The sequence below is a fragment of the Pogona vitticeps genome, chromosome 3 (genome assembly GCF_051106095.1).
Source record: "Pogona vitticeps strain Pit_001003342236 chromosome 3, PviZW2.1, whole genome shotgun sequence".
NCBI classification, from domain to species: domain Eukaryota; kingdom Metazoa; phylum Chordata; class Lepidosauria; order Squamata; family Agamidae; genus Pogona; species Pogona vitticeps.
In genome coordinates, this window is record NC_135785.1 from 83,896,318 (window position 1) to 84,040,496 (window position 144,179).

A 144,179-nucleotide genomic window follows, 5' to 3' on the forward strand; every position below is an offset into this window, starting at 1 on the left:
TCGCCTTCTAGGTGGTGGTGTTACAATTCCCATCATGCCTGCTCATAAAGCCGCGGTGACTGGGGCTTCGCGGGGGGGGGGGGGTCCGAACACCTGGAGGGCCAGAACTTCTCCACCCCGATGTAATGGTTGGCTTTCCATTTGCAAAGTCAACATGCCTCTGTGTAGCTTTGGTTCCTTAAAAGTCGAACGGGCGAGTCCAAAGCCTGTGAGGAAGCACGCAGAGGGGTTTTATGGGACCCCCAGAAGTGTAGGTGGCGCTCAGGAATACAACACTGCTTCAGTCTTTGGTGTGTCCGATTAAAATGATGTAAGACCTAGTGATGTGGAAGACATGAAAAGTTACTGCCACACAGACCATTTGTTGCTCTTGGAAGTACAGTTCTGAAGTGAGTTGTTTGGTAAGATGGGAAAAAAAAAACAACTTTTCAGAATGTTTCAACAGCTAGAGTTCGTTTTGTCTTGGTTTTGGTAACTCTTTTTCCAAAGGTATAGTTAGGCAGCAAGTGTGCTTGGAGGGTTTTAACTAGCTCTCTACACCACTACTCAAATTTTAAAAACAGACAAATCTGAAAGAGAAGTTCACAAAGATAAAGATTTCAGCAAGATTTCTTCAGGACGTTTTAAAAAAATCATTATACTGATTTCAAGATTTTTAAAGAGGTTTTAAACAAGGCTTGTTTGTTTATTATGTTTCTATACCACCCCATAGTTAAAAGGAACTCTCGGTATGGTGTACAAACACCCAGAATATCACATTACAGCCACCACCAACAAAGGAGCGGCTAAACAATGAATAATCAATGGACAAATAAAATGATAATAAAATAGTAGCATACTATTTCCTGCTGAATAACAACAATTACATTAATATATATATTGGAACCTTGCAGTTGTGGCCAGGTATATATTGAGTCCACAAAATGCAGCATCCACACCAGAATCAAAGAACATGAAAGATACTGCAGACTAAAACAACCAGAAAAATCGGCAGTAGCTGAACATGCTCTGAAACAAGCTGGACATGAAATCCTATTTCAAAACACAGAAATACTGGACAACACGAGCAATCATTATGTTAGACTACACAGGGAAACCATTGAAATCCACAAACACCAGCAGAGCATCAACAAAAAAGAAGAAAGTCTAAAACTCAATAAATCCTGGCTCCCAGCACTGAAAAACACAGCCTGCAAAAGGTCAACGACCTCTACCCAGGCACAAGGAACCGCAATCAATGCACACAAAAGACTAGATAACAACACCCATCAACTGTAGTGACAGGCCATCTCCCCTCTTTATCACAACAATACACCCATAACAAAAAACACCCTGATCTCCATAATCACACGATCTCCTGAAAAGGACATAAAGCTGATCCCACAGCTACAAATACTTAACTATCTCACACACTACACCAGAATATAGACAGAGTTCTAACTTCTGTCCTCTGAAGATGCTGGCCACAGAGACTGGAGAAACATTAGGAAGAAAAACCTTAGGAACATGGCCAAACAGTCTGAAAAACCTACAACAACCACCGGATCCTGGCCATGAAAGCCTTTGAGAATGCTATTGGAAATGCTCACAGGTTTTTCAGATGTAAGATCATCAAAGGCTGCCATAAAGATTTCGGTTTTTGGCATCTTTCTAAAAGTAAAAAGGGGCTTGGCAAACTGCCAACAGTAACTTGTTCCAAAATTAAAGAGGCAGAGAATCTATTCTCTGATTTCTTACAGAGAAACGTTTTGAGATACTCCTAGCTGGACATTTTCCATTAGCCTTCAATCACACTGTGGCAGAAATCCTGCACAGAAGAAATGCTGATTTATGCAAAAGAACATAAACTTATTTATGAAAAGAATTAGTGATGTTTCTCAGTTGGGCCACAAAGATTTAGGCGAACCCTTTCTGGATTGGGCTCCCACGCACATCGGTTCCAGCCTTACATTGGTCCACCCAGTTTTGGTTTATGTAGATTTCAGTTTGTATCACAATTTTGTTAGTTTTTAAGATGCTACAGCATTCCTAAGGCTCTTCCAGGTGGAACATTGCTATCCTTTTAAGTTCCATATCATGCACTGATCATAACAACTTCTCCTGATATGCGGACATCATTTCCCTTCTCTTGCTTTAAACAAGATGAGAGGATTCCTGGAACTTTCCCTCCCCCCTCAAACCTTAGTTTGTTGATTTCGGGAGGTACTTAGTTCTGTGTCACTTCATAGCCTTGACACTGATGCATCAGCCAACAGATGTGTTCCCACCCCATCCCGTCTTCCCACTCTGCACATACCTCAGTTGCAAGAAGAGCTTGGTTTATCCCTTTCTCACTTCATTACAGAGGAAAATAAGGGGGTGAAAAGGCGAACTCCCACTTCTGTGGTAACATTGATGATAACAGCTTTTTCTTGTTGGAAAAGGAGGGATCAGCGCTACCAGGCTAGTCTGAACTGGATGTCTTCCTATCCAGTCTTCTTGAGGTTAAATACTAGCACCTTCTCAGTGGATATGGAGCCGTATTATACTGCTGCTGCTGTGGTGAGGGCATGAGTCCTGCTAAATCCAAGCATCTTTTGGCACCTTTCAAGAGAAAAGGAACTGGAGAAAGTCAGCAGACATACTGTGTCTGGCAGACCCCTTGACTGGTTTTTCTGCAGCAGATTAACATGGCTGCCCCGTGTGGTTTATGCAGAGTTTAGAAAAAACATTTTGGACAATCAGCTTCCTGTACTGTATCTCTCCCACCCTCCAACATGGAAACTGTAATCCAAAAAGATGTCCCACCATTTTCTGACCAGCATAGATTCAGAGGACTAGTAAAATTTGGTATAAATCTACAACTGTAAAGAATATGTATGCAATCATCAGAACTTATTCATAAAACAAAGTGAGGTTGTTTCCCTGCTGGATCTTGAAATAGTGGCTGTGCCTTTCACCAAACAGCCCATGGTGATTTCATGCCATCCGTATTTTATACATTTTTGCTGTCTGATCCCAAAGACATCATGGTGCCATTTCATCACATTTCTCCTACAGAAGACAACAGGACTAGCCTTTGAGCCTTACTTCGCCGCTGGCAGCAGGACAAACTACTGAGGCGGTCATCTCACTGTGCCTAATGGTAGAGCCGGCCCTGTGCCATACTTAGCTGGGAGATGAAGCAATTTTGTACTCAGATACAAAGTGGGTTTCCTGATGACACTTTGATGCAAGCTTTACAGGAATCAGTTGATCAACATCTGGCACCACGACAGCATTGCACTCCAGTCTCTCATCTCCTGACACTCGCCAGATGCCAAGTAAAACAGGGTCTGTCTCAGCATTTCATGATTGGGACTGTCCTGTGGTGCCTACTGGGACGATTTACAAGGCTACACCTTTCTTCTGGTGCTGCTGACCCTAGCTTAAAGACATTGTGCTAATCATTGGGCCATGTAGTCTGTCAATATCTTGATCTGTGCAGTGGGGGGCGGAGGGGGGGGGAAGGAACAGCATCTCTTGTAAGCTCTGAGTTGCTGTAGCACATGTGAAAACAACATCAAGCGAAAAAAGCTGAATCCAGATGGTGACTTTGCCCTTGGGAAGAGCAGACAACTTGTTTCCCTAGAACATGTTCTTGATAATGATTGAGAGTGATTTTTAGTACAGAAAACTTTCTCCTCCCCAAACTCAAAAACACCACACAAGCTACTGTGTCCTTTGTCAGCACAACACAGGTCGTTATCACGATGAATAAGATAATGAGATAATTAGGACTACTTAGCCATAAAACCTACTTTCAGTAACATCCTAATTAAAGAAAAAAGTAATAATAAGTGCTTTGTTTAAGAATATGAACAGAATCTTTCATTAACTGACATGAATCCACTCCTTACAATAACATGAGGATTTTCTTTCCGAGTCCAAATGAAGTTCCATTCAAGTGGCTCCTTGGCCATTGCGAAAAATAAACAAATTATTGAAAAAGAGGACACTGATGTTTTTTTTAAAAAATGTGTACCTTAATAGACGTTTTTAGGTGCACAGTGAGAAGAGAGTGGCCAGGTGATCTGAGTGCCTCACTGGTCTTCTGTCTAGGTGATGAATGAGAATGCGCCAACCTGCTGTGCTGTCTATTTTTTTTAAAAAACAACAACTGTCCTTTCAAGAGGAATCAAAATCAGGTCACAGTGACTTCAGTCATTTTACATGAGTGTAGTTTTTTAAAAGGGTGCATTGATGCTGTTTTAAAACTGCACCAGGGCTCCTGTCATAGCCAACCAGCGCTGGGAGGTTTCCCAGCTACTGACAGTGCCTGGTCAAGGCTTGACATATGGCATAAATGGAGCTCCCCTTCGGGAAAGAACAGTGTTACAGCTTGGCCAGTGCCAGGGAGGTTTCCTCCCCATCTCAGCAACGGCTGGCTAGCAAATGTTGTTTCTGCTGAGGGGGCAGCTCCTTTTTCCCTATACAGTATAGGAAACGGGCAAGGCTGCTCTGGCCCTCAGTGCTGTCTCTAATGGCGGGAAGCTTCCCAACACTGGCCAGCCTGTGGGCCAGCGACTGCCCCGTGTCCTGCTTTAATGCAAGGATTTGCATTGAAGCAGAACGTGTGGAACAAGCATTTTCACTCCAGTTTTCAGATACCCAGCAGTTTAAACAAACAAGTTGCAGGTTATCTGAAATGTGTCGCTCCTGCCTGAGAAGGAGCGGTTTGGGATGACTAGGAAAAAAGACTAGAGCATGAATACTAGGTATGGCCTGGCTTTAGTTCAAAATATTCTGAAAGTATTTCTTAGGGGCATTTTCTAAAAACAAACTACACATGTATTCCTGTTAGTGAAATAATATACGCAAACTGCTTTAGGAACTCAAATAGTGCTACATAAATGCTTACCTGTTTATATATTATTATAAGAACTGCTGGATAGCTCAGCGATTTAGGTATCTGGCTGTAGAATGAGGTACCTCCATGACAGGGGCCGGACTTGATGATCCATAGGGTCCCTTCCAGCTCTGCAGCTATGAGAGTATTTTACCACTACAACAAAATGCGATCTGAAACAAAAGGTTGAGGAACTGATGGTTCCTGTTGAAAGCCTCCAACCAATCACCTCCCCCTTTTCCAGAACACACCTTTTCATCCCTTCATTCCTTTCTCTGCTACCTTACCCAATAAATACTTGTGCTCTGGAGCCATGGAGCATATTAAGACCTCACTGGATGGTTCTGGGTCCCACCTGGTCGTGATTTCTCCCCCAGAGCTCTGTGTGTGTGTTTTTTTCTGTGTGTACACACACACACACACACACACACACACACACACACACACACACACACACACACACACACACACACACACACACACACACACACACACACACACACACACACACACACACACACACACACACACACACACACACACACACACACACACACGTCCTGGCATTTCTGTAAAGCAAGGAGTTTAACCAAGGCTGTTGATAGCAACCTTCTTATTTTAGGAGATAAGGATCGTTACTTAAAGGATTGCTACTATGTGGAATTATCATCATCACTATCAGCTTGTATTTTTGTGCTCTTTCCTTTTCCAAGCTACATTGTCCCTAACTCTTTTTATATAACAATACTGTATGCTCTGAGGCTTAACAGGAGATAAATAGTTCTGGGCCAATTTTTTAATTTCAAGGTAGCTGAGCAGCCAGTTTTTCATTCTAATCCTGTATTAGTCACATAAATGGTATTGTGAAATTTGCCAGTCATACAATTAAGTATTAATTGTTTCTCAGATATTACACATTTTAAAACCAGATGCGGAAAATAGTGAAGACAGAACTCATCATGATTTCCTTGGGGACGATAGAGATTAGTAACAACAACCACGGGGAAATAACTTGCTCTGTTTTTCATCATATGCTTAAGTTCTGGATGCTGAAGAAAGACTGGTTTGGTCCTTTTATGCCATCAGTCATGAATGAGGAATGAGGATTTTTTTTCCAACAAGCTGCTGCTCAAGAGAATCCAAAACTATATTTCCATTTGCAGCTTGGCTTACTTTCTGCTTCGTGGACTTGTCCTGTCTACTTCTCTGAATCCCTTCTAACTTTCCTTCTTGGTTGCTTCCTCAGGTAACCTTATAGTAGGCAGCAGATTTTGTACACCATTATTAGTGGTAGAGTTTGTCCTATGAGAGGAGAGGATGAGCTGAAGGAATAAAATTCTAGCCCAGTGCTTGGATTAAGGCAAGTGTGGAAAGTTCCTCCAGGATGGCAGATGTGAGTGTATGTTCTATATGGGGATGATCCTTTACCAGATTTGGGTATACTGTACAATATATAATCAGAAGCACTGGGACACAGAACTTTGTGACAGAAATGGACAAAGCCTTTTGTTTTTCGGCCAGCTTCTATTTGCATAAGCACTCTTGTTTTTAAGTTACAGATTCCTTACTTTTCCTTCAAAAAGGGAAGGAACCGATTCTAAGTACTTGTTCCTTGTTTGTGTTTAATTTTAATTCTGCTTTAAGTTTCTAGAGGGAAATATTCTGTGGCTTGTAAAGCTTCACGGAGTCTAGAAATGGCTTCCCTCCATTTATATTAGGGCTATTTGAGTCTAGAGGGAGAAGTTGTAATTTCAAATCCTCGTTCTTCATCAGGGCATGGGAAGCAGGCATTTTAAGGATCCAGGCCAGCAGGAAGTGAAATCTTCTGAAGGTATAGATACCTATGGGCCTATACAAAAAGTTGCTGAATTTCTCTGGACTTGTTAGTGGGAAGAAAGATGGGCCTTTGTTGTGGATAAAGTTGAGCAGGCAATATACCATCTGCTTCTCCCACACTGCTAATAATTGAGGATTCCTGTTTCCCTACCTGAAAAAATGAACCTTAATCGGTGCTTCATATCCTTCTACCCAACTCATGAAGGCTTTCATTTGTTTACTTTAATGATCATGACTCACTAAAGTTATTAAAAATCCAATATAAGATTAAACATGTTGTAGACCTAGCAGGACGGAGTACGTGTGTCACAGTACTTGTCTTTTTTTTTTCCTTGTTGGAGCTAAGGTTGTGGTAGGTCACCCACAAATGGATATTCACAGTCTGTGAGGTCAATGGTTTAAGCTGAAGTCTTTAGCGCAGCTGTTGTATTGTCTGATCTGGGATAGAAGCAGCAATTCAAGATGAGGTGGCAGCAGTGGGAGGAAGCCAGCAATCAGGATTGAAGGGTCAATCCTGAAACTAAAAGACAAATCAAAATTGTACATATCTACATTGCAGAGCTGTAGCGCTTCAGTATCACTCTAACTCCAGCCTCTGGAACCATGTGATTCGAAGTTTGTTGAGTTATTTAAGACTCCTTGCTAGAAAGTTTTTGTGCTGTAGTTCAGGAGAGTGAGTTCAAGCTCTCTGAAAGAGAATTCTAAATAAATATGGTCAGGATTCTGAGAATTGTAGTCTGAAAAGGTAACTTCCCCAAATGCTTTATGGGACATATATTGGAAATGCCAAGAAGCACAGCAGAAATTTTAGTAGCATCATCTTCTAGAAGTTCCTTCAGGCGGAAGCAGAACCAACAAAATATTATGCTTCCAGTTTCCAGTCCAAGTGGTACTGTGATCAATGACACTGAACCCACTGAGAGATAAAAAAAATTGTTAACAGGGTGGAACCCTCCCTGCCTGAATTTCTTCTCAGGTCATCTTGTCAGGGAGGAAGCAAGCCAATTTCTGTGCCAAAATGATGCTTTGAATCTGATTGAAATGAGTCTAGATAATTGCCCTTTTCTAACAAGTAAAAGGTTAGTCGTCTCAAGATTTGTGTGAAGCTAGCATTTTTCATTTTTTTTCCTGGCTCCAATCTATTTTGCATGCTGGGATCAAATGGCTCTTTTTATTTAAGAGGCATGCTATGCCTTTGGCTTAAAATATGATTTTGCCATTCCCGTGATAGGCCTATTCTGCTCTGCTTTGTAGAAAAGCTTACAAAAATTACTTGCATGTTATGATAGTGATACTGTACATATCTTCCAGGAGCTAAACTAAGCAAAGTTTGCTGTCTGGGTAACCCCTTCTCAAATACAAATTCCTAACAAATGCAGTGACCTGTGAGATAAATTGGGTTTTGTTTTTTTTACGTGAACACATGCCCATTCATCTATATGGAACTTTGATGGATGATACCCAAATTACTGTGGTGAATAACTTTTATATTAAAAATTATGTACAGCATATAATATACATTGTGATGAATAGAAATTTGGAGGGAAACCATAACCAAATAAATAATAAATGGAATAAGTTGGCAAGAAATAGTTAATCATGTAGATGCATGTCCTACAGTGCTGGCTCTAACATTAGGTAGAGGCAGGCAGTCGTATCAGGCAGCAGATGCTATAGGGCATGGACTGGAAGGAAGATGTGAAGAGGACAGAGTTGCATACATTGTGTGGCCTGCTCTGCAGACCTGAATTTAGCCTGGCACTCACTAGTGGAAGATGTTGCTCCATCTGCTGCCCATCTAGCATGTAAACCCTGGTACTGTCTTACTTCAGGAGCCTTATGGTGCATGGGTTGAACTGCTCTAATGTGGTGTATGGGTTGAACTGCTGTAATGCAGCCAAACTCTGCTCATGAGCTGGGGTTCAATCCCAGGTAGCCAGCTCAAGGTTCACTTATAGCCTTGCATCCTTCTGAGGTCAGTAAAATGAGTACCCAACTTGCTGGGGGTGGGTAATTAACTTATACACTGCCCAGAGAGTGCTTTAGGCACTGTGGGGCAGTATACAAGTGGCACCCATTTTTTATTTTTATTTGTTTGCTGTTACCTCTCACTCCAGCTAGTGAAATGTATTTGGCCACTCCTTTTCTAGGCAAACATTGATGGATAAAATAGTATAATCTAGATTTTCTGACCATGAGTCAGTGTAGGCACTACTCTAGAACCTTATTAGCAAGTATAAAACTGTACAGGAGATAACAGATCAGATAAGAAATAAACAAAGGAAGTCCCAGAAATTGGATATGAACTGAGCATCGCTATCAATGATAAATATTTTAGAAGGCCGTGGAGTCAGAGCACATGTGGAATGAGCAGCCATTAATGTTTTTTTGGCCACACCTGGGAGATGTTTATGTGAAGAGGATAAAGTGGTGAATTGCTTCATCCACCCCCCTTTTCTTCTTTCTCTGTAATAGGTGTACACAGATAGATTGAGTGGCAGCACAGATGGGCACAGATACACAGGCATATCACATTATAACAGAGATAATATACAACAACATAGACTAGCACCCTCTGGCTAATGAGAGACCAGGAGCTGTCTGGGGACTTTAGGAGCTCTAGATAGCAAAATTAACTTTCAAAAGTCTGAGATAAATGAATAGATACACACATTCATACAATATATTACAGTCCCCACCCCCCATTTGTTTCTGAGATCTGTCCACTTGCCGAAAGCAAAAGAGATCTATTTCCAAACTAAGAAAAATATTTCAATTTCGCATTGCTATGTGCCAAGTCAGACTTTGTTTATATGAGTAAAATCTTTATTTCCCATTTATTTATCAGGATGCTCACATTTATTTTGACAGTAGTGGAAAAATGAGTTTTATCACCGCCTTCTTCTACGGCAGAGTGACATGGATTTATTTCTGCAAAAGACAACAGCTGAAACAGCTCTGCTTCAAGTCAAACAACATTTTGCCTCTGATAAACAGTACATGTTGGGAATCAATAGCAAGCTGAAATATGACACAGCATCAGAATGTATTTAAGCCTTGCATTAAAAAAATGCCAAATGTTTAGATAATCTATCTCCCACTCACAGCAGAGGCTCACAAGATATTCCTGTTTTGAACACATTACTGCTCAGAATGACAAGAATTTACATCACTTTAAAAGGAACCGTACAAACAGAGTTGTTTATTGCCATCAAAAAAACAAAACAAAAAAAAACCCTAAACCCAAAACAAAAAACCAGCAACCATAATGAGAAAAAGGACAAACTGAATAATAAATGAGAAAGGGACCCTACAAAAATTTTAGATTTGTAACTGATAAGACAAAACATTGGGTACATGAATGCATTATATTACAACATTTAAAAAAAATCAATAGGGTAGAAAAACGATGGGCAACTTGTCCTTTGTTGGTAACTAGGAAACAGATGTAATTGAACAGAAAATGCTATCTGCCAGAACAATGTTTTACAAAGCCTTTCACCTTCAGGGAATACTTCCTACACTGATCCGTCCACCAAGTGAATTAATTGTACTGTGTAGCTTTACATACAGCCTCTAAATTTCTTTGTGCCCCCTCTTTCTTTGAGTATCAAAGAAATCCTAGGCTATAAATACCTGCCTGAAAAGGTCTCTTGGGGAACTTTGTATAATTATACAAAGAAATCACTTCAGTTGCAACTGTGGATCTGTGTGAAGCCTCAAAATTCAAGATCCAACAGGTCATATTGTTATGGTTTGAAATTGGGTATTAAATTGTGTATTAAACTATATAAAGAGGTGTATGGAAAAAGCAATCCTGAAAATGAAAAGAGAGTTAAAAGTGTGGCTTGGAAATAGGCTATTATTTACTATAAGCCATTCAAATCAGTTGGCTTGTTCTCAAGCTGAACAAAAGTCACTCACATTTGGACAGCTGACCAATGTGTTGGTTACAACTTAGAGGTGACATGTTTTGATCTAATAATTTGCTCTCTTTGTAGTTGGAATGCTTTTACATTATAGTAAGTGGGTATCCTAAGAATTTAGGGTTTTAAATCTTTAATGCTGTGGTCCCCAATAACTCTAAGCCTTGCAAAAAAGGGTAAAAAATGTTAGTAGAATGGCAGCAAGCCAGATGTTAAGTTACAAACCTGCTCAAACAATTGGGATTTCTATTTTTAAAATGCCCTGGACTTCTAAGCTCCTGAATTTTCAAGCTTTGCAGATAAGAGTGCTTTATCTGATAAAAGGGATGATATAGGTATAAATAATTGCCAGAAAAAGATAGTCATGGCAAGGAATAAAGGAGTCAGGAGAATGCCACTAAAAGGGAGAAAAAAAAACTGCTGGAGGGAAGGTGGAATGATTTTTGGTATGCTGATATGATTTCATAATTGCTTATGCTCTAATATAGTTTTTTATTTATACATGTTTGTTAACATATTTTTCATAGAAGTGACTTGAGAGTTAAACCTTTGCATCTTTGCAAATATGTCTTTGCAATACTTTTATTCTTAAGTATTCTGTAACACCTTAAAGCTGCAATTTTATTATTCCATTTTAGCACATTATTTTTGGTAGAGTATTTTAGGTTTAATTAGAATAGCTACTGATATTTGTATTTAGCCCATTATGTTTTCATATTCTTATATACTATATTAGATTTTGGATACTTTTTTTAGTATTCATACAGCCATTTAGTTTTTTGGTTTTTTTTATTTTTAGGATTCATACAGCCATATACACACTTATATCTGCTTGCATGTACCTGTTCAATAAAAGTAAGGGGGGGGAAGAGAGAGACTTTTTTGCATGGGGCAAATACATTTATTCAGAAGAAAGGAGAATCGTAGTATATGGTGCTGAATATTCTTCTGGGTCACACAGGATTTACCCCTTCTTGAAATACATGCCAGCTCTGACAGGCTTCTGATTTTCCTCTGGAGGTCTATAAAGTTCTGTAGGACTCTTAGAGGTAGTTCAGGCATTGTACTTATCTAACCTGACAATATGCCAAGGAAATGAGTATGTCTTCCTCTGCTTGCCTTTCTGTCTACATCTGAACCACGGTATATTGCTGTTTATTTCTCAAGTGCACAAACACTATTTACGTGAAATATTGTCCTGACGCTTGGATCCCTCTAGCTGTCCTTCCTGAATTTCAGTGAAGAATAAGCTCACTTCTCTTTGGCGTCTACACATACCAGGGAAAGATGGACGACTGTTCATTCAGGTACACTTCTCTACTGTTGCAGAACTGCTTATTGACAAACCTTAGGAAAATTAAAGATGTTAGAACACTATTTACTAGAGTACAGTAATGGAAACAGCATTGCTTCAGGTGTAAATGAAGTTGCCCAAATCACAGTCCACACTGTAAGAGTTACTCAAAGCATTCCTGCATTCTCTTTTCTAATTTCAGAGAGGGCGGGAGAGAGGGAGGGAGTTGTAACTTCTTTCTTGAGGGACTTTCTCGAGATGTTCTTGTGCTTCTCAGGGTGTGGCTGAATTCACAGAATTATCCTGCCCCAAGAAAATGGGATAGGAAAAACAGAGATTAAGAGAAAGATGGGGGAACACAGGAGGGATTACAGTAAATTGGTGAGACTGATTGATTGAGAATCAAGGGTCAAAGTACTGTAGTTGGTACACATCACATCTATTTAGAGCAGTGGTGTCGAACTGTGGCCCTCCAGATGTTCTTGGACTTCAACTCCCAGAAATCCTGGCCAGCAGAGGTGGTGGTGAAGGCTTCTGGGAGTTGAAGTCCAAGAACATCTGGAGGGCCACAGTTCGACACCACTGATTTAGAGGAAGTGCTTCCACCAGTGGTAAAAATGTTTATTACAGCCTGTGGTTTCCTTCACCTCTATACTGTACCTTGTATTCCAGCAATGTTTTGTAATTGATCTGGAAAGTAAACACAGGCATAATATACAAATCTGATTACTGAAGCAAGAATTTCTGGGGAAATTGTATTGTAGAAAAGAAGTTTATCATGGAAAATACACATTTCTCTTCATTTCATGTTTGGCACGGAGGGAGAGAGACTTTAGGAAAGCAAAAGACACCTATTTATGGAAGACAAAAAATTCTTTGTCTAATGCATCCATTGTGGTATTTTTAGTGCCTGACCATTTTATTGTGACAAGTTAAATGCGTTTACTGTTTAATTTGTGTTTAAACTGTCTTCAAGCTATAATCCCATGTGCACTAATCTCAAAGCAAGCCCCATTAAACAGAATGGTTGGGCTTTGACCTCACTTAACCAGAATTCTGTTCACAAGATTCTTCTGCTAACAAATGGTGTCTGTATGTCTCTCTCTCTCTCTGTGTCTCTCTGTGTGTCTCTGTGTGTGACCTCTGGCTATTCTCGCTTCTTCTCCTGAACATATTCTGTGGGAGCTGTGGAGCTGTCTGGAACAGCAGGGATAGGTTCTAGAGCAGTAGTTCCTAATCTTAGATCCCCAGACTAGTTCTTGGACTACAACTCAGAGAAATCCTGCTCAGCACTGCTAGTGGTTAATGTTTCTGGGAGTTTTAATCGAAGAACATTTGGGGACCCAAGGTTGGGAACCACTGCCATAAAGGAAGCAGGGGCTAGCCAAAAATGTCTCCATCTTTCTAGCACAGTAATCTTCTGCTTAGTCACATCTAATCCTTGTGCAGTCTGAAAACGTTCATCTGGAGAACCCTAGTAGTTAGTAGTAGTAGTTCAGTCGTTTAGTCATGTCCGACTCTTCGTGACCCCATGGACCAGAGCACGCCAGGCCCTCCTATCTTCCACCGCCTCCCGGAGTTGTGTCAAATTCATGTTGGTTGCTTCGATGACACTGTCCAACCATCTCATCCTCGGTCGTTCCCTTCTCCTCTTGCCTTCACACTTTCCCAACATCAAAGTCTTTTCCAAGGAGTCTTCTCTTCTCATGAGATGGCCAAAGTACTGGAGCCTCTGCTTCAGGATCTGTCCTTCCAATGAGCACTCGGGGTTGATTTCCTTTAGAATTGATAGGTTTGTTCTCTTTGCAGTCCAGGGAACTCTCAAGAGTCTCCTCCAGCACCACAATTCACAAAAACCACCCTAGTAGTTAAGATCACATAAATAATTCTCAGTGGGGTTTGTTTGCAAGTAATAATTTAGTGTCTTCCATTGTACATTTTCTGTTAAAGACCAAGGCAGGCATCTGTGCTTATTCTTTGGGACGTCGTTCTTCTGAAACTATCCCATCAGAAAAATGTTAAGAAAGAGATAGATTTGGATGTTCAAAACTGAGTGAGTAGTTGGAGAAGTTTCTATTTTGGACCACAGCTCCGACAGTCTTTTAAGAGAGCATGGCCACTGACTGTACTCACTAGGCGATTTTTAGAGTTCAGAATAAGAGGAGACACCAGTCATTTAAGCTTTTGAATTCTACACCATTTTGAATGGCTATACTGGATATTATTCTTGTTGCCTTATTCAGAAGTGTCTTTATGATGCTGGAAAAAAAAGAGACTTGACTCCATGGCTTTCCCCCAAACTTTTAATTCTAATCTGTGTGTAGTGATTACAGCAGGCAGAGCTTGAATTGATACTGAAGAGAACTGGAGATGGCAACACACTGTCCCTTGGGAGATCTCTTGGCAGAAAAAGAGAGAGAGAGCAGCTTTCTGGAAAACCTGGGCAGTTTTCCATACTCTTAAGAGTCTTCTGCTCCCTCCTCCAGTTTGGTAAAGTGCAGCTGAATTTCTGCCCTGGGAGCCAGAAGAATCATTTTGTAAACTCACTGGAACATTAATAAATTATTTTGCCTCAAAAGCTTTGTGAAACTTAAGGTCTGCCATGGCTTGATAATATTTCTCGAGGCCAGGCTGGGCTTGGGACTTAGCTGTGGCTTGGAAAGGGCATTTTCACTTTCCTGAGGATTCAAGATCGTGCTGTGAAACAAAATGCAACAGGAGGGAAAAGAGTAAAAATCCATGGAGCCCACTGTTAATGCCATATAATTTGGTTTGATGACTCTTGTTAGGGTGTGATAACAAGGGAAAACGGATTGAATTTGGGACCACTTTTGAAGCAGTCTGATGTAGTCTATTTCCCAGCAATCACACAATGTATGGAGAATTGCCTCCAACCCACAATAGATTTGTGTCCAAGTTGGACTTTTATTTTGGTCCAGCTCTAAGTTTACACTCCTTTTGGGCTGGCGTGATTCCCAAGAGACAGGAGGGTCTTTTTTTAAAAAAAAGGAGATTGCTCCCTACAAAGCAACCCTTTCCACTGTGACTGGGCATGCAGCGTTCCCTCTGATCACACTCTAAGACTGCTTCCCAAAGAAAGAGTTAAGAGAGGTAACCTTACAGCAGTGACGGACATTTGGCGGTTGCAGAGGAAGAAACTTTAATGGGTGCTTGCTCTACTTCCTTTATGGATGTGTTTTGAAATGTTTTTCAATTCAGTTGTATTTTAAGCTGATCCTGACAAAATTGCTTTTTGGATCACACAACACCCAGAGATTACCCAAGACACCAATGGCTGTTCTAAGCTGAGGGATTTTGACCCTTGTGGTCCAAAAAGTAATTTTTTTTCCAGATGCGGGTTTTTATATTATAATTGTTTGAATTATTTTCAGATTGTTGCTTTACCTGTACCCCTTTTGCTTTTTGGTAAATCTTTCTGCATCTCAGTTTTTTTTGGGGGGGGGAAAGGTGCAATATAAATCAAATCAAATAAAAAAAGCCTGCATAGAACTTTTCTGTCTAATTTGAAAAGGACTCTGAGAGGGGTCAGTTCGTCACCAGCGGGTTTTCACCTTTCCATCAGCCTTTTGTGTGGACAGAGCAGAGCTTAGAAATGTTACCTTTTGGCCGGCTGTGACTTCCTGAAGCCTGGCCAGCATTAGCAGAGAAAGAGAGACAGAAGAGAAAGGAGGAATTTGAAAGAAGGTGGCAGAAAGAGGGAGAAAGTACAAGCCCCGTGGCGCAGTGGTTAAACTGCACTGCTGCAGTCAAGCCTCTGCTCATAAACTTAGTTCGATCCCAAAGGGTTCAGGTAGCTGGCTCAAGGTTGACTCCGCCTTCTATTCTCCCAAGGTTGGTAAAATGAAAACTCAGCTCACTGGGAGGGACAGTATTATTTGCATAACTATTTTGTAAACCAGCCTGAGAGTGCTCTAGCACTGTGGGGTGAAACAACAAAGAGAGAGGGAGAGAAAAAAAAGTTTTGCACTGGGCCGACCTGTGGCAGGATCTGGCCCTTAACCGCTTAGCCCCCAAGTGCATGCATCCATTCACCCCCTTTTTATTTTTTTGTTTTTGTTTTTCTGCAGAGGGTAGTGGTATTGAAGCAGAGGCTAGGTAGCCATCTGTCTGGAATGCCACAGTCACATCCTGCACTGAGCTAGGGTTGGGAGAGATGATCTCCAAGCTTCCTTCTAACTCTGCAGTTCTATGTTTTGGCACCTCTGGTCTGTGTCCGTGATGGGTTATCAACATTTTCTTAACTAGGAATGTCCGTTACTGATGTGTCTGGGCAATGCTGAAAGCTAGTTTGCATTTTGATATGAGGCAAAGAATGATGCAGCTTAAAATCTGCCACCGTTTTGAGTTTTGGGTCTGGCTGTGCACTCACTTGCAACCCACTTGCTTAACCTGTTCTTTTTCAAATTAACAGAGAAGTCTGCCCCCCCCCCCAAGGAAACTGGGCACGTTTCAGGAGGCCAGATTTATTATTAGGCATAATGAGGCAAATGATAAATAGGCAGCAAACTGTGAGCTATTTACTTTGTTATCTTTCTTTTTCTTTGTTTTTAATGCCAGGGATAAAGGGCTTGTGAGATATTCTGCCTCATATGCCAAAATAGTTTGGCTGGCTTCAGATTTCCTGTTTCCCTGAAAATAAGACAGGGTCTTATACTTAATTTTTGCTTCTTAAATGTATTAGGGCTTGTTTTCAGGAGATGTTTTCTTTTTTTTTTTTTTTCATGTACAACAATCTACGTTTATTTAAATACAGTCCTGTCGTCTTCTTCTGGTTGCTGCACAACGGTGGAGGGCGGGGTTTCACTTAACTGGGACTTATTTGGGGGGTAGGATTTATATTACAAGCATCATGAAAAACCATACTAGCGCTTATTTTCAGATTAGGTCTTACTTTGGGGGAAACAGGGTACTACATAGCTTGACTTAGGTGAGTTGGCCCCATTTGCTACTTCGCCTCAGGAAACAAAACGGTGGTCTTCGCCTGCTGCTGGAAAACACAATTGTTAACATACAGAAGACTGGGAGCATAATATCCTAATGTGTGACTGTGAATACTGCTTGTTGTTTGAGTAGAGTCCAAATGTTTGAAGGGCTGGAGGGCTCCAAGGATGCATATCAAAACATGTCAAATATGGTCCTCAAGAGACACAAGGAAACTTTCTGAGTTAAAAGAAAATGTCCATGTATGTGTTTTTTAAAATAGTGTGTGGAGGCTATGTTCCCCAGGGGTACTGAGATCTGCAAAAAAAGCCCAAGGGCTATATATAGGCCATATTTTTAATTTTGGGTCTTGGCTTGGCTAGTTTGTACAGTGGGGTCTTGACTTAAGAACGGCTTGAGTTAAGAACATTTTTACTTAAGAACCGCTCTCATAGGAAAATATTGACTTGACTTAAGTACTTAGATTTGAGTTAAGAACTGAAAAAAAACCACGTGGGAGGCAAGGAAAGTGCAAAATTTGAACTTTCAGTTAACTGTTGGCCAGTGAAAAGGGTGCCTGTCTGCTTCCTCACTCCTCCAAGCGTTTAGAGAGTGGATTGGGAGACAGTCTTCAGACTGCCTGGTACTGTCCTGCCTGGACTGTATTTTCCCTGCCTTCCCTGAACCTTTCTTGACCTAAGAAAAAAAGAAACAAAATATCCCCCTCTAGTGGTCGAAGGTGGAATAGCAGCTTCCCATTAGTTTCTATGGACGGAAAAGAGCAGATACGGATCAAATGGTTTTCAATGCATTCCTATGGGAAATGCAGATTTGACTTGAGAACATTTTGACTTGAGAACCGCCTTCCAATATCAAGTCAAGACCCCACTGTACTTTATTTAGATTTTCATTGCTTGCTTGCTTGCTTGCTTGCTTGCTTGCTTGCTTGCTTGCTTGCTTGCTTGCTTGCTTGATTGATTTATTTACTTACTTACTTACTTACTTACTTACTTACTTACTTACTTACTTACTTACTTACTTACTTACTTACTTACTTACTTACTTACTTACTTAATGTCCCTTTAATAGAACATTACTCTGGGCAATTTACAAATTAAAACTCAGACTCTTACACAACTCCACATGACACATGTAACACAAACATGTTTTCTTCACTGTCCACATCCAGACATAGTACTTGTGAAGCAGTATGGATTATCTCTGTTTAATCATTTATGCTGTAAAGGAAATAATAGTGAAAATCATTGACACACTTGGCATTTTTACCTTAATAATGCAATATCTGAAAAATAGTTAAGGTCCTTCTATAACTCTGTTCAATCATTAATCCAAACAGAGACTGTAGCTAACACCCAGTGGGTCAATGATTGTCACTATTATTTCCTACAAGCTATACAGTAATGTTGGAATATGGGTCAGTGAAAATATTTGTTTAGGTGAAGTGAAAATAGAAAAGAAAGAAATTGAAAGAAAAAACTTTTTTTTAAAAAAAAAAACCCTCTCTTTAGGAGGATCCATGCAAATTTTTTTAAATAAATCATTTATTTGACAGTAGATCAAATCCATTAGTTGGTGTTGTGTTAATAATATTATCAGTGTTCCTCTCAGCTTATCTTCATTCCAAACCACTATAACTCACAAATGCATACATTAAAAGAAAGCTCAACCTTTATGGAATGGTAGGACATTCAGTGCTCAAGGATGTTTTCTCGTTCCATGTGCTTTATTAGTGTGCCCTTCATCCTGCTACCTGCCAGAAGGTCTGTTTGTCTCACTCACATGTAGGTCATATTTTTTTTCTAGGTGTACAGCTGCAAAGCTAAGCATATGAGAAACAGGTCATACTGAAATCAACAAATGTTGAAGTGCTGGCAGCAGTGGCGACTCAGGCTTTCCCACTAAAGTACCAGAGGCAGGAAGGGACAAACCATAGCTGGTCCCCATCTTTACAGCTGTCCCCATCCACCCATCTATCACTTCCTCATTTACCACACGTCTTTGCCTTTGTTGCAGCTTCTCTGCCTTGTACAGAAGTGACAGCTGTGTCTTAACAGCTCTCCATAAAACACCCCCTGACTGCTCTGGGCAACAGCCACTTTTTCATACTAATGTCCAGGTGATTGGGCAGCATGGGCAAGGAAGAGCAATTAAGCTGAACAAATAAGCAGGAGGTAGAAAATGGTGGGTAAAAAACTCAGAAACAGGGTGCGGGCACAGGTAAGCAAGGAAGCTGAGGCAATAGCAGCCAAGGTTTGTTGCTACTTGGTGGTAGAAATGGTGCAATGTGCCACTTTGGCTTCTTGCTGCCTGAGGTTGCCACCATGACCACCTTAGCCATATCTCCTAAGGAGCATCCAAAGATGCAGGAATCTTCAACAGATCATCACAGGGGATCACAGCCAAGGTATCGAGTGTCTCGAATTTGGCGACAGTAGAAATACGCAGAGTTATTGAAGACACTTACAAGTTCTTCTTTGTTGCAAGACGGTTGTATTTACAAGTATTTACAGATATTAACAGGCAGGCATCTCAACAGCATGGCAGGAACTCTTTATACAATCGGACATAATGTATGGCAGCAAGTGGTAGAGGAGGAAGAGAAAGACACAAAGACACAGTCCACTTATATACATGTACATGCCATTTTTAGTCCAATCAGAAGACAGATGACTTCATCCTTTGCACCTGGTCTTCTTCTGGTTTCAAGACATTGCATCATCTCCAGAGTGATTCAGCATTCTCACATCTGTGCACAATGGCAGCTCGTTAATGAAACACTTACACATGTTCAGGCCTATAAAATTTCTATATTCTGACATCGAGGACTCAGATGTAGATCTAGTGTGCTGTTGGATTGTGAAGCTTGCCCAAGGCTAAACAGGTGGCACACCATTTAACCCAAAGACAAAAATGTTTTACACTTGTAGCCATATTAATCTGTGCACGCATTTCAACAAGAAACAGAAAACTAAACAAAAGGGGGGAAAAAAACAAAGAAAAAAGGCATTTTAAAATCTATGTTTTAATGTAAGCTTTCATGGAACATTATTCACTTCTTCAAACAAATGAGTTAGAATACAGAGACTACATAGTAAAACATTCATGCAAGGCTCTAAGAGATTGTGGTGTTTGGTTCCATTTCACACCTAGTAATAATTTACAGAGCCCTGTTTCATATTCAGTTCTCTTGAAGTCTCATTCTGTAAACAGCAACATGAATGCAGGAAACAACAGAGAAACATCATGCAGTGATGTAGAGAATGGAAGACTTTACCTTTGGGCCTTGTTCTGAAAAGATGGATTTGGTAGTTGTGAAGGAAAATAACAAGAAGAAAAATTGGCATTAGAGAAATCATCCCAGTCAGATGCTAGCTGGATCAATTTACAGTATATGAAGTGTCAGAAATGATGCACAAATACATGGTTCTATGCAAATTACCAATGTAGTGTAAAGCTCCTGAGGCTGTGAAATCCCACATCTCATTCCCATAGAGGAGTATGTCATCATCATTATGATAGCAAATATATATGTTTTCACTTTAGTGTCTTCTGTGAAACTATGTGGGAGGCACATTTGGCTCTTCATAATATACTTCTAGCTCTTCATCATTTTGCGGATTTCCTTCGCTCTCTCACAAACTCATGCGGGCACAGATCCTTAAAAATGCCAAGTCTAATTTTCCAAAATATAATGCTTACATTCAATGCAGCTTCCGTGTTCTAAATGGGAGATATCCAGTTGACAACAGATAGAACATTACATTTTTAGAGCATTTGTGGGTCAGTCTGGAAGCTCCTTTGCTTTTCTTGTACATATGAGATGTTGCTATAAGACAGTGGTAAGCTGACTAAGTGAAGCAGTATAACACCAACCCTAACATAAGGCGACTTCATACAGTAGTAGACAATCGGTATGTGTTTGTGTGTGCAAAAGTTTGTGAGGGGTACAAATTCATTATTCCTGACCCATATTTTAAAGGACGGAGCAGTTCTAACCTCTGGCTTCTTTGTAAATGTAAATGAGGTGGCAACAGAATGCTCATATTTTAAGTTATGTACAGTGCTAGTGTTTTTATTGGGGGAAATGGCTTACAGATTCACTGCAAGTGTCACCTTGAAAATTTAGTTGTAGAGTACAGTACTGCAAATATTTTAATAAAGACATGACTTGCCTACATAAAGAAAACAGTCTAAGTAAAATAACTGATTTCTGAAGCATAAGCGGTGTTAGCTGTAATCCAAGTCCTCATTCTCTTCCCCTGTCAGTTCAGATGTTTGAGTTTGAACTGTCACTCCAGAAGACAATCAGTACAGTTTCATACCTGGTATTTACCATGACTTGAAATGCAAATGTGAATGCAAGGTTGCTTCTCTTCTACTGGTAGTTCAGCACTACTGACGATCATATCTTCACTGGGCAGCAGAAGGCACAAAAGTAGGTCTCAAAGTGGGAATAAGATGCTATCTCACTTCTTTTCAATCATACTCAAAACAATTCCACTTTTCATTGGATGTCATTGAGGCTGGCCTAATTTACAATGAAGCCATTTGACTCCTATTTCTCCCTTCTCAAATAAAATGGTCCCATTTTCTTTTCTATTCTGCTCATAACCGGAAGGAGAAGCTTCTCTTCTGAAAATGCTCTGCCCATTCAGCAAGAGATCTTTTATTTATAGCCTCATCATTTCTCTGCTGGCTCCTGTTCTTTATGGTCTTCAATTACCAGTCTTCTGACCTTCTTCTTCTTCATTTCCAGCTCTCTGCCACCATACAGTAGGCTGCCCTACCAATAAGGCAGAATAAGATGATCTCCTCAGGCAGCTGGGAAGTGGCAGAGAGCTAGAGACAAAGAAGCATTGTTACTGTTCTTTTCTGGACATTCTTCCCATATCCCTCTGTTTGAAGTCAGAGTTGTGTGTGTCACACAAGCTGTCCATGCCCTGCCCTGTCCTGCTCCCTGCATTAATCTCTTACCCCAGGTCGGCAGAGAAGACTGACCCATCAACAGTGCTAGAGCAAGATACAGCCACAAATGTAGCAAGCATGAACACTGTAAAATGAACAAGGGACATGCCTGGCCATTGCCACGACAGAGCAATGTCTTGGTCTGGTGTATCACATAGATCTGTTGGTGTTTGGAATGACAGGTGGGTCAATCCTGCCTGACCTTAGAACACTGCAGCAGTAGCACTACCACCAGTTTCTTGTTGGTGTTTTGTTTTGTTTAAAATGCACACAACCCAACAGAAGTGGATTAAAGCTCAGTTACATCAGATGCAAAGGAAGGCAAAGGGACTTTGTTCTTTAAATAGTCGTATAGCAGAAGTGATTTCAGGAAGTTCACTTTCTAACAAACTGTATATAGTCTTCTATATGATGAATTTTAAATCTACAGGAACTCTTCTCTCTGCTCATCCTGATACCTGACTGGCTGTGCTATGAATGAGTTTGTTTTCTGTTGCTCCAGAGGGAAAGTTACAAATGAATGGACTTGAAGGAGATTTTAACCAAACATTAAGAAGATATTCCTGGTGGTACGAGCTGTTAGCCAACAAACTTCTCATGGATTCTCCTTCCTTGGAGGTTTTTAAACAGAGGTTGGATAGGCATCTGCCAGGGGTGCTTTAGTTGTGGGTTTCTTGCACCGACAGTGGTTTGGACTTGATGGACCTTGGGGTCAATTCCCGCTCTACATTTCTACAGTCAGAATGCTACTGCTATGCAGATAAGGCTTGCATAACCTGCCTCACTTAATTGAGGCTAACTGATGAGGTGTGGGGCATGTCTTGGTTCTGGGCCTGGCCATTTATTTATTTTTATTTTTTATTTGATTTATATCCCGCCCATCTGGTCTGGTCGACCACTCTGGGCAATGTGCCTGTTTGCACAACCAACATGTACCCTGGCACCTCACCAATTAGCCACAATTAGCCGCAGCAAGTTATGTGAATCTCATACAAACTCCAATAGGATTCTGGCATATAAATTAACCTAATCAGAAGCGGAGCAAGGTAGATATATCACATCAAATCTCTCTCTCAAATACTTTCTTACCTTTCTCAGACAGCCAGTGACCACACACACTTGTCAGTCACAGCTCCTATAATTCTAACACCTGCAAGAACGCTCCCAGGATAAGACTTAGGACAGCTGTCCACAGGTCCAGTCACTAAAACTATCAACAAGTCTTCCACATGCAGCAGAGCTAACTTACCACATTTTGAAGCAAGACACGTCTGAATAGAATCTCTGTCCATAAAGCAATGAAGCCCAGAATCTAGAATGACTGAAAAGCAGCACTTGAATACTTCCATGACTTCACCTGCCAAATTATATTGCTTGTCACAGAGATGGAAAAGACACAAGACCCTGGCAGATAAATATAACTTGCAGCCCTTATTGTTGACGCAGACATACCAATTGTTGGGAATTCAGACCTGCGTTTCTTTAAGCCTACTTTCAAAAGCTGGGTGGGGTAGCTCAGTGGTCCCCAACCTTGGGCCTCCAGATGTTCTTGGACTACAACTCCCAGCAGCCTTCACCCCCACTTTTGCTGGCCAGGATTTCTGGGAGTTGAAGTCCAAGAACATCTGGAGGCCCAAGGTTGGGGGCCACTGGGGTAGCTGACTTTGGTACAGATCCTTGGCTTTGATCAGCTGCATGACAGTAACTACAGCTTTTTGTTGACAGGAAGATTTTCATTGTCGAGACAGGCACACCCTTTAATTTTACTGAACTATTAAAACTGTTGAAGGCATAGAAGTTCTGGTGGTGATGGTGGTGGGCAGATAGGAACGGGTTTCTGGTGATTGTCATGTACGTGTACATGTACATGCACATTACATGAAATCTTATCACTCTCAATTAAAATCTAATATTGAAAAACTCAGGTCTATGCTTTTCACCCAAGAAGTAGAGAAGCTGCAAGTAGCAGGAGGTGGGGGCATCTTGTGTTGTCCAGTGAGAGTCCAAAATATTTAAGCTATAAAAACATTGTTTAAACTTCAAGCATAAAGTTGCTGCCAGGAACAGTCTATTAAGAAAACGTTCCAGAACTGACTGGAGGACTCGCCCATCAAACTCTGAAAATCAGCTTGTCCAGTGAGGTACAAATTCATGCATGCTAAACATGTAGGTATAGCACTAAATGAGACATGTAGAGGTATACTATATGGTGGGTATTGTTTTGCCTGAAGTACAACAGCAATTGACAACAAATAATGACAGAACTAGTGCAAAACAACAGCTCATCCTTTAAATGACCACCAGCCTTTAAGGATACCACTGAAATCTAGACGTAGCTTCTACAGCAACAAGAGTTCAACTAGAGGAAGTCAGACTACGTCTGTGGAGAGCTAGACTACCCTTAGTGAAATAGATGGAACCAACTGAGAAAAGCAAGCAGTGCAACATCATTATGCCCTGCAATGTGCATGGAATAATGAGTTGTTATTTAACATATTTCCTTTAATATATAAGTGATCATGGTCATATATTGTATTGTATATGTGTTCTTAATTAAGGTTTATGATTTTTTAAAAAGATCTTTCAGTGAACATTGCTACAATCCTGTACACTGCAACACTCTGACACTAATAAATAAACCAATACATTGATTTAAATGATTCTATTTATTACTATTCTTTTTAGAGATTTGTTGCCTGCCTTAAAAACTTTTTTAGTAGATGGGCAGAATTAGACATGCAAATAAATAAAACGATTTGATCTGTAGAATTCATTTGCTGAGCACTGGATGGCACACGAGGAAGGCTGAGCATGTGAACAAAAGACATACATATCTCAATTCCTAAAGTGTTCATTTCTGAACACACTACATCAAATTGGTGGATGGAATGTCAGTCATTTAAGAAATGGAGATTGGCAGAAAACAGCAATGTCTTGAAACCACTACTGATGAAGGTTAAAGAACAAATTGCAAAGCAAAACTACTGTTGAACATTAAGGAGAGAAAAATAGGAACTACAGAAGAAGGAGGTGATATTAATTCTGAAAATGCAGAAAATTGAAATTAACTTGTACTTCAATCCAAAGGAAGACTACAAGCAAGAAATCAGAAGAAAAGTGAGAACTGGAAGCACAGCCATGAAGGAACTAGCAAAGATATTTAACAGTAAAGAGGGATCACTGGAGACGGAGGTCAAGATCATGCAAACTATGGCATTTCCAATTACTATATATGGATGTGAAAGCTGATATGGAAAAAAAAATCAATTCACTTGAAATGTGATGTTGGAGGAGAGCTTTAAGGATAGAAAAACAAGTAAGTGGGTGTTGGACCAAATCAAGCCCAAATTCTTTCTAGAAGCTAGAATGAGTAAATTGAGAGGCTGACTACATGAGATGTTTAGCCCACGATTTGGCATGCCTGCAGGGACAGGGTGATGCACTCTTAAAGACAACCAGGCAATGTCTTTGATAGAGTGCACAAGCCAACTCCCAGAGTGTTTCTATTCACACCTTTCTGGCCCCTGTCAAGGGGCTTCTACTTTTCTGGTGTGCACAGGATCATTCTGGTTTGGATCGGTTCCAGCGCATGTGACTGCTGCAACTGGTCCAAAGCAAGCTGTCTTCTTTCAATTTGCCAATATGGTGAAGTGGCTTAATAAGTGAGCCACTTCAGGATGTTGTCAAATTAATCACTTCCCCTTCTTGGCAGAGAGCAGGGGAAGTTAAAAAAAAACCACCACTTCGTATGTCGACTATTGCTTGTGTGCTATATCAATTATATAAAAAAATTAAAAGTATTTTTCTGCCCCACCTTAATGAGCTGGTGAGAAACCACCTGCAGCTGAATCTATAGTGGTGACTTTGGCTGTAGGCAGTTTCTGAAGTGGCCCTCTGAGAAGGGGAAAAAAGATTTATAATTTTTTAAATGAAAGATGCAGTGCATCAGAGATAATCTATATACAGTTTTTTTAAAAATCCCACTTCTCCTGCCTTTGACAGAGCAGGGGAGGTGATTAATTTGACAATATCCTAAAATGGCTCACTTATAAGACCACGTCAACATACTGTACTGGGCAGGAGCTGTTTCGATGTATACAGTCTGGCGTAGAAGCTCTCTCCCTGCTTCTTGTGTCACCTTATCCTGAGATAGCCCTACTGGGCACTGGATGAGGGCCCAGGGCTCACTGAAGAAACGCTAGGAAAAGTAGAAGCCAGGAGGAGAAGAGGAAGACCAAAGATGTGACGGAGCAGTGGTTCTTAACCTTGGGTTACTCAGGTGTTTTTGGATTGCAACTCCCTGAAACCTTCACCACCAGCTGTGCTGGCTGGGGTTTCTGGGAGTTGCAGTTCAAAAACACCGGAGTAACCCAAGGCTAAGAACCACTGTGATGGGGAACTCACTAAAGCAGTGGTCCTCAGCGTTGGGCCTCCAGATGTTGTTGAACTACAACTCCCAGAAGCCTTCGCCACCACCTCTGCCGGCTAGGATTTCTGGGAGTTGAAGTCCAAGAACATCTGGAGGCCCAAGGTCGGCGACCACTGCACTAAAGGGACCCAGGGACTTCAGTTTGCAAGACCTGGGCAGGGCTGTTAACGGTCCCTCCGTCATTCGTGGAGTCCGCATAATCGCGAAGCGATCTGACGGCGCGGAACAACGCCAAGCAGATTTGGGAAACGAAAGCTCAGCCCCCCCCCCCCCTGTTTCCACGGTCCCTCCTTCATCGGCTGGCTCCGTCCGTCGGGGAAGAGGTGCGCCTGCCCGTCCCCCGGGTGTGCAACGGGGGGGGGACGGGGACGGGATCCCGGCGGGCGTCTAGGGCGCCTCGCGCAGCAAGGAGGAGACGCGCCTCGCCCGACTCTCTCGGAGGCGACTTGCCATTGGCGCCGCGAAGCCGAGCGCAGGAGCCCAGCCCGAGGGAGGGGAAGGGGGTCCCCGGCTTGGGCCGGGCCGGGCCAACCACTCGGGGGCAGCCGGGCGCATGGGCTGAGCCGTCGCCGGCGAGCCGCCTCTCCCTGCCCCCCCCCCCCCCGTGGAGGCGGACCTCTTCCTTCGCCGAGCGCAACCCGCGCTCCGCTCACACGGCCGCCCTTCGCCGCCCGAGGAAGCCAGGCGGACTATGCGAGAATCCTCGGTCCCGTCGAAGCGGCGGGATCAGCCCGGGGATCGCGGGCTGGGGGCGGCTCGGGAAGGAGAGTTGGCGCTTTGCTCGACCCGGAGGAGCCCGTGGACGCCGGAGCGCTGGGAACCACCGCTGCCGCCGCCGCCACTGGCGCGGCGTGGAGAGGCGGGCATGCGGGGGGCTGGCGGCTGGCGGCCTGGGCAACCTTCCTCCAGATGGTCCTCGACTTCCACGGCACCGGCGGCTGCCCCCTCCTCCTCCTCGCCAGCAGCCCGCTGCGCGCCGCCTTCGCGCCCGAGGACCCGCGCTCGCTGGGCGGCAGTGGCGGCGGCGGCGGCGGCGGCGGCGGCGGGACGATGATTTCTGGCTCTCTGAACCTGCCCCGCTTTGGGATAGGCGGGAAGCTCTGGCAAGGGGTCACCGTCGTCAGTCCCGGCGGTGGGGACGGCGGTGGTGGGGACGGCGGCGGCGCCGGGGGAGACGGAGGCGGGAGCGGCGGGAGCGGCAGTCCGAGCCCGCTGGTGGGCGACGCCGGCAACGACACGCAGTGCGGGGAGCAGATCCTGAGCTACGGCAACGTGGAGAAAGTGGTGATCGGGGCCATCCTGTCGCTCATCACCCTGCTGACCATCGCCGGCAACTGCCTGGTGGTGATCTCCGTCTGCTTCGTCAAGAAGCTCAGGCAGCCCTCCAACTATCTCATCGTCTCGCTGGCCTTGGCCGACCTGTCGGTGGCCGTGGCCGTCATGCCCTTTGTCAGCGTGACGGACCTCATCGGCGGCGAGTGGATCTTCGGCGGCGTCTTCTGCAATGTCTTCATCGCCATGGACGTGATGTGCTGCACCGCCTCCATCATGACCCTCTGCGTGATCAGCATCGACAGGTAAAGAGAAAGGCGGGCGGGCGAGAAGGGACCGCCAGAAAGCTGGAGGATGCTTCCCGTCTAGGTTAACCCGGGGGGAGAGAGAGGGTGCCTTCGCACATGTGGCACCGCGCGGGGTTTACAGTGCGCAAAGCACATCAGGGCAGCCGTTTTTCATCCGGCCGCGCCGCTCCACGGGGCACCCCACTTTTTCGAGGAGCCCGCTCAGGACGGGGTGGTGGTGGTGGGAGCTGCTTCCATAATTCAATTCTGAGAGGGGGCCTTTTTCCACTTTTTTTTTCTTTTTGAAAGAAAAGTTAGGTCGGGAGAGGTTGAGATGAAACTCCTGTCTCCTGAGAATATGGGTTAAAGTTAAGAAAAATTTAAGGTGTGCCTTTCCTGAGCGCAGTATTTCCACAGAGGGGATCATATTAGTACAGTACACTATTAGCCAATGGCAGGAAAAGCAGAGATTCTGGTAAGCACCTTAATGAGTCATACAGTACATTTATTTGGCGTACTGTATACTTCTATAGGCAGCAGCTCATTTCCCTTGCTCTTGAAGAGACGGGCAGCACCACCCAGATGCTTAGGCCAAATTTTAGTTTTGAACAAGTTTTGAGAAAAATAATTCTCCTGCTTCATCACAGGCACTTGTGGCATTCTTTTAGTTAGTTTGGTTTAAAGACAGACTTTAAAAATACCCAAGTTCTTGTCCATGTACTGCACAGTACTTCATGGCAGTGGAGTGATGATTCCGATCTGTCTTAGCTGCCACAAGTTTATTTGAGACCAGTCAGTGCACAAGCACATTCTTTTAGTAAGTTGTGACCGAATTCTGCTTTTAAAATGTTTTAAAGTGAGTTACTGATCTCAACATATTTAACATAATTTTTTAAAAATATTTATCTTTATGTGGAGAAGTGATTCCAAGATTTACAAGGGAGAAATAGAAGAGGAAGCCACTGTCTTGGTTTCATTAATCTGTATTACAAAGATAAATGCCTGTGGATTTGGACAAGACTCTAAAGGCAAGTAAGATACATGCATTAATCCATAAGGCATTTATCTCCTTCTTAAAACCAGAAAGCATTATATTTTGGCATCCCTGATTAGTAGCTTCTAGATTCCTGAAATCACGTCTCTCTCCCTCCCCCACCCCCCGCCTCCATTCCTCTTGCAAATTTTACATATTGGTTACATTTATTTCTTCCCTCTTCCTTTTTCTGTCTGTACTGAGCTGTGTGAACTAATTAAGATATTAATGCATTGAGTTTAGAAGTTTAGAAGCTAGGGTGAGAGGAATGTGTGTGTGTGTGTGTGTGTGTGTGTGTGTGTGTGTGTGTGTGTGTGTGTGTGTGTGTGTGTGTGTGTGTGTGTACACTTATTGTTTTTCCAAAGTTCGAGGAGAGTTACGAGGTGTAAAATGTGGCAGTTTAGAAGTAGGTTTTGCATCTGTTCCAGCAGGGGTCTCTTCTGCTTTGTTGGCTTTTTCTTTTTGCAAGAGAAATAAGAATAGACACTGTATGAAAAGTGCCGAGCGGGGGAGGATGGATGATGGGATGAAATGGAAAACGGAGGAGGGCATTGCTGACGTATGGACTAATTAATGCATGCATCTTACTTGCATAAAGCTTTGTCAGGTAAACAGGATCTATGTATAACAACATGCTAAGTGAGGTATTTCTCCCAGTGTGGGTGCCGCAGCTAACCCAATTCTGAGCAGAAGGAAGAACCACCACCAGGGTTCAGCATACATAAATATAGATAGAATATGTTATTTATGTCATTATACTTTTATCCCTCCCGACTAGTGGCAAGGCCACTATTCTGGGTGGCGTACACATAACATAATGTGAACATACAGACACACCAATAATAAAAATGAGCATAAGACAATGTACATAATCTCTAAAAATTAAGATCAGTACTATAGAACAACTCTATGGAAAAAAATTAAATACAGAATATAGGTGGCAGACAACAGTAATGACCAGATAGGCAGGGTATTAAATAAATAAATAAATAAGTTCATAGACATAAGGAAAAAAGAACTGAATAATTATTTCTCTTTTACGCAAAAGCAAAAGGAAGATATAACTCTTGGCAACCAGATAGCTGCTCCCAGTAATAAGTGAAGAGACCAAAATTTATTTTAGGAGTAAAGACATGTGTAGCTCTGCAAATGTTAGCTGTGCTGGGTTTTTTTTTTGATAAGACATGTGATCCCCAATCCTGATTTAAATCCTTAAATATCTTTCACACCCACACTTGATGCAATATCGGCACTAATGTTGCATGAAGAGAAGAAGAAGAAGAATATTGTGCAACTGTTGTGCTAAATACTAGACTACAGTGGTCTGTTTTTACCATTTGCCATCACTCAGTTACAACTGCTTGATAGAATGGCTCAGAACATTGTAAAAATTTGTTTGCTTCTATTCTCACACAAATATTGGGTCTGTTCCCTGTTTTGGATATAATGCAGAGCAGACAAAGGATATCTTCCCTGTTATCTCTGAACTGCTGTCAGGAGTGTGCTCCCCTCAACCAGCAGGGTTTTGCAATTGGAGGGAGGCACGCAGGTGTTTGAGAAAGCGCTGATATTTCCAGTCAGTGATCAGAGATAATAGCAGGACTCCTCTGTGTGTCCTTTGCCTTCCCGATTGGGAGGGTGAAAGATGCAGGCGAATCTTCTCACAACAGGGATGTGTCTGTAGGGGATGGGGTCAGGCTGGGATCAGTCTTATGGAGAACCACTCTGTGGGCCAGATTAGGCATCAGGACCGGATGGAGTAAGGCTTGGCCTTCTTCTACTCATGCACATCTAGGCAGGTGATGGGGGTGGGGTGGGGTTCCAGGCAAAAATCCTATAGAGGGCGCACAGCTCTCTTGTTGACCTTTTAGTTTAACATATTCCTGAGTCATATCGAATGAGATGTAAGGAAAAATGAGTACAATTTTATTGTTAAAAAATGGAATTTACACAACGTTACTGGGCTTGGGATGTTTGGTGTGTCAATAGTGTCTCTAAGAAAGTATTCTAATTGAGTAGAAAGAAGTGAATGCAGCAGCCAGAGGTGGCACTGAAGACCAAAGTACTTGCTAGCAGTGCAGTTATATTTGTATTTGTGTAAGCAAAATTTCTTCAGTAAAAGAGGACAGCATTTTTTTAAAAAAATAATTGATAGTGTTTGGTTTATTCTTAGCACCTCTGCTTGAGAGATCATGCTCTTCTTCATTATTGAGCGGAATTTAGTGGGTCTCAAGAAGCCCCAGAACCAGTCCTGGGACACAAACTGCAAAGCACGTTCAGTGTGATTCCCAAATACAGAACAGAATGAAAATCCAAGCAGAACAGAACCTAAAGAATTTCACAAAGAATTTCAGGCGGAACAGACAAATTCCAGACAGTATCTCACATAACCATTCTCCAGAAAATTAAAACAAATGAGGAGATTGACCAAGCAGAACTTCAAGAGGCAGGCAGGAATGAAGAGTAAAACAAATGGAGGTTAGATTAGAAGTTTAAATGAAAAGCTTCCCACAGGAGTAACCCTTAGGATTTGCTGCAGCAGAGCCAGGAAAAGTTATGCTTTTGGATTACAGTTTTCAGAATCCCTAGTGAGCTGCAGAGTTGGAACTGTAGTCTGAAAAATAACCTTCTTCAAGTTGTTCTATGTAGTGTAGTCAGAGTAACCAACCAGGTTTTCAGCTGGCTGTCAACTAAAGGGAAGGACTGAGGGAATATAACAAATAATCTAGGCCAGGGAATTAAATTTACATCTCCTCTCCAGACGTCCTGCCAGTTCTTCCATAATGGCTCTCCTCCTCCCAAATCCTGCTTCCCTGTGCCACCTCCTTTGAACCTGATGTGTGCCTATGAGTGAAGAAACAAGGGACAAATCTTATGAACTCAAGTAACGTCCTTGTTTTCTTAATATTCTGCTGTGAAGAGCCTCTAAATACGCTTTCCTGTTGCTGTAGCATCCTGTGCAATTTGTAAGCCACAAATTAGCCACTTCTGTTCCAGCCTAGGAAGGTCAGGTGTTCTTCCCACACTGGATTTTTTCCTTTTCATTGCTCAATTTCAAGGCAAGTCTGCAGCTGCTTTGCTTTTTCTGTGCTGCAAAGCCAGAACATGTTTGTAGTAATGAGACTAGTCTCCTGTTTTAAAAATGAAGCATTTTGCTGAAAGTCAAACTGCCCCCGTTCTGAAATTTATTGCACAATAAAAAAATAAGATGCTTGTCCTATACAGAAAGCATAAATCGAACATTGCAGCTGTTACCTGTGGGCAGAGCTTGCCTTGTCACTATTAGTTCACCTGCCCTTCCTTGTGGCTTCAAAGTGACAGGTGTGTACTCAAGCCAGCCTGAGGGCCAGACTCCACAAATGTAGACGTGACTTACTAAGCGGCAGTTCTTTCTTTCTTTTTATTCATGCTGGAGTAGAGGGACAGGATAAGAAATGGCAGGAGAGGGTCTTGCTTTATCTAAACAGAGAGCCTGTGAAGAGTGAATGTGGCCTGTTGAACACTCTTCTTGCTACAGAAGAAGAAGACTTGTAGTCTTCTTGCTACAGCACTCAGAATCCCACAGCCAGTGTGGCCGGAAGATACTTGGTAATAGTATCTAAAGTGATGGAGAGATAGGGGAAAAGGAGCAACGTGGCACTTCCTCCTCTTCTCTCAATAAAGGTAATCAATCCTGGCAAGTGTGTGCAGTTTGAACCCCAAGTTAGTCCTGATCCCAGACTGGAATAGGTCTATATCAATAGATTTCAGCCAGTGGTATCTGCATCATTGGTGGGATGCAGAAGTAGCCTCGGTGAAACACAGGGTTTCCGCTGCTGTCAGGAAGGATTTACAATCCCTTAATCACCGTGTCTTCTTCCAGATGGAACTTGTCGCTCACTTTTCGGTTCCATTTCAAGTTGAGAACAATCTGATCCAGTATAACTAGGTGAATATTCTGTTTCACTAAAAGATGGATACTGAGTCTGTGGACCCAGGCAGCTTGCATCACACATTTTGTCTGTGACTTGATTGAGAAGCAAGACATGTTTGCAAAATAGAAACAAACTAAGCAGTACTTTCAGACTTACAACACCTTCTAGAACTGATTCCAAAGAAAGATGTTCTTGTCATTATAGGGAACTCAAAAAGGAAGTCAAGAGATAAAAGGAGCAACATATAAGTTTGGCTTTGGAGTTCAAAACAAAGCAGGGCAAAGGCTAATAGAGTTTTGTCAAGAGAACAAGCTGTCATCACAAACACACTTTTCCAACAACACAAGAGGCAACTCTACACATGGATATCACCAGATAAGCAATACCGAAATCAGATTATGTTCTCTGCAGCCAAAGATGGAGAGGCTCTATACAGTCAGCAAAAACAAGACCTGGAGCCGATTGTGGCTCTGATCATCAGCTTCTTATAGCAAAATTCAAGCTTAAACTGAAGAAAGTAGGAAAAACCACTAGGTTAGCAAGGTATAATCTAAACAAAATGCAAGGGAGATAGCGAAAGTTACAGAAAATTGAATGCAGACTTCCAAAGAATAGCAAGGAGAGACAAGAAAGCCTTCTTAAATGAACAGTGCAAAGAAATAGAGGAAAATAATAGAAAGGGAAAAACCAGATATCTGTTCAAGAAAATTGGAGATATTAAAGGAACCTTTTGTGCAAAGATGGACATGCTAAAGGTGAAAAATGGTAGGGACCTCACAGAGGCAGAAGACATCAAGAAGAGGTGGCAAGAATACACAGAATAATTATACCAGAAAGATCTGGACGTCCTGGACAACCCAGATAGTGTGGTTGCTGACCTTGAGCCAGACATCCTGGAAAGTGAAGACAAGTGGGCCTTAGAAAGCATGGCTAACAACAAGGGCAGTAGAGGTGATGGCATTCCAGTGGAACTACTTAAAATCTTAAAAGATGATGCTGTTAAGATTCTACACTCAATATGCCAGCAACACTGGAAAATTCAGCAGTGGCCGGAGGATTGGAAAAGATCAGTCTACATCCCAATGCCAAAGAAGGGCAGTGCCAAAGAACACTCCAACTACCGTACAATTGCACTCATTTCACATGCTAGCAAGGTTATGCTCAAAATCCTACAAGGCAGGCTTTAGTGGTATGTGGCCTGAGAAATCCCAGAAGTACAAGCTGGATTTTGAAGGGCAGAGGAACTAGAGACCAAACTGCAAAATATGCTGGATTATGGAGAAAGCCGGAGAGTTCCAGAAAAACATCTACTTCTGCTTCATGGACTACGCAAAAGCCTTTGACTGTGTGGACCACAGGAAACTATGGCAAGTTCTTAAAAAAATGGGAGTGCCTGATCACCTTATCTATCTCCTGAGAAATCTATATGTGGGATAGGAAGCAACAGTTAGAACTGGATATGGAACAACTGATTGGTTAAAAATTGGGAAAGGAGTACGAGAAGGCTGTATATTGTTTCCCTGCTTATTTAACTTATATGCAGAATATACCCTGCGAAAGGCTGGACTGGATGAATCCCAAACCAGAATTAAGATTGCCGGCAGAAATATCAACAACCTCAGATATTTTATTTATTTATTTATTTATTAAATTTATACCTTGCCTGTCTAGACTGAAGTCTACTCTGGGCAGTTAACAATGAAAAATAGAATAAAAACAATATAATAAAATAAGAGGAAAGCGATGACAGATATGCAGATGATACCACTCTGATGGCAGAAAATGAGGAGAAATTGAAGGATGAGGGTGAAAGAGGAAAGTGCAAAAAATGGTCTGAAGCTCAACATCAAAAAAAAAGTAAGATCATGGCCACTGATCCCATCAACCCCTGGCAAATAGAAGGGTAAAATATGGAGGCAGTGACAGATTTTACTTTCTTGGGCTCCATGATCACTGCAGATGGTGACAGCAGCCACAAAATTAAAAGACGCCTGCTTCTGGGGAGGAAAGCGATGAGAAATCTAGACAGCATCTTAAAAAGCAGAGACATCACCTTGCCGACAAAGGTCCACATAGTCAAAGCTATGTTTTTCTGGTAGCAATGTATGGAAGTGAGAGCTGGACCATAAAGAAGGCTAACTGCCAAATTACAGTGGACTTTGACTTACGAAGGTTCCTACTTATGGAAATTTCGAGGTACGAAAAGCTCTGGCCGCAAAATTTTAGTTCGACTTGCGGCCGGAGCTTCATCTTGCGGTGGGGGAAAGGTTGGAAATCCAAAGTAGCTCCCGCTGCCCTCTTGTCTCCTGTCCCCAGTGCCCTCTGCCTCCTGTGGACAGAAGGTAGCGGGCAGTGGGTGCAGCTTTGGAAGCCTGGGATTTTCTTTTTCTTTGACTGGAACCGATTAAATGGTTTTCAATGCATTCCTATGGGAAATAGACCCTCGACCTACGGAATTTTCAACCTGCGGCCACAGTTCCAATACAGATTAATTCCGTAAGTCGAGGGTCCACTGTATTGATGCTTTTGAATTGTGGTGCTGGAGGAGACTCTTGAGAGTCTCCCTGGACTGCAAAGAGAACAAACCTATCCATTTTGAAGGAAATCAACCCTGAGTGCTCACTGGAAGGACAAATCCTTCATCACTAAAACAGTATTTAAAAGCTAAAATGGTAAATATATAAATATTTTTAAAAGAATTAATTTAAAGTACTATATTAAAATTGTGACTAAGATCAATATTAAAACACGTTTAAAACAACAAAGCACAACAGTCCATTTAAAACCCCTCTCAGACCACCAGTAATTAAGGAAAAGCCTGCCTGAAAAGAAATATCTTTTCCTGCCTGCAGAAGGATAACAAAGATGGCCCCAACCTAGTTTCCCGGGGGAGGGAGTTCCAAAGTTTGAGAGCAGTGACAGAGAAGGCCCTATCCTGTGTCTCCACCAAGCACACCAGTGAATAATTTATAAAAGTTCTTATCCTATATTTAGGTCATCTGAGATGATTAATTGCAGTACAACAGTCTAGACAATTAATGATAAACACAGATATATATGGTGTGGAAGTTTATCCGTTGAAAGTTTTAGCACTGGAGCATTTCTGCTCCAGGAATAGAACAACATAATAGGATCCTGAACCCCACAGGAAGAAACTAACACTGCAATTCCAACTTCAGCAGGAGCATTATGCTTGTAATTGTAAAAGTCTTACATAGGTCAGGATCAGGTTATTTGGAGGATCGTACTCTCTCTTACGAGCTTGATTGGGTTTTAAATTTCCCAGGAATGGTCCTCTCTCTCTCTCTCTCTCATGACGACTAACAGAGGGAGATTTGGTGTGATCTTAAGAAACGATCTTGGTGGCCGCTCCATCAGGTGTATCAAGTCTAGCTCCATCTTTGTTGTCATTTGACTGGCAGGCAATTTTTTTATTTTATTTTATTTTATTTATTTATTGAGCTTATATCCCATCCATTTAGACATAGTCTATGCTGGGCGGCTCACAAAACACAGAATAAAAACAATTGATATGAAATAGCAATTTCCAATATTTACACAAACAGAATAGATAAAGATGGAGAGAGAGAGAGAGAGAGAGAGAGAGAGAGTTAAGTAGTGCCTGGAGGGAAGGCCTGTTTATATAACGAGGTCTTGATCGGTTTTTTGAAAATGCCCAGCGAGGGGGCCAGATGAATCTTGAGGGGGGGGGTGTTCCAGAGACTGGGAGCCACCGCCGAGAAGGCCCGGTGTCTTGTTTTTTCTTTCCGGACCTCCCTCGGTGTTAGGCTCCTCAGTTGCCCCTCCTGACTAGATCGGGTGATGCGAGTAGATCTAGGTGGGAGGAGGCGTTTCGCCAGGTATTGAGGTCCTAAACTGTTTATTTAGGGCCTTGTATGTGATCATTAGAACTTTGAAATCAACGCGGAATCGAATGGGCAGCCAATGCAATGTGGCCAGAGTGGGAATAATATGCTGATGTTTCCTCACCCCACTAAGAAGTCTGGCTGCTGCATTCTGCACCATTTGTAGTTTCTGCATTAGTTTCAAAGGTAGCCCCACGTAGAGCACATTTCAGTGGTCTAATCTCGATATTACGAGCGCATGGACCAAGGTGGTGAGCGCACCAACGTCAAGAAAGGGACTTTTTAAAATATTAGAAATGCCTTTGGCCCTTAAACTGGTTTGTTTATCCAATTTGATTGTAACTGGTGGGTTCAGTTTATTTCTGGTTCATACATATTTCATTTGTTTCACTTGATGTGTTTTTAATGGATGTGGTTGCATTTTAATTGTGCTCCATTTTATCTGCATCTTGTTATTGTCAGGCTACTTGGTGCTCCTTTGTTACCAGAAATGTAAGGCAATAAATAAAAATAATGTAGTGGTGATGTCCTCTTGTGCTAATGATCTGTGGAGAGCTGGAGGACTTTCTGGGTCACTTGATCCCCTTCCTGGCTATGCTATTAGTGTCTTGTGTTATGGGCAAGCATGGGAACTTGTGGATTTCTGCTCCAAAGTACCTGGTTTCCCATGACTTCCCTTGCATGGTCTGACTTCACATTGAGAGGTCTAACCATCCACTACATCAAGGTTGATGACCCTAGGAAACTCCAGATGTTGGCTTGTAGTTTCCATCAGCTCCAGTCATCCTGGTTGGAGCTCTTGCTTGTGCAAACAGTAATTCACCAACAGGGCTGTAGGTTCCACAGGCTGTGTGGTATATTGGACCCTCATGTTTCTCTCTTTCCCTGGATACTCAAGTTAAGAGAAACGATGCTAAAACTCAAAAGTCATTGATGTTGTGACTGGCGGTGAAAGAGCAGCAAGGGGAAGGGGCTGCTTAATCCTCTCCCTCTCAACCGTGTTGTCTGCTCTACATTGCGGCACTTTCCACCTGATTGGAAAGCAACTGAGGTTGTGCAGTTTAATCAGACGGGGCTTGAGTAGTTTCTCTTCCTTTTGCACTCCCAACAGTATCCTCAGGAGCTGCTCTTCAGTTAAGAAAGACGGCTTGAAGAGTGAGTCACTCAAACATGTGCACCCTGTTGTTTTGAGTACCATTACCTTAGCAAATGACAAATGTTGATGGGAAAGATTTGTTTGAGATAGAGTGGCTTGATTTTGTACTTTGACTACTTTTGTCTAAAAAAGCAATAATAAAGTGTGATGGTGTCCCTGAGGAGTGGATTGTTTAGAATGAGTAAATACCAAGATATGCTGTGTGGGATGAAATCCTTAGCAATGCAGTAAATTTCTGTCCTACCTGGAAATGAGTAACTGTCTCATTTGATTTTCTCAACTTCTAGTTTTCCCTTCTGTGTTGCAGAAGTAGATACTGAAACAAAAGAGGTTTTTTTCTTATGCATTTGCAAGGTGCTGAAAATATTCCTCTTCCCCCTTTGGATTAACACTCTGTTTTGCAATTATAAATGTGAGCTAATTTTAAACTTAGTTCATTAAAAGCACAATCCTGGGGAAAGGCTGCTGAAAAAGAAAATGAAGCCTGGGAAAAGCAGCATGGGTGTTTGATGGATAGAAAATGACTGGTGGGCTTTGGGGTTGATTCTTCCATTTGGACAGAACTTGCATGTTCCCCTTCCCTGCCTAGAGCTCTGGAGGGACAATGAGCTGCTGGAGATAGTTGATACACGTACAGCCATTGCTTTGCAGAATCCTCTTTTATTCCTCCTCCCCTGCCAAGAGAGCCACAAAGTTGCTGCAGAAGACTTTGCAGACATAAACAACTTATTGTGTGATGGAGAAAAGAGATGGCAAGAAAAGGAGAGAGAGAGAGAGAGAGAGAGAGAGAGAGAGTGGTGTGTGTGTATCTGTAGCATCCTGAATGTGGATATTGGTGCTAAATCAGCGTACTGGTGAGTATTTCGGATGGTTTAGAAAGGCCTTTAAGGCCTCAGAGATTTGTACGATTGTCTATTCAGGCAGCTTTAGAGACCAGTTGACACATTTATTCCAGAGGTTATTGCAAGCAATCTCCAGAAAGTTTAAACAGAGGAAGCTGTGTGTCTTGAAATCTCCTGGTTGGCTAGATGGGATTAGGGTGGACAACTGAAGATGCCAAGAACCTTCAGTGACTGGAATATTTAGTCATTTCCCCCTCTCTGTCCCTCTGAAATAGGGCAGTCTTATAATTAAGTCCAGTTGCCATGACTCAGCTTCCAGACAATTACTCAGTAGTGATTTTTTTAAAAAACTGATCAAAATTATGAAATTAATATACATTCGATGAAACTTACACTTCAGGTTGGAGCCTAAATGCTAAAGCCTTACAGACTGATCATTTGAATTAAGTTGATGGGTTTAGAATATTAAACTTCACTTCCCTAATTCTTGATTGCATTTCATATCTCCGTGAGATAGAAGACCAGGCTGTGGAGCCAGGGCCCAGGGGTTCAATTCCCCTCTGTGCCTTGCAGGAGAAGAGCCTGTCTTTGTGGCCCTGGGTAAGCTACACATTCCCACAGCACCCCAGGAAGTCAAGGGAGTGGTAAACCATTGATTGATTGATTGATTGATTGATTGATTGATTGATTCATTCATTCATTCATTCATTCATTCATTCATTCATTCATTCATTTATGCCACCCACACTACCCAAAGGTCTCTGGGTGGCTTACAACAATTAAAATACAGTAAAAAAAAGATAAAACAATGAAAATACAATTAAAATATATACTCTAAAAATTGCCATCAGGACCCACAGTTGATATTATTTCAATTAAAGGCCTTCTGGAACAGGAAGGTTTTGACCTGGCGCCGAAATGTCATCAGCGTCGGCACCAGACGAATCTCACTCAGGATGGCGTTCCATAGTCTGGGGGCAGCTGCCGAAAAGGCCCTTTGTCTACAAGCCATCCCTCTTATCTCCTTGAGAGACGGCTCTTTCAAAAGGGCCCCCTGGCTAGATCTTAACTGCCGGGTAGGTGTGACAAACCCAGACCTACTGGGATATGCCACAGTTTCACTAAGCTGCCACCAACCATTCCCTATACGAAGTCACACAGACCAGGGATGGATTTTTAACAAATAAAAGAACAAGGTTTATTAAATAACACACAGGGAAAAATAAAAGGATCAAGTGGATAAGATACAGTAACGTGGCTTAGTCTCAATCATACATACACACAGTTTGGTTCACACAGAACACTTAACTTGAAGCACAGACCCTGAACCTATCAGTTCTGGCTAAACATACAGACACCTGAACCTATCAGGTTGGTACTGACTGACACACAGTAGTACCCTGTCTGACACACAGACTCCCACTCAAGCTTCTTCTCTCAGCTCTTCTCCAGCTTCTTCCTTTCTTCTCCACACAGGATCCCCATATATATACAGTACAGCCCCTCCTCCTGATGTCCCGCCTTCCACTCCCCATAGGATGGAACTTTCCCTCCAAACCCATGACAGACAGGTAACATCAGTGCTGTATGTAACACCTCCCCTCTTTATAAGTTGTTTTGTAGGGGGAAAGCTAAGGTGCTTTTCACCAAAAAACAACCTGGATAAAACACACAACAACAGTTATACATACAATATCATACTTACTTATACTTACATTCTAAGTTAACCATATCAATTAGGCATTTAAACATTTACCATATACATTACATCAAGTTACCTTTATTCATACAAACCAAGTTCAAAAAAACCAGGTACATTTAACCTTTTGTCACCAAAATATATACATAGTCCATGTTTCTTTCGCCGTCTTCATTCTTCAGGTCTTCTTGACAAGGCGTCAGCAACACAGTTCACTGACCCTCTGACCACCTTCACTTCAAAGTCATAGTCTTGTAGGTTTAAAGCCCACCTCATAAGTTTGCTATTGTGGGTTTTCATTGTCTTTAGCCATTGCAGTGGTGAATGGTCAGTGCACAGAATAAAATGTCTTCCCCAGATGTAAGGCTTGGCCTTCTGGATCGCGTAGACTATTGCCAGACACTCCTTCTCCACGGTTGCCAAATGTCTCTCACCTTTCTGGAGTTTCCTACTCAGGTAGGACACTGGATGCTGGTCACCATTCTCATCCTCCTGGCAAAGAACTGCTCCTACCCCGCTGTTAGACGCATCGGTGTAGATGATGAACTCCCGGTCGAAGTCTGGAGCACGCAGGACTGGATAGTTGATGAGCGCCTGCTTCAACCTCTGGAATGCCTCCTCACAGTCGCTGGTCCACGGGATGCGGTCATCAGCCTTCTTCCTCGTCAGATCGGTCAGCGGAGCCGCAATCTCGCTAAACCTCGGGATGAACTTTCTGTAGTAGCCCACCAACCCAAGAAATGATTTGACTTTTTTCTTGGTGTTGGGTCTGGGCCAATCACGAACAGCTTCTAATTTGGCCTCTAGGGGTTTTATCACTCCTCCCCCTACCATGTGACCCAAGTATTTTATTTCTGGGCTACCCAGCTGCAGTTTGTTCTCTTTGCAGAGCCTAGGCCAAAGCACTTCCTCCCCTGGATTAAAGCGCCTCTCCCTGCCTTCCTGGTCATCCCAAGCTTTCTTTCTGACCTTTTGAGCTTGCAGGGTCTCTGCTGCTAGCTCTAGGTTTCTCTTTAGGTCATTCATCAAGGTGTCTATGTATGTCACAACGTCTTGTGGGTCATCCTGGGTGATCTGCTCCCAATTTTGTTTGATCAAATCAAGGGGCCCTTTCACCCTTCTCCCAAATAAAAGTTCAAACGGACTGAACCCGGTACTGGCTTGTGGCACTGATCGATAAGCAAACAAAAGGGATTGCAGCTTCTGGTCCCAATTGTTTGGATTCTCTGCCAAGTAAGCCCTAATCATGCGCATTAGAGTCCCATTGAACTTCTCAGTTAACCCATTACTTTCAGGGTGATAGGCAGTGGTTTCCTTGTGCTTAATTCCACAGATTTGCCATAAGCGTTTCATGAGCTTCGATGTGAACGATGCGCCCAAATCTGTGATTATTTCTGAGGCAAATCCCATCCTGGACATATACCCCACCAAGGCATCTGCCACTGTGTTAGTTTCAATGTTAGTCAAGGGAATGGCTTCAGGGTACCTCGTGGCATGGTCCACAATGGTGAGAATGAACCTGTTCCCCCTCTTTGTGGCCTTGGGCAAAGGTCCCACAATATCCACCCCTATGCATTTGAACGGAGTGTCAATCACAGGCAAAGGGCACAACTTTGCTTTGGTCCTGTCGCGGCTATTCCCCTGCCTTTGACACACATCACATTGTTTACAGAATTCTTTGATCTGCTTCCCTATGTCAGGCCAGTAAAAATTCTGTGTGATTCTCTGCTGTGTTTTGTTCACCCCTAAGTGCGCAGCAAACATGTCAGAGTGCCCCCTTTGTAAGATCATGGGGCGATACTTTTCAGGTACCACCAGCTGACTTCTGATCCCATCTCCCCCTTTTGAGATATTCCTCAGGGTCTCTCTATACAAAATCCCCTTTTTCTCTAGAAATCTCACTGGGGTTTCAGGTGCTAGCTGGGCGTCAGTCACCTGTTCAAAACACTTTTGGAGAGTGGCGTCTGCCTTTTGCTCTTGTCCAAATCTGCTGTCTGTGGTTAAGGTTTCCACCACAGCTTCTGAACTCCCCTCTGCTTCCGTCTCTGGCTCATCATTACCCCCCTGAACTGTCCCCGCGGTGGCTTGTGAACGTGTAATCACTAGCACCCGTTTCACATGTTCAGCCAGGTCATTTCCCACGAGCACGGCTGCTGGCAGAGTCGATGAAATTGCTAGCCGCCAAACTCCCCTCCAGCCTTGAAAGTTCACAGGTACCTCCGCTACTGGCAGTGAGATCACCTGCCCCTCAATCCCTGCCACCTTCATGCTCTCATTTGGGATTACATACTCCCTAGGAATAATATCTGGATGGCACAGGGTCACCTGGGAACAAGTGTCCCGCAGCCCCCGATACTGATGGTCAAGTATTCCTATGTCCACCCCTGCTGTTTCAAACAACTGAGAATCTGTTCTCACCAGTAGGCAGCGCCTGACCTCCACAAGAGGACCATTTTCCTCAGCCTGATCAGCAGATGTAGCTGTTCCAGATTGAGTAGCCATGGCAACAGGCTCCCTCAGTGACAATGAGCCTTGCTCTTTCTGGACACAGAACACAGCTTTTGGCTTGGTTCCACTCGAATCCTGAGGCACAATTCCTTTTAGCTGCTTTAATTTCTCACACTCTGAGATTAGATGGCCCTTTCCCTGACAGAAATAACATTTTCTGCTATATTTTGAGTCTTTCTCATCTTGTTTTGGTTTTCCCTCCAAAATCTGAGGTCTTGGTTTCATGTCTGAGGGCTTCCCTTCACCATGGGCCCCTCCCCCTTGCTGGCTTTTCCCTGGTCCCTGAGAGTACTTGCTGTAGGTTTCTTTGGGTTTATCTACAGATTTCCACTCAGCACCTAAGGGTTTTCTTATTTGATAAATAAAATCTGCGATCTCGGCTGCTTCTGCCACAGATTTCGGTTTCCTTTCCCTCACCTGGAATTTCAGTTCCCCATGCAGGACTGAATAGAACTGTTCCAGCGCTATCAAGTCTTTGAGCTGCTGAAAGGTCTCTGTCCCCTCCTGAGATAGCCATTTTTCTAGCAGCCTCACCAATTGGGCCCCCACTTGGGTAAAAGTCTGCTCTGGTTTCTTGGTGATTGACCTGAATCTTTGCCTCAGCTGTTCCGCATTTATCCCATGTCTTGCAAACACCAGTTTTTTAAACTCTGCAAAATCTTTCATCAGTTCCTGTGGCATCTCTGAATAAACTTCAGCAAGGCTGCCACTGATTAAAGATCGCATGATGGTCATCTTCTCAGTTTCCCTCACTGAGAAGTCCACAAACGCTCTTTCCACTAGGGAAAAGAACACCTCAGGACAATCTCCCTTGTGGTACACAGGGAATTTCTTCAGGTCAGCTTTAGACAATTGGCCTCCCTCAGAATCCCTATTGTTATTATTGTTCTGATTCATCAGTTCCAGTTTTCTTAATTCAAACGCCATTCTTTCTTTTTCCAGAGCAATTTTCTCTCTCTCCCTCTCCATTTCCATTCTCTGTCTCTCTAATCTTTCTTCCTTTTCCATTCTCTCTCTCTCTACTTCAAATTGCCGTTGTTTCTCTCTTTCCCTTTCCTCCATTTCCCTCACCCTCAGTTCATGCTGTTGGGCTAGGAGTATTTTTCTGAGTTCTGGGTTTTGTTCTCCCGTGCTGTCACCCTGCACTGAGCCAAATTCATCCTCAGAACCTTGGTCTACCTGGGGGTCTTTCACTTCACCCATTTCTGCCATTTGGCTTCGAGTCAAGGGCATAATCCCCCCCCCCAGAACAGGCTGCTTTAAAAAGTCAAGCCTCAAAATAAAACGACCACTTTTTTTTTCTTTTGCCTCAGAACCAGCTTTCTCTATAGATTGCTGCTGTCCTTCAGCACTAACTTGCAACAGTTGCGAGCTAGAGTCTACCCCCCTCTGCTAGGCCTCTCAGCAGGCAGGCTAGATCACTGCTACTACACAGTTTTGCCTCAGCTTTTTTCCCGCCAAAACAGGCTGCCTCAGAGCTCCCTAATCTAGTCCCCAATCTGAGGTTACACGTTCTTCTACTAGCGCACCTCCCCGTGAGGTACACCTAGAAGATTACCTACGTGCTCTCAGATTGTCCCTGACTAGACCCCCCTTGCTCTGGGCACACTTGCCAAGGCTTTGCTGTACCACTGGACAACTGGACCAGTCGTATCCCACACGCTGGACACCAATCAATGTGACAAACCCAGACCTACTGGGATATGCCACAGTTTCACTAAGCTGCCACCAACCATTCCCTATACGAAGTCACACAGACCAGGGATGGATTTTTAACAAATAAAAGAACAAGGTTTATTAAATAACACACAGGGAAAAATAAAAGGATCAAGTGGATAAGATACAGTAACGTGGCTTAGTCTCAATCATACATACACACAGTTTGGTTCACACAGAACACTTAACTTGAAGCACAGACCCTGAACCTATCAGTTCTGGCTAAACATACAGACACCTGAACCTATCAGGTTGGTACTGACTGACACACAGTAGTACCCTGTCTGACACACAGACTCCCACTCAAGCTTCTTCTCTCAGCTCTTCTCCAGCTTCTTCCTTTCTTCTCCACACAGGATCCCCATATATATACAGTACAGCCCCTCCTCCTGATGTCCCGCCTTCCACTCCCCATAGGATGGAACTTTCCCTCCAAACACATGACAGACAGGTAACATCAGTGCTGTATGTAACAGTAGGTTCATATGGAAGGAGGCGGTCCTTCAGGTATCCAGGGCCTAAGCCGTTTAGTACTTTATACGTCAGAACAAGCACTTTGAATTGGGCCTGGTAGCCAATGTAATTTGAACAGAATTGGCCTGATGTGTCCCCTAGTAAAGTACTGAGTGCTTTATACTAGAAAAGCCTAAGAAGGATCACTGTGAGTTGGAATCAACTTGCCAGCACTCAGTTATATTAGCAGTTTAGCTTTAAATGGCTAATATGGCTGGTGCATCATTTGTGCATTGAGGATTACCGCAGAGCAGAGCACAATCCTCAGAGTACTATTCTGGGCACATGCTTATGTGCACAGACTGTGTGATAGGTGAACAGCTGGGATCAGAAGTCTTTGCATGCATCTGTGGGAGCTACAAGGGATTGGGGGACTGTTCGTTCTTTTGAGAGGCACCCTGTATAATTAGTCCCCTGATCCCTTGCAACTCCCCTACAGTTTAGCTACTCCCATCCATTTCCTCTGCCCTTCACAGAAACAAAATGGCTGATGGAGCCTTTATTCTCTCCCTATGTGTAATTGGAAATTCTTGAGAAAACTTTGATTTGCTTTTATTAGCTAAAGCCCTCAGAATTTTGGCTGGGAGATTTCCTAGTGAATTCTGAATGTTGGAAGTTCCAAGAAATAATGGTAGTCCTGCTCCTTGTTCCTCATAATGACCCGAAGTGTGGCTAACATAACACTTTTATATGCTTGCCAAGTGTGGGGAAGGGAATGGGTCTTATGGCAGCCATGGTCAACCTCCAGAGGCTGGACTTTGGAGGGCCACATCTGTTCTTGTGCTCTCATCCTCCCCCTATTTTCTTACAAACAGGGCACTTAAATTGAAATACCCCCCTTTTTCACTCTCTAGTGACTATCACCTATATACGCGCGTGTGTGTGTGTGTAAAACTTCATTGTTGTTGTCGTTTAGTCGTGTCCGACTCTTCGTGGCCCCATGGACCAGAGCACGCCAGGCCCTCCTGTCTTCCACTGCCTCCCGGAGTTTGGTTAAATTCATGTTGGTTGCGTCGATGACACTGTCCAACCATCTCATCCTCGGTTGCCCCCTTCTCCTCTTGCCTTCACTTTTTCCCAACATTAGGGTCTTTTCCAAGGATTCTTCTCATGAGAGGCCAAAGTATTGGAGCCTCAGCTTCAGGATCTGTCCTTCCAGTGAGCACTCAGGGTTGATTTCCTTCAGAATGGATAGGTTTGTTCTCCTTGCAGTCCAGTGTAAAACTTAGAGAATATGAATGATTAGTTGTGGGATAGTGGGTCTGTATATGAGCACTGAGGGAGCACCTGTGACCCAAGATCTTGTCTTAGGCAAATGCTGTACTACTGAATTTGCAGAATGTAATCCTTATTTTCAAAAGAATACGATCTGTCATGTGTTACAATATAAGGGTCGGTGTTTACTAAGAAGAATAGAGTGGCTCAGAATGTATTTGCATAATAGGTATTTATTGAGGAAGAGCTTCAGTGCATAGCCCGTAAAAGACTTCTGAAAGGGAGAATGAGGAAATGAAAGAAAAGATGGTAGTCTAATGTGTCCATATATTTTATTAAAGCAATGATAGGTAATTTGGCTGTCTTGCCAGAGGCTTGAAAGGCATGGATCAATTGTAAGACAGCCGACAATTTGTCTTTTCCACCCCCAGGGTCCAATTTTCACAATATAGTTCCCTAGGTATAACCACTGCTGGCTACTCAGATCAGCATGTGAGCACTTAGCTGCTTATTTTACCATTCAGATAAATGCAGGATTCTGTATTAGAATTCTACTCCCTGGAGTGGATGAAATTCTGGAATGAAGTCCATACTTTGCATATAGCAGCACCATTCTGTGGTTATGGGGTGAATTAGGTGGTAAAAATCAACTTTGATTTTTTTCTGTTTGAATCAGATTTTACATTTCCACTGATTTATTTTTATTGTTCTTGTCAAAATTCTTTATGTTCTTAAAACATTCCCTGGGGGATGGCAGTTTTAATTTACAGTGTGTTATAGTTCAAAGATCTAATCATGGAATCGCAATTCTAAATTTTAATTCGTGAAACGGGCTGAAATCCAATAGTAAGTTGCAATCAGAGTAGGCCCAATTAATCAGTGGGGATTTGATGAGTGAACACTTATGTAAGTTCCAGTGATTTAGAGGGCCTCCTCTAGCTGCAACTTATGGCTGGATTTCAGCCTATGTATTCATAAATTCAGTTTTCAAAAGTTTTGTAAATAAGGTCCATCAGTTTTTCAATTGGTAGCATAATTGTGTGCATTTCCATCGGCTTTTCCATAGATTACCCTTTCTGCTGCCTCTCCTCCCCATATTAAGTCTGTGTGATACCATTAGAACATTTTATGTTCCCAGGTCTTTTGTCTCCAGAGATATGTAATTGTTAACTGTAATATATGGGGATGAAAAATGAAAGATCTGAATAGTTCACATTTCTCTGACTGAAGGTGTTCATGAAACTTTTCCCGACATGATAAAATAATGGAGATTATTGGAAATCCTGTGAAAAACCCCAGAACTGTGTTCAGTATTTTCACTTAGTGATGGTGGTACCTTTAGATTGGCAATTCTAGTTATTGTCCTTCTGCAACTTTGTGTAGACAAAGTTTATTTATCTCTCTGAGAGTGCACACTTTTATACACAGGAAGTGTCAATGAATAGCTGACTATTGTATTAAGATTATCACTAGCAAGAGTTCATCTTTTGAGCAAGGAAAGGAAGCACATAATTAAATTGACTCTCCCCAAGTAGTAATTTAAATCAATTTGTATACTACAGCGGTACCTCGATTTACAACAATAATCTGTTCCAGAAGATGGGTGTAACTCAAAATGGTCAAAAGTTGAAGCACCATTTCCCATAGGAATGCATTGGAACACGATTCCAGCATAAAAAAATACCAAAAAACAAACAAACCCACAGATGAAAAACAAATTTAAAAAAAACACCCCCACATACAGCCCATGCTTGACACTGAAGACCTGACCGGCCTTCTGAGGGACTTTCCGAATATACAGCTAGGAGTAGGTCTGTTACCAGAACCGAGTCTGAGCAGTTTGAAGGGGAGGGAGTTAGATCCTCTAGAATGGACGGTAGTCGTTTTCCCTCGCAATCAGAGTGGGGGACGGAGGGTGATCCGTCCCAGTCCCTCTTTTCTCCAGCAACCACCAGAGGGGACTGGGCTCATCACCCATGCTGTGGGACGGTTTGTGCCGTGAGGAGCACCCCCTTGAGACCTATGACGGACAGGGAGCGCTTTGGTCCGGCCCCTCTATAAGGAGTGATTGGAAGACCCCTGATGTTAGAGTTAAGACTTGCAAAGTTTTGCCAGAAATAAGTTTATTGGATCCTTTTGATACTGTTGAATTGAACTGTTCAAAACATAAAGAAGCTTGTGTTAAAATTTCTGAACCGCCTCTGCTCCTTCTTCCCGCCCATGCTCAAGGCGTACCTCCAGCTGAAGATGAACCTGTTCACATCCACCTTTTTTCCCTGCCTCTTTTCTGCTTGCAACTTGAAGCTCCAGCCGCAAGTTGAAGCAAAATTATGCGGCCGGAGCTGGTTGCAGCTTGAAATGGTTGTATGTCGGGACAGTCGTAAGTCTGTATTAGAACTGAGCAAAGTACCTCCTTCCACTTTGGTTCAGGGCCTGATTTGTCAATTTGATTCAGTCTTAATTTGGTTTGGTCTTGATTCAGCCCAGCTTGAACCCAAATCTCAATCATAATTTAAAAATCCAAATGTTTGGGTCATGGTTGCAGACTCCTGTTGCACCCACTCTACCATGCTACCCCTGTGTTTCCTGAACTTTTGTGAGGCCCAGGTAGACTAACTGTGGTACTGACTACAGAACTCACCTGAAAACCGAACTTCCAGCACATCTGTCTAAAGAGGACTTGACTGTGCCCTCCAAGGAGCCCCCAAATCCATAAAGCTGTTCATTTCCCAAGCACACCAGCCCTCCAGAGCAGCACTGCCACCTCACACATTTAACACCTCAGCATGCTTAGTAGGTAGTCAGGAGGTCCTCAAGTCAATAACCAGGCCTTGTGGAGATTATTTATAGTTATTAAAACAAAGCAAAAGGACAAAACAAAAAACAAAAAAATTGTTCAAAATACCAGAAAACGAAAAAAGCAGTTTGAGACAACTTTGGGGTGGATGTGGGGTCGGGGAGGAGAGAGACCACAACAAGAAAATGACAATGGTAACTTCTCTAATTATTCTGGTATAGAATAGTGTCTGGTTTTGGAGTGTACACAAAGTACATCTCAAAGTACCAACAAGACAGAATAGTAGCTGAGCATAGTGTCCTTGCATGTAGTAAGCTAAGTCAACAAATATATCTGATAAGTCCCTCAACATACTGTACATGAAAAGTCCCAATTCCCGAGCCTTCCATGCTGACACAGATTGAAAGCACAATCTAATCTTACTCAGGGAAAGAAAAAAATCTAGGTCGAAAATGAGGGGCGGGCTGTAGGAACACTGAGACCAGTGTACAGAATTGTGCAAATAAACAACATAAAAAAGAGTAAGGAGGGTTCAAACCAGATTGGGAATGGATTAGAAAAAGAAGCTTGAATGATGGTTACCAGTAGGATGAAGGAAGCCTAAATGCCACACTGTCACTAGAAGCCCTCTGACAAACATTTCTGCTGCTAGAAGGGAACGCACAGAAGAGCACTTGAGAGAGAAGACAACAGATAATATTTTTTCCCTCAGCCTTTCCCAAGCACAATAATGGGAAATGTGATGAGATTCATGGAAGCTTAGAGTTCTCAGTGAGCAAAGTCCAGTTTCCCTGTTCTCCTTTCCTTGCTTTGGCTTTTTTTCCTAATATGCAGCATTTTGGAGACACATTGTCTGACTTTCTTCGACTGCAGTTGATGTCTAAATCGCTGAATTGGTTTGCATTACTTTGGACCAGATCTCAATGAGAGTTTAAATCAGCCGAGTTTGATTTGGTACTCAGCCAAATCAACTACATTTTCCTTAATGCGAAATCTTCATTCAAATGAGGACAGGGAATGTTTGCCACATAGTGTTTTGTTTAAGTGTATCAAGGGTCATTGTTTAAGAAAAAGAGAGAAACAGTCTATCCATATGAAATGAATAGCATTTATTCTGTCAAGATATATACCCTGTTTGTCCGAAAATAAGACAGGGTCTTATATTAATTTTTGTTCCAAAAAACACAGTAGGGCTTATTTTCAGGGGATGTTTTATTTTTCCATGTACAACAATCTACATTTATTCAAATACAGTTGTGTCATCTTCTGGTTGCTGCACAATCATGGAGGGCAGGGTTTTATTCAACTGGGGCTTATTTTTGGGGTAGGGCTTATATTATGAGCATCCTGAAAAATCACACTAGGGCATATTTTCAGGTTAGGTCTTATTTTCGGGGAAAGAGGGTAGCTTATTCTTGCCAGTACCTGCTCTTGCAGATGGATGGAAAGCAAGCAAGCAAATAAATAAACAAAGCCCATTGTTGTGGCTGTTCTTCTCTGCTCCCCTTTGACTGAGAGTTGTTGGTCTAGAGCTAAGCAGGCCCTGGTTCGTCTCCACCAGCATGTAAGGAAGACAACATGCATCTCTTTGGAAGAAAAGACCACCACTTTATTGTTTATAGCAGCAGTCCCTTGGCCAAGCACTGGGGAAACTGGGTCTGTTGCACTGAGAAACCTGCCTCCTGATACCTACCACCGATCCCTGTTTCCACCAGGAGTGGCAATCCTCTGGAAACCATAGAGGTGTATACCATTCCATGGCTCCCTGTCACCTAAGGGCACTGCCAACTGGCCCCCAAAACTGGCCAGACCATGGCCCTGCCCCAACTTCTTCCAAGGGGATTCCTTTAACCAACTGAGTGAGCAGGCTCCCTCCTTCCTGTGGCCCTCACACCATCTGGGTCCATCCCCAATGCCACAAATGTCCACTAGAGCTGGGCACCACTCAACTCCTGCCAGGGAACAGCATCTGCAACCAATCTGCTATGGCCATGATGATGTCCCTTAGCTGTTTATCTTGTCCAAAGTCCAGTAAGTGGGCAACACCTGCCCAAAACAGGTATGTCGATTTAAATGATATATCTTGGTACCTGATTCAGCTCCCCCCCCAAGACTCCACCATCGGTCTGACCTTCCTGGTCACCTTTTGCTTTACAATGTCTACCTTCCATGGATCTCTGGCCCCTTTCCATACCCACCTCTGGAGCAGGTTCAGCCACATAACCTGTATGGTGTGGTAGCCAATACATGAACTCCAAGTCTGCCTTAATAGAAAAGGCTAGGTTCAGTCTCTTGTTTGCTGGCAAATCATTCCCCCACCCCCAAGGTGGAAGAGAATAATGTCAGGAGGTCCCTTCTGCTTGATCTGGTTTCATAAAAATTGCATCAGCTGAAACCAGCACCCTAGCCGTGTGATGCACACCACCCTATCTAAACCAATGTGCCATTCCCATCCAACATTGCTGTGCCCAGAGCTGTGACCAACGAGCCAGACCTTGGGAGTCCAGCCTCTTGACTCAACTGAAAAACAGAGAACATTAGGGTTGAGCCTTGGGCTCTCATGTGTAGCCTTTGTAAGCCTGTGACTTCCATCTGCCTATCTGCTTTATGTGGTCAGGGGGCATGCCCAAATTGGCTGCCACAGGGGCTTCCTCTGTTCAAAAGGAGTGGGGTGTGAAATCCTGCAGGGGTGCAAATCCTGTGCCAGTGCAACCCTTAGAATTTCTATCAAGTATGTTGCACTTGGATCCTGCTACCAGCTCACCAACTTGAAGGGCCCTGAAGAAAGGATGAAAAAAAAGAGGTAGTGCTGCCAAAGGGGTGTGCATCATCCTGGGAACCAAGCCCTGGGCATAGAGGGACACCAGATATTCTAGCACTGCAGCCTCCATCACAGGACGAGAGACAGCGCCTCCCTTGAGCCTCAGGAAGGACAAGAAATATTTCAGAGCTGCACTATATACTCTAAAAGTGGAAAGATCGACTGAGGCATATCATCATCATCATAGGCATCCTTCAGTCTCGAGAGACTATGGTAACATGCTCTAAATCGAGGAGTGTCCTCTCCAGAGCATGAAGCCCGGGTAAGGTAATATGGAGGATAGGCTGTTACTCCCTGGGTTATTTCATGCTTCCAAGGCTATAAAGCACTTCTGGGACTGAGTCTGGAGTGATACGTGTGTGTGATGCCAACTGACAAAATCTGTATTCCTGGAAACAAGATAGTCATCAGCAAATTTGTTATCTGTGTGTGGAGCAGACTTGGCTGAGGTACATATATTGACTGACAAACAAAGAAAACTAGCTGCCTTACAAGGTGCATCACCTTTTCGGACCCAGAGGACAGTCTACTATCTGTTTTTATACCTTTGCTGATCGTGATGTGATAGCGGAGGGCTGAGACTTCTGCTGTATCCCTAAGCCATTTTGGTGCAGAATGCTCAACCTGGGGCCACTACTCTTGCAGGCAGTGCAGGAGAGGACCCAGCACCACCTGTGGCTCTTTCAGAGTACATTTTTTGTGAGTCAGTAAAGTTGCTGTGAGGTCTTGGAGGGTAGTCAGCCTTTCCTATAGAAGGTGGAATTCCCTGCCATGGTGTCATGTTATATGTCCAGATAAACTAGTTCAGTCATTGGTCCTTCTCTCTTGTCTTTGGCCAATGGAACAACTAATTCATCTGCTGATTCCTGGAAATGGATCAGAAGGTTAAAACATTCAGAGATCCCTGAATGGTTACCTTCCCAATAAAAAGGAAAGAATCTAAATAATGAGTCACTGCTGTGGAGTTAGCCCAGGACTTCACTGACCATTCTTGGAAGCTGCTAAATCCTCAAATGCTATGCAGGACACTGAGCATGGGCATGGCCGTATCCACATACTAGCTATCCTGAAACTTGAATCCTAACAAAGAAAACCATCCAGATGGACTGGTAGCAAGTGGAACACTGACTGGATATCACATTTGTCCAGGGCTGCAGGGCTGCACCCAAATGACACGTAACACATTGTACAATATTCTGAGGGAATGACATCATTTTGACAACAGTGATGAAAGTAACAAATACACTGAATTTCTGTTGTTTTTTTTAAGGAAAAAACTGTGTTTTTGTTTTGTTCAGGGACAGAGTTCAGGCAGTGAGAGCTCCTTGGATTAGGAACTCTCAATTCTTGAATGCCTTTCAAGGCATTCAAGCTTTCTCAAAAAGTTTCATCAGCTGATTTTCAAAAGGCATTTGGAGTGAACCTCCACTGAAAAGGGCTCAGATTGAAAGCATGTGATGTAGCCCCATTTATTGGTTAAATAAAATGCAGACATTTAAAAAATACATATGAAAGCCACAGTGCACAAGATCTCCTTATGCTTCCTATGTGTTGTGTATGGTTTGGCCCTGTTTGTTGAAGTACAGAAATGTGTGGCCCTGCAGCTGCTGCTGGACTGCAACTCACATTTGACTGTTATGCCACTTTGGACTGATAATAAGAGTTATAGTTCAGCAAAACAGAAGACCACCAATTCCAAGGTTTAATATATACAGTGGGATGGGGCACTAGTTACTGCCCTTAAGGAAAACTGCACAAATGTATGGGGTGTTCCAAGAAATTAGTAGCATAATTACTGAAGCTCTTCGTGAATTTATTTTCTAATTGCAGGGAGAGAGGGTATTTGTCCCTTTTTATTGCTGCACCCTTTCCTATCAGGATCTTGGAAGAACAAGAAATCGCCGCATTGGAATAACAATTTTTCAAGTTTTTTGTCCTGGGACCAATTTTCCTCCTTAGCAGTTTGGAACTTCAAAGAGTTGACAGGGAAATGCAGGGAAGTGTTGGGCATTGTAAAGAGCTCAATTTTATAAATGAGCGCTAAACAATTTATGCATCATTTTATAGGAAATCTTCAGAGTGACAAATAATATCGAATGGGGGAACAGAAAATTGTATTCTCTGTTGGGAACATGGTAACCATGTTTTGAAATAGGTTATACTGTAACAGAGAAATAGCAGAACTAAAGTTCCGCTGTTGTTATGCTTTCCACCCCATTCTGTAAGGCTGTTTGTTTTTTTCTAAAGGACATTAACAACAGCGTCACCTTTATCATTATATTCAATGATAACAGTGGTTGAAATTCTTAATAAAATCTAACCAATAGATTCAAGAGAGAGAATGTCAAGTTTAGATGTAAATATGAGGTGAATAATTATAGAATATTAATTCTGGCCCTGGACATATTCATGCTAGCATTTATTCTAAAAATTGCCTCCTGAAAGAAGAGTGCCAAAACCCAATATGGCATGACTTTGCATTTGGCCGAGGGTGAGACGTTGGGAAATTTGCTACATGAAGTCATTGATTTGTTGGACCTTTTGTAAGATGATTTTTAGGTCTGGTTTTGTATTTTGTGTTGTTTTGTGTATGCTACTTCAAAGGCGTGTTTTGGTGGAGGGAGCACAGTATAAATAAAATAGACAAGTGAGTGATGACTTATATCTATTTCCTTCAGAAATATTGTTGTGGCGGACCGCCCACACGTCACTCCTGTCAGTCATTTTAGAGCTTTAGTGCAAGAGCCTATGACAGGACAGGAGGGGCGGGGAGAACTGGGGGAGACAGAGAATCAGTTAGAAAGATAGAGAACTGGGGGAGACAGAGAGAGAGAGTTAGGGAGAATATTGAGAAGTGTTTAGACGAGATATTGGAAAGTTGGTGTGTTAGAGAATATAAAAGAGCTAAAAGTAATAAGAAATACATAGACAGTCAGAATATAATGTATTGAGACCTTGATTAAAGTGAATGAATAAAGTGAATGAATACAAACCAGCTTACATGTAATCAAATCCACATTTATTGAATGAATAATAAAAGAACATCCATGATTTTTCTTCTGTGATTTACCTACCAAACCATAAATAAACCTTGTTATATTTGGCAGCAAAAGTCTGAGATTCATAACTGGTACAGTGAGGGTAATACCCTCTGGTGGCAGCGAAAAAGGGAGAAAAGAACAAGTCATGTCCGAAGGTGAACCTGTGAGTGGGGAAACAAACAGGGGACACTGGGGGTGCGCAACAATTGTTTTCGTGTATTATATATACCACAGCAGGCAGACCTTTTATTTGAAGAAACTTCATTCTATATGGAGACAGACCTCTGTCAAAATTAACTCTCCCATGGGGCTTTGCAAGTCTCAGGGAATCTCATGATTCCCACAGTATGGCAGGGTGCTTTTTCTCCCCACTGAGAAACAATGAGGGAACTGAATGAAGTTAGAGGGATTGTTCTACCACCTGCTGCTTTGGAAATTTCATTCCCATAATTCTACTTGCAACCGGAGCTTCCACTTATGAACACAAAAAGGCAGGGGAAAAGAGCAGGAAATTCAAATTGCTAACTGTAGGTGGCGAAAGAGGCTGCTTCTTTGTACTGGCTCTTTCGCCCCAGCATTTAGAGAGTGTGTGATCAGAGGAGACTGCCTGGTAAGGTAAGGTGCTGTTTTCTGCTTTTTAAAAACTGTTCTGGGTGTTTTTGCAGCGTGGTTTTGAGCTTGAGAGGGCTATGTTTCTGTGCTGTGATGGATCTTGGGGGTTCATGGTTTTTTTTGTTCCCCCCATTTCTGATGAGTCTTCATGGGTTTCCTTGGTTTTTTGGATTCCACCCCATTTCTGATGGGTCTTGGGGGGTTTCCTTGCTTTTTTGATTCCCCCCCATTTTCGATGGGTCCTGGGGAGTTTGTTTGCTTTTTAGTTCCCGCCCCCCATTTCCAATCTTGCACGATCTGTTTGATTGCTTTTTGCTTTGTCTTGCTTGCCTTTGCAATGGGTCTTGCATGGTTGATTGCTTTTCTTCCCCCTCCTCCTTCGGCTGGAAGGGATTAGTTGCATTTCCGACCGGTCTTGCAGTGATTTTTGGGGTATGTGTGTGATTTTTTTCTTTGTCCGGAATGGATTAATTGCATTTCTATGCATTCCAGTGGGAAATGGCGCTTCAACTTATGACCATTTCGAGTTACGACTGTATTCCTGAACCAATTAAGTTCATAAGTCGAGGCACCACTGTGTAGTGAGAATTTCTAATTTTGCATCTAAACTAAGACAGGCAATTTTATGCAAACCTGTGGTCTATTTTGTCTTTTTTGATGTACTTTTTCTTCCCTGCTTTAGCAGAGTTTAAATGGCTACTCCATATAGGTTATACTAACCTGCTCTTGACTGAGGCAGGAAGGGCAAGGAAATGGAGAAAAAATGTTTCCAAAGAATATCTTGAGATAAACCATCTTCTGGATGGTAGGAAAAGGCATCTAGAGAAAAGAAACTAATCTACAGGGAGCTGAGAAAATATTGAAGATTTATTCTGTCTGCTTCCTTCTGAGAGGGAACGAGCAAGAAATTCTAAGTGCTGTGGGGAATACTTCATTGCTGTACTCCCTTGCTTATCTGTGTGGCTAAGGGGGAAAAGTAGCAGGCACATGTTCTGGCTGTTAAACCACTGAATTATTTAATCTACCACCAGCTGTATTAACCTATTAAATTCTTGAAAGATCTCAGTGGTCTTTTATCTGGTACTTTTTGAGGCCAAAGTTACAAGATTTGTTTTAATCATTTTTTAAAAAATTAATCATTGTGAAATTTTGCTATTTAGATATTGAAGCCTATTATTACATTGTTAATTATTTATAATTTTTCCTTGGGACTCATTATGGCAAAATGTTTTATTTCCAAACTTTTCTAAAATAATAAATAATAGAGAATAATAGTGAGGATCCAATGGACCGTTTACAAATGGTGTCAGTGAAATGGTGTACAGCATGGCATAAATTGCTGCAATTTAGGCTGTTTCACTTACACAAACATAAGTCGCCAGTTGGATTCTAGCCAATATATTTTGAATAAATACTTGGAATAAGTAAATTTAAATAATTTAAGTACTTAGAAAAAATTGTCTTCTAAGTGATATTTGAGGCTATAAAGGGAGTGGAAAAAAAGGGAGTATTCATATAGGAGTTTAAAATTTTAGTATGCATACATGCATAAGCTCTCTCTCTATAGGTTGTACATACAGTATGTTTAGAATATATGTGTGCAATCCAGGACTGCTGTGACTGAAGGTTAGGACTGCATTTTCCAGAGAGATAAAAACCTTTGGTTAAAGCAAAAAGATGAGTCCCAGGACCTGTGCTCACAATTTCTTCCCACTCAGAAGAAAGACTCTCTATCCACATTATCTGTATTACTTGGTGTATTTCTCCTTGCTGTTCTCCAGGACAATGTTTGTCCAAAGGTACAGTTAATATTCCCAAATTCTCAGAAGTCAATAAGGGCCCAAGCCTAGGTATTAACTTAGTAAAGTGAGACAATTTGCTTGGGACAAATTAAAACATTTCTGTACATCAGTATGTCTTTTGTTTCTCATGTAAAATGTCTTTCATTTGCAGTCACACATTTCCCATGTGGAGCCTCAGTTTTGTTCTTAAGATCCTCTCCAAACCACTTTTGTAGCTGGTTTTTAATATCTCGTGTTTTGTATCTCAATCCAGATGTGTTAGCTTGTCTGCCTTCCAAATAGACACACTGTTCAAACCTTTGAAATTATGTTACCTATAATATAGTATTACATTTTAGGAATAATGATGGTCTTTTCTTCCCAAGTAGTAATCATTAATATACAGTGGTGCCTCAATTTACGAAATTAATCCATATTGGATCGGTGGTCGTAACTTGAAAATTTCATAAGTCGAAGAACCATTTCACATAGGTATGCATTGAAAACCGATTAATCCGTTCTGGCCAAAGGAAAAAAAAATCCCGGGCTTCCAAAGCTGCCCCCGCTGCCCTCTTCCTCCCATCCCCGTGGGAACGGGAGGCAGAGGGCAGCAGGGACAGGAGGCAGAGGGCAGCGGGTGCAGCTTTGGATGCCCAGGAAGGCGAAAGCCGCCCCGACCTCCATGCCAGGTGGTGGCTTCCCAGGCATCCAAACCCCCTCCACTGTCCTCTGCCTCCTGTGGACAGGAGCGAGAGGGCAGCAGATGGGGTTTGGATGCCCAGGAAGCTGCCACCCGGTGTGGAGGTTGGGGCGGCTTCCGGTTTCCCGGGCATCCAAACCCCCTCCACTGCCCTCTCCCTCCTGTCTTCACTGCAGTGGGAGTGAATTTCTTTTGGTGACCTTGTCACCAAATTATATAATGGAATACATTTAGAAAATTCTGACTCGAAACCTGGGGATAAAGCATAATTCTCTTTCCCCTCCCCCTCTTTTTTTTTGCTAAATCTTTCTCTTTCTTGTTGAATCTCCAAGGTTCACTTGATCTCATACTAATCTTAAACTGACTTGTCTTCAGGAGAAGATGTGGCATTGTCTTGACTGTGGATGAGCTCTAAAGGTTTTATGGCTAGAATAGTATCCTTCAGAACAGAGATAACTCTTTATGCAGGGCAAGGTCTGACCTTCCAGATTTTGTTGAATCCTGATTCTTATCAGCACTAGCTGGTTAGCAAGTGATAAGGGATGATGGGACTTGTAATTTACCAACTTGCCCTCATCTTGTGCATTTGAAAAAAAATGGTAAGGAATTCTCAACCAGATCTAAATGGAATAGGTGTTGCATGCTGAAAGTTTAGAATATATCCACTTGGTCTACAAGAGGGACGGATGACTCCCAGTCATTGTAGTCTCTAAATTTTGAGGGTTACATATTCAAGTGGGGTCTCGACTTACGAACGGCTCGACATACGAACGTTTTGACTTATGAACTGCTCTCATAGGAATATATGGACTCGACTTACGAACTTGGATTCGAGTTACGAACTCTTTTTTCCTTTTTTTTTAAAGCTAAGTCATCTTAGGTTAAAAGGAAAAAAGAAAAAAATATCCCCCTCTAGTGGCAGAAGGCGGAATAGCAGCTTCCCATTAGTTTCTATGGACGAAAAGAGCAGATGCGGATTAAATGGTTTTCAATGCATTCCTATGGGAAATGCAGATTCGACTTAAGAACTTTTCAGCCTGAGAACTGCCTTCCAATACGGATTAAGTTCGTAAGTTGAGACCCCACTGTAACCACAGATGTCCTAGAGCAATAGTTCCCAACCTTGTGTCCCCAGATGTTCTTGGACTAAAACCCCCAGAAGCCTTCACCACTAGCTGTGCTGGCAAGGATCTCTGGAATTGTAATCCAATAACATCTGGGGACCCAAGGTTGGGAACCACTGTCCTAGAACACCATTACCTTCAGCAATGGATAGCTCACTGGTTTACGTATCTGGCTGCGGAACCAGAATTGTGAGTTTTCCACTGTCCCTCCTTGATAGGGGCTGGACTCAGTGATCCATAGGGTCTTTTCTAACTCTTCAGTTCTATGTTGTTGTTGATGATGATAATGATGATGATGAAGAAGAAGATTTAAAAGCAGCTTTCAGGACTTTCAGAATGTCCTTGAATGGGCATCTCCACTTTGACTGGAGGATAATCTCCTGATTAGGTGTGTCGCAAATCTTTTCAGTGGGAAGGCTTTTCTTACATTTGGTATGACCCAGAAATGGAATTGCAGTAGACACGTTGGAAAGGTGGCTGACTGGTTTCTGTCCAGTAAATTGACCTCCTTTGGATTCACCCTCCTATTGTACAAAACCTACTTTAATTTTAAGCTACTCTATTCATTCAAATTCATCTGTTATTTGAACATACTGCAGATCATGTTTTTGGTCTGTGTGGCACTTTGAGTTTGCCATTGACGGAGAATGTATTTTTGCTTTCTGATTTCCTCTGGGGCATAGACACTCCTGGAAAAAAAAAACAGCTTTCATGGTAGGTTAAGGAGAGCTGGATCCTGAGACATTAATCAGTTTGAAATTGTACCAGAGACAAGAAAATGATAAGACCCAGGTAAGATCCTTTGGGGATGAGAAGCCATTTCTGAAAGGAAATTGCTGCCATAAATGTAAAAACAGCCTGAGCCCAAGGTTTCGTCTGCAATCAGCTTGGTTACTTAGAGATTGTCACACAACATCTATGAATTTGCATAACCTTTTCCTATAGTATATTTCTGTATGGTAGCTACTAAACAAACAGAAACGTATTATTAGAAGGTTAGTTGTTTCTTTTCCTAACATAATAGCAAGGTTTCCGTCTGAAAGAGAGGAGGGCAGTGAGGTGAATGTGGCAGATTCCAGACATGCCACTGCAAGCAAAGCATGGTTCCTTCTGAAATAGAAATATACGAGAATAGAATAGAATAGAAATCTCGTACACGTTTTTAATCACTTCTGTGAGTGGTACATTGTGGCCAAAGATAGGTTCATGTTTTATTTCAGTCTGTTTTCCTTACTGTAGTACTGTATTTCTTTATTCGTACTGGGGTAGAAAGAAATAACAGTGTTCTTTGGTTGTTTTTTGTGGGAGCCATTTTGTGAACATTCAGTTTGATGACAGGGAAACATGATGTTCTGAGTAATTTCCCATTAGAGGAGTACAAGTGGTATCTGCAACAACAAAAACTGCCGCGTGGAGAGTTCCTATTCTAGATTTCAGGCACTCCACTCCATTCTTGAATTCCATCTTTCCCCTTCAAGAGTCATTCAGCAATTTGTGCCTGATAAGCTTGCTCATTCTTTGGCTTTTTTGAGATTCTGCCCTGCCCTAAGCTGTTTTTTTGTTTGGCAAAAGTGTTTGTAAATTGCAGCTAAATTCCAACATCTAAGCCGTCATAGCAGGGGCCAGGAAAACCACTTAATGGTGTTGGGGGGACAATTGCTTTCTTTTGCCCCACACCCCTTTGTGGGCCATGTTCTTTCACTGCTGTGGCCACCTTGCCACAGATGCTGATAAAAAAAATTGGCCATAATTATGTTTGTGGCGGAGGAAGGTATCAGAATGTGTCCTGTTTTGCTGTAGAGCTCTTGGAAACTGGCAGGCCGAATGTTGTTTCCTCTGCTGTTGCTAAATGGAAATCACAGGAAGGGGAGAATGCCAGAGTCATTTCTGACCTGCAGTTGGTGATGGTGGTCGTTGATTGTGTGATGGTGGGCTGTGCAGAAAGGGTCTGAAAGGCTCTCGCAGGTTGTGCTTTGCGCACTCCGACTCTGAGATACAGGATCATGATCAAAAAAGTGGGGGAGGTGATCTGCCTTGAGCATATTTATCTTTGCTCCAAACATATCTTGGCAACGTGATTCCAAACAAATCAAAGTATTAATCACAGAGACGAGCTGGATGCAGTGCTAATTTGTCATTACGTGCTGTCAAGTCACCTTCAACTCATGGTGACCCTACAAATGAGTGATCTGCAGAATATCCTGTCCTCAACTGCCTTGTTCAGCTCTTGTGAAAACACAAGCCTGTAGTGTCCCTTAGAGAGTCAGTCCATTTCAGGCCCTGGTCACACGAGGTATGGAAAGTACTGGAAGAATTAGAAAAACATTTCCTTTGTGTGTCCTGGGTCTCAGTTTGGTCTTTCCCTTTTCCTGTTGCCTTCCACCTTTCAGAGCGTTATTGTCTTTTCCAGAGAATCCTGCCTTCTTGTGAGGTGGCCAAAGTAGAACAGCCTCAGTTTCAACCTTTTTGCCTCCAGAGATAGTTCAGGCTTGATTTGCTCTAGGACCCATTTGTTTGTCTTTCTGGCAGTCCAGGATATCTGCAAAGTTTTCTTCTAACACCATATATCAAATGAATCATTTCCCCCCTTTCAGCTTTCTTTACTAACCAGCTTTCACACCGATACATGGTGATCAGAAATACAACAGTGTGGAAGATCTTGGTTTTGGTCTCTACTGATACAACCTTATGTTTGATTATCGTTTCTGATTCCTTCAGTGTTGTCCTTCCTAGTTTCATTCTTCTTTTGATTTCTTGGCTTCAGCCTCTATTTGTTGATTGAATCAAGGTATACAAAATCTCTAACTATTTCAATTTCTTCATTGTCAGTGCTAAAGCTGTGCAGTCATTCTGTAGTCATGGTTTTTAGGGGAATGCAATTAATGTATTTCCATTATGTAAAGAGAATGCAGGAAAGTCAGGATCCATAGGCCCACTTAGCTCCCTGACCTGCTTTGACAAAAACCATTCTTCTGAAGCTGCTATTTGCATTTCAAGGGAAACCTCCCTTGGAATGTGGATAGCATTGAAGGGATGATGTTCATTGGAAACACAGCAAAGAAACAGTTAAATGTTACAGTCCTCTTAGTTCCAGAGCGGCTCAGCCTTTTTAGACTACTGTTTACCTAGCAAAGAGGGACGTGGTGGCGCTGTGGGCTAAACCGCAGAAGCCTGTGCTGCAGTGTCAGAAGACCAAGCAGTCGTAAGATCGAATCCACGCGACGGAATGAGCACCCGTCGCCTGTCCCAGCTCCCGCCAACCTAGTGGCTCGAAAGCATGCAAATGCGAGTAGATAAATAGGGACCACCTCGGTGGGAAGGTAAACAGCGTTCCGTGTCTAAATCACACTGGCCATGTGACCACGGAAAGATTGTCTTCGGACAAACGCTGGCTCTATGGCTTGAAGAGCGGGATGAGCGCCGCCCCCTAGAGTCGGACACGACTGGACAAAAATTGTCAAGGGGAACCTTTACCTTTACCTTTACCTTACCTAGCAAAACAATATTTTAATGTGCACATTGATTGCATCAACACAATTAGCTATCCTTTTTGATCCATAGGTAGGTTGTGTTCATCTCATTTTAAATATCAATTCAATTAATAACAGGTAGGAAGGAAATATAACTAACATTCTAGAATGCCTTTGATAATGTGGGGTGAAATCCATGAAAATATATGCAAAATAAAACCTGTTATTCTTTAAAGTATCAGAACACCCTTTGTTCCTGTGGAAACATTTCTGGTAGAAACCTGGAATTGAACGATTTCCAGAATTTCAAATGATGGTTTCTGCTTCCATAAGTGAAATTGTATAAATGATGGCAACAAACATCACTAACAAGGTGCTGGTTGAGTCTGATTGTGCTGTTTGCTGTGCACCTGTAGTGGAGTCAGCAGTTCATTAATAAGAGGTAATTTGCCACCATGACTTACACAAGCATAAATTACTAGTAGGATTCTGACCACCATGTTTAGCATGTTTTTTTAGAAGAGATGCTCCCTCAACTAGTGAAATATGTCTTGTTTGTTGTAACTTTTTCTCCCCTTTGTATCTTGCATTTATCATGTGTTTGTACCAATCCTGTGATCTGATTGATCATCGGAAGGTAAACAGATGTAATTTGATTGTGGGGGCATTTATCACTGTGGACATTGAATTCTCCCTAGTTTAATGCTGGGGAAATTGTTTTCCCCTTGATGTGCCTTGGGCTGATGGTGTTTTTTCCCCCGAAGCAGACATTTCTTACAAGAAAGTTGTTTTGAGGTGTTAGACTAAATCATATTGGAAGTTCCTGGTTGTGTGGCCTTAATATAGACCTATATAGGGAAAGACAGTGAGTCACAGCATAAGTGGTGATTCCATTTCCATATTGCTCCAGCCAAAGCTCAACATTACGCAGCTGTCCCTGGTGCAGTTTTAAATAAGCAAACTTATAGCCGTCTTCAGTTCAGGCCCTTCTGCATCTATTTTGTGCTCTTGGTCTTAGCAGATAGCATTAGGTAAACAGGCCTCCAAGTCAAGGTAACCTTGGGAAATGCTTTTTTGTGGACGGTTCAGTTTTAGAAAGAGGTATGGTATAGTATTAGAGATCCCTTAGGGATGGTAACAAGCAGTATCATTTGTCACAGTCCTGCTTTAAATAACTTTAAGGGCTGTTATTTTCCCCTTGGTGATTTGGGCTGTAGAATGCCTGATTCTGTGGGGGTGTATGTGCAGATTTTTTTTTGTATATGCATGCTGATTCTGTGTTACAAACACACACATGTGAATCCCTTCCCACCTTTCGAAATGTGAGGAGGAGGATTGGTAGCAATCTTGATTCCACATGTACTGATAGGAAAGCAAGTCCCCCAAAAATTGCTGATTTATATGCAAATAAATTAAGAATTAGGGTACCAGAAGGGAGGAGGGCAGGGAGCAAGTACTGTAAAAGTGCTGCCTTTGTGCAGTACTCAAAAATAGTTACACACACGCAGTTCACGAAGCGAAGACAAGGCATTTTCCTTGGCAGCCAAGGCTACAACCTGTGGTTTCACTTACCCTTCCAAAAGGTCATGATATTTCTCAGCAATGATTGCTTTATAACAGTTTCTTGCCCTTTGTATATGTACTGCCATAAAGATGCCCCAACTTGTTTGAAAGTAGTGTGATAGACAGGGACAGGCTTCAGAGTTGACACAATTGAGCAAAACTTTTTCCATCTAAGATTAAGGTTATCTTCTTCCTGGATACTCCCAAGAAGAGAGTAAGTGAAATATACAGTATCTTGTAGTTCATAATGTCTGGTAATCTCTCATTATAGAAAACATTGTGTTTCATTATCAAATATCAGTAATCCTGAGAATAGGTTGAACTTGGTTTGAAGTTCACTGCGTTCTTGGTTCTTTACAGAATGTTCTAGAAGTGATTATTTTGTGTCCTTCCTTTATCATTGTATGGATACAGCCCGCAGTCCAGCACTGAGTTCAAGAGTGCTGAAGCTGTTTGGAAACTGTTTGTCAGCTTGGGTAATTGTGAACTATGGCAGTGACCCTTTTGAAAATGAACAGGTAGCTTCAGTAGACTGGAGACCGTATACAGTAGCTTACTGCCAGGGGACCTGGAACTCTTGCGATATTGTCATACTGCAAATCCAATTAGCCCCAATTAGGGTGAGCAGATGTCAGGAATGGTGATGGAGGTTTTCACCAACAACAGCTGGAAGCCTTCCAGTTCCCAGAGCCCAGTTCATAGGAAGGCTCTTTAAAAGACAGAAATTACTCACTTAAGATGTTGTAGGCCACTCCATTACAAAAGGTCTCTAGACCATTTACAGGCAAATTAAAAACATAAAATACAAAATTAAATGAAGGAATGATAAGGAAGCAGCATAAAATCAACCCATGAGCTCTAGGATAAAAACAGTGCAGCCTACATGAAAAGTAAAAGCACAGTAAACAAGCAAGCAGACAAACAAGCAAATAGAACAAAAACGTAAAAGCAGTGAAACCATGCTTAAAGTAGCTGAGGGAATGTAAAAGTCTTCGCCTAATGTGGAGCAGACGGTAATATAAAGTGCCAGGTGAGTCACTCGGGGAGGGCATTCTGCAAGTGTAGTGCCACCATGCAAAAAGCTATCTTCATTTGTGGCGTATTGGAGGAGGGCCTCCCATAATTACATATAGGGATCTGAATAGGGGAATGGGAGAGGAGAGTTGTTTTTTTTCCTGCAGCCTGCTTCCAAGTTGCCTGAGGGCATTAAAGATTAAAACTAGCACAGCAAGTAGAGCCTGGGAATGGACTCATAACCTGGGCAGATGGCAAAGTGCTGGCAGTATGTGAACATATCAGCCTGTCCTACTTTATAGTCTAGCTCAAGGGAGACTCAGTGTATTAAAAGTGCCTTCCCCCATAATCACTTGTTGCCTTCATATGGATTCTTTTTTTCCCCCTCGAAAAATTCAGTGCTGCATCGGATATGAGGTTCAGAGTGATAGTGTATCTGGTGTAGTGCTGAATCACTTTGAAAAATATTTTTTTAAAAAAACTGTGCAAAGATGAAAATAGAGGAGGGGTTGCTTCACAGTACCTTTTACTGTCAATACCTTGCTGTCTACCTCACAAACGTGTCATCTTGGAAAACACCATCCACAGTTCCATCTGGGTATGAAAGAGGCAACCACAGAGACCACCAAGTGGAAAAACCAGAGTGGTTTTAATTACTCCTAAATAATAGCAACCCTGGCCCTCCTCCAAAAAGGAGTGGAAGAACGTGGGAACCCCCCCCCCCATCTCAAGTGATCCAAAAAACAAGCTCATCTGATCAAACTTTAGGTGACACTATCCGGATTAATGAAGCTCTGGGCAATATGTCCTCTGCAGGAGTCACCAGGCTTTCTTGCCTTTCTGCTCTGTTTTCTATCATGTTCTTATCCTGGTTGCTCACTCCCCTGGCTCCACTGGTTTGTAGGCACCTAAAATTGGATTGCGCCCATTCCCTTTCCTTTCCTTTCTTGTTCTGTACCTTTTAGAGAGGTTGCTAAGTGTGCTAGGTACGCAAGCACTGAAGCTCCAGCACTTCTGTGGGAAAAAAACAAAGAGTTTGGAGGTGATAATATAACGAGAAATTTACTCACTCACCTATCGCTTCCCTGTTCCTCCTCCTGTTCCTTGGTGAGTGAGAGTAAGTGCCAATAGTGGCAACTCTGGCCTTACACTCTTACCTACCCTTTAGTGGATGGAATGACCAAGTTTAGGATCTGTGATTCCAAAGCTGTAAACCTCCTGCTGGCAACCATGAATGTACATCTGAAACTAGAATGTATGTCTCTTGTCATTTCTGTATTTTTAAAATAAACATACTTTACTGGTGCCCTTTTCTGTTGTTTTCCCATTTATACAGTTTCTTACAGGATAGCCATGCTGTGTCCTGTGCAGTGCACTTTCAACATGCAAAGGTAATTAAATCATTGCAGCTTCCAAATGTTAATTTCTGTGGACAACTGGGAGACGTAAAATTACAAATGGTTGCAGGAGAAATTGGAAAGCAGAAAGTGGAAACCTCTATCATTTAGTTAGTATGATTAAGTAAGAATTGAGAGGGGCTAATGTCTGCCTCACTGTGGCATTTTTGGAAAGGGTAATCATGATTAGGGGATAGTACCATATTATGGGCAGTGAAGTAGTCCGGAGCAAAGGGAGAATTTCCTTCACTGTTGTGCAATGTTCTCTGTAATATGTGTGGGGAAGATTCACACCCTCCTGTAAGCTCAGCCCTACATGCCTTTCAGCAAGTGATTGTGGAAGTTGTATCCAAAAGATTAGGAGTGCCAGAGTTCCCCATCAATATGGGGAAAACCTACTGATGGACAAGAATATTGAGGCACTTGTCTGGTTGCTTATGGTGTGTATAGAAGATTCAAGGCAAATGCTGGCTACTTCCCCAATTTGTGACATTACAGTGGTGCCTCGACTTGCAAACGTCCCGACTTACGACCATTTTGAGTTATGACCAGCTCTGGCCACAAAATTTTGCTTCGACTTGTGGCCGGAGCTTCCAGTTATGATCAAAGAAAGGTGGGGAATTCAAATTTGCTAACTGTTGGTAGACGAAGGGGCTGCTTCTTTGTAGCTCTTTCACCCCAGCGGTTAGAGAGAGTGCCATTGGAGGAGGCTTTGGACTGCCTGGTGAAGTAAGGTGCTGCTTTCTGCTTTTTAAAAACTGTTCTGGGTGGGTTTTGCAGCGTGGTTTTGGGCTGGGTGGTGGGATTATGCTTCTGTGCTGTGTTTATTTTTTAAGCCCCAGCGCCTTCCAATAGGGCTTGCTGTGTGGTTTAATTTTTTTTAAGCCCCAGCGCCTTCCGATGGGGTTTGTTGTGTGCTTTATTTTGATTTTTTTCTTTTTTAAAGCCCCAGTGCCTTCCGATGGGGCTTGCTGTGTGCTTTATTTTTGGTTTGTTTTCTTTTTTAAGCCCCAGAGCCTTCCAATCGGGCTTGCTGTGTGCTTTATTTGTTTAAAGCCCTAGCACCTTCTGATGGGGCTTGCTGTGTGCTTTTGTTTTTAAGCCTCAGCAAAAAAAAAAAAAAAAAAAAAAAAAAAAAAAAAAATCTCCTACAAAGACCAAGGAAGCACTGGGGCAGTTCCCTTTTTTGCCCATTGTAGATTGGCTGGTCCTACCTGCTTTTTTTTAATTTGGAAGGAATCCAGGCTGTGGGGACTGAAATATTTATTCTCAAAAAGTGTTTCAATAGGGCAAAACAATGATAAACAGAGTATTCATGGAATAGACTTACTGGCAAGAGTGTTCTAAAGCAGAGGTTCTTAAGCTTTGTTACTCGGATGCTTTCGAACTGCAACTCCCAGAAACCCCCGTCAGGACAGCTGGTGGTGAAGGCTTCTGGGAGTTGCAGTCCAAAACTCCTGAGTAACCCGAGGTTAAGAACCAGTGTTCTAAAGTACAGTGGTGCCTTGAGTTGCAAATTTAATCCATTCTGGAATGATGGTCGTAACTCAAGTTGGTCATAATTCAAAGCACCATTTCCCATAGGAATACACTGAAATGCGATTAACCAATTCCGCCAGGGAAAAAAACCATTCCAGCAGGGACTAAAAAAAAACACTCTGCAAGACCCATCATACCCCCCCACCCAGCCCAAACCGTAGGAGCCACAGAATCAAGCAAACCCATTCCAGCAGGGAGTGAAAAACACACTGCAAGACCCAACACAGCACAGAAACATAACCCCCGAGCCCAAACCTACACTGCAAAACCTTGTACAGTACTCACCCAGAACAGGCAGTTTTTAAAAATTTAAAAAGCAAAAAGCAGTACCAGGCAGTCCAAAGCCTCTCTGCGAACGCACACTCTCTAACAACCCCTGGGGCGAAGGAGCTACAGAGAAGCAGCCTCTTCGTTGACCAACGGTTAACAGTTCAAATTTCTACGCCTTTTTCCTCACCTTTTTCCTGGTTGTATCTCAAAGCTTTGGTCGCAAGTCAAAGCAAACTGTTGCAACCGGAGCTGGTCGTAACTTGAAATGGTTGCAAGTCAAGATGGTCGTAAGTCGAGGCACCACTGTAGATAAATTGTTGCAGCTTTGTGGTTCTGGGAATGGAGATATTTGGAGGGCAATGAAAGTCACAGAAACAGAAGCACAAAGCAAGTTGTGTTTGTCCAAGCCCTGAGTGATTTCAGTAAGCATTCACTCAAGATTTCTGAGACCAAGCTCCTGAAACAAATCTTCAAAGGGGAAATCAACTCCAGGTCTGGAGCAATCTGGACTTTTGACCTTGTCAGTCAGGACCCAATTAACTGACTCTCAGGAGGAAAACTTTTTGACTTCTTCCTAGCTAAGCAGGCAGTGGTGCTGGGAAAGGGATTCTCTGTGTAAAAATATTTTTAAAGGTGTTTTAAAAAATAATAGAGAACAAATCTTCAGAAGCTTATTTGTTTAAGCTGTGAAATTGCTGTTTTTTGTTTTGTGTCTGGGGAGGGTGTTAGCAGAGCTTTGGGGTCCATTCCACTCATCTTGTTGTTATACAATTGTCTGATAATTAAGACAAACCCTCCAAAGATGTTCTGTTTCATCAACTCGATTCTGATGTGCGATGACAATATGAATTAATGACCTCCAAAATGTCTTATCATTAATAGCTCTGTTTAGATCATGCATACTGACAACATTTCATGTTTGGTCTTTCTGTTTTCCTACTGCCACCCCCTTTCCCAACAATATATCTTTTCTGGTCAGTTTTGTATATTCATTATACAGTGGTGCCTTGCAAGATGAACGCCTTGCCGGACGAAAAATTCGCAAGACGAAAGCATTTTGCGATCATGTTGGTGACTCGCAAGATGGCTTCTTCTATGGTCGTGCTTTGCAAAACGATTTTTTCCCCACAAGACCGATGCCTCGCAAGATGAAAATAATTCATTTGTCTTGCAAGGTTTCCCATAGGAATGCATTGCAATGCATTCCTATGGGAAACTGCTTTTCGCAAGACAAAAAATTCGCAAGATGGTTCTACTCGCAGAACAAATTACTTTCATCTTGTGAGGCACCACTGTAAATACATGGTAGGATAGCCTCAATTTACTCATTTTTGCAGTGCTGAGAGTTCAGGCTTGACTTGATTGAGCACCCACTTTCCTGCCTTTTTGTAGTATCTGTAAGCATTCTTCCAACACCACATTTCAAATAATTGATTTTTGTACCTGTCTTTCTTCACTATCTTTCTTTCACACAATATGGAGAATTTTGACCTTGTTTTCCAGTGGCAATCTTTGCTAACTCCCAGCTCTCTATTTTATTTCAAAGGGCGAGGGGGCATATTTTGGAAAACATGCACACAATATGTTCCTAGAGTTTTGGTCTAATATTTGTAGCTTTTCTTCCTCAGGTTGTATATTTTAGCATATTTCAGTGTATGTTTCTCCACTGTATATGTTGCATTTACTACCACATTTGCTTCATTTCATTAAGTCCAGAAACAGCCCTTCAAAGTATCTCAGCACACAAGGACTACAGATAATTGGTCTACAACATTTGGTACTCAAGATTAGGAATCACTGGTCTACTTGTGCTCCCTACCATTCACACTTGTCAAAGAACAGCCCTGACAATTGTGTTGTGTTTGGGTAAGAAGTGGTTAACTGATGAAAAAAAAGAGAGTCAGCTTTTGGAATTTTTCCTTGCTTGGTGACACCTTCTTTGTGAATGGAATTTTTGGAATTCACAAAAATCTACCCTGAAACAATGAGCATAGCCCATTAAACCTAGCAAGCACAAACTGTGAGCCTGAGGTGTTCTAAGACTTGTTAAATAGGCTGCAGATGACCCATATATAGGCAACACACTATTTGCAATAGGGGAGTGGGTTCTCTTTGCCGGAGAAAACAGTACAAGGCGTCTTGGTGGTTTGACTTTGTAAGCCTTGGCTTTAGGTGTGGCCTCAGGAGAATGCAGTCTACCGTAGCCACAAAGGGCTGCTATAGAGAGGGAAATGTTTCAGCTCCTCCACCCAAACATGAAGCATAAAACTCTGTCCTCATGGCTCCTTATTTTCTGTTCATGTGCAGACCAATCTTAAGTATGAGATTTAATTTTGTTATAATTATTTTGATCTTTTGTCAAGCTCAGATTTCCTTGCCACCACCCCATCCTTTAGTGACTGTATCCTGGGGGGAAAGCCACATTTGCTCTCTGGTATCATTTAATGCTGGCGCTGCAGGTTATACCGCAGAAGCCTCTGCGCTGCAAGGTTGGAAGACCAGCAGTCATAAGATCGAATCCACGTGACGGAGTGAGCTCCCGTCACTTGTCCCAGCTCCTGCCAACCTAGTAGTTCAAAAGCATGTAAAAAAAGGTGAGCAGATAAATAGATACCACCATGGTGGGAAGGTAACAGCGTTTCTTGTCTAGTCACAATGGCCAGGTGACCAAGTAACTGTCTATGGATAAACACTGGCTCCATGGCTTGGAAACAGGGATGAGCATCGTCCCCTAGAGTCAGACACGACTGGACTAAATGTCAAGGGGAACATTTACCTTATCATTTAGTTATATTTTTTTCTTGGTGTTTTGATTGTCTTTTAATGAGAACTTACTGCTATAATGGGGATGTACAAAATATTGTGCTTTTAAGCTGCATGTACAGTAGTGGGAAAACATCCCATCCCAAAATACCATTTTCTTCTTCCTCATTTCTTTTCTTTTCTTTTCTTTTCTTTTTTTTTTCTTTTTTTTCCTTTTTTTTCTTTTTGCTAATGTAAAAGCTTCTCCTCCTCAAATGTCAGATGATAGTTCTGGCTTCCTTTCTAATTAGCGCACATGGAGCTTTCACTTAATTTTAGTTTCCAGATATTATTGTTCTTTTCATAATTTTATATTCACATATTGCATTTTCACTTATAACATTTACATTGAATTCAAGCACTAATATACAGTCCAGGACATCATGATCCATATTCAGTTCTGTGTAGTGGGGGCAAACTATCATGACCTTCTCTATTCCTACCTAAGTCCATGGGGAGCGTTAATAATTGTGGCCCTTATTGCCCATCCCTCTCTACCTCAGATAAATTCTGGAAACTGTGACCCTCCAGATATCCATGGGTTATATTATTTATTTATTTATTTATTTATTTATTTATTTATTTATTTATTTATTTATTTATTTATTTATTTATTTATTTATTTATTTATACCCCGCCTATTTGTGTTTGTCCTTTTGATTACGTTGGCTGTGATGTGGACAAAGCACTGCACTAGATAGGGCTTAAGTCAGATTCAGTATGACTATCCTTCCATTCTTATAGCTTTCTATTGTGGGAATGTATAATGATTTACCGTCTTTAGCTTTTAAAGTTCTGTTTTTAATGATTGAAGCCACCTTGGGTCCTTTTTTAAGGTGAAAGGCGAAGTATGTTAAATAGAAAGAAAGTCAGTCAGTCAGTCAGTCAGTCAGTCAGTCAGTCAGTCAGATAGATAGATAGATAGATAGATAGATAGATAGATAGATAGATAGATAGATAGATAGATAGATAGATAGATAGATAGATAGATAGATAGATAGATAGATAGATAGATATACTGGTGGTTTGATTAAATCAGCCCAACAAATTTGGGCTGGCTTATTTGTGAAGCAGGTGGTCAGTTTCATATGAAGGGCTGAGAAATGGGTATAATCAGGATTAATATTCTTCACAGGAAAATATTGTCACTGCTGACTCTCGAAACTTGAGTTACAAGCTGTCTAGTTTCATGTTGTAGCCTCAGGCTGGGATAGACTTTGCCCAGGAGGCATCCAGTAAGCTTCAGTTGGATTACAAAGGTGAGTGAAAGCTAGTTTTCTTTGATCAGAGATTAACTTTGGCCACTGACTGCCCCATACATACTGATTTTACAGGGTCTTGTCCATTTATGCAAGAAAACAGCATCAGAAGAGATGATAGAATTATTTTGACTTCATAGGTCTGCTACAAAGCACTTCATAAATGCCCAGCAAGCTACTTTAGGATTTGGGTGTCTGAGACTATAAACTTTGAAATGAATGAAAATAGTATTATACTGACTTTGGGTGTTCTGTAGCAGTTCAAAGACATGTGCAACAATGTATGCAATGATTCGTACATTTTCTTATATAGGATTGTACCGTGTATCTGTGAATCTCTACAAACATTGGCCATGTATTTCTGAATGCTTCTTGGCAGATATCAGTGAGGGAGACCCAACTAAAAGCATTTACCCAATTTAGCTTTAACAGCTGTATTTTTGTGCCTAGAAGATAGTTGATGTTACTGATTTCAGGAAATATGTTAAGTATGCAGATGTTGCTATTAAGAGGTGTAGTGTTTGCTGTGAGTTGCCTGGATGAAAATGGATTTGAATCAGACATTAGCTTAAAAAATTAATGTGTTTAGCTAATCACTAATATGCTCCAAAATTATCCATCATTATTGACTTTTGGTGATGAAAGTCTTTAATTTGTTATGTTCATTGTTATATTAATTTTTACCTTTTGAAGAACTCATAAGCAGTCTGAAAAGCAAAGCTCCTGTTCTATGCAAAACCTTCCAGGATTGCAAAATCTTCCTATTTGTATCTTTATCACCAGTTTCCATTGTGGAGCAGAGATAATGGCAAAACAAAGAACAACTAACCAAAGCTCAATAATTATTATTTTAAGAAATTAAGAATTGTAGGCCCTATTGAAAGCAAAACACGAGGTCTCCCATCATTGTTTAGTTCTTGTAACAAATCAAAGTACAGTATCGTGTTATTCTTAACATGTTATTTTCAAGCTCTTTTCTTTGTGTTTCCCACAATTAGAACCACCAGGCAGTGGTAGGCCTGGCCCTACCACTAGATATAGTGAAGTGGCTGCCTCAGGCAGTATATTTGGAGTGTTATGAAAGAACAGCAGATTGTTATTTAATTTGTTATTATTGATGCCAGGGATGGGGGGGGGCGGAAGTGCATGTGGGACTTTTTGCATCATGTGTCCAGAGACATGGGTAGTATTATGTCTTGGGCTGGTCTTGTCCAACAGCAGTGCACTGGCTCTTTAGGTTATGGACTCTTAAGCTCTATCAGAGCTTCTGGATAGCTAAATGGTTTAGATCTCTGGCTATGGAGGCAGAGATTGAGTTCAATTCCCCACTGGGGCCGGACTTGATGATCCAAAGGCTGTGTTTCAGCTCTGCAGTTCTAAGATGATGATGATGATGATGATGATGATGATGATGATGATGATGATGATGATGATATTTCGTAACAGCATAAAAGCCACTGTTATGTGGGAGCTTTTGATAGTGTTTGCAGGGAAATCATCATGTGTCTGGGCTGGCGCTTGTGGCTACTTCTCGTGCTGGCTTTGCTGAACCATATGAATTAGACTTCTAGCTGTAGGATTCTGAAAGAGCAGTGATATTCTTGTGACAGTTTTGGTCTTCTAGTATCTCTCATTAGAAAGGAAGTACTTTTATGTTCTTGTGAGGATGAGGGGCGCCATCACTTTCATGGCTTTTGTCCCAGGCTTCCCCAACCAGGTTCCAGCCAGATGTGTTGTACTCTACCTCGGATAATCCCTCACCAGATGGTGGAATTTGTCATCTAGCAAGTTTGAAAGGTGCTGGGTTTTGAGAAACCGCTTTTATGCAATTATTTCATATGGCCTTTGGCAGTGTATATATATATATTTTTATGAGCCTGTGTGTCTGTGCCCAGCCCTCAAATTACACATATAGTTCAGCCCTCAAATACCGCACAAGAGTTCAATACTTTAATGTGGTAATTGCTCATATGTCTGAGGGAAAAAGAGAGGAAAGATCATGAATAAAACAGCACCGTTAAAATTCTCCACTTCCTGAGGATAAACATTGTTGTAGCTTCAACCTTCTCCAAGAAATGAGGAAGGCTCACTGTCTTCACTGGATTCATCACTCTCAGTCTAAGGAATTTTCTTCAATAAGCCTTTTGGCATTGTGAGCAGACACCCATGAGTGACCCACCAACACCAGCACTGCCTGTGGAAGAAAGGCAGAAGTACGGTTGAATGTGAGTTTTGCCTTTCAGGAAGCATTATGGCTCATGTGCAAAGCTATCTTTTTTGCATGAAGAAGGTTACAAGTTCAACCCTTGGTTTCTCTACTTGGGGAAAAATCCTGGATAGTCACTTTTGCCAGTCAGTGTTAGCTGTACAGTACTAAACAAAATGGACCAAATGCCAGTGAAAGGCAGCTTTCAGGCTTAGGGAGGGCAGAGAATCATTCCAAAATCCCTCTTTTTAAACCAATGTAAGTTTTTCCTTTCTATTAGTCCTTCAGCAGAAACCAGGCTAGATAATAGCTTTGTTGAATCATTAGAATAGTTTTGAAGGCTGGCTCAGTGGTTTAGTTATTTGGGTGTGTAGCCAGAGTATGGCAGTTGAATTCCACACTATGCCTCCTGGGAGAACATCTCTCTCAAGTGATTTGATGAAAGCCACACAGTCCCAGGATCCCCCCGGAATAAGGGAATGGCAAACCGCTTCTGTGTATCCTCTACCTGGAAAGCGACACCCTAAGTCAGAATTGACTTGATGGCATGGAATTATTATTATTAGAATATATCTGTGAAGATTCTCAGTCATCCAGGTGAGGTTGTCTGGAAGTTGAGTCATGGAAACTGGACTTCTTTCTTATTAGGTTGAAATGTTTTGCTACTCATCCAAGTAGCTGCTTCTTCTTCTATTATGCTGCCCTTTCATCTCTCTCCAGAAAGATCAGGACCACAGGGACCAGAAAGACCCACTGTTAATAACTGTTAACGACCCATGACAATGGGTGGAGACAATTATCCCTCACCCCCAGTCCTTTGTCTTTCTAACAAGCCTATTCAGACGGGGGAGTGAAACCAATGTGGAGGATATATCAGGGATCTCCTACCAACTCTCCTCAGACTGAAGAAGCAACTTGGATGAGTAGCGAAACGTTTCAACCTAATATTATTAGAATAATTTAAAACAAGTCAGCTTCTCAGTTCGAGGTGTCAGTTTCCACATCAGGCACTGTAGGATGAACTATCACTTCTCATCTCCATAGACAAAAGAGTTTACCAGTGATCAAAGGCTTTCAAGTTGATGCAACAAGGTTGGAGTCTGTCTTGGGATATTATCTTAACACAAGCTTAATGCTGCAACATCTGATCAGGAAAACTGTTTATTTTCTGTTTCTCCCCCATCCCATATATATTCTGCAGTGCCCAGCCTGATGAAAATCCTGCTAGACTCGAAGGCTTGCTGGCTTCTAACATTTTAGTGATTTCATGAAAGATAATCACCTAGCCTTGTTTTCCTTTCTGTTGATAGTTAGGGTGTGATTACACAGGGAAATAGATTACATTTTGGATTGCTTGTCGAACAGTCTATTACAATATTTTTTTTCCAGCATTCAAACACAATATGAGGAATTGTGCTCCAGTCTGACCCCGACTTGTGCCAGACTTAGATCTTTTTGGCCCAACTGTAGGGATACTGATTTTGGGGGCCAGGCTGGAGTAATCCCTCATGGATGGAAGGGTCACTTTAAGGAAGAGGAAATACATGGTTGTCCCCATCCATTTGGTATGACCACTGGAATGAGTCTTGGCCCTAACCAACTAGCTGAAGAAGCTTCTGAATCAGATTGTCTCAAGATTAAAAAAATATTATGGAAGTAGAGCGTCTCAACTGAAAGTTTTTTTTTTTCATAGAGATGAGGTTAGCAGAGCTCACTTGTATATTTTGCTTGTTTCTCACTGAGACAGAATGTCCATTCAACATGAGGCTAACTCACTGGAGTGAAGCTGGTGCAACATGATGCCAGCTGGCCAGTAGCCTCTTCATTGTTTTTCTTGGCAAAAATACACACCAGTCTTGTTACCGGTACAGTCATAATCCACTGAGGAGATTGAGGCAAAAATGTGCTTATATTTCATGATAAATCATACTGCATGGAAACAATCTATTAAATAAAGGCAGCTGTTTAAACACCCCAGTACTCAAGGGGTGTGTGTTTTGTAATGTTGGATTGGCAACATCATCTTATTTGGGCAACAGTCTTGCTGAATGTTACGAGGCAAAATTGCCAATTTTATTTTCTCTACTTCTTGTTATCTAAGGGGAACTACTAGGTATACTTTATAGTGTAGGGCAAAAGCAAGATCGCTGAAACATGTCCATATGGAGAGGTGAGTGTTTCTGTTGTTAGGAGTGACAGACAAACAGAGCAGAATGCAGCTGTCTTGGGAATTAAAAGTAAACATGGTTGCAAAACCCTCACCTGCAGGGAAATAAAGGCCAATGGGAAATCATATTGTGAAGGCATGTCTCTTGCTAAAAGGAGATTATATAGGAGATGGCTTTGGAATTGGAAGAGAATGAAGAAGTTTCTCTAAAGGAATGAACCTGCAGTTTTGAAGACAAAAGTAAAGAATATATGGTATATAGTAAAAAAAGAAAAGAAGGTAAATAGAAACAGAAGAGCAAAATGAATAGTGTGTCAATGAAAGAGAATGAAACAAAAATATATTCTCAAAGGCTTTCACGGCCTGGATCTGATGGTTGTTGTGGGTTTTTTGGGCTCTTTGGCCATATCCTGAAGGTTGTTCTTCCTGATGTTTCTCCAGTCTCTGTGGCCAGCATCTTCAGAGGAACAGGAGTAGGAACAGAACATGGACAGAGTTACTACTCCTGTTCCTCTGAAGAGCCAAAGAGCCTGAAAAACCCACAACAACCAATGAAACAAAAATAACTTCACAAGTAGTATGTACACAGGATCCATTTATCCATTTGAAATTATTTTTAGGCCATCTGTAAATGAGGACCCTCCACTAACAGGATTTGTTATTTACAAATTTCATTTATAAGATAATAGATTTGGTAAAACAGAGTGTAACCTGGGGGGGGGGATTGTAGTAAGAAAAGGAAAAATCGTGATTATTGTGGTGACATGAAAACTAAGGCTTAGGAAAATCTGCATTTATATGTAATATTTCTAAATTATTGCCGTGGTTTCAGTATGGCAGTATTTGGAGGAACTCCAGTCCAAGTTTTATCAGTAACACAGACCACAACTACACTAATCAGAGAGGACCACAAATGGTTTTGCAGTGATTTCACTTGTCTTACATGAGTCAAGTCCTGGTGTGGTTTTTAAAAGTATGCATTGGTGCCACGTGTTGCTACTTGGGTCAGCTTCTCCTGTGCCAGAAAGGAGCAAGACCGCTCTGAAAGGGACATTTCAGAGCTGTCCTGCTCCTTTCTGGCACAGGACTAGGGGCGGCTGGGGGTTTTGGCACAATTTCGCACATTGCTAATTATCTCATTGTGTAGCCCATGTGGATGGCTAGTTTGCAGCCCAGTGGCATTATTTGAGATAACAACCCTGTGACTTATTAGGTGGTGATATTAAAAGGGAAGATGGAAAAAAGCCCTTCTCTGTTTTCATTTTTTAAAATATTTCCTAAACTGATGCAGGGCAATTCTAATGCCATGCTATTTGGTTGCATCACTCTTTTGATGTGCTCCTTACTTTATTTAACAACAACAAAAGGAAAGCCACTGCAGCTGGCTGAATGAGTGTGAAAAAAGCTTGTAAGGGCTCCACACCTACAAGGCAACCCCAGCAGAGAGAGTCCCAGCTGAGGAGGAAGGTGGGAAAAGAGATGTTTGTGGAGGTGCCTGCCTTCTGTCTCTCCAACCTTCACACCAGTGTTTTCCCCTCACACTGCCACTGTCGCTGCTGCCTCCTTACACATGAGTAAACTGAGTAAACCTTGCCTGTAAACCCATGTTCCAAAGGCCCGTGTGGACCCTTCGCATGGGAGAATAAACACCTCTAGTGTGAATGGAAGGATCGCTCAAGTGAGAGACAAAATAGGTGGCATTAAAAATAAGAGTGAACTTTTAAGAATGAACCAGACCACTCCAAGTTCCCCTGTCTGGACAGGCCCTAATTGTGTTTTTGCATCCAATGGGATGTTGATAATTAATAAGAGTTAAAAGTGGGGAAATATAAAACCTCTTTATTTCCTATTGGAGTCTTCAGGAAAATTTCTCTTCGAATTTTTGCTCATGTGAGGAGGAGAGAATCCCACCATTGGCATTATTCTGTTCTCAACCACATGGAAGACTGCCCATTTGTTTTAAGATAGCAAAGTAGTAAAGGTAGCAGTTAAGTAGTTAAGATAGCAAAGATAGTAAAGAATTAGACAACTGTCTCTTGTCTGCTTGTCTCTTGTTCTTTACTAGCATCCATCCTCCCCACAACTTCCCTCTTCCTTGTGCTCGTATCAGCATGCACACATCACTGGACAGAAATTTGAATTTGTGGTGATTGTGTGCCACTGTTTTGGGGATGGGTGCAAAAAAGGATGGGAGGGGGTCTGTACTTTGAATAACTGTGGAGAAAAGAGAATTTCACAAGGTATAACTTGCAGGACAGAAGGGCCACCTCTGCCTTAATCATCAGGTTCTGGGTGACATTGAAAAAGCCAGTGAATTGTTAGCTCTTTCCTTGTAATTTTACTGCTAGGAATAGGAAGAGATGCTCATGAGGGTTTTATGTTTTTTGGGGGGGGGTGGTGGTGGTGGTTTCTGATGTACTCAAGATAACTCAGTTGTGTTTGGGTATTGCGTATGCTGGCCTGTGTGGGTAAGAAGCACCAGGTACCCCATCCTCGGACAGGAGTTCTCTATGACAAACTGCACATGCTATAATTCACTCTTCCACAACACCATTAAAAAGATACAGGAGCCCTGACGGATGAAAGAATCCATTTTCTGCTGTATGTGGGGAAATGGATACAGTGGACCCTCTACTTACCGAATTAATCCGTATTGGAACGGTGGCTGCAGGTTGAAAAGTCTGTAGGTCGAGTCTCCATTGACCTACAATGCATTGAAAACCGATTACTCCCATAACCAGCCGTTTTTGTTCCATTTTTGTCCCATTTTGTTTTTTTTTTTCCTGGTCTGTAGGTCGATTCTCAGGCTGCAAGTCGAATCTAAATTTTGCAGAGAAGTCTGTAACTCGAAAAGTCTGTAAGTCGAGCCGTCTGTAAGTCGAGGGTCCACTGTAAGAGCTAAACACATTTCTGTTCAGCCATTCTGCATGGCCTCTCCACAGTAGACAACTTAGTGATTTACATTATGTTAAAAAGGGATTTCAAGGTTAATGTAATGTATATACAGAATGAATATATTGAAGTGAATGGAGTGAGGGCTGATTGATGTCTGTTTCATCTTTAGAGACCATTATCTGCACCTGAAATAGAAATATAAGAGGGAACTTAGTGCATTTTATGTAGATTAATGAATTTTAATTTCAAATGCTGTATTTTATAGAATAAATATAGTTTTGCCCTGACATGACTTTCTCAATCTAATGCATTTTAATCATGTCAGTATAATGTTCATGGAATGTAAAAAAATACTTGAATACATTAACTTCCACTGTGGGGCACTTCAGAAATACTGTATATAATATGCAAGGTTGACCTTAACTGAGGCTATATTTAACCCATTACCACTCTGACTTGGAGATATACAAGCATTTTTTTAAAAAAAAATCTGTGTTTGAGAACTGCTAGTTATAATGTTCATAATAATAGTACATATTTCCTTTAATTTTTCGTAGAATTAGATCATTTTTAAGGCAGAACTGCACATGATGCTATGATTGCCCATTGTTAGACACCTGTAAAGTGAAGTGCAGTTTTTGAATTCATATGCTTATAACTTTTCCTCATCAGATTTTTCCCATCCCGGAACTTGAAAAGTTACATTTTAAAAGTAACATGACAGCTGAACTTGCAATGGCCCCTTAAAGTTGCTACTAGTGGAGTTATAGTTTTGAAGAAGTAACACATTTTTATTGCTCAAACGTACTGTAATTAGTTACTTTTTGTTTACTTTAAAATATTGTAATGTGATTACAACATTGGTAAGTTTTCCAGTTCTGACAAGTAGTGATGTCGTGCATTACTTCCAATTACTGTATTAATATAACTAAAGTAGTTATAGCTATGCTGCAAAGACAATGAAGCAATCCCTTCCCTATATATTGCGAAAATAAATTATTGCAAGAAACTCTGTGGCTGAAATCCAGTAATGTAAATTATGCCTTATAACTCTGGTAATGTCATTGGCTGTGGCTATGTTTTGCTAATAAAAATCCTATCACTCCTCAAGATTCCTAAGCTCCCCTAGGATCCTCTTGGTCCTGCTGAAATCTTTGAGGACAGCAGAATATTTGTGGTGGAAAAGTCTTGCACAACCTCCTGAAGCTGATAGGGCTTTCTGATGAGCCTTGGTTTTCCCAGCTGTAACTTAGTATTACTTATGCACTCCTTTCCCTCTTGCTTTTTGTTTTGTCAAGATGAAGGGAAAAAATGATTGTGAAGCTCTTGGTGTACTTAAAACAAGCTCTGGAGTTGAAAAATCCAGCATTTGAATTGTTTAGATTTAAAAAAAAACACACACAATCCAATATAGCCATATAGTCATGATCTACACCATTAGCCTGTTTTAAAAGAAAATGTGTGTTTGAAGAACCAAGCTAGCCTGGAATGCAAATTATTATTTTTCCATGTTTCGTTAACTGACCAATTTGTGATTTGTTATTATTCAGTCTGTAGTATCTGCACAGCAGGTGGTAACAGAAATAACCCTGTTCTCTCTCTCTCTCTCTCTCTCTCTCTCTCTCTCTCTCTCTCTCTCCCCCCCCCCCTCTCTTTCAGGTACCTTGGCATTACTAGACCTCTCACCTATCCCGTAAGGCAAAATGGGAAGTGTATGGCTAAAATGATCCTTTGTGTGTGGCTGCTGTCAGCTTCCATTACATTGCCACCTCTCTTTGGCTGGGCTCAAAATATAAGTGACGACAAAGTTTGCTTGATCAGCCAAGACTTCGGGTACACCATTTATTCCACAGCTGTGGCATTTTATATCCCCATGTCGGTGATGCTTTTCATGTACTATCAGATCTACAAGGCTGCCAAGAAGAGTGCAGCCAAACACAAGTTTACAGGATTCCCACGCCCTGAAGAAAATGAAGGGGTGATGTCTGCCAATGGCATTGTGAAGCTGCACAAGGAATCGGAAGACTGCACCAATTTTTCACGGCTGCTGAAGCATGAGCGGAAGAACATTTCCATTTTCAAAAGGGAGCAGAAGGCAGCCACCACCCTGGGAATTATCGTAGGGGCTTTCACCGTGTGCTGGCTGCCATTTTTCATACTCTCCACTGCTAGACCATTTATCTGTGGGACGTCTTGCAGCTGTATCCCACTGTGGGTGGAGAGGACATTTCTGTGGCTGGGTTATGCAAACTCTCTTATTAACCCATTTATATATGCCTTCTTCAACCGGGACCTGAGGACAACCTATCGCAATCTGCTGCAGTGCAGATATAGGAATATCAACCGTAAGCTATCAGCTGCAGGCATGCATGAGGCCCTGAAGCTTGCCGAGAAGCCCGAGTTTGTTCTGTAAGGTCATTTGCCTTTTATTAGACTTACTAATTTATGTGTATCTTTTTCTACCAAACAAAACCAAATAAGGTCAAGAAAGAGTACAGTATGTTCTTTTTCGGTTAAAGATTTTTCCCAGTTTGTGGTGGTCTCTCTTAAGGGTGCTGCAAATTGTATAAAGAGTGAGTTCTTTTTTTAGTGTAGTTCACAGAATCTTCTAACCAGCACAACCACTGGATTCTGGGAATTGTAGTCCAATAAATAAATTACATTTTTAAAAGGCAAATTCCCAATTTTACTTCAAGTTATAATTGGATTTTGGTTGGAGGTGATTGTATCTGGGACTTGTTTTCCAAGTTCTGGTTTTATCAGGAAAAGATGCTGAGAATCTCTTGAGGTGGTCAAGACTCAACTTCCAACTACAGTTCATAAAGTTTTCCAAGAAAAGAGGGATATTTTTTAACAGGTTTCAGTGTGTAGGGTCGAGATTTCCTGAATGCTTACATCTAGAGATGGGTAGGAGCCTCTATTTGGAGGTTCCTGTTGGTTTTTATGCATAGCAACACAGGTGCCATGCATTCCCTTTCCCCCACCTCTCCAACTGGATCCCCCCCACTCACCAGTCAGCATGCATGCTCCTCCTCCTCCTCCTCTTGGGCTATTTGACCAGTCTCCAGCAGGAGCATGGGCTTCCCTGCCTCACCTCCTTCACTGATCACCCACGCAGACAAGGAGGCAGGACAGGTGACCTCGTGCTCCTGCTGGGGACTGTTTGATCAACCAAAGAGGAGGATGAGAAGAGCATGTGCCAGCTGGTGAGTGGGTCATTGGCGGGGAGGCGGGAGAAGGAAACATGCAGTACCTGTGGTACCACATGTGTGGACTGGCATGAACCTCAGTCTAAACCAAGGTTCCTGCCCATCTCTACCCACATCCCATTTTAATCAGTTATCAAAGTACTTGGATGCCCAAACACCAAAGCCCTTACATTAAAGCAGTTGTCTCACAGTCATAAATTTGAATTTAAGATCTAAATATGTCGAAATAAAGTAATGGCAGTTCTGCTCCAAACTTTGCTGCTGCATATAATCTTAACTAGAGAACACAAACACAAATTGGCAGGAAGCTATGTGGCCAGCTGATTTTCCATCCTGCTGTTTTGCACCTCTAAGTATTGTAGGTACATGGAGAAAATTGCTCCATTTTCTGGTTTGATACTATGGGTGATTTAGCTCTTTGTGCAATTTTGTGCTCTCTTTAGCTTACAAGCAGCCCACAAATCATCAGTGAGCAGTGAAATAATTTTGTTAGAACTACGAAATACTTCTCCAGTTTTGCATTTTCCAAGCTTATTTTGTTTCTTAAAGTTGACCCCCAACATGCATTCAGAAAACATAAGCATTTCAACAGAAATAATAAATAAAATGTGTTTGCTGATCACAGCCTCTGAGTGGAATCCTATCCTTATTTACTCTAGAGGAGCTCAAAAAATAAGCAGCCTAGGGGATCACATGATATACAGAGGCTCATCTTGCAAAGACTGCTCATTTGAGCGCCTATGATTGTTCAGATTTTACCACAAATGGTGCTTGCTTGTCCTGTGTCACAGCTAGGAAGTAACAAAATTGTGCTGCTATGTTAAAGTTGTGATGCAACTTACAGTAATGGCTATCACCCATGTTTAACTCTACAAATGTTTAAGACAGTATGAAATTGTCTGAAATACTTGTAGAATCAAACATGGGTAATGGCTATTACAGTGATGTAGAGCCTTTCTTTTGAAGACTTACAATTGGATTTTCTTTTTCCTTTCAGTAGTGGGACTTCTGGTGTGCCTTTGTATCTGGGAACTAGTTTGTTCAGTGGCAGAAGAAGTACATCTGGAAATGGGTGGAGGCAGAGCTCATGAGTCCTGCTGCAAATATAGAGGCCACTGCATGACCCTCTATACCTGTTGTACACTAGAACTACAATAGGATCCCCCTTATCCACAGGATCAGTATCCACTGATTCACTTATAGGCTGCCTAAAAATATGAAATAAAAAACAGAAATATCTATTTATAATATTATATGAAGTTCCAGGATGTATTTACCAGAACTGGCCACTAGAAGGAACTAGAGACCATGCAGTGTATAGCAGCAGCCCCCAACCTTTTTTGGGGCCGCCGATTGGCTGGGGAGAGCGAGTTCCATGCGCAGGGGGGCCAGGGGCATGTCACACTTGAGCGATGAGGCCCCCCACGGGTGTGGCACGCCCCCTGCGTGAACATGACATGCTCACAATGCATGTGTGCCCGGGGGGGGGGGCAGAGATCTGTATCCGCAGCCCAGTTCCGGCAAGCCCACGGACCAGCAGTGGGTTGCAGAGGGGGCTTGACAACCTCTGGTGTATAGCATTGCGCCTACCAGGGGAGTTGGAGCCGACCCCCTATAGATATCATGGTCCTGTTGTAAAGGACATCTCTCTTATCTGTTGTTAGTGAGAGGAAGGTTTATGTAACCTGTTCAGGGCAGTTATAGCAGTTTGATTGCACTTGAACTGCCCTGGCTCCATCTTATGGGATTCTGGGATATGTACTTGGTGAAATTCTTAGAACTTGTAGTCCAAGGGAGAGCACAGGAGCTGTCCAACGAAGAAGTCTTAAGTCACTCACCAAATGACAGATTCTAGAATTCCATAGTAGGCAGCCATGACAGTTAAAATGGCTGCCAGATAACTGCATAGCGTAGATACTCTCTTTGCTTCAGAGGTTCTGTTATACATCCATATTTCTGAAAAATTATGAAAAGGTCTCCCTTCCTTCCTTCTTGCAGCTTGAAGAAAACTGAGGGAAACTAATGCAAGATTTAAGAGACAAAGATGGTTACTATCAAGGGGATCTAATAGGATGAGGGTGGGCCACTTTGTTTTACAATGGCTGCCTCATGAGAATAGTAACTTGCTTTTGTCTTGGACAGAGATTTTGAAGGACACATATTTAATCACTTGCACAAAATTATAACGTTGAAGATTAGAGCGACTAATCATTTTAATCACTATTTACATTTTTATAACAAACTAAAAAGTCACCATACTGAAGTGATATAATGAATAATTAACCTTTCAATGAAGTATTTGGCCAGCAGATGATGGCTTCTATAGATACGCTTTGCTATTTATTGATGTCTCTTGTTCTAACCACTTCTGCGCTTCATGGTAGACGACTTGGGCTCGTATGGTCCCCTCTCTTCCTGTCACATGACGAGGAAGATATGTTTGGAAGCAAAGATTTATTTAAAACAAGTCATTTTGAACATGTAATTTAAATTGGGGTGAACACCATGGCTCTGGGGCCGCATGTACCTCACAAGGTTTTTTGGGGTCTGCACCCTTTCCCTGGTCCTCTCTTCCCATAAAAATTGGTGAATTACAGCTCCTGGAACTCTCTAGATACTGTGTGTTGATTCCTCTTTTGAACAGGCCATGAGGCACCCTAGAATACCTATGTTAGATTTCGTTTTTATCGGCTTGAAAACTGGCCCTTGGACTGATCAGAGGTACTGATTGTTGGTTTAAACAAACCATAGTTAACACTTTCTGTAGGTGTACTATATCACAAAATGGAAATTGCAGCCAGTGAAGAACAAAGGTATCAAGATATCATAGAAGTAGCTAGATTGTATCAATCCACGTAGTTTAAAATAGCAAAAGACTTCAACATACATCATCGGTACTGTAGCTAGGTTATACTGTGGATTAGAACAAGATGGAAGCCAGCTCATGTTGATTGCTTGTCACTCAGGAAATTGAAAACACATAGAACTAGCTAGATTGTATCAATCCATGTAGTTCAAAAATAGCAAAATATTTCATCATACATCTTCTGTACTGTAGTTTTTTTGCAAGACCCTTGCAGATATGTTTGTTTTGCCAGAAAACAAGCAAGTGGGTCCTAGAGCAAAACAAGTCTGAACTATCTCTGGAGGCAGAGATGATGAAACTGAGGCTGTCACACTGTGGGCACATATGAGAAGGGAAGATTCACTTGAAAAGACGATAATGCTGGGAAAGATTGAAAGCATCAGGAAAAGAGGAAGATCAGACATGAAATGGATTGGAGTTTACAAGAGCTGAGCAGGGCTGTTGAGGACAGGACATTTTGGAAATCATTCATTCATAGGGTTGTTATAAGCCAGAGACAATTGGAGGGCACATAACAACAGCAACAACATTGAAAACCTTCTGGGGCTGACAGTGACTAGCTGAGATGCTCAGATATAATCCAGTTTTAACAAACATATTAGCAACTGAGGGAGCAGAACTGTCCACCATGTAGTGCCTACATTATAGCAGCTGAAGGGCCATGAAAATTAGGATCAAAATCAGAGCTTGGAAAAGTCAACTTTTGGGACTATAACACCTTTGAGGCTGAATGTAAAAAAAAAAAGGTCTGATGAAATCCTCAAAGAGGACATGGGGATAATGGAAGCAAGGAGAACAAAAAAATAAAAAAACTGGAACCGTTCAGAGAAGGAAGTCTTGAGAGATGTGGAAGATCAAATGCAGATACAGGCTGGCTAATGAAGGGGTGTAGAGTGATCAATACACATTTATCCAGATCTTGACTGCCTCCTGCAGTCTCCTATTGAAGGGACCCAGATAAAGCTGATATAGGTGTTCACACCAGGCCTTCTTTCTTCTGCAGAGGAAGCTGTTCTGGTTTCAGGGAAACACAGCTATTGTCCTATTAAAGGAAGCAGACAGTTTAAACAGATACATCATTCTGGGTCTTGTCTCAGGGTGAGAGCACAATATTCCCCCAGGCATACAACATTTTCAGTGCTACAGTGCCTGTGAAATAAGACCGACATGCAAACCACGGTATGCTATTTCCCAGTTGAACAGCTATAAAATCATAGCGGGCCAATTTGTCAAATGCAGACTGAGCCAACCTCAGGTTAGAACAAAGAGTCAATAGTTTGTTCTCAAGGGAGCTTTGACTCTAAGGGCATGTTCCCTATCCTGTCTTGTTTGGCCATATCTGAGGAATAAGAGTCCTAAAGATAGATTTAGGCTTGTAACCTTAAAACTACTTTTGTGGCCCTTTAAACAGTATCACACCCCCCCCCCCAATCCTACTTCTCTGTATTGGAAATGCTTACCAATTCCTTACTTTTTATCTTGGCCTAAGCCCTGTTCAGCTGTGAGGGTTGAGGTTATTTATTTATTTATTTATTTGATTTATATCCCGCCCATCTGGTATATCATATCACTCTGGGCGGCTAACAACAAGGATATACAATTAAAATAAAAATCCATAAACATAATAAATGATAAATAGAAAAAAGGAGGAAAATTAAGTCAAATTAAATACTGGCAGGAGGGAAGGCCTGGGTGTAGAGCCATGTTTTTAATTGTATTTTAAATGTATCCAGCATAGGGGCCACGCGAATCACAGGAGGGAGATTGTTCCAAAGGCAAGGAGCCACCTCCGAGAAGGCCCGGTTTCGCGTCTTTTCCCACCGGGCCTCCCTCGGCGTCAGGCTCCTCAGCCTCACCTCCTGGCTCGCGCGGGTGATCCGGGTAGATCTTGGTGGGAGCAGGCGTTCCGCCAAGTATCGAGGTCCCAAACCATTTAGGGCCTTATAAGTGAGCATTAGAACTTTGAAGTCGATGTGGAAACGAATGGGCAGCCAGTGCAGTCTGGCCAGGATAGGAGAAATGTGATGGAATTTTCTCCCTCCAGTAAGGAGCCTGGCCGCTGCATTCTGCACCATCTGAAGTTTCCGCGTCAACCTCAAAGGCAGCCCCACATAGAGCGTAGAGGTTGATCTGTCCCAGGTAGTTTGCAGATTTCTAGAAATTCTTGGGGAGTTTCTGGCAGTGGTAGGCATTTCGATCCACGGTTCCCAGAATCCCCGATGGTTATCTCCTAGTTTCCCCCAATGCCGAAGGTGCCTGGAGGATTCTTAACTTTTCTCAGATTGAGTTTATGCAGAACGTGGATGTCATTCCACTGATGCCGTGATGACTCTGTGGAAGATGTCCGCGCTAGGCTTTTCTCAAGGAATAGCCACCCTTTGACATTTTAAAAGAGTGTGCCAGGGCTGTTCATTTGTGTCACTGAAAAGAACATTTGCTCTGTCAGAGGGTTACCACAGAATTTCTCTCCGCCTCCCCCATCATTTTAACAGAACTAATAGAAGTTTCCATCTTCCTGTTTGCTGTTTAGACTACAACACTTTTGATTTCCCACTCCACAGATGGTGTTTTCACTGTACCATATTCTTCAGAGAAAGACAAGCCAAATAATTTTAAGTAAACATACTGCAGGCAGTCACTGAGCAAAGGATTTGCTTAGTAACTGTGGGAGGCAGTTGTTTATCAGGGCACATTTTGGCAGCCAAGGAAGAAACCAGTGTATAATGGGAGCAAAGCCATTTCGGTTGCACTTAAAATTCCTTAGGCGTGACTAAAGTAGGATTTGTCAGGAACTGATAACCTGTGAGGTTCATGCTTGGGGTCTTCAGGACTTTCATGCACAAAACTGTTTAATTCAAATACATATGAGGAAATCATGGAAGTGAAATAACTTTTTGAGCCTATAGAGAGATAGTTTCACCTGAGCCCATATGGGAGCTCTCCCTAACAGTAGCATGACAGCTGGACAATTCTGGAGTGCAGGGAAATGAAGGCAGTGATTCCCACCATTTTCAGCATCGTGTCCCTTTGATGTTTGAAAAGTCTTCATGCTGTCCCATTTCTCCTTTATAACTATGCAACTTTCCTCTAACAAATAAAAACAGTTCGTAATTTAAAATCACATATGAGCACAAAACTTTGGAAGATATTCATTTTAAATTAAAAATCAGCACAGCTCCTTTTTCTGGTCACAAAATGTATAATGCATATGTAAGTTTCAGGAATTCTCTCTCTCTCTCTCTCTCTCACACACACACACACATACACAAACATTTTCTTTTTACAGCACCCCAGTGTGGAAACCAATGAATTAGGACTTCAGGCTTCTTAAGCCTGGAGAAATAGATCACATTTTGGACCACTTGTGGAGCTGTCCTACTTCCCATTGATCACATGACAGACGAGGAATCTGCAGTCCAGTCTCTGATCTGTGTCTAATCTGGACCTTTTCAGTTCAGCTGAAAAGCTACTCTTTGGGGCTGAGCTGGGCTGAAATAGATCTATGTGCTCACACCTGTGTGGACCACATGGATTGTCTTGTGCCTCCTGAATTAGCCTCTCCCTCTCAAGTGAAATACAGCTACAGGTTTTCTTAAATTTCTCAGATGTTTTCAATTTTTCTTTGACTATGCTTTTTCTTGTTTTTTTTAAAAGAAAGAACAGAATTCTCCTATGAAAAGCAAATAATTAATCATCAGACAATTGATCTTCTCTGGTAGAGTTAAATGTGGTGTTGGCTTGAAAAACTGCCTGGTCCTGGCACCTCCCAACACTAGCACAGTGGTTCCCAACCTTGGGTTCCCAGATGTTCCTGGGCTACAACTCCCAGAAATCCTGGGTAGCACCTTTAGTGATGAAGGCTTCTTGGAATTTTAGTCCAAGAATATCTGGGGACCAAAGTTTGGGACCCACTGCTCTAGGTAAAGGTAAAGGTTCCCCTTGACATTTAGTCCAGTCATGTCTGACTCTAGGGGGCGGTGCTCATCCCTGTTTCCAAGCCATAGAGCCAGTGTTTGTCTGTAGACAGTTTCTGTGGTCACGTGGCCAGCACGACTAGACACGGAACGCTGTTACCTTCCCACCTTGGTGGTACCTATTTATCTACTCACATTTGCATGCTGTCGAACTGCTAGGTTGGCAGGAGCTGGGACAAGCAACAGGAGCTCACTCCGTTGCATGGATTCCATCTTACAACTGCTGGTCTTCTGACCTTGCAGCACAGAGGCTTCTGCGGTTTAACCTCAAGCGCAACCACGTCCCACACCCACTGCTCTAGCCTGACCCAATTAAGGAGTACTTTGAAGGAGTTCCAAAAAACCCATGAGGTCAAGTGTTCAAGACTGTCAAACAAGCCTTGCAAGGTATAACTGCCACTACACCCACAAAAATTACCAACTCCTGATAGGTGGTCAAGGCAAGATCTTGCTTTAAGTATCACAAACTCTCTTAGCCAAAACTTCAGGCAACTGAGTGGAGAAATTTCTATATTAAAGATACTCAAAAAGGAAACAGTTTCAGAAAGGTTTCAGAAAGGCATCAAAAGTATTCTGGTGTACACAATCAAAGTTTAAGGCAGGAGCAATACAGAACAATGCACAAGAAAGTAAGAGAGTTAACCAAACTACTTTGTACTTGTACACTAGTGTAGCATCAGCATAGTTTTGGAGCATGCACCGAGTGTCTGCATCTTAGCATGGCATAACAGGACAATAACTGGGCATAGCATTTCCTAAGAGATAACTTAGCCAACTAAAGTAACTTCTGGACTTCTTTTTATACCTTATTTATCAGATTCTGGACCTTTTGAGATAGCCTGTGAATAAGACTTCAAGTTCCCTCAAATGTTCATGAAGACAAGAGCAATTATTAATTATTATGAGTCTTTCTTAAGTTATATTCAGTTTCTAACAAGGAAAAATATGGTTGATATAGCAAAGTAAAAAAATTGTAGCACACACTTCATAGCCTACTTTGATTTTTTTTCACTGACCTATACTGTTATTATTATTATTATTCCTTCCTTCTGAAATTAGTTTTGACCTTGGATAAAACCTAGATGGTTAGTTAACTTCATTTCTAAGTGCTTTCTAGCTTTGTTCCAAGAGGAAGCCTTAATTTTCCAGAAGGAAGGAAGGAAGGAAGGAAGGAAGGAAGGAAGGAAGGAAGGAAGGAAGGAAGGAAGGAAGGAAGGAAGGAAGGAAGGAAGGAAGGAAGGAAGGAAGGAAGGAAGGAAGGAAGGAAGGAAGGAAGGAAGGAAGGAAGGAATCAAACCTTGTATCTTTCTGTGTATCACATATTTTCATCTCCTAGTGGGTTGGATCTAGGGTTTGCTTTCTGTGACAGGAAGGTCTCTACTCATGGAAGGTGTCCATCTGGTTTGAGGGGGGCGACCATTGAAACCACAAATCACTCCATTCATCAGTGTCTCCTGATCCTCTATGTAGCATAGTCAGGAGTTAGCATTCTGTGTGGAAGTCTACTTTTGCTAGCCCAGCTATATTGACCTAAATGTAGATCCAGCCCATTGTGTTTGGTCTCTGATGTACTCCTTTCTTCTGCCCAAAGGCAAGAGTATCTGGTACCTTTATTAGACCACTAAAAGACCACATAAAGTCTAGTTCTTAACTCTGTATCAGTCTTCGTCAGCCATGGCAAGGTGTTTGGGCCAAGTTCCCTTGTTTGAATCAAGTTCCAAAATGGGTTGCACAAGCAGCTCAGAAGAAGTAAGTTTCAGATTTCACCTTTGGCTTTATGGATTTGGATGTCACTCCCAATCTTATTAGTCCTTTCTTCTGTGGACCTGTGTATTATCTATGTATTCATTATGCAGAGCTTGGAAATAAAATATTACAATGATGTCATCTCTAACACATTACCTTTGGGGGTAAGAAAACAAAAACTGGTCCCTCTGAAAGTTATGGCACCAATAATGTTGTTATTGTTTCATGAGAAGTAACATTTATTTCTCAGTTTTACCCTTTAGTTGGAGAATAAAAATGCTTTGAGGGGGCATTTGGAAGAGTTCCACCAATATTTTCTTAGGCCATATTCTTACTGTTTTGGGTGAATCCCCCCTTTCCACAGAACCAGAAAGTAATGAAACCTAGTGAGTCCCATAGTGCCTAGTACCCTACTTTTAGTGCACACTAAGAACAGACACATTGACTCAATAATTGAATAGGACATCAACATGTAAGTAAATCCAATTAATTGGATTCTAATGACTTAACCTTTTTTAAAATGTGCAATAAATAACAGCAGTGAGTTACTTCTAAAAGTAGTAGTGGTAACAATTTCTTTTCCAGGGTCTGTTAGCATGGTTGTCTCTTCATGTCCACCCCAAAGAATGAAGTGGGTAGAATGATGGATGTATGCAGAATGTACTGCTTGTAACCATTTGCCCCCTTACCCCAGAATAACCACGCAAGACCAAGCATATGGGTTAAACACGGGCCACACTTTATTGATTCTATTCAGTTCTCAATATTGCCAATCCTTTGGCAAAAGGGGGGGGGGTCCTGCTGTAGTGCAGATTAAGGCTTCCATCTTGGGTCCTCAAATGGCCATCCAGACTGGCCTCCGTTATCCCCTTCTTAATGACTGTGGGATAACAACCGGCCTCACTTTTGCCCCGGACCCCATGCCCCTCTCTCTGTGCCAACTGAGGGTCCGGGCACATCCCCAGCGCATCTTTTCCTCCAAGCACTGAATCGCCTGATCAGCAGTGCTGGGAGTTCAGATCAGCTACAATTTCCTGCCGTTACCATTAAAATCCCGTTTCCAATGCCTGTCCACTACCCACCACAGCATTGGGACTAGCCACACTATGTCCCATGCTCTCCATTGAGCTGATCCAGCTCCAACAGCATGTCCTCCAGAAAGACATCCAAACCTCGTTCAGACAGATGAACACCATCTGACCTGAAACATTCTTGCCTCTCGGGACGGATCCTGTGGTGGCCGAGCACTTATCCTAGGCCTCTGTGAACAGCTCTGCAGAATTCCCTGTTAATACTCCGACGGGCAGTGTTTACAGGCCAAAACTGTCTCGCCTCCCTCCAAAACAGGCGAGGGATGATCGTTGACCATATAATATGCATGTCCGGATAAGTGTCCCTCTGCCAAGTGAGGGATAACATTGTTCACAGGCAGCCGCCTAACGAAGCTGACTCCACAGCGTGCAGCGGCGCCCTCTCCATTCCATGTGAGCCCTTACATCCAGTCCCAGGTTGCTCCCGCCCCTCAAGGTGCCAAATCATTGTCGCCCAGTTGTATCAACAACATGCCTGGTAGGTGTCGTTCCCGAACAGCCTCGTAATCTCACATGTCATCCGGGGAAGTGGCAAAGGACCCTTACTGTAGGAGCCTTCGGCCCCAGCTACATCTGCCTGTTTATGCTCCTTTAAACAGAACTAAAGCGCAGCCGTTGCTGGAAACTTCAGCCCTCTCCTGGCTCCTGTAACTTTTTCATTTGGTTTAGCTTGTTTCTGAGGTCTTATATGTTTCTTGGATTTCATTCAGCACAGTTTGCTTGTGGAACTGCATGAGAATGATGTGTAGAGACATCAGAATTTGAACTGGATGCCACAGGGCACAAATGTCATCTTATTTTCTCTGTGGCATTTATGTACCCTGAGGTCTAAATCCTGGATTGCAGTACTTCTGAGTTGCAGAGAGCCAGGGTTAAATAAGACTTTCCTTCTGCAAGAGATGGATGTTTCCTCTAATGCTTTCTCAAAGAAGAGCTGATTCAGTGGATGGTTTGTAGATTTGGATGGTCAGCTAGCTGATGGATGCTCAGCATCTTTATTGCTCTCCTGCATGTGAAGAACTCAAGTGCTAGTCAAGCATCATGTCTGAAATTATGGAGAGAGCCGGTTGAATAATAAGGCTATGAGGAGACATAGAAGCCCAGTCACCACACCGAGAAGTCAGACAGAGCTTCACACATTTGGCCCAAAAAGTCCAAAGAAAAGCCTGTGATTGCATTTCACTGGATATGCTAACAGGGGTCCCATGACTGGGAACCCAAATTAGGCTTCAGGCCCTTGGCCTAATTGGCCTAATTGCACACAGGTCTGAGTAACTTGGTGGTGGGGCTTATGTTCTACTTGTCCCACCCCGGCCGCATTCATCCTTCTACAAACTTTCAGGCATCAGATTTCTAGGTGATCAAAAAAAAATCTGTGGCACAGGAAATTTCCTAGTATAACCTTCTCTGCCCATATTGGATCAGTTCAGTCATGTTTTATTACCCCAGCTGGAGAAGACAGCTGGGTTGGAGTTCATTGTTATCACAATGTGGCAGATTTTGCTTTACCTTTTTCAGCAAGCACAGCTGAGAAAATATTTCAGATTCCTCAGGGTCTGCGCCAGATGTTTAGGTCTCTTACAATTCATTCCTATCACATTTACTCAGAAGAAGGTCCCACTGTGCTTAACCTATTCCCCAGTAATTGTTTGTGGGATTGAAGTCTTAAACATTTCTTTTAAAATTCTAGAAACAGCTCCTTGAACCTATTTGTGTGCTATAATTAGATTTTAGAAAGGTTCATTTTCAGCTTCTAAAAAGGGAAGTGTTAGTATGTACTTTGTAGTGGAGGAAAAATCTAGCTAGAAATGGTCTCCTCTACAGCTTTTTTTCCTATAGAAGAACTATGTGTTGCCACAACAAACTTATTTTGTCCCAACGTTTACTTACTGAGGCAACAGTTCAGGTAACGCTTATGAAAGGAAATTAAGAGGTGGAAGGTACTGGAACTTGTCCAGGCCTTAATACCACACAATATTCAAGGGTTGGGATCCTGACCTACCAGAAAACATGGATACGGTTCTAGTAGTGGCAGAGGGAAGGATAGATGGGGACCTTTCTTTCTGTTAACTTTTCAAATCTTATGATCCAGGCTCCCGGTGTTTGCCTTATAATGTGTACTTCTATCCTTAATTTTGTTCCTGCTTTTGATCAATTAAAGTGAATGACCACATTTTTGTAGGTTGGGGCAAATCAGGAAATAAGGCAATAATGTCAAAATAGCATGCAGTAAAATCTGGATGATAGCGGTACCTCAGTTTGACCTCATCTGAGACAGAAGGATGATTTTGTCTCCATCCCCTAGAACTTTGTCTCAGTCTGCAGTCTGTTTAATTTGTTTACCTAAATTACAGGGAAAACATTATTAATGAAATCAGTCCCATTTGCAGAGGCCCATCTCTTTATCTTCATGAATAGTCTGACTCTGGTTGTATGACCAGAATCGACAACACTTTTTCTCCCTGCAACCACCATACACTGCAAAAATGTGCTAGGATGGTCTGGGAAGCCCCCTGGAGCAGGCTTTTTTTGGCACAAGCAGAAGGGGAAGGGGAAGAAAGTCCTGTTCTGTTGGTGTTGGATACCAAAAACACACTACTGTATCTTGGCTTATGTCTTCGTTGTGCTGAAGGGCAGCAAAGAGACCCCCCCAAAGCAGAAACTTTAAAAATACAGTGGTGCCTCGCTTAACGAGCGCCTCGCTGGGCGATGAAATCGCTTAACGAGGCGCTCTGGGCCATTGCTGGAGCATTCGCTCAGCGATGGCCCCTATGGGGATTTTTCGCTTTGCGATATTCGCTAAGCGATTCGCTTAGCGAATATCGCATAACGAAGCAGGGGAGAACAGCTGATCGGCGGTTCCAAAATGGCCGCCGGAAGGTCCGCGCCGCATTTTCGCGCCCTGCCCTCGCTTACCGAGGGCGCTTAAATGGCGGCACTATGGCAGAACCTCGCTTAACGGTGAGTTTTCAAGCCATAGGAACGCATTGAACAAAGTTCAATGTGTTTCTATGGCTTTTTAAATTCCGTTTAGCGATGTTTCGCTATAACGAAGGTTAATCCGGAACGGATTAACCTCGCTATGCGAGGCACCACTGTATAGTAGTTCGCTAATTGAAACAAAGTGTGCTGCCCCATTGCATTTAAAGCACTCTCTGGGTGGTTTACTGTTTTGTTATGCAGGCCACCTATTGCCACCACTGCCACCCCGAACAAGCTGGGTATTCAATTTACCAATCAATCAGCCAGCTACCTGAGTCCACTGGGATTGAACTCAGGTTGTGAGCAGAGGCATTGGCTGCCATACTGCAGTTTAGCCACAGTACCATGAGGCTCCAAATGTCTTTAATTTGTATTTTAGGGGAGTTGGGGGGGGGAAGGTCTTTGTACAGTCTCTCCTTTCTTACTTGAGCCACACAGAAAGCCCATATTAGCTGGGCTTCTTCTGGAATGATGGTTCCAAATCTTACCCCCCTAGATGTGCTTGGAGTATGGCTGTCATAATCCCCAATCTTTGGCCCAGCTTCTCTTGTCTCCTGAATTCCAGGGTTATGGAGACTCAATATGATGGACTCAAACAATCTGGAAACCCAAATTCGGGCACCAATAACTACACAGTGGAAGTGAAGAACAGATTTAAGGAACTAGATTTGGTGGACAGAGTGCTGAAAGAAATATGGATGGAGGCTCGTAACGTTGTACAGGAGGCAGCAACAAAAACCATCCCAAAGAAAAGGAAATGCAAGAAAGCAAAGTGGCTGTCCAACAAGGCCTTACAAATAGCAGAGAAGAGAAGGGAAACAAAATGCGAGGGAGATAAGGAAAGTTGAATGTTGACTTCCAAAGAATAGCAAGGAGAGACAAGAGGGCCTTCCTAAATGAACAATGCAAAGTTATAGAGGAAAATAAGAGAAAGGGAAAAACCAGAGATCTGTTCAAGAAAATTGGAGATATTAAAGGAACCTTTTGTGCAAAGATGGGCATGATAAAGGGCAAAAATGTTAGGGACCTAACAGAAGCAGAAGACATCAAGAAGAGGTGGCAAGAATATACAGAGGAATTATACCAGAAAGATCTGGATGTCTGGAAAACCCCGATAGTGTGGTTGCTGACCTTGAGCCAGACATCTTGGAGAGTGAAGTCAAGTGGGCCTTAGAAAGCTTGACTAACAACAAGGCCAATGGAGGTGATGGCATTCCAGTTGAACTATTTAAAATCTTAAAAGAGATGATGCTGTTAAGGTGCTACACTCAATATGCCAGCAAGTTTGGAAAAATCTGCAGTGGCCAGAGGATTGGAAAAGATCAGTCTACATCCTAATCCCAAGTGCAGTGCAGAAGAATGCTCCAACTACCGCACATTTGCACTCATTTCCCACGCTAGCAAGTTTATGCTCAAAACCCTACAAGGTAGGCTTCAGCAGTATGTGGACCGATAACTCCCAGAAGTACAAACTTTATTTTGAACCAAATTGCTAACATGTGCTGGATTATGGAGAAAGCCAGAGAATTCCAGAAAAACATCTACTTCTGCTTCATTGACTATGCAAAAGCCTTTGACTGTGTGGACCACAGCAAACTATGGCAAGTTCTTGAAGAAATAGGAATGCCTGACCACCATATCTATCTCCTGAGAAACCTTTACGTGGGACAGGAAGCAACGGTTAGAATTGGATATGAAAACACTTATTGGTTCAAAATTGGGAAAGTAGTACGACAAGGCTGTATATTGTCTCTCTGCTTATTTAACTTATATGCAGAATACATCATGCGAAAGACAGGACTGGATGAATCCCAAACCGGAATTAAGATTGTAGGAAGAAACATCAACAACCTCACATATGCAGATGATACCACTCTGATGGCAGAAAGTGAGGAGGAATTAAAGAATCTTAATGAGGGTGAAAGAGGAGAGCGCCAAAAATGGTCTGAAGCTCAACATCAAAAAAACTAAGATCATGGCCACTGGTCCCATCAACCCCTGGCAAATAGAACAGGAAGGCATGGAGTCAGTGACAGATTTTACTTTCTTGGGCTCCATGATCACTGCAGATGGTGACAGCAGCCATGAAATTAAAAGATGCCTGCTTCTTGGGAGGGAAGCCATGACAAACCTAGACAGATCTTTAAAAGCAAGGGAGATCACCTTGCCGACAAAAGTCCACATAAGTCAAAGCTATGGTTTTTCCTGTCGTGATGTATGGAAGTGAGAGCTGGGCCATGAAGAAGGCTGACCACAGAAGAATGGGTGCTTTTGAATTGTGGTGCTGGAGGAGACTCTTGAGAGTCCCCTGGACTGCAAAGAGAACAAACCTATCCATTTTGAAGGAAATCAACCCTGAGTGCTCACTGGTAGGACAGATCCTGAAGCTGAGGTTCCAATACTTTGGTCATCTCATGAGAAGAGAAGACTCCTTGGAAAAGACCCTGATGTTGGGAAAGTGTGAGGGCAAGAGGAGAAGGGGACGACAGAGGACGAGATGGTTGGACAATGTCATCGAAGCTACCAACATGAATTTCACCCAACTCTGGAAGGCAGTGGAAGACAGGAGGGCCTGGCATGCTCTGTTGCATGGGGTCACAAAGAGTCGAACATGACTTAATGGCTAAACAACAACAAACTGACCAAAAAACCTCATTATGCTGTGCTTACACTCCTCCTAACCCTAAAGGAACCAAAGTATGGAAGTAAAAGGTTACAAGTAAGAACGTTTCCTCTGACACTGTACTTTTGAAATAAGGACATAACGTTAAAAAAATTAAAAGGAGGAGATGATGAAAGTGAGCACTTTCCCAGATGGAACAGGAGTTTTAACCCACCCACCTCTGCCTCTTGCTTGCTGAGGAAGGAGAGTAGGGTTTGCATGCAAGCATCCTTTAAAACGCTACTTCTCTTCTTTTTAAGAGAGCCCCTTCTGTTCAGGGGCAGGGGCTTTAAAAAAACACTTTTCTGCTGGAGCATCTCTTCTTCAATTTTTATTGGTTTGTTTGTCTGACTGCCAGTTGAAAGCATGACATGACAACATTATTTCCATACAATTAAGCAACTACTGATAACATTATTTCTTGCTACTGTAGTGTGTAATGCTTAGAATAAAATTGTTACTTTTTCACATTTTAAGGGTTTATCCCGAACTAGCCCGCTTCATTTGAGCTGTTTAGCCAAGCCCTCAGTATAATAAGTAAGCTTTACTTTTTCCTTTCAAAACACTGGATTTTAGGGAGAAAACATTTGGCTAGTTCTAGTTCTTTCTCCCTATTTTAATTATTCTAAGAGTAAACCCCTGATGACAAAACCATAATACATTAGTAATGTTTTAATAACATGCCACTGTAAAAGCAAATGACTTATTTTGGGGAAACCGTACCTAGTTCATTGCTAGATGTTGCCCTCATTTAATCATCATCCTAGAACTGCAGAGCTGGAAAGAACCCTAAGGATCACAGAATCCAGCCGCTGTCAAGGAGGGGCAGTGGGGAATTGAACTCTCAACCGCTTGCTCTGCAACCGGAGACCGAAACCACTGAGCTATCCAGCAGTTCGTCACAAGCTACCCTGAAGTAAAAAGCCACATGTGGGGGTGGAGAACACTCTTCCTTTGTGTGCTAGAGGGGTTCTAGCCGGCTCATATTGAATGTTTCTCAACTTTCTTTTTCTTTGTATAGGAGGAGCTCTGATTACTCAAGAAAAAAGAGCCATGACTTATAGCTGAACAAGATATATACAGACCAAGGCCCGATGGACAGACAACCATGCTGAAGACCCTGTCAGCCAGGAGGAACACGAGTTAATGAAATGCATCTCATCCACTTCTGAAGGAATGTTGTAAAGAAAGTCAGTGAGCTTGGCTAACTGTATTAAATGTATTTCTGCCAAATACAGCGGCATCTCTTCTACTCTGTTTCCCTTCGTACCCCTCCCATTTTAAAAAGAGGAACAGATATCCACCATGTATAAATACATATTTTTCTTGGTTTGGAAAGGGCAAAATGGGCATTGTCGAGTAGTATTTTGGCACATTAACTGGTGAGGGATACCTGGAGAGGGCAATTGTGTGCTTTTTCCATGAACCCATTGGCTTTGCAAGGTGTCTAAGCTAACTTTTTTGTGCCCCCGTTTTAACCTTCTGGAAAGAGTAGGCAAAATTTTAGCACGGACATCAAATGTTCCTCACAAGAAGACATTGTTGAGAAGTATGTCTAGGGATGAGTGAATTTCAGTTTCCACATTTGATATTTAAAGAAAAAGAAAAAAGGGGGGTCTTTGTGCCCCATTTATAAAGGAATTCCCACATTCCATTCAGTTCTTTCAAAAATAATAAACTGATCAAAGTCCACACTCATCTGAACAAGTCAAATTTAATTGGTTCAATGTTCCTAGCATACCAAGGACCATTTTGTCTGCCATTTATGTTTTAGAGATGAGGATCTTCTCTAAAAAATGGGGTGGCAACTTTAATTTTTAAATCAGTAACATTGTTTAAATACACACACAGAATCAGATTTAAACTTTGAATGAGATCAGAAGGGCTCTCGGTCTGGCTAGACAAATCCATCTATTATGCTTTTTCTCATGTTTAAAATTCTTTAAAATTCTTTACACCATGTTTATGAAGAAATATGCAAGTTCTGGTAATTTTCATGGGAAAAAAAATGAATGATTTTATCACCCGTTACTAAATAGACTCGGAAAATGCAGTAGACTGTAGGGAGGATCTGCAACATTTCTTTCTGTAAGTTACAGAAGCCATTAGGTTGAAGTTATTGAATAACTTTTTTTTAACAAAGACAAGAAAGACCAAGAAGAACAATGCATCTTCACTTAACTTTCTATCTTTTTTCTCTTAGCCTTTTGCTCACTTTCTTTCAGATGTAACATCACATAAACATTCCAGGGACAACAAGCCAGGAGGAAGCTTTGGGCTATTTTCATATATTCGTTTCCATACCTTTGAGAACAATATATGACCATTCAAGAGGCAGTGCAGGTACTCAATGTCAACGAGTAAATACATATTTTTCAAACAAATGATGTTAAATATGAGAATGCTTTCTACTACCTTATGACAAATGTTCTGGCCCCAGTCCAGAGGATGTTAGCTACTCTCTATCACACTGACATAATGGGAGTTATGTCAACCCTAAGCGTGGGTATTAGAAGGACATCCAATTATATCAGGGCTGAACTAAGTTGAAAGGGCAAGGACCATTTGTCCTTTGGGAATGGCCAGGAGCTTTGCTTCCACTTTTTGTTGGGAAGCGAAGCACATTATTTATAGAAGAATCAGAATCCGAACAATATTCAACTGCAGAGAGAGGTTTTCTACTAAAACAGCACACATAGGAAACCTCACCTGCAGTCATTCTGGACTATTAACAAGCTGCTAGTAGCTTTGCAGAAGTTTACAGCTTTAAGTCTTATTATGTTATGGAGCATGGAACAGAAAGAAAGAAGACCTATGAATTAATAATATAAGAGAGATTGCTAGTTGTTGTTGCTCTTTTTAGCTTATTCTCAAATGAAAATGGCAAAACAAGTGATTTATGATGTTAACTGTCTTAGATGGCTTTATGAGGAGAGAATTCCTGAGGGAAGCATCCATCAATAGTTCCATGAGTTTTACCGAGTGACAGCAACAATGAAACCTCCATGTTTAGCGGCAGTGCATCTGAAAATAACATGATGGGGACAAGAAAATGTGCAGATGATGGATATAACTTTGGGATATGCTAAATAAGTGGTATTTAGTGTAGATTCTAGGTACAGGGCACACAATATCTCCTATGGTGAGGACTGACATCATCCTATCTGGAAATCTCGGCCAGTCCTAACTGTAAAGTTCTCCCTAAGCCTATTCACCCACAATCCCAAGATGAAGAGATTTTTAAAAACACCACTTTTCAAAGACACAGTGTAACCATACATGTTTTATAGACTTATTTATTTATTTATTAAAATATATCTGTCATTCTGAGCCCACAATGATGTCCAACAAAATCTTCTCTTATGGTGTGATTACTTAAGGTTCAGGAACACTTTCAGCATCAGCATTTAACCAGCACATGTATAGTGTTGAAGTGGAGAGAGGAAGATGGGTGCTATTCTTCAGGTATTGCTTAGGAAGGCCTAGAAATGTTGGTGCAAACACACCTGGCTGAGTTGCTTAGATTGCTTCCATGTTTTTTGCCTCCCTGGGAAGGGAGAAGAAAGACATGTGTAGCACCTTAAGGACTAGCATATTTATTTTCGCATGGATTTTCCATGGTTTATGTTCCATGTACTTCCTCAGAAGCTGGTTTGATTCAAGCTTTAGCGCAATTAACATCCTTTGCCTTGGTGCCAGGATTTAGCTGGTTTAGAAGAAGCAGAAGGACAAAACATGTCATGTCTTGGCTTGAAGAGGTCATCATGCATTGCTAAGTCATAATACTGTATCTTCTCCAATTGTTAGTCTTGGATGTAGAAGATGGCATCCAAGGTGAGGGTGAACCACGGAAAGAAAATTACAGGGCTATATCTAACCAGTTACTGTGACAGAATAAGGAGATTAAAGATGTATTCCACAAATCTACAGTATTAATTCATTGTGTCTGCTCTCTTATTTTAATGCCGTTTGAGGGTGTACCAAAATTGTATTAATAAATTATATGGATGGTAGTAAGATATCAGCAGCTTTTCATGTATTGTGTGTTTCTTGTTCTTTTTGTGTGTGACAATCTCCTTTCCACTTATGAAGAAATCGGTGACCTGGAGCTTCCTATAGCAAAAGAGCATGTTTGTTCTTGTCAGGCAGACAGATGAGTGTCAGTGTTGAAAGTTAACAGGAACTTCTCTGTGTTTCGTTATCAATGTCGGTGACTATCATTCCTGCACATTCAAAAGCCTTATTGCATTGAGAAATGGGGGGGGGGGGAGGCGGGATGTGCAAACACAACTGGTAGGAAAGGAGAAAGTTGCAATGTGTTTGAGCCTGATGTTGATGCAAAATAACATGGGTCACATTTTTACTACATTCTTTCTCCTCAGTCTGCTTTAACTAGGTTGAAAATTCATGTAGCCATTTTTGTAAAAAAATAAAAATAAATGCTGAAGTTTAGATTGTGGCAGAAAGCTAAAAATGACAAGATTTTGTGAGTTTTTAAGAATAAAATATGGATGAGATACTGTGGCTCATTCCTAAAGCTAACTTTTCAAAAACTCAAAACAAAAACAACAGGAACAGGAAAATAAGCAAATCAACACCAGCCACTCACCCTTTGGTATAGCCCTACATAACATATGAGCTACTGAACAAAATTAAGACTGCCAAGCATACACTATGTCTTTTTAGTGGCTCAATGAACTTCCTGCATATCTTAGCATGTATAGAACTGAAAATCATGATATACATCTGGCAGTCTATATTTAGAATACTGGGTCATCAATTGTTGTTGTTGTTGTTTAGTCGTTTAGTCGTGTCTGACTCTTCATGACCCCATGGACCAGAACACGCCAGGCCCTCCTGTCTTCCACTGCCTCCCGGAGTTGGGTCAAATTCATGTTGGTAGCTTCGACGACACTGTCCAACCATCTGATCCTCTGTCGTCCCCTTCTCCTCTTGCCTTTACATTTTTCCAACATCAAGGTCTTTTCCAAGGAGTCTTCTCTTCTCATGAGATGACCAAAGTACTGGAGCCTCAGCTTCAGGATCTGTCCTTCCAGTGAGCACTGAGGATTGATTTCCTTTAGAATTGACAGGTTTGTTCTCCTTGTCATCAGTAGGTCTCACCTAAACATTCACATCAGAATGGCACTGATTTTTTCCCCATGTGAAGACATTGTGGCACCTAATAGAGGCTAACAGAGTAACTGGCAACTCATTAATTAGCCCCAATTAGCTGCTGTAGCTTCCACAGTTTGTTCTGTGTGTGGAGAAAACCAGTAGGAATCTGACCTCAAATATCTAATCCTGTTTCTTGTTCACATTGACAGGGTAAGTGCATTTACACAAATGCAGGGATGAGGAGTATGTCACCCTTCAGATATTGCTGGCCTGTGACTCCCAGCATCCTCTACCGTCAGCTGTGCTCTTTGGGGCTGATGGGCACTGCATGCCAGCAACCTCTGGAGGAACACATCTCCATCCCCACATAATAGGTATAAAACAGGTTTAACAAGCATGCTTTGTCCCTCGATTACTGACCTTACATAATGGGGAGAATGGTTCTCTTGATTCACCACACTGTTGCCAAACAACAATTTCTGGGATTCTTTATAAGGTACCATGGCAGTTAAAATGGTTAAAAAAATCCAGTTAAAAATGTACTATCTCTCTGCCCTAAGTAGCAGTAAAATTTACACAGAGTAGCAAAATATCAGTTCTTCCATTTTACCTGGGATCAATTTGCATCTCTTCAGTAACAGATGTCACAGTATGTATTGGTGTCAACAATTTTAAATAAAGTTTCATGTTCCAACATGATGTGCTACTCAGTTTCTAAATGTGTACAAAAATAATATTTCATTATTCTTTAAGGAAGAATCTTTAACCAGTTCTGCTGAACTGAAAACAGTTTGCCTGGAAATAGGAGGAAGAAGGAACTGAGTCATTTTTCATCTACATGAGACTATGGGTTTAGGTAGAGTAAATATTAATTGAGCTGCCACTGTGATGTAGTGCAGTGGTTCTTAACCTTTTTGAAAGAAACACCCCCTTGAGCCATTGAGGAAGTTATCATCGCCCCCCTCCCTGAGGTGATGATATCTTACCTACCTACCTACCTACCTACCTACCTACCTACCTACCTACCTACCTACCTACCTACCTACCTACCTACCTACCTACCTACCTACCTACCTACCTACCTTGTCTCCCTCCCCACCCGGGTGCGAGGCAGCGCTTCATGGGGCGAGGATGAGGAACCAAGAGACACTTTCCTTCCACCTGATCCACACTCAATGCTCCCCTAAAGGAGAAAGGCGAGACGTGGCAGGTAGAAAGAGCTGGATCTGGTGGCAGCAGCAGCACCGGATCTACTGCCAACACTGCGGCTGCAGTTGCCTTCACAGGTTTGGCTTGCTCCAGCGGCCCCCTACCGCCCCCTTCTGTTCCACCGCCCCCACACCGCCCCTTTTCGTTCTACCGCCCCCCTGAAAAATGAAATCGCCCCCTGGGGGGCATTATTGCCCACGTTAAGAACCACTGATGTAGTGGATACAGTAATGGACTAGGACTTGGGAAACCTGGGTTCAAATCCATGCTGGGCCAGCTCACTGGTGGTTGGCAGTGGTAGCAATGGTAAAACCATTCCTTAAATATTTTTCCCACATACCTTGGAAACTATGAGATTTGCTGTAAGTTGGATGCACTTTGATAACACATAGCAACTACAAGAAATATCAATTATATATTCCACTCTAATATACAGTTGTTACACCTTAGTTATATCTGATTATACTGATATAACAGCAGTGGGGTAAGCAGCTTGGCTGTGCTGATAAAGGCTGATAGGAGATGCAGTGCAAACATATCAGAAGACTTGCATATTAGCCTCCTCTAGTTTACAGTATTCTATTTACACATTTTATAGTGGGTGCAAAGTTATTAAGCAGAAGTTCCTTCATGCCTGTAAAGATCTTCAAAATCTCCTTTGAAAGGACTGGGTTATGTCTGCTAGTCCCATGATTAGAGCTCTAGCATCCACTGCTGTTTTGGATAGGGCGGAAGATAGACAAGCACTCAGATATTCAGACAAGCACTTACCGGTTACAGGTAAGCTACCTGTTTAATGAGACAGGACTGAGACACAATATGTAGATACATGCAAATCTTTCCCAGTGCTATAGTGCCATTGGGACAGTCTCTTAAATGCTGCCATGCTAAACAAGAGATAAGTGTGTCCCATCTGATGAAGAGGAATAAAAGCTGTTGTAGCTCAATAAAAGAAGATCAGTTTTTTTTTTTTACTAAATCAATTGTATTTACTCAGAATACATCCACAGACAGCATTTGTTCCTGCAAAAGTACCAGGTTCTAAAATGATGGTTTGGGGTTTTTTTCCCCCCTCACCATCCAGATGACACATGGCTCAGTCTTCATGATGTCTCCACTGCTTTTTGAAGTGACTCTGGAATTACTTTTTTTTCTGCTGTTGACCTAGAAGGCATTGTTTGTTTTGGTTTTCGTTCCACAAGATAGAGATTAATGCTATGGTACTCCTGCACAAAATATAATTTCTGTGTCAGAGGATTTTGCTTGGAAGTATTTAATTAGCACAAACGCAAAGTTCCAATGCAGATTTAATTAGCACAGAATTATTTTTTAAGTTCCAGAAGCAAAGTTTGAGTGAGGAAGTCAATTTTTAAGGATTTTTTCCCCCTGGAGGATTTGAAGAAGAGCAGTTTTTCAATATGTGACTAAATGCAGTGAAGCTTGGATGTGAAAGCACTTAAAAGTCCTGCTTTCCTCCACAACCACCTGGGACACAACTTTTTCCCCATTTCAATAAGTTTCAGCCACACTAGACGCTGTTCCAAGTCCTCGATACAGAGCACGTTACCATAGTCTCTCGAGACTGAAGGATGCCTAAGAGGAAGAAGACTACAGTGGTGCCCCGCATAGCGACGATAATCCGTGCAGCAAAAATCATCGCTATATGGATTCATTGCTATGCGCTATTTAACAGCCCTTAGGAATGCATTGAAACCCCTTCAATGCGTTCCTATGGGCTTAAAACTTACCTTTTAAGTGAAAATCCTCCATACGGTGGCCATTTTAGCTGCCCGGTAAGCGAGGAATCTGTCCCTGTTTTACCCAGCGGCCATTTTGGAACCGCCGATCAGCTGGGGAAAAAACATCGCTATGCGAAAATTGGTAAGCGAAACAGCTTACCGATCATCGCAAAGGGATTTCCCTCATAGGAAACATTGTTATGCGATCGCAAAAGCGATCGCAAAAACATCGTCGCTATGCAGATTCATCATTAAACGGGACGCCCGTTATGTGAGGCACCACTGTATATTGGTGAAAATCGCCTATTAATAACAGTTTTGTTGAAGGCACTCTGATCATAAGACTTGAAATCAAGCACAAACATTCCAATTCCACACCAAGATATTTATTTTGTAACATAAAATTGTCATGGCATGTTTATTAAAATATCCCAGTGTTCCAGCTTCAGGGTGCTCCATTCTATCTCCCAAGCCTATGAGAGTTTGGACTACCACTCGCCATTCTGGCTAGAGGATTTTGTGGGATGGGATGCTCGTGCTTAGTTCTCGTTGAGCTGTTTCGAGGTTCTAAAATGTCAGGGAGGACTAACCACTTCCTTTGGTCATGAACTGTCCATGTCTCCCAAAGTGCCCCCCCCATTTCCTTTCTATTCTTTTCAAATTGACATGTTATTGAATTTTCAAATACAGCTTTCCCACTTCTTGCTGTAGTCAGAGATCAACCCATCATATCTCAAGTCAACTTTTACCCAAATTATTTATTGCAGTTCAATGTTTGTGAAAGGAAGAATCAGAAAAGAAGTGCAGATATGTGAGCGACAAATAAAATATGCAAAGAAAGCAGGAAAGTTGTGTTCTACATAGTGCTGTTCCTGGCTAGTAACATTCTGAAACCTGAAAGCATGCCTATTTGTTAATGAAATATAAATAGATCCTCATGCACAGCTATGAATTTTAAGCTCAAAAAACTGATTAATTCCACATCAGATAATTAATTTACAAGTTAGCTTGCATAGTAGATCACCGTATAAATTAACCATGATACATATTAAACAATTTTATATAATGTATTTAAATGTATTTATTTAAACTTGCATGGAATATCTATAATATCACCTACTTTGCTTCTTGTGAGGAAATTTATCAGATTCCAGACAGCTATTGAGGTGATAGTGACCCAATTCCACTTGCACTCAAATTAGTTTTAACATGCTGCCCTACCCATGAATTAAGTCTTCCCATGTATATTTGAAAATTGAGACAGTTTTAGCAAAATCACAACCCATCAGCATCACGGCAGGATGATTTGCACACTCCCTTCCACAGAGGTCTCTATATGCTGGAAAAGAAGGCAAGGCCTACTGCGGAAGATAAAAATTAAATGATCAAGGACACAAAAACTGCCTATGTCAACTGTATTCTTTACAATAAAATTCTGATGACAAATGTAGTTACAAACTTGGTTTCTGACTCCATCCATACTGATACATTCTGCCAGTGGCTTTGGGGTTCTGAAGGAAAGTCTATTTAGGATTTTAGAATACTGCACACTAAACCCAGCCTCAGACCCTCCTTTGTTTTTTTTAAGTGAGGGAAAATACTGTACAGTACATGGTACCTAAAATAGGTCTACTCAGAAGTATATCCCAATGAATTAAGCGAGCCTTCCTTCCGTATACGTGGGAGCTTTCCACTTGTTTCAGCCCACTTCCAAAGATGGAGAGGTGATAGAAGAAGGGTGAAATACAAGCAACAGTGTGAGATCCTGATCCAGATTTTTTTACTTTACTTTTGTAGAAGGCAGGCAGGCAGGCAGGCAGGCACTCCTTGGACCAACAGAGCCCCCTCTTTTTCATATTAATTTGTGTTTCATTCAAACAAAAAATTTCCAGCCTTTGCTCAGATGGTCAAAAACTAGATTCAAAATGTAGCAGCTTGGTTGTCTGAGTCTGCCACTTCAAAAATAGGCCTTTGAAATTAGTAGAAAAAACACATTCAAACAATTAATGCAAACTTTTGTGAATTTAGAATACCTTCTTCAGGCATGCAACAGTAACTGGTGAACAGAGCAGAAATGTTACAAATGAATCTCCCAAACATTCACGGCAAAAGATTACAAGGCATTAATCATTTCATTGACTGTTCCACAAAACAGGCAAATTTGTAGCCACCTGTGGGATAGGCAGATTAATTTGGTCTTCAGCAGTATGCTAGGCCTTATTTTCCAGAGCATGGAGACATTTAGGGGAGGAGACATGCAAACCATTTTTCACTAGGGCTAATAGGTTGGGGTTTTGCTTGAAATAGTATATATATCTAGAAACATTAATCTTGGGAGACTAGTGAATCTTTTTTCTAAAATTTGTGAGGCATTCAACTGATATGGATACAATCAAAGTTGGTCTGATGTAACCCGTTTGGGATGAATAAATAAGCTTTTTGAAGATTATATTGCTGTTTAATTTTTAAAAAGAATCGTACTGGTATGGTAAAGAAATTGAATGTATAGTGCAATGATACTGTGAAGAAAGATGAAGTAATTTAACTGTCAGTAACTCCTGTTGTTGTTGTTGTTGCCTGTCATCAAGTCGCCTCCAACTTATGGTGACCCAAAAAATGAGAGATCTCCAGCATGTCCTGATGTGTCCTCCACACCCCTGCTATGCTCTTGAAAACTCAAGCCAGTGGCTTCCTTTAGAAAATCAATCCATTTCATATTTGGTCAATCTCCCCTCCCCCTCGCCTCATTTTTAAAATTCATATCAAAACATTTTTGACCAGAAGTGGGCTATTTCAATAATGTTATCTTGGCCATTTACTAGATCTTCTTTAGTATACAGTGGTGCCTCGCATAGTGACGTTAATCTGTGCAGCAAAAATCGCTGCTAAGCGATTTCGTCGCTATGCAATTTAAAAAAGCCCATAGAAATGCATTATAACCTGTTTAATGCATTCCTATGGGCAAAAAAAATACCTTAAAGTGAAGATCCTCCATATGGTGGCCATTTTCCCTGCCTCTTAAGCGAGGAATCCGTGTAAAAACACAGCGGGCAGCCATTTTTTTTACCTGGTGGCCATTTTGGAACCGCTGATTAGCTGTTAAAAAATCTTTGTTTTGCGATGGTCGGTAAGCGAAACAGGGAACCGATCATCGCAAAGTGAAAAAACTTCATAGGAAACATTGCAATGCGGTTTCATTGCTAAACGGAGCGCCCGTTAAGCGAGGCACCACTGTACATGGAGGGTTATAAATTGCATGCACATATATGCTTCATTGCTTGAATTTCTCCACAGTCACAGAAAATTTGTCCTGTACCCAAGGAGCCCCATTTTACTTGATCATTCTTTGATCCTACTTTGCTCCAAAGTCTATTAAGTGACTTCCAGATGAGACTTCCGGTTCCAATTTGTGGAGGAGCTGTGTTTGCATAAGCCTCCACTTATCTTTAGCTCATCTTTATCCTCTCCTTAATTTAGCCATTCTGTCAAAAAGGGTCTGCCTCCTGATATCTCCCAGAGCTGAAGAGTTGAAGAGTGCAAGAAATGCTGGAATATGCTCGGGGGAGTTTATCAGCAACATAAGGATACCTCAAGGCTAAATAAGAACTACGCCGGTAGTACAGTGAGTTATCCAGTAGCTATTAAGAAATTAAGTTGCCAGGAGAAGCCAGAGCTGCTTGAGCCGGAGACAACATAAAAGGCAAGGGCTCCAAAGCCAACAACAACAACAAAAAGCCCAAGGAGATATCATTAGGGATTTGTAAAAGCAGGAGTGACCCAAGAAAATGGTCATTACTAGAGCCCAGAAAATTTGTGTTGGATCCAACAATGCTCACAGTAGTAAACACAATCAACGTAGTAAACGCCAGAGAACAATAGCTGATGACTGCATACCTCTAGCTTCCACTTGCCTTTAGAACAACACCAACTCTCATAGCCAGAGGCCCCCAAGGGAATTTGTTCCATCTACCTTGGGCAATCAAGATTTGAATAGGAAAGTCAGTGACTTTCAATGTGATGATGCGGTCGATGATGCTTTCTCTGGTTACTCTATTGGCAATTGGTGGGTGGACCCAGAAATCCAAGCTAGAACCCCAATCTCAATAAGGGGCTCACCTGGCAATAATCCCAATCCACCAAGTAACAATCTAAGAGACAAATCTATGGGAATACCGATAGACAAATCTCATGGGTCTGATAATACATCAAAATTGTCTACACTCAATTGCATGACCAGTGCTTTTTATCTGCGATAGCAAAATCAAAGCATCTTTGATAAACTTCATACTCTTCACCAGGAAATCTCAGATCTGAAAGCAATGCTCCAATTAATAGCCACCCTGATAAAAATGGGGATCCTGATAGCAGCACTTCCTAACCCAGCAAACAAACAAACAAACAAAACCAAGCCAAAAGTGAGACTGTCACAGTAGAATCAAACAAGAAAAAAACTGCTGCCTATCTTAAAAAAATAACAACAACAAAAACCAAAACTAGTATCTCACAAGGCACCCAGAGGACAAAAGCTGGCTGCAAATCCCTGATAGGTCTCAGAAACTCAAGCCAAAAAATTCAAACTGACTGTTGCAACACAAGGGAAACAGCTGAGGATTTTAATTTAACGTTCTCTACTGCAGATCTTGTAGTAATTGATGAGTGGGAAGAAATCACTTCAGATGTCAATGGGCCACAGTTCTTATTTCCAGTTCCTATAGATGGGAGCGGCATGCTCCTAAATGATCCCTACTCACAATATCTGGGGGGGGGGGGGGGGGAGAGGAGAATCTTGGAACAGAATCTGCAGATTCCAGATCCACCATCGAACTCTGTACGTCAAATTACCATATACAATTGGTCTTTAAAAAGAGGAATAATACACGGAAAACTAGCATGGGCTTCCAGATGGTCCTACCAGAATCTTGTCCTGGTGGAAGACACTTTCAGCATTCTCCCATTTGATAAGGTATGTTGTTTTTATTCTCCATAGATTTAGCCCACCTCTTCTAGTTTAATATTTAGAGTTCGAGATGTGTGCAGAAAATTTTTCTTTGACTTTAGCCATTGTAGAGTGTTGGTGTCCATGAAGTGGATGGGTCTGGTGCTGTATTACCTTTGTTGATTGTTTGCTAGCAACTGCCCATGTACTTCTGGAGTGGCAATACCAGCCAAATAACAGGGCTTTTTCAGTGCAGGTCGGTTTCAGACAGCCAGTAATAATCCTGCATGATTCATTAAGAGGTGCATCCACTTGTTTGGCATGTGCTGATTTTTCCTGCTGTCTTCCCCCTTTCCCAGCATTATTGCCTTTTTTTTCAGAGAACCTTGCCTTCTCATGATGTGACCAAAGTAGGACAGACTGAGTTTCATCATTTTGCCTCCAGATATAGTTCAGGCTTGATTTAATCTAGGACTCACTTGTTCATCTTTCTGGCACTCCAGGGTATCTGCAAAGCTTTCCTCCAGCACCATATAAAAAACAAATTATTTTTTCCCCTGTCAGCTTTCCTTAATGTCCAGCTTTTAAACCTACATATGGTGAACAGAATGCAAGAGTATGGATGATCTTGGTTTTGGTCTTCTGTGACACATTCTGTTACACATGATCATCATTCTCTGATTTCTTGGCTGCAGTCTCCAATTGGACTCATGATTGAACAAAGGTATATGAAATCTTTCACTATTTCAATGTCTTCATTGTCAACGTGTAGTTCCTCTGTAGTCATGATTTTTGTCTTCTTAATGTTCAACTGCAATCCTGCTTTGGCACTTTCTTCTTTAACTTTTACTAAAAGGTGTTTCAAGTCATTGTTGCTTTCTCATGTCATCTGAATATTTTAAATTATTGATGTTTCTTCCACCATTTTTCACTCCTCCTTCATCTGCATCTAGTCTCACTTTCCTTAGGATATATTCAGTGTACTGATTGAACAGATAACTCATAGGTATTTGATATGTTTAATACAAAATGCACAGTGTACAGGGGCCTTAGTTATGACTTGCAGTAGGCATAGGCATAGGCATCCTTCAGTCTCGAGAGACTATGGTGACATGCTCTGAATCGAGGAGTGTCCTCTCCAGAGCATGAAGCCCGGGTAAGATAATATGGAGGATAGGCTGTTACCCAAGCAGCAGATCCCCCCTCTCCACATTGCAGTAGCCCAAGAGAATCAGTACTATATATGCCGAATGTGGCTAAATTATCTAGTGAAATTTTTCTTCTGAGGTGTACTTGAAAAGGTGGCCCTGCAGAAAAGGCACAGCTAGCTGACATTTTTAATAGAAACCGTATGGTTAATCTTGCCATGCTGAAGATTTTTAAAATAGGTTTTTTTTTGAGGAAGAAAAATGAATCGATATAATTGTAAATAATTGGAAACAATCTGATCTAGGCTGAATGTTAGAATTCTGTGTAGGACAAGATGGGGCAGGATGCTGAAATGCTTCTGGCTCATTGTACTCCTGTGTGATGAGTAATTGGTGCTACTGGCAGCCAGTTGTGATTGTCTTGTGGTGCCTCTTCAGTTTCAAAAAACCATTGATCCATTCCTTCAATCAAAAGCAGCATGGACTAGAAAAAGAACTATTCATCTTTGGGGCTTCCCTTTCTGGCTATAAATTTATTGGGATACCATGATCTGTTGCAGAGCGGCTGACTCTGCATGCAGCTAAGTGGAATTCCTGTTATTGTAGCAGCAGCCACAATTGTTGGGTTGATTAAGGCAAGTTGTGATTATTATAGCCCAGTTCATGCTGTTCATCTTCAGCATGCTTGCAGAAAATATATACAGTGGTGCCTCGCTTAACGAGCGCACCGTACAACGACAAATCCGCATAGCAATCCCCTTTTTGGGATCGCTAATGCGGAGGCATACCGATCGTCCCAATGGGCAAAACTCGCATAGCGACAATCGGTAAGCGTTTTGCTTACCAATCCTCGCTTTGCGATGCCCGCGGATCAGCTGTTCGGCGGTTCTAAAATGGCCGCCGGACGCCCGAAATGGCCGCGCACAGCATTTTCGCACCCTCCCCTCGCTTACCGAGGGCGCGAAAATGGCTGTTGCTATGGAGGAAACTTCGCTGAACGGTAAGTTCAGGGCCCATTGGAACGCATTAAACATGGTTTTTACAATGGGTTTTTATGTTCCGTTCAGCGATGTTTTCACATAGCGAGGGTTAATCCGGAATGGATTAACCTTGCTAAGCGAGGCACCACTGTACTATGTGCATACTGGTCCTCATATTTAAGCCATAGATGCATTTTTTTCTGCCCGTCCTTTCAAAGTTCTATCACTCAGTTCTACCATGAGTTTGTTCATTTGTAATGGATATGGAGAATGAAGCTGCATAAAGCCATATACTGCATGAGTTGAATCTCACAGTTATATTCATGGGTATCTAGCAAACTGTAAACCATTGTTCCAATGAATGAGAAGGAGCCTTATTTTATCATGTATTCTTTGTGATATACAGTATATGTGCTCAATTGCAATCTCTTGATGTCAGGGCGATTTTTTTTTCTTATTCAAGGCTGAAGAAAAATATTTCGTGGCTTTAAAAAGAGATTATTTCTACATTATCCTTACACATAAAAGTTGCGCTGTACGGAAGAAAAGAGATACAATTAGATGTAATTTGATGAGGACAGGACTCTTGTGCAGTCATCAGTGTAATGGAATTCATGATACATCATCTTTTGAGCTCAAGTATTAGGTAAGAAGCAAAAACAGAATGAATTAGGACTTTGCATATTTTAAAAATTCATTTCCGTTTTTCCCTGCCAAAATAAAAGGAAATGTTTTGTTTTATCCATAATCGGAGGGAAAAGCTTATCATAATCAGCACAAAACAAGGAGGAATTGTATTAATCCCCAAGCTCTTTGGCAAATGCAAAATAAGCCCTTAATTGCCCATAGCTATCCTATTTAACCCACTGAAGTTGTGTGGAAAGGGAGAACTTTGGGGTCTCAGGGATTTGGGATTACAATTCACATTCCTTTACTGTGAGCCATGCTGGCTACGGATTCTGGCATCTAAAGTCCAAAACTCTGAGAGGCCCAAGGATTTCTCAACAATAGTTTACAAATGTGAACCCACAATTACATTCAGAGGCAGGATAAAGAAAAGCAGGTTGGCCAAGGCCAAAATCTTCTTCCTTAGATGTGCAGCCATGCTTTCCAGCTCCACGGAGATCGCCTAGTGAACAGTAGTGGTGTCTTTTCAAAGGTTTTTATGCATACAGTGGTGCCTCGCTTAGCGACGTTAATCCGTGCAGCAAAAATCACTGCTAAGCGATTTCATCGCTGAGCGATATTAAAAAGCCCATAGAAATGCATTAAAACCTGTTTAATGCATTCCTATGGGCTAAAAACTGACCTTAAAACGAAGATCCTCCATACGGTGGCCATTTTCGCTGCCTCTTAAGCGAGGAATCCGTGCAAAAACACAGCGGGCGGCCATTTTGGAACCGTCGATCAGCTGTTAAAAAATCATCGCTTTGCGATGATTGGTAAGCGAAACAGGGAACTGATCATCGCAAAGCGAAAAACCCACAGGAAACATCGCAAAGCGATCGCTTTTGCAATCGCAAATAGTTCGTTGCTATGCGGTTTCGTCGCTAAACGAAGCGCCCGTTAAGCGAGGCACCACTGTATTTCAGGCCCCACTCTACCCTGTAGGTACCAAATCTCTACTCCGCCCTTTTTATCCACATCAGTTATAATCATGTGCCATCGAATGCATTTTGATTTATGGTGACCCTTTCCAAGATTTTCTATATAGAGGATACTCAGAAGTATTCCCTTCTTCTGGGGGCACCGTGGGACTGTGCAGCTTGCAGAAAGCCACCTGGGCTGGATCTACTTTGCAGAAGGCCCAGTGAGCCAATCAAACTCCCAACCTCTGGCTCCGAATCTGGATCCCTAAATCATTGAGCTATTCCACCTGTATGCGAATAAAGAAATGGATTATTAGAACCTGTTTTAGAGCACTGGCTTTTCATGTGGAAAGGCCCGGTCTCATTTCCTGGCTTTCCAGTTCAAAGGATTTCAAGAAGTGGGGTTGGGATTTGACAGTCATTGGCTGTCATAGCAGGGGAATAGTTGAGGTCCACTGACTGAGGCTGGTAGGAGGATGCTGAGCCCCATGAATTAGTGGAGAGGGACACCCATGAGACCTTACTAGCCTTGCCTATTCATTCCTCACCATTACAATTTTTTTTTCATTTGCTTTCTTTTTCTGACCTGGCAACCCAAGACCTGGTGCCACTGGCCTAGATCAGAGCAACACAGCTTCATTTTGCAGGCAGCATTGGTATGGTGGCTATCCTGTGTTTCAATATGGATTGACAAGATTTGAACCTATAGGAAGGTCAAAATGTTAATTAGAAAAATGAATAAAAGGTGATTGCTTCTGAGCATTACAGTGCCAAGTACCATTTGATAACTCTCTCCTTTCAGCTGGTCTTGGAAACATGAAGAAGCTGGCTTAGGTGATTTTTAATTTAGATGTACAGGGAAGACCTCTAATCTTCAACTCATTCTGAATTGGTTGAACTTTGCTTATTTGATTAAAACTCCTATATGGGTAGAGTTACAGGGAATTATTTTAATTGAGTGTGCATTTTTGAATGCTGAAAATCGGTTCTTGAACAGCAATTTTATACTGATGCAGATACCCAAGTGGTTCTTTGCAGTATATTTATTTTCATGTCAGCCTTAAATGCCAAATAAATAAAATCAATTCATTTATTTTTTTAAAAAGCCAGTATCTTGTTCAGATTTCAGGGCCAAACTCTGAGACCAAGGGCAGATGGAGGTTGGGTCCTTTTGATTGTATAGAGATACATGTAGGCAAACTGTGGAAGAGAGGTGCTGTTGCTTCTTGGGCAACTGACTGCAGAAATGGGCATGAGGGGAATCTGGGCAAATATGCTCAAAATTCAAATAAAATCCAGGTAATCAGATAATGAGATAACCAAGCCCAGGGGCGGGGAGCTCATACTTCCAGCAGTTTGTTGTTGTTTAGTCTTTAAGTCTTGTCCGACTCTTCGTGACCCCATGGACCAGAGTACACCAGGCCCTCCTGTCTTCCACTGCCTCCTGGAGCTTGGGCAAATTCATGTTAGTAGTTTCAATATGAAGTTGACCCAACTCCAGGAGGCAGTTGCTCCCAGAGGATGAAATGGTTATGAATAAGGCCTTCACATTCCACTCCCTGCCTTGCTTCAAATAGTACAATGGGCCCAAATGCATGGACTCATTGGCTCTTTCCCGACCCCCTCTCTCTTTATTCTTGGAAGTTTGGTGCACTCTGCTGCAGAAGGAAAACACACATAAAAACACTTCTGAGCGGAGGCCACAAGCTCCAGTGCCAACTGCGGATGGGATGAGATGGTTGCTCAAATTTCAAAGCCACTCCAACAAATACATGCATCAAACTTTCTCCTCCAGCGGCATTATTTGCCCTCAAATGTGTCTCCCTGCTTGGAAACCAGAGAAATATAGAAATTCCATTAAACTTTAGCTGGGACCCTTAGATCTGGCTATAAAAGCAAAGCAAAGTGTGCTGCTTATATACCGCCCCATAGCACTTCAAGCACTCTCTGGGCGGTTTACAAGTGAATTATGCAGGCTACACATTGCCTCCCCCCCAGCGAGCTGGGTACTATCCATGTGCCCATCACTTTTGTAGCATATATATACCTGTGCCTGACCTTTCTTTTCATTAATTTCTCCAAGTGAAGCTGAAAGAGACCCAAAGACTGTCTCTGTTTTTTTTTTTAAAGAATACATATTTAATTTTGAGGAGAAAAATGGGTTGGTACTACAGCAATTAGGGGGAAGCATTCGTTTTAAAGGCAAATTGTGCCTGTTGGAGGTGCAATGCTTCTGTTTTATGTGGAACAATACGTGTTTGTTGGGGAGGGAGCTCTGAATGGTCACAGGACATGTTTTGAGGTCTTTATGCAGTTTGGAAAAGCTGCCCTGAGTGGGGACAAAATCCAAAAGTTTGTACCTAATGTTATTGAAAGGGGAAATATGGGGCCCCAACCACTAATTCGTTAAAAAAAGGCAAAGAAATACCTGGTGACATATTCCTGCAGCCCCAAAAAAGAGGAATAGTGGTGAAAAAAGCCAGTATGATCAAGTACGGAGAATTAGCATCCGGTTTAGCTGGAAGGACTCTTCTCACATTCTCCTTTAAAAACAAAAACAAAACACACACCCTTAGAACACCAGTCTGGAAGTATCGATGTGAGCTTATATGATATGGAGCAATATATGAGCAGCGCTTAGGAAGTTACTTTCCCATAATCCTGCAGTCAACGTGCCCAACAACATGTACGCTGAATGTGAAATTTTGAGAGCTGTAGTCCAAAGAAGTAACTTTTCTAAGGTCTGTTAAGAAAAGCCTGGTAGCAGCCAAAACAGGGAAGTGTTCCCACACCATTTCTCTACTTTCACATTGAATGTATTCGCGAAGGCTTTCACAGCCGGGATCTAATGGTTGTTGTGGATTTTTTTTGGCTCTTTGGCCAGGTTCTGAAGGTTGTTCTTCCTGACGTTTCGCCAGTCTCTGTGGCCGGCATCTTCAGACGACTGGAATAGGACATGGACAGAAAAACCCACAATTATTACCCAGGGTTGCTTTCCCTTAGAAGCCAATGATAAGAATTTGGCTAGTACTGTATCCTGTTTGACAAAATGCACCATGGAACAGTTGGTTCTGTGCAGGCTTTCCTCCTTGGCCACTGCTTGTCAACATAAGTGGAATTCCGCATAAGTGGAAAGCCCCATTCAAAACTATGCAAACAAGAGATAGGCAGGGCTCAAGCAGAGGTCACCTGTAGAGGTGTTACTCTCTGCAAAAACCACACATGACAACCTGTTTAGCAATCTCTCTTTATCTCTCTCTCTCTCTCTCTCTCTCTGTGTGTGTTTGTGTGTACGCACACGCATGTGTAAGAATTTTATACTAAACTGTCATCATATACAAAAGATAAAGTCATTTCCATGCTAATGATGGGTTCAGCAGCAATAAATGTTGCCTGTTGTATCACATCCCAAAAGATCAAGCAATGATCAAAAAAATGCTTTCAAACAGAGCCTCATTTTATTTCTACATAACATGACTGGAATAAAATTACATCTATCACCACGCTGCTATAAGACTCACAGGCTGTTCAGTCCAAGGCCCAAACTGGAATTGGAGCATCCTCTCCTCTAGTGCACATAATGTCGCCAGCTGTTAATAACAAAAACAGGACATCACTGTAAAAATAATGCTGACGGATGGAATATGAACTAGACAAGCAAAGCAATGCTGTCTCACCTTGCTTCATGAAAGGTTTAAAATTAGATTCCTCTTAAGTTGAGTTCTGTATTTATGTTAGTATTAGCATCCATTTCTGACAGCTGGTGAGGAGGTTTAAGGCTGGGGTCACATCTGGCATTTTGCTATTTATCACATACAAATGGAAGCAGCAAGGAAATGTTATAGAGTAACTATAATCTGTACAGGAATGACAAGAATGACTCCAATGGCATATGGAAGACTGTCAAGTTATTTCTACACATAAAAATGATGGTAAGCCCATGAGAGTCCACAACAAATTAACACAAAGGAAATCGACTCAGAGTGGATGGTGAATAGTAGTGTTACATTCCACTACTATTAGATCCACATGAGGCAACTACTATTAGTTACAGGAGCTTGGATCTTCAAAGTGGAGTTAAAGGAGCAAGAAAATGTACAGCACATGAATCTGCTTTGAAACTACATGTTTAGATCCCTTATTGTATGTTGTTAGTTTCCCCCAGTATCTGGGAAGTCGTGGTTACCATCATCAATACAGTAAGTTAGTAGGCCTTTCCTTTTTCTTTACCTCTGCCTGTTTCCAAATATGGTATTTAGATTTCTTTTTTCTTTAAAGTCTTGATTACACAAACATCCTTTTGTATCCAGGGGCTGTGTTCTCGTGAGCGCACTGGTCTTCAGATTTAATTGCTGCAGTAGGTTTTTCCAATATTGCTTTTTCTCTAGTATTATGTCATTGTGGATTAACAGTGTGACATTTTAAAAGGAAAGAAGCGTTGTGACCGGTCCCCTCTGCACTGAAAGCTCTCTGCTGTTTGGCAGGATGTGAGAAGGCCACTTAGCTTTTAAAATTATTATTGCATGAGGCACGCTAACATAAAAGGACTGAGCTGTTCCTTGACTCAATGACTCACCTCACCTAATCATCCAATTAGTATTTATACAGGAATTTGCTCAAAACTGTTCTCAAAAAAATTCTATGTCCTCGTTTCTTCTAACCTGTATTAAATTTGTTAACTAGGTAAAGGTAAAGGTTCCCCTTGACATTTAGTCCAGTCGTGTCCGATTCTAGAGGGCAGTGCTCATCCCTTTCTCCAAGCAGTAGAGCCAGCGTTTTGTCCATAGACAGTTTCCATGGTCATGTGGCCAGCGCGACTAGACATGGAACTCCATTACCTACCCACCATGGTGGTACCTATTTATATACTAGCAGTTTTACATGCTTTCGAACTGCTACATTGGCAGGAGCTGGGACAAGCAACAGGAGCTCACTCTGTCACGTGGATTCAATCTTACGACTGCTGATCTTCTGACCTTGCAGCACAGAGGCTTCTGCGGTTTAACCTGCAGCGCCACCATGTCCCTATAATTTGACTAGTTGGGGCAAAATTAACTGCAGGCAAGGTGTTCCTCCTGGGATTATTTTAGCATACTTTAATTTGTTGTTAACACAGATGAAACTGCGATGCAGCATCAGAATCTTGGCAAGGCCTGGGGAGACTCTCAGCCATTGTAATGACTAGGCTAGCTTGGGTCCAATGGCTATCTTTCAACCTAATTTACATCACAAGGTTTTTGCAAGACTGAAATAGAACTGCCTCGAATTCAAAGAAGAAAAGTGTAATATAAATGTAATAAACAATGTAATGATGATTCAGACATATTTTGAATGTCAACTTTCCAGGATATCCAGCTGTACAACTTGAAAGTCAACGTATTTATGAGGAGCAGTCATATGAATTTTCCTCCATGCTTTGATTAGGATTCCTGCATTGAGCAGGGGGTTGGACTTGATGGCTTTACAGTCAGTCCCCTTCCAACTCCATTATTCTATGATTCTATTAAAACTTCCTCTCTTTTGGGCATAAAGCTGAAACCATTATTGAATATTTACTCTGTTGCTGCTGTTCCTTGTGATGTAAAAAAATTTCTCAATTTAATTTTAATTGTGTTACTGAGAATCCCACCCACATTCTCATCCTGTCCCAGGTTTGCACTGGATTACAATACTCTTTTTCCTTCCCACATGGAAAATCATGAATATTTTGTAAGTATTTTCCTTAAGACAGGCAGCTTTGTATGCATTTTTCTGAGCATACACATTTTAATACATTTACTCACTGCTTGAAGTGTGTTTGTTTGTGTTTCCCATACATAATTATTTTCAGTTGTGCTGAACTGTATGTGTGAGCTGGCACACATTTTTCTTTGCCAAAATGCATCACAAGTTTTGGAAATGTACAGATTCCCAGGACAAGATGCACTTCATCTCACTGTCAGTTTAAGGGAATGCAAAATGACTATTTTATAAGAAAAATGTGAGCCCAATAAATTTATTTTCCACATTTGGTTATATGCTCTTATTTTAGATTTTTATTTGGAATTGTTTCATTTTACATGAGGGGTGGCCAATATCTGAAGGCCCAGGGATCATAATTGCTTTTCCCAGAGGATGAAACCAACGTTCTCTTTCCCCTCCCCTGCTTTGGCAAATAATATCCCTAAGAACTTAGGGAAATGTGTGAGCTGCCATTTGAAGGTTATTTTGGGAGGAACATAGCAATTTCAGGCCTGTGAAATAGGCTTTAAAAGAAAGAAACAGGATGTGACAGAACAATCCCTTCTAGTCTCCAAAAATGGCTGTTTGGGGCCTGAAACTGTTAGAAGTTTATTTACAACCTCGCATGCTATCTTCTAGTTTGAGTGACTGGAGGGGGGGACGTTTCTGGGGTGGGACAACTGTCTATCTTTCCATCATTCCTTCTCATGGAGAGGATCTGGAGGCCACACAAAGGATGGAACGCTGATTGGCCACATGCAGCCCATGAATTCGCTAGCTCTGTTTTAATTTTGTAGGAACATTTTTCCTCACAATTGTTACAAACCTAGCATTTATAATTATGTGGTGAAGCCAACTTCTACAATTAGGATACTTCTTCAAAAATAGTCTCCTTTTATCCTTTTTAAAATGCAAGTTAGTGCCCTTGAGATGTATATAAGTCTAGAAAGGGGAGGGGGAATCATCCTGACGGCTTAAAAAGCTAATAAAAGGATATTAATTTTTTAAATCATATAATTTTGGAATGCCTGCCTTACAGGTTTTGATTGCTTGTGGATAGCAGCACTGTTAATCCTCTCTCCCCCTGCTTTCCTTAAGTAGTGCCCAAGAGCTAATGAAGTAAAATCAGTCTAATTCTTCTATATCCTGCTGCAAGGAGGAAAAGACTTAATGAACTAATGGATTGTTGCAACTGCTTGAAAACACAACTGTGATGGGTAGGCTCATCCATTTCATTGGAATGACTCCCTCCAATACACAAATAAAACCTGAAAAATAAATGACTACACAAAATCACTTACGCCGAAGAACTTGGATTTAACCCTGTTTGATTTCTCAGGATTACACCTGTGTGTAATTGTAGATTGTGCCTCCTATCATGCATCAGCATGGACTAGGCTCACTAGCCCAGGTGGGAGCTGCAGTCCGCTGGAGGAGTGCCATTTGCCAACCCTTAACATGTGCAGCATGGCCAGAGTCCAAAGTACTTCTCCTTATGACTTGCTGTGAAGGTTTTTCTCTTGCTCCCCTCTTTGTAAAGGGCCAGAGGACTTCACTTCTTCAATGGCAGTAACGGACCTTCTTTTTACTCCTCCTTTCCCTCTCATTTTCCCTTCTCTATAACAAACTGAAGGGTGCTTCTGTTGTGGGGAATGCTGTCCTCTCCCTATGCCCAGGCAGGTCAGACAAACAGTTCAAACCCTGAAAGGTTCTCTTCTCTTCAGTGCCTGGGGAGATACTCTGGTAAGTGAGCAGAGCAGATAAAACACTGGCCAGGCTGGACTGGTGCTGGAGGAGACTCTTGAGAGTCCCCTTGGACTGCAAAGAGAACAAACCTATCCATTTTGAAGGAAATCAACCCTGAGTGTTCACTGGAAGGACAGATCCTGAAGCTGAACAGAGAAGCCCGGCACTCTTTGAATTCAGAGGCAGGGAAGGAATAATTAGTTGGTGCTGGGTACATTGAAAACCCAGAAAAAGTCTTTCCCAGCCAAACCTACTTCAACAGGTGTAAACTTGCTGAAATAGCACTTTGGATACAGATGTAATTCTAGTCATTTAGAATGGTAAGCCTCATTTTTGTGTCTTATTGGCCAAGGTGGGCACACTACACAGAGCCTTGAGTGCAGAAATAGGTAGGCCTTGAGGTATCTTACAGAGAGCCCTCTCATGTACATTGGGGTGGAGGGAATATGATTTTGGGTGATCCAAAGTTCACTGTGTGCCAGTTCTTTATTATTGCCATTTGTTGCTATCACACATTTGTTTTCCCCTAGCATTTATTAGGAAGTAATTATAAAATATATCTTAAAGGCAAGAATTTCCTTATCACTGTGATGTGCCATACAGGTACCGTGTTTCCCCAAAAATAAGACAGGGTCTTATATTAATTTTTGCTCCAAAAATGCATTATAACTTATTTTCAGGGGATGTTTTTTTTTCATGTACAACAATCTACGTTTATTCAAATACAGTCCTGTCGTCTTCTTCTGGTTGCTGCACAATGGTGGAGGGCGGGGTTTCACTTAACTGGGGCTTATTTTTTGTGGGGTATGGCTTATATTACGAGCATCCTGAAAAAAATCATACTAGGGCTTATTTTCAGGTTATGTCTTATTTTGGGGAAAATAGTATTTATAAGCTTTAGCATACTGTTATTATTTATTAGCTTTATTCTGAGTCTAGGGCCATCCTTTTTTAGTTGAATGAACAACCTTCACCTTCAGTTTTGCCAAAAGAAGGAATTGGGAACCTCAACTACGGGAACAACTTGAGCATGATGGCTTCTCTTTCTGAGCCCAGAGTTTGGTCATAAAACATGAAAAAGGCTTGACAGAGGACATCTATTTTTATATTCGCAGCCTAGACTAATAGGACATTTCTTTAGTCTCATGTGAACACAAAGCAGTCTTCTCCACCCCATCCTTATGATTCCTGTCTTCTCCCCTAGCTCTGCGTGGCAGCTAATTAGAATTGCACACTGGCTGACCTCCTGCTGTTACATCTGTAAAACTGTATCAGGAACTTAACACATAGGTGCATCTTTCCTGTGTGCATGGCCCTTTGCTGCTATCAGCATCCCAAAAGAATAGGATTTAAGAAGTTTGTGTGTCTGTGTGTGTGTGTGTCTGTGTGTGTGTGTGTGTGTGTGTGTGTTCTCAGAGCAAGGAAAGTTGAGACTCCTTGCTGAAGAAAACAAAGTGATTTCTAAAAGCTGCTGCAATCACTTCTTCCAACACAATAAATGGTATTTCACTTAATCATCACCATCATCATGTACCGTCAAGTCAGTTCTGATTTATGGCGACCCTTTTCAGGGTTTTCCAGGTAGAGAGTTCTCAGAAGCGGTTCGCCTTTCCATTCTTCAGGGGGTGCCCTGGGACTGTGCAGCTTGACCAAGGCCACAGATATCAGAGCCCTCAAAATCTGTGATTAATTTGCAGTTACAGTATCATCCTCATAAATGCTTATTAAAATCTGTGTACAGTGGGGTCTTGACTTGAGAACTTAACCCGTATTGGAAGGCGGTTCTCAAGTCAAAAAGTTCTCAAGTCAAATCTGCATTCCCCATAGGAATGCATTGAAAACCATTTGATCCGTATCTGCTCTTTTCCGTCCATAGAAACTAATGGGAAGCTGCTATTCTGCCTTCGACCACTAGAGGGGGATATTTTGTTTCTTTTTTTCTTAGGTCAAGAAAGGTTCAGGGAAGGCAGGGAAAATACAGTCCAGGCAGTACAGGAGCAGGCAGTCTGAAGACTGTCTCCCAATCCACTCTCTAAATGCTGGGAGGAGTGAGGAAGCAGACAGGCACCCTTTTCACTGGCCAACAGTTAACTGAAAGTTCACATTTTGCACTTTCCCTGCCTCCCACGTGGTTTTTTTTTCAGTTCTTAACTCAAATCTAAGTATGTAAGTCAAGTCAATATTTTCCTATGAGAGCGGTTCTTTAGTCAAAATGTTCTTAACTCAAGTCGTTCTTAAGTCAAGACCCCACTGTACTCTACATTACATTATTAAAGTTTTGTTTTCATTATAGGAAGAATTATGTTAGATCTACTGGTGGATGCATAACAAATAACACACAATGGTTGTTCTGGGTTTTTCGGGCTCTTTGGCCGTGTTCTGAAGGTTGTTCTTCCTGACGTTTCGCCAGTCTCTGTGGCCGGCATCCGAGACTGGTGAAACGTCAGGAAGAACAACCTTCAGAACACAGCCAAAGAGCCCGAAAAACCCACAACAATCATTAGATCCCGGCCATGAAAGCCTTTGTGAATATAAATAACACACAACTCTGTCTTGGGAAGCTTTGTCTTATTTTATTTGTTCTAATCCCTTAAAACCAAGGAGGGCCTTACCACAAGACCTACTAAGGCTGTCACCTGAGACAGCAAAACATGGGGAGCCAAGACAATGCCACTTCCCTCTTGTTCCTGCTGACTCCATGGTAGCTCCAGAGACCTGCTGCTACCAGCAAGCCTCAGGGTAATTTAGCTGGATGCCCTCGGCATCCTTGCTACTGGTTGTGATTTCCCTGGATACCCTGCCCCTGGCATTGAACCTTGGCTTTGAGAACCAAGGCCTTTCTGCAGAAGAATGGCTCTGAAGAGTGGTGTGTGGCCCTCTCCTTCTTTCTGTCACGAGGCAATAGGTAGGTTGGAATTAATTTCATCCCAGTAACCCAAATTTTTTTAAAAAAACCTGTGCAGATTGGCTAAATATGAATTCTTTACAGCACCATATCAATTCAAATAATCAAACACTACAGAGTCCATTCAAATCCAACAATTAATTCCATCGGGAAGCCGAAAGGTCTTGTTCAAGTATGTGTAGCTAATGATTTTAAAAACTCAGATCAGGATTTTAAGTTCCACACACTTCTTTATGACAGAATTTCTTTGGGAAACAACTTCAGTTCGCTTGTTGATATTTTAAGAGGTCCCAGCTCTTCCTGTGATATGTATCATAATGAAAATATTTATAAAAATGCAAAAGCTAAAATCAAAGAACACTAATGCCTCTAAAATGTTTTAACATGACCATAAAATAGTAACTTTTGAGAGCAACTTAGGTGTTATTCATTATGTCCAAAGGGTAACAGTGTAAATACTAATTACGGTACATTACTCATCATTCCAAAGTGTAACTAGTTCTTGTCTATTTTCTCCTCCTTTCCTCTTGGTAGCATTCAGCTCAATTCCCAGATGCCTGTGAAAGTTAAAACAATATTTTCTTTTCCTGGAAAACCAGTAAGATGCATAATATCATCATCATCATCATCATCATCATCATCATCATCATCATCATCATCATCATAATGAAGCTGTAGAGTTAGACGGGACCCCCTGGATCATGAATATATTCATGTCAAAACTGTGCTAGCAAAAGCAACAGAGTCCATAAGATTTTAAATACCAACATTTAATCAAGGTTCTAGCAGAGTTCACCTGAGATGGTTGCAACAAAAGAAAGAACTTGTGCAAAATATAGTAAAAGCTGCCAGTTCCATGATTAAGTTTTAGTATGTAAGGCGCATGGGTTCTGTTTTTGTGCTACAACAGTCTTGACATGAAAGTGTCTTATTTGGCTTCCAAAAGAAAATCAAGCTCCATTTTATCTTTTGGCACAGCATTAGTCATATCATTTTATTCTATTATTTATGTGTTTGATTGACTGATTCATATACTGCCCATCTAACCAGAAACCACTCTGGTTGATTTTGTAAACAAAGTGGATTCTTCTAAACCTTTCAATTTCAGAACAGTCAAAATCCCTTCGGCCACTTATCCTGGAATAACCACGCAAGAACAATTAAATTCCCTTTAGAGAACTCAGTTGCTCTTTTTGTGGTTTTTAACCTCTAAATTATTCTGAAGGGATATTAGCAGGGAAAAACAACAAGAGGTGGTGTTGCAGATTTTTGTACTTTGGTTAAATTCCTCTAGCTATGTAACAGAAGTGCAGGGATTCATAGAGCAGAATAGCTTCAAGTTCCTCAGAGTAGACCACCCCTTTCCTCATTAACTGGCATAGTCTCAGTAATTCAGGAATTCACTCTGAATCATTAATAGTAGAAAGAGTAAAACTGTTTTCTTTACTTACAGATCTAATACAAAACTGGCAGACATGACTGCCTTCAATAACAGACTTCAAGATTCTAGAGAAGGGGAAAAGACACAGAACAGAGAAGCCCGGCACTCTTTGAATTCAGAGGCAGGGAAGGAATAATTAGTTGGTGCTGGGTACATTGAAAGCCCAGAAAAAGTCTTTCCCAGCCAAACCTACTTCAACAGGTGTAAACTTTGCTGAAATAGCACTTTGGATACAGATGTAATTCTAGTCATTTAGAATGGTAAGCCTCATTTTACTCATACAGTTATGAATTAATGGAACTATGAGAGATTGCTATTTTTCAGGACGAGCAAGGGGCCCTGAGGCAATGAACAACACAGTAGTAGCTGGTGTACACTGGGGATTATAGGATGCAAGGCAAGGTCACCAGAAAGGTCACTTTCTTTGTAAGATCTAGGGCAGGGGTCTCAAACATGCGGCCCGGGGGCCATTTGCGGCCCCCAGATGATAGTTTGTGGCCTTCCCTGCCCCCCCCAAAGCGCCCACACATCCTCTGCTGTCAGGAGTAAAAAAAAAAAGCCTTGCCTTGCTCGCCGGCTCTCTCCCAAGAGAGCACCTCTTGCACCCTCCATCCAGAACTGGAGCCTGCCAGCCAGCCCACCTGTCTGTCGGCTAAGGAAACTCCTGGGCGGCTTCCTTGGGCTCTTGCTCCGCTTGGCGGAAAATCTGATGCGGCCCACCCTCACCCAGACTCTGTCTCTAGCGGCTCCCAGGTAAATTGAGTTTAAAACCCCTGATCTAGGGTGTCACAATATCACCCTCCTGGAGGCTCTTCCAGTGGGTTCTTCAGATCTCTGCAGTTTCCCTTGAGCTGGGGGAGACACTCAAGAAGTGATTAGAGGCAAGGATTTGTTACTCCCACCAGATTCCGGAGAGAGGATTATTGTGTGGGATGCCTTTCCTCTCCCTTAGGCCCTCAAAGGGGATCGAGTTGCCACCCTCACCCAGGCGTATTGCTTTCCCTGGGTAACCAAATCTGTTTTTAATGTCTTCTCAGAACTCTCAGTAGCCTGGCCCAAAGAGCAATGTATAAACTTGAGAATCTAAGGTCCTCTAAAATGATCTCCAGACCAAATGTCTTTTAATTATTTATTGGGGTGGGTGGGAAACAGAATAAAAACAGATTAAAGCTAAAACGAGGCTAAATGTAATATTAAAAGATTTTGCAATGTCAAGCTACAGATCTTTGGACATGGGCAATAAAGTTACAACACAAGTCCAAACTTCCCTGGCTACTTTACTTAATCAGTACATCATTTCTTATGTGAATTGGCAGGAGGGTGAAGCCTTCTTACTTCATCTCTAACTCCTCTCCCCCTGTGGTTCTCTGGTTCTTATCCCTCATCCCTTAGCTCTTAATTCCAACTCCACAGCTCCCTCGGGCTCACTATCTTAACTACTCTTAATTACTAAGTTGCTTTTACTGCTTTATGCTTCAAATTTGCCTTCCTTGAAGTCTGTCACCTTACATTTCTTTGATGTAGTTTTAATCCTTTTGTGTGTGGTACTTGAATAGCTTCTCCTTAAAAGTGTGTATTACCTTGGTGTTTACACAATACAGTATCCTGTTTTATACCTCAGCCTTTTCAGCGTTTGCACATCAAAGTACATTGCCAGTTTAACTCCCTGCAGCCAGTTCTTTGAAATGCTCATCTGGAGAACATTTGTCTCTCAAAGAAATCAATCCCTTGTCTAAAAACAAATCCTGGACTCAGAAATTGAATCAAAGTTCAATCATGCACCAAACTTGATTTCTTCATATAGGTGGATAAGATTCAGTCCAAGGGTCACATGAAGCACCAGGAGCCCAAATGCAGAAATCTCAGGCGCTCCAGCACAACCAGACATCACAGATTTCGCCCCTCAAAAAATACCTATCAGTTCAGTAGGGGGCATGAGGTAAACTTTGCCATATCTGAGGGCCTCCCTCAATTTTGTGTGTGTGAGGGGGGGGCTTAAGTCAAGCAGAGCTGGCAGGATAACTCAGTAGTTTAGATATCTGGCTGAAGAGCCATTAATTGGGAGTTCAATTCCTCACTGGTCCCCCTGTGAATACAGCCAGCCTGTGTGTCCTTGGTCAAGCTGCACAGTCCCAGAATATCCCCAGAAGAAGGGAATGGTAAACCACTTCTGAGTACCTGAAAAACCCTGGAAAGGGCCGCCATAAGTCAGACTTTACTTGACAGCCCATTTATGATGATGACGATGTCAGAAGAGCTCAAGAAGAGTAGTTAAATTACTTACTTACTTACTTAAAACCTTTATTGGCATTAAAAGAAGATAAAACAGCAGTAACAATTTATGTCATAGTGTTACAAACCAAGAAGGACGGGCGTGAAGGTAAGAACTGGGAGGGTGATGCGGGGGGAGGATGGGGCAGGGGTTTTGACTTGGAGACCGCTAAAAGAAAATCCGCTACCATGCTAGTAATGGTCGCCGAGTAATCGCTTAAAAGGGTGGGGAGGGGGTCAGCTAGGGAAACAAAAAGGGACGACAGAAGGGGTTCAAGGATGTTGTTTCTTAAATGTTGATGAGTCGGGCAGCGGAATAATATGTGGTCTAGAGTATCGGGCTCAGATGAGCAAGAGAGACAGAGTCTATTGATGCGTGGTATGTTTGCAAATCTTCCAAAGTGAACAGCTGATGGGAAAATGTTTAGTCTTGCTAGCATAAAAGCCCTCCTTTTACTTGGATTAATTAATTTACTAAAATAGTTTGAGGGTCTACCGAGTGAAGGGGAAAGGCCGAAGAAGTGAGGGGAACAAATAGGATTTAAATTGGGGAGTAATAAATTGAGTTCCTGTTGCCAGAGTTTAGATTTGATGATTTGATGGGCTCTGTGAAGGGTGGTGTCTGAAAGAGATTCGGGGGAGAGGTCCAAGGATGCGAACTTAGCATCAAGAATATTGAACCACTTGGATGAAAAGGGATCTTTTAGTAGGTCATTGAGTATGGAATCTGGTTGGGTATTGAGGTGTAGTCTAAGCCAGAACTTGAAGGTTAGGGACCAAGCGATAGTAGAGGGAAGGTGCATGCCTAATTCGAGTATCAATGTGGACAATCTAATTAGGTTTGGGACTCCAAGAATCCTTCTGAGAAAGGAGGCAGCGACTTTATCAAGGTCTTGATTAGCAGCCTCGATCCAGATTGGGGCTCCATATAGCAGCTGGGAGAGGATTTTGATTTGAAATATATGGAGAGCAGCCGGAATGTACTGGTTGCCACTATTGAAGTGGCATGGCAGACGAAATGGCAGCTTTACAATGGTGAGTCCAGCTGAGTCGGGAGTGGAAGGAGATCCCCAGATATTTGAAAAGTTAAATTAATAAATTGTAAAACAGCTCCCTGTAGCCATGAGAAAGCGTGGGCATAGGGATCAGAACAAGGAAAAAATAGGGTGGAGAGATAAGGAAGTGTGTGTGTGTGGGGGGTTCTGGGTTAAGAATGTGCAGCCTACACATTTTTGGAAGTTTGCCCAGCCTTGTTTTAAGTGCACCAGCTGGGAGGAGCATAGGGTGTTGTGCGGGCAGTACACTACTCATGGAGCATGTGCAGTACAACATTTAAAATCATTTCACTATTAAAACTAATCAGCTTTTTAAAAAATGAATGTCTCTTTATTTTATTTAAAATGTTGGCAGTTGGATTTATGGAGACTTATTTGGTTAGTCATCTCATGAGCTGTATGTTCTCCTACTACCTACAAATATAATAGCAACTTCTAAATAAGGAAAGTGGAGTTACTCATACAGTACCTCTTTTCCATGATGAACTGCTGACAATCACCTTTTCTAAATCCTAAAACCCATATCGGTGCAATATCTTTGTTCATGTACTGCTTATATACTACCCTGTAGCCCTTAAAACACTCACTGTGCAGTTTATAATTTAATTATGCAGGCTACACATTGCACCCCAAGCAAGCTGGGCATTCAATTTACAGACCTTGGAAGAATGGAAAGTTGACTCAACCTCAGGCCAGCTACCTGAGCCTAAGACTGATCTCAGGTCATGAGCAGAGTCTTCACTGCAGTAATGCAGTTTAACCACTGTGTCACAAGGTTCCTCTACAGGAAGACTCAAAGGTAATGAAGAACGTAGCCTTTTTCTCTTGTCAATTTCCTTTTGGCCAATCATACCTTCACTTTTATGTGTGACCTTTCTTGAAGAAGATCAGTGTGGATTTGGCTCTTAGGGTTGCCAGCTGACAGGCTGGCAAACAGGCCTAAATCCAGTTTTTAGTCCCAATTAGAGCTGATGTACAAAACTTACAAACATTGACTTATGTGGTTCCCATTATTTTAAGTTGGTCTACTTTAGTTGAGACTAACAATTGGCTTTAGGCTCATCTGATCTATGTTCATATGACTTAACTAAGGAGACTACGGCATATATAGAATAGATGCTACAAAAGAAGGAGTTGACCATGATGTACAGCCTGGGCAGTTCAACATGGAAAGGGCCATTTTGTCATCAGCCCTAACATTTTGGTTGGATTTATTTAGCTGGAGTATTTCCCAGGACAAATTTAACCATGTTTATTTCTGGCTGGTGAACAAACAGCTTGATCGATTACTGTCACCTCAATTAAGTGTACTAATGCATTTGGTCTGCTGCATGTGATATACCTCAGACTCCTTTCATTCACACTTTAGTTCAGATCAGACAGTGCTATAAATACATATACAAATAATAGATAAATACAGACAAATGTCTTTTCTTTTGTGCTCCATGCTCCATGAAGAGAACAGGACTTTCTTGAAAAATGTAACTGACTGCAGCTTTTCTTGCTTCTTGGTGAAGTAGGCTATTATAAAACAAATGAACAAAACACAGAAGGTGAAAAATTAGACACAAGAATAATGGAGGTAGCAAACTCCATTCCATTGTTCTGCTTTTAGGGATTTCAAATAACTGTTGTACCACTTAAGCCTCTGTAGGTTCAGTTATACTTCAGGATGCAAAGTTTATTGGGCTTTTCTCTCTCATGATTTTGGTGTTATCAACAAGACACTACAAATAGATGCTCCCATAATAGGAATGTCACTGATTTCTAGAATCTACTCACCTACATGTGCAATTATGAGCAGCAGATACCGTAAGTATCTATGTTTCTTTGGAGTTCAGTGCCTGGGAACAGAAGCCTGGACTGCTGCCTGTCAGGATTGTAGCTGCAACAGGAAGCAGGTAGGAAGACCCAGTGGTCGTGGTGGGGGCACGGAGGTGAAGAGGCAGTGCAGGGGCAGGAGGAGGGGCCGCAGTGGTTGAGAGTGGCATGGTGGTGAGGGACAGGGCAAAAGGATTTGAGAATCGGACTTGGGACTTGGATGGGAAGATTTGCCAACATCACTGAGAGGCAGTTTAAGAGATTGTTGTGCTCACAATATTGATGACTGAAAGGAGCGGGGTGTATGTGTGTGGGGATACTCCGTCATTTTTAAAATTGCATCTTTATAGATGGTAGGGCTACCTTTGAAGTTGGTGCGGAAACTCCAAGTGGTGCAGAACACGGCTGCCAGACTCCTTACTGGAGTGAGAAAATGTCATCATATTTCTCCTATTCTGGCTGCATTGCACTGGCTGCCCATTCGGTTCTGCATTGACTTCAAAGTTTTTATACTTACGTATAAAGCCCTAAACGATTTAGGGCCTCCATATTTGGCAGAATAAACAAACAAACAAACAAACAAACAAACAAACAAACAAACAAACAAACAAACAAACAAATAAATAAATAAATAAATAAATAAATAAATAAATAAATAAATAAAAAATACTCCTTGGAAAAAACCCTGATGTTAGGAAGGTGTGACGGCAAGAGGAGAAGGGGACGACCGAGGATGAGATGGCTGGACAGTGTCTGCGAAGCAACCAACATGAACCTGACACAACTCCGGGAGGCAGTAGAAGACAGGAGGGCCTGGCGTGCTCTGGTCCATGGGGTCACGAAGAGTCGGACACGACTAAACGACTAAACACACACACACATTGTGGGCAAGAATCCCATAGAAGAAATGGAGTAGACCAGTGGTTCTTAACCTTTTTGAAAGAAACGCCCCCTTGAGCCATTGAGGAAGTTATCATCGCCCCCCTCCCTGCGGTGATGATATCTTATCTTATCTTATCTTATCTTATCTTATCTTATCTTATCTTTTCATTTATTTATTTATTTATTTATTTATTTATTTATTTATTTATTTATTTATTTATTTATTTATTTATTTATTTATTTATTTATTTATTTATTTATTTATTTATTTATTTATTTATTACACTTAAATCCAATGACCCCTGAAAACAAAATTCAATTCCAAGAAAATGAAATGCCCCCAAAAAGTAACATTTAATGATTTAGTTGCAAGCGAATTTTAAGACTCAAAAAGAAATATAAAAAGGGCATAAAAACAAACCGCAATGCAGGAACTAAAAATTTCAAGACGAAAACTCTGAAACTAAATTAAGATTGGAGGAAAATATATATTCATGCACATTGTAAAAAGGCTGCAGCCATCTTCACAGGTTTGACTTGCTCCAATGCCCCCCTACCGCCCCTCTTCTGCTCTACCGCCCCCACGCCGCCCCTTTTCGTTCTACCGCCCCCCTGAAAAATGAAATCGCCCCCTGGGGGGCATTATCGCCCACGTTAAGAACCAATGGAGTAGACCACATAGTCAACAAAAGAGTGGGAAAAGCTGTACTGGGATACAACCTCAAAAATGATAGAATGATTTCACTCCAAGGCAGAATTTTCAACATCATAATAATCCAAGTTTATGCACCAGCCACTGATGCTGAAGAGGCTGAAACTGACCAATTCTTTGAAGACTTACAACACCTTCTAGAAGTGATACCAAAGAAAGATGTTCTTGTCATTATAGGGGACTCAAGTAGGGTCAAGAGATAAAAGGAAGAACAGGTAAGTTTGGCCTTGGAGTTCAAAATGAAGCAGGGCAAAGGCTAATAGAGTTTTGTGAAGAGAACAAGCTGGTCATCACAAACACTCTTTTCCAACAATACAAGAGGTAACTCTACTCATGGACATCACCAAATGGGCAATACCGAAATCAGATTGATTATATTCTCTGCAGTCAAAGATGGAAAAGCTCTATACAGTCAGCAAAAAGAAGACCTGGAGCTGATGGTGGCTCTGATTATCAGCTTCATATAGGAAAATTCACGCTTAAAATGAAGAAAGTATGAAATACCACTGGGCTAGTCAGGTATAATCTAAACCAGGGGTGTCCAACCTTTCACCTTCCCTGGGCCACATTAGAAGATGAAAATTTGGTTTGGGCCGCACATACATTTGATATGGGCTGTGGATGGGGGGCAGCCCTAGCCATCCTCCACAGCCCCGCTCCAAGCGCGCTTACCAGCAGCTGCAATCTCAGACCGCAGAGGCTGCCAGCTTCGACTCTGGCGGCTTTATGGGGCCAGGAGGGAGTCCACCTATTGACAGGGATGGCACAATGCAGTCATGCAGCCCCCCTGCCCCCTCCCCTCCCACTCCTTCCTTCCTTCCGTCTCTCCCCCTCTACTGTTGTGACATGCCCTGGCCACATTCCGCCCACAAGCACTGGCAGTGTAACTTGATACAGTGGGGTCTTGACTTGAGAACTTAATCCGTATTGGAAGGCGGTTCTCAAGTCAAAAAGTTCTCAGGTCAAATCTGCATTTCCCATAGGAATACTTTGAAAACCATTTGATCCGTATCTGCTCTTTTCCATCCATAGAAACTAATGGGAAGCTGCTATTCTGCCTTCGACCACTAGAGGGGGATATTTTGTTTCTTTTTTTTCCTTAGGTCAAGAAAGGTTCAGGGAAGGCAGGGAAAATACAGTCCAGGCAGTACAGTACCAGGCAGTCTGAAGACTGTCTCCCAATCCACTCTCTAAACGCTGGGAGGAGTGAGGAAGCAGACAGGCACCCTTTTCACTGGCCAACAGTTAACTGAAAGTTCACATTTTGCACTTTCCCTGCCTCCCACGTGGTTTTTTTTTCAGTTCTTAACTCAAATCTAAGTATGTAAGTCAAGTCAATATTTTCCTATGAGAGTGGTTCTTAAGTCAAAATGTTCTCAACTCGAGCCATTCTTAAGTCAAGACCCCACTGTACTTTCGAATTTCTTTAAAAATAAAAAATTGCACTGGGCCGCATTACGAGCTGACCTGGGCTGCATGCGGCCCTCGGGCCGCAGGTTGGACAAGCCTGAGCTAAACCAAATCCCTTATGAATACACAGTCGAAGTGAAGAGCAGAAAAGCATCTATTTCTGCTTCATTGACTATGCAAAAGCCTTTGACTGTGTGGACCACAACAAACTATGGCAAGTTCTTAAAGAAATGGGAGTGCCTGACCACCTCATCTATCTCCTGAGAAATCTATATGTGGGAAAGGAATCAACAGTTAGAATTGGATATGGAACAACTGATTGGTTCAAAATTGGGAAAGGAGTATGACAAGGCTGTATATTGTCTCCCTGTTTATTTAACTTATATGCAGAATACATCATGCGAAAGGCTGGACTGGATGAATCCCAAGCCAGAATTAAGATTGCCAGGAGAAATATCAGTAACCTCAGATATGCAGATGATGCCACCCTGATGGCAGAAAATGAGGAGAAATTGAAGAACCTCTTAATGAGGGTGAAAGAGGAAAGTGCAAAAAATGGTCTGAAGCTCAACATCAAAAAAACTAAGATCATGGCCACTGGTACCATCAACCCATATCAAAGAGAAGGGGAAGACATGGAGGCAGTGACAGATTTTATTTTCTTGAGCTCCATGATCACTGCAGATGGTGATAGCAGGCACAAAATTAAAAGGTGCCTACTTCTTGGGAGGAAAGTGATGACAAACCTAGACAGCAACTTAAAAAGCAGAGACATCACCTTGCCGACAAAGGTCTGCATAGTCAAAGCTATGGTTTTTCCAGTAGCGATGTATGGGAGCTGGACCATAGAGAAGACTGACCACTGAAGAATTGATGCTTTTGAATTGTGTTGCTGGAGGAGACTCTTGAGAGTCCCCTGGACTGCAAAGAAAACAAACCTATCCATTCTGAAGTAAATGAACTGTGAGTGCTCACTGGAAGGACAGATCCTGAAGCTGAGGCTCCAATACTTTGGCCATCTCATGAGAAGATAACTCCCTGGAAAAGACCCTGATGTTGGGAAAGTGTGAGGGCAAGAGGAGAAGGGGACGACAGAGGATGAGATGGTTGGACAATGTCATTGAAGCAACCAACATGAATTTGACCAAACTCTGGGAGGCAGTGGAAGACAGGAGGGCCTGGCGTACTCTGATTCATGGGATCACGGAGAGCTGCACAGAACTTAATGACTAAACAACAACAAGGCTCACTGATTCAATGAGGAATGGTGAGTCAAGTCCTCTGTAAGGTCCATTGATTCAAGTGGGCCTACTTTAACTACAGTTTACTTTAGTACAGTAAGTCAAATTAGACTAAGCCCATTGGAATTAGTGGAACAATTTATTTCCTAAAACCTGATTGATTCAATAGTCCTACTCTAGTGCAACTGACTACACTAAGCAACAGGGTTTTGGCCAGTAAATTATAAAGTTGAAGACAGTAAAACAACCACCCCTGCTTGCCATCCTGGATGACAAGTAAAGGGTAGGAATGAGCAAATTCATTGTGTCATTGAGTTATTGGAGGAGACGGATGAGTAAAATGTGGGGATGGTTATAATTTAAAAAGCAAATGTTCTGTATTCTATGGGCAAGCTCTGCCCTCTACTTTCTTGTAGAGGGACCCAAGATCATCCCCTTCCTTCAGATCCACATAACACCAAATGATACTGCCAGACACAACCTTCAGTGTTTTGCAAGTGACTATTAGAATCTTTGTGGGAAACTGAAGGACCTGCAAGCCATCACATTACTTTCATTACTCTTTCCTTTTGCAGGTCATGGCCCAAGAGGAAAAAGAAGAAAACAGAAAGTGAACAAGTAGCTGTGGAGATGGTGTTCTCAGGATAGATTTGGCTTCATAAATGATGGTTTGCACTTCCATGAAGAAGGACTTCTGGCAGGAAGTGGATTGCTCCTCTCGGGGTTTGGGAAGAGCATTTTGCTGCCAATCTGGAGGAATTTACAGTGGTGCCTCACTAGATGATTGCTTCATTTAATGACGAATTCGCTTTACAATGAGGTTTTCAGAGTGATCTTGCACTCCGTTTAACTATGTTTCCTATGGGTGATTTTCGCTTTACAATGTTAGGGACCTTGCCTCACAAGACGAGAGTTCCAAAGTCTGGCAGAAGCAACAGAGAAGGATATAATCTATTCAGAAGTAGACAAAACAGGAAGTGAAGAGAAGTAGCATTATATGTAAAGGATGTGTATACCTGGAAAGAAATCTATGACTTGGTGTATGGAAGCCTGTTTCAGAGCATTGGGGGGGGGGAATTATAGAAGAGGGAAGAACAGTGTCATCGCTATGAGAATTTGCTACAGATCACCAAGGCTGACTGAAGACTTGGATCATGGCTTCTTGGATTACATTGCTGGCCATTCCAAGATGAGAGCTATAGCAGCAATGATTGATCTCAATTACCCTGGTATATTTTGGAAGGAAGATTTTGCCAAGAATGTATGGTCCAAGAAACTCCTTATTTGTCTTGTTTATGACATCATTTTCCAGAAGGTGAAAGAAGAAGCAAAAGGATGAACTATCCTGGACCTGATTCTTCCCAGTAGGGAAGAACTGTCAGTGAAGGAGAAGTAGTGGCAACCTGGGCTGAATTAAGAACATAAGAAGAGCCTAGCTGGATCAGGCCAAGGGCCCATCTAGTCTAGCTTCCTGGATCTCACAGTAGCCCCACCAGATGCCTTTGGGAGCACACAAGACAACTAGAATACCTGTCTCCTGATACCCCTCCCCTGCATCTGGCATTTTGAGGTACCTTCCTCTTAAGCCTGGAGATTATACATCCCCATCATGAATTGGCAACATCCTTTTGAGAATCATCATATAGAGCAAAGATGTAGCTGGCCAGAGTTAGACTCACATTCTAGAATTTTAAGAAAGTCTGATTTAAAGAAGTTTAGAGAATTACTGGGTGAGATACTATGGTCAGGAATATTTAAAGAGAAGGGAGTTCACACTGGATGGATGTTTCTTGAAGCTGAGATACTGAAAGCACAACCTGGAAGAATTCTAGTGTGGAAGAAAAGTTGGAGGCATTTAAAAAACCCATAAACATAAGGAACAATTTTTATGTGCTGAAAGTTTTTTTTAAAGGAATGTGTAAGAAACAAAAGAAGGAACAAACTTAGATGGAATCACCAGCATTTGCAGAAAGAAGGTAGGAATGCTAAAGCTGCAAATGAGCTCATCCTTGCAAGAGAGATTAAAAATAATTAAAAGCTGCATACACAGCAACAAGGAATCAGTAAGCCCACTACCAGGGGAAGATGGAAAAATGCTGATGAATGAAAGAGAGAGTGTGGAATTGCTCAGCACCTACCCTGCTTTGTCTCCTCTGAAAAGACAAAGTACTTAATTTAGTGAAAACAGAATCGATAAGGCTCTGAGGGGGCTGAAGCGCAAGACAGATAGAGAAATGGTACAGAAACAATGAAATACAGTGGTGCCTTGCTAGATGATGATAATCTGTTCCACTGAAATCGCTGTTTAATGAAATAATTGTCTAGCGAAAAGCATTTCCCCATTGGAATGCATTGAAACCTGTTTAATGCGTTCCAATGGGGAAGAATTGTTGTTGTCTAGCGAAGATCGGCCATAGGAAACAGCTGATCAGCTGTTTAAATCGCTGTCTTGCGAAGCTTAGGTCCCCAAAACACACGTTTTGCAAATGTGGAGGGAGCTGTCAAAATCGTCGCCTAGCAAAAACCAGTTTGCGAAGCAGGGACCAAACATTGTCCAGTGAAATTCTCCCATAGGAATCACTGTTTTGCGAATCGCTATAGCGATCACAAAAAGTCAATGTCTAGCGAAAAAACTGTCATGCGGGGTAACTGTCTAGCGAGGCACCACTGTATTTCAGATGAATTCAAGACTCAAGAACTCTACCCAAGGACGCTAAACAGTTAGTGTAGCATGGGTTGTCAGCATCCAGGGCAAGGCAAGTATCCCATAGACTGTTCGCTCAGGATTTCATGATTGTTTGCGATAATCATCTGATGTCTTTAGAGAACTCATGTACTCATGGGCTGGGGGGCAGGATGACAGCCCACCTGGCCAAGAGAGAGGAGCAGGTGAGCATGGTCCCTGGCTCGCAAGTAACTGGCAGTGGCAGAGGGAGGCAACGGGTGTGGCACTGGGGATTGGCCATGTTATTTATTATTATTACTTTATTTTTTCTTCTTTTGAAATGTTTACCCTCCCACCCCAAGAATTTTGTGCCCAAGTCAACTGCCCCTGTGCCCCCCCCCACACACACCATGCCACTGATGTTAAAGGAACATGAGATGTAAAATAAGAACACTTGTCTAAAATCTTCAACCTTTCACCAAGTGAAGTCCCTGCAGACTGGAGGTGAGCAAATGGTCCCATCTTCAAAAGAAAAAACCCCGGTTATGTTCACCCTCCTCTTCAACATGGTGGAGCAGAAATCTGTTGAAAAATTTGTTGTTCATGTCAAATAAGAGATACTCAGTGTGGTGTAGTGCAGTGGTTCTTAACCTTTTTGAAAGAAACGCCCCCTTGAGCCATTGAGGAAGTTATCATCGCCCCCCTCCCCGCGGTGATGATATTTATTTATTTATTTATTTATTTATTTATTTATTTATTTATTTATTTATTTATTTATTTATTTAAGACACTTAAATCCAATGACCCCTGAAAACAAAATTCAATTCCAAGAAAATGAAATGCCTCCCAAAAGTAACATTTAATAATTTAGTTGCAAGCGAATTTTAAGACACAAAAAGAAATACAGTATAAAAAGGGCATAAAAACAAACCGCAATGCAGGAACTAAAAATTTCAAGACAAAAACTCTGAAACTAAATTAAGATTGGAGGAAAATATATATTCATGCACACTGTAAAAAGGCTGCAGCCATCTTCACAGGTTTGGCTTGCTCCAGCGCCCCCCTACTGCCCCCCTTCTGCTCCAGTGCCCCCACACCGCCCCTTTTCGTTCTACTGCCCCCCTGAAAAATGAAATCGCCCCCTGGGGGGCATTATCGCCCACGTTAAGAACCACTGGTGTAGTGGATGGAATGACAGACTAGGACTCAGGAGACCTGGGTTTCAACTTACTGGAAGGGAGGAACTGGTAAAACCAATACTTAAATATCTCATTTACCTTGATAATTCTGTTAAGGTCATTGTAAGTCATCTCTGACTTAAGGATACATAACACACCTATACATAACATAGAGAGTCAAATATGGAATCCATCTTCTAAAACACAGACAAAACCTTTTCCTAGAATGTTGTCATATTTATGGTTTTCTGATACAGCAATCACAGATACTTTGTAATTTTTCCATACGGAAAATAGTAAGTTCCCTCGTGCCAATACGACACTTCTGAGGCACCAGACAATAAGTTACAATTTTGATTTGTCACATTTTGTATGGAGTTAATTAATCAATTAATTAAATGTAAACCCCATCTTTTCAGTACAAATCTGTGTTCAGGGTATTTTCCACGCACATGGTAGCCATTTTTCTAAATCTAGATGCAATTTTCAGACACAGAAGGTAGATTCTAGTACCTTTGAAGTCCTTGCAGAATAGCTGTCATTAAATTGCCTTCCATAAATCATAGATACTTTAATGCTTCACAGTGACCTACAACATGGATTTAGAGCTTGCTGAGTGACAAATCACTTATATCATTTATTGTCCTTGACACAGTGATGATTATTCTAGTAAAATGTCTTGTTCCTTTGCAAATTTATTCAGAAGTGTATGTTTAATAAAATATCTGTATTACACACTGCTTGTAAAGCAAAGATGTTTTGACTGTACCTGGATTAAAAATCATCCATTTAAACTATAAACTCCACACCAAGCAGAACAACTAGATACAGGGAGCGTATGCCTATACATGGTGTTGAGCTGCACAAAACGAAAAGAAAATGGTCAGAATCCTATTGATTATATATGCTGATATACTGTATGTCATACAGTGTTAACCTCGGCAGTTAGAGTTTCTTTTTCCTTGGGAGGAGGCTGGGGCAGAGAGTGAGATATGTTTGGGTGTACATTTTAGTGAGATACCTTTTTCTAGGCTGCCCTTTGTTCTTCCTCACCGCATGGTTTAAGGGGGTGGGGTTTCAGAGTTAAATAAGGGTGACCAGAAGCTCTGAGCCCTTTTCCTTGGGAGGAGGCTGGGGCAGAGGGTGAGGTATGTTTGACTGGACATTTTAGTGAGATATTTTTTTCTAGGCTGTCCTTTGTTCTCCCTCACCGCATGGTTTAAGGGGGTGGGGTTTCAGATTTAAGTAAGGGTGACCAGAAGCCTTTGGGTGGCTAGATAAGAGTGACTAGAATCTCTGATTCTATTTTTGACCCTAATCTGGTAAATAGGAAAGCCAATTAACAATGCATACACCTGGGGTGCAGGAAAGTTTAAGGGTTAGATCATACTTCCACACTATTAGAGAGCAGGCCGGGTAGGTGGGGCTCGGCAGCCTTGGAAGGCAGCCCATCTAGGAGAAGGAAAACTCCAGTTTCAAACCTCCACTGCCTTGTGGCTATATCCACTGATGGAAAAAGCTTCAGGAGTTAACCTAGAGGGAAAATCCAGAGCTGGAGTCCCGGAGGCAGTTTGTGTCGTTCTGTCAACTCCTATGACGTTGATGGAACTAGTTGTATTGGCTCTTGCCTTTCCATTGGACTATTTCAAAGACATGGAGAGGGGGGAATTGCTGCTTGGGTAACAGCCTATCTTCCATGTTACTTTACCCAGGCTTCTTCCTCTGGAGCCCGCCTTAAACTGGGCAGTCCCCAGCCAGTAAGGTGCTACCTCACAATGGTCTGTTAACCTCGTGGGGTGTGTGGGGTTTAGGGTGAAAGACGACAAGAAGATTGATAACTCTGCACCATGCAACAATCATAAGAAAACTTCTACCCTAAAGTTGGAATGTTCAGAAAATGACCCCTGGCTTTTCTATGGCTTTTCTGATGACCTGCAGGAAATAGATGACGTGCGCAAGACAACTGTCATCAACACGAAACTGAGTAGACTGCAGATGGACATTGCTGTCCTGCAAAGAAAAGAACTTCTCATTCTTCTGGCAGGGAAAACCATTGAATGAGACCAGGGAATATGGTGTTAGCTTTGTGGTCAGAAATAGTCTGCTGAGATCCATTGTTCCACCTACTATGGGGAGTGAAAGAATCCTGTCTCTGCAGCTCCACTCATCGGCGGGACCGGTCACCCTTATTAGTGCATATGCACCAACACTGTCATCCACAACAGAAGTCAAAGACAAATTCTACGACGATCTGGCAGCTACTATCATGAAAGTCCCTGAGAGAGAGCCACTGTTCATTCTTGGAGACTTTAACACTAGAGCTGGCACTGATCACATTTTTTGGCCCACTTGTCTAGGCCCTTACAGCATTGGAAAGATGAACGAAAATGGCCAACGCTTGCTGGAGTTTTGCTGTTATTATGGTCTTTGTGTCAGCAACACATTATTTAATACGAAGCTTCAACAGAGTTTCCTGGAGACATCCAAGATCCAAGCATTGGCATCAGCTCAATTTGATCCTCACTAGACATTCTAGCCTTCCTAGTATTATGATCACATGCAGTTACCAGAGTGCTGGTTGCGATACTGATCATTCCCTGGTGTGTAGTAGAGTAAAATTGCGAACAAAGAGATTTTAGCAAACGAAAAAGGAAGGAGGACCACATATTGACATTAGCAAGACTCGTGATCAAAGAAAAGTGGAGGAATTTGCCCAAGCGCTTGAGGAAACCCTTCCAGGCCCAGCTGATGGAAATGCACCTGAACAATAGGAACATTTCAAGAACGCTGTTTTTAACACCGCCTTGTCCACATTTGGCAAGAAGAACAAAAAGATGGCCGACTGGTTCAAAGCCCATTCTGGGGAGTTGATGCCAGCCATCGAGGAGTTGATGCCAGCCATCGATAAGACGAGACCTCTAGCAGCATACAAAGTGTGCCCTAGCGAGTACAACTTGCAGGCTCTCCAAGCTGCTCGTAGCCAAGCCAAACAGGCTGCCAGGAGATGTTCCAACATTTATTGGCTTCAGCTCTGCTCTCAGATACAGATAGCAATGGGCACATGTAACATCAAGGGAATGTATGATAGTATCAAGCAGGCTTTAGGTCCAATACAGAAGAAATCTGCTCCATTGAAGTCTGCTACAGGCATGATTATCCAGGACCGATCACAGCAGATGGACTGCTGGGTGCAGCACTATTCTGAACTATATTCCAGAGAGAATGTAGCAACCAAAGAAGCATTAAATAACATTGAGTGCCTGCCTGTCTTGGAAGAGTTGGACAGCGAACCAACTTTAGCAGAAATAAAAGCGGCCTTGGATTCCCTCACCCCCGGCAAGGCACCTGGAAAGGATAACATCCCTGTTGAAGTGCTGAAGTGCTGTGAAGAGATCATCACCACTGAACTCTTTGTTGGAGGGAAGGTGGAGAACCACAGGACATGAAGGACGCAAACATCCTCACATTGTATAAGAACAAAGGAGACAGGGGCAACTGCCATAACTACCGTGGCATCTCTCTTCTCAGCGTTGTAGGGAAGCTACTTGCCCATGTTGTACTGAAGAGACTCCAGGTGCTTGCAGACAGAGTCTATCCGGAATCACAGTGTGGATTCTGAGCTAATAGATCCACCACTGACATGGTATTCTCCCTCAGACAGTTGCAGGAGAAATGTAGGGAACAACAGCCACTCTTTGTGGTCTTATTTATTTATTTATTTATTTATTTATTTTATTTCTATCCCGCCTATCTGATCATATTAGACCACTCTAGGCGGCTTACAGTAAAAACAACAATGTAATTTTAAAACTTTACAGCAGAAACGTAAATAAAAAAAATAAAATAATAAAGAACAGAATAAGAAAAAAGATCATCAAGGGTTTTCTGTTGGGAAGGCCCGCCTATACATCTTCATTGATCTCACAAAGGCCTTTGATTTGGTTAGCAGGGACAGCCTTTTTAAAATACTTCCCAGGACTGGATGTCCACCTCGACTCCTTAACATCATCAGGTCCTTTCATGAGGGAATGGAGGGCACCGTAGTTTTTGATGGTTCAACATCAGATCCCTTTGACATCCAAAGCAGAGTGAAACAGGGCTGTGTCCTCACGCTGACCCTGTTT

The 144,179-nt window shown here is 42.0% G+C and overlaps 1 protein-coding gene across 2 annotated transcripts; it reads left to right on the forward strand.

The window, feature by feature from the left end:
* Nucleotides 1-26,577: 26,577 nt before the first annotated feature.
* Nucleotides 26,578-104,100, forward strand: HTR7 (5-hydroxytryptamine receptor 7). Of its 2 annotated transcripts, none has more exons than XM_072995291.2 (3): nucleotides 26,578-27,856; nucleotides 81,418-82,172; nucleotides 99,310-100,321. In XM_072995291.2, exons 1-2 carry the CDS (start codon nucleotides 27,189-27,191, stop codon nucleotides 82,169-82,171), a joined length of 1,422 nt encoding a protein of 473 aa, XP_072851392.2. In that variant the 5' UTR covers nucleotides 26,578-27,188; the 3' UTR covers nucleotide 82,172; nucleotides 99,310-100,321. The 2 variants fall into 2 exon arrangements, with proteins under 2 accessions (XP_072851392.2, XP_020658848.3); XM_020803189.3 differs by having other exon boundaries at nucleotides 26,580-27,856; nucleotides 81,418-82,167; nucleotides 99,310-104,100.
* Nucleotides 104,101-144,179: the final 40,079 nt, after the last annotated feature.

Bases quoted from the DNA above. Each gene is read 5' to 3' on its own strand.
- HTR7 (XM_020803189.3), top strand. From the start codon at position 27,189: ATGGTCCTCGACTTCCACGGCACCGGCGGCTGCCCCCTCCTCCTCCTC. The intron at 27,857-81,417 runs GTAAAGAGAAAG...CCTCTCTTTCAG, and splicing joins TGCGTGATCAGCATCGACAG to GTACCTTGGCATTACTAGAC. The intron at 82,168-99,309 runs GTAAGGTCATTT...TTCTTTGTATAG, and splicing joins GAGAAGCCCGAGTTTGTTCT to GAGGAGCTCTGATTACTCAA.